The sequence below is a fragment of the Pieris brassicae genome, chromosome 7, assembly GCF_905147105.1.
Source record: "Pieris brassicae chromosome 7, ilPieBrab1.1, whole genome shotgun sequence".
Classification (NCBI taxonomy): Eukaryota; Metazoa; Arthropoda; class Insecta; order Lepidoptera; family Pieridae; genus Pieris; species Pieris brassicae.
This window is the reverse complement of record NC_059671.1, coordinates 13443280-13587458: the sequence shown is the minus strand read 5'-3', so window position 1 is coordinate 13587458 and position 144179 is coordinate 13443280. Positions and strand designations below refer to the sequence as shown.

The 144179-nt window shown below is 32.9% G+C and overlaps 4 protein-coding genes across 6 annotated transcripts; 2 read left to right on the top strand and 2 right to left on the bottom strand.

Moving 5' to 3' along the window:
* Positions 1-24414: 24414 nt before the first annotated feature.
* Positions 24415-26312, top strand: LOC123712152 (alpha-(1,3)-fucosyltransferase C-like). Its single transcript, XM_045665130.1, has 2 exons — positions 24415-25334; positions 25963-26312. The coding sequence occupies exons 1-2, from the start codon at positions 24766-24768 to the stop codon at positions 26279-26281; spliced, it is 888 nt and encodes a 295-aa protein (XP_045521086.1). The 5' UTR covers positions 24415-24765; the 3' UTR covers positions 26282-26312.
* A 7136-nt stretch (positions 26313-33448) lies between these two features.
* LOC123712255 (alpha-(1,3)-fucosyltransferase C-like) lies at positions 33449-34780 on the bottom strand (the record flags this gene model as incomplete). Its single annotated transcript, XM_045665263.1, has 2 exons — positions 33449-33737; positions 34086-34780. Coding segments are annotated over 2 exons (984 nt in total), but the record flags the coding sequence as incomplete, so codon positions are not given.
* A 12398-nt stretch (positions 34781-47178) lies between these two features.
* Positions 47179-101172, bottom strand: LOC123711996 (carbonic anhydrase-related protein 10). 3 transcript variants are annotated; one of them, XM_045664896.1, is made up of 12 exons: positions 101066-101172; positions 67261-67348; positions 66833-66880; positions 61791-61927; positions 58149-58340; positions 55473-55568; positions 55013-55079; positions 53779-53933; positions 53313-53450; positions 50179-50224; positions 49716-49801; positions 47179-48301 (listed from the first exon to the last, which is right to left on the bottom strand). In XM_045664896.1, exons 2-11 carry the CDS (start codon positions 67307-67309, stop codon positions 49716-49718), a joined length of 1014 nt encoding a protein of 337 aa, XP_045520852.1. In that variant the 5' UTR covers positions 67310-67348; positions 101066-101172; the 3' UTR covers positions 47179-48301. The 3 variants fall into 3 exon arrangements, with proteins under 3 accessions (XP_045520852.1, XP_045520851.1, XP_045520853.1); XM_045664895.1 differs by lacking the exon at positions 101066-101172 and adding an exon at positions 75376-75463; XM_045664897.1 differs by lacking the exons at positions 49716-49801; positions 101066-101172 and adding an exon at positions 75376-75463.
* Positions 85706-88703, top strand: LOC123712254. Its single transcript, XM_045665262.1, has 4 exons — positions 85706-85711; positions 87158-87234; positions 87517-87656; positions 88561-88703. Exons 1-4 carry the CDS (start codon positions 85706-85708, stop codon positions 88701-88703), a joined length of 366 nt encoding a protein of 121 aa, XP_045521218.1.
* Positions 101173-144179: the final 43007 nt, after the last annotated feature.

Here is a 144179-nt window from a genome sequence, read left to right as displayed (position 1 = left end):
ATGTCTCTGGCTTGATTTTCACGGGAATTTCAAAGAAAATTCTACATAATTAGTTAAATGTATGGTATTTTTTTTTAATATTGAGGATTATTTTATTAATCAGTATATTTTATTATCAGTATTACGAAAATGTTTAGGAATACTTAATATTCTGTGACCACAAATATAACACCGTAATTACAAGCTTTGTTTTATATAATACAAGCGGGCCGACAGTGTACAACTGTATCTTAAATACAAAAATGTCTAGAATCCACTTGATCGAACACAAAAATCGGTCTAGATGTTTAGGAGGAGTCTCATTACAAAAACAAAGAATGTGATAAATTGTGCTTTGGACGGATAATGGATGTATCAGTATGTCGGTTATGAAAAGCCTTAAAACTTTCATTACTATGATTTCCAAAGTTGAGATTTAAAGTACTCGTAAACTATAACTTCCCTATGTCAAAATCGTTTTTGAGAATCAAAGTCACATTGTATCTATGTCGCTAAGGTTTTCACAGGCATAACGTCTACGAAATTCCTTTTCGAACCCGGCGGCTTCATTGAGTTTTTGCTGAAACAGAAAATTCAGGACTTTATTGGATTGCTGTTTTTAAACATTGAGATGAGTTTAGTTAATTTTTTTGAGGTTCTGGCGAACCTTTAAAATTTTCATGCAAAGTGACAACTATTTTGGGGTTAGATTGTTTAACGCTAATCTTTACTGTAGCGATATCTTCAATATGCACTACATACATATACTAGCGGATCCGACAGACGTCGTCCTGTACACACGTCTACATACAAAATATATCAGTTAATGTTAATCGCTCATATAACATTCGTTGGAACGGTGAAGGAAACATCATGAGGAAAGCGCCTTTCGCTTAGATGCAAAAAGTCGACAGCGTGCATCAGGAACAGAAGGGTGATCACCTATTAGATTAACAAATGATCATGAAACAGATACAGAAATCTGAGGCCCAGCTCTAAAACAGTAAAAGGTCACTAATTTATTTATTTTAAACTAGCTGCCCGCGCGAACTTCGTTTCGTCATATGATTTTTTATTTAGCCTACCTTTTTAGTTGCTTAGATGTTAACATATGTAACATTTTGCTATGCCCATACTGTTTGCCTTTTCGAAACTGATTTTAGGTATTTCCATGCAATGTATCCAATTATCCAATTTTTTCACTTCCTCAGAGTTCAAGAAATAAATTTTAAAAAAATACTCGAATCGGTCCGCCTTTCTTCGAGTTTTGCACTTAGCAACATATTTTTCGATTCATTTTTATTTATATAGATAGTGAACTGGTCAATAATAAACACCTAATAATGTGGAGGACATTAAGAATATCGTAAATTACTGAACCGGTTTTAAACATTTCATAATAAGAATGTCATTGAATATAACTCACACAAAAGGATCAGGCAGGCTTAAACATATATTTTTAATAACGAATTTAATCTTGTTTCTAGGTATATTGTTGAACTTAGTTAATCAAGTATAGAACATAATATTTTGTATTATTTTTAATTCTTTTTAGCTTATCTCCGTTTGAATTATCTGGACTGTTGATGAGCTACCCGTTTACATATTTTATATCTATGTGATTTAATGAAGTGTTTATCTGTGCCGACGTGAATGCCTAAAGCAGGAATTACATAACGAAATTAGTAGCAAAATGATTCAGTTTCAAGAAAGTAGTTTCGTTAGAGTAAATTAATTGCTGTCGTGAAATCCACAGTATCGCAGTAACCATATCCCCATAAGAATGAAAGCAATATTTTCCTATATTCAATGTAGCTAAAGAGATGCTTCTCTATAAACTTTAAAAAAGGCTATTAAGAAAAAAAGACATCGCTGGATTCGAGGATGGTTAACAGAAAAACATTTGAGTGCAATAAAGTTAGTCTCTGAATTAGCAGATGAAGATTCTGATAGCTATAAAAACTATTTTCGAATGAGTAAAGATAATTTTATTCTTTTACTAAAAAACAAGATAGATGGTGAGAAGCGTTACCAGCAAAACTTAAACTTCAAATTACGCTGCGTTTTTTAGCATTTGGAAATAGTTTTAAGTCATTATCATACGAATTCAGAGTGCCATCCTGTAGTTGCATCAAAAAACACAAGGCACCACAGGCACTTCACCAGATTCACGACTCCATCACCAAAAAATCACGTAGGGCAATTGCATTCATGAAATTAATGCATGCATTACGTAAATATTTAATCACACGTAAAACTGTTGGTAAAACTAATGTCACGAAATTAATTTCGTAATGTAATTCTGGCTTAAGAAACACATTGCAAAACGTCATAAAAATTATCTAATTAACACGAAAGCGTAGGTATAATTAACAGTTTTAATTATAGAAATGGAAGACTAGTAAGGAACGCTGCAATAACTTTGATAAAAATATTTTCACAGTGCATCTCTATACCATAGACAAGCTTCCTCTTATTTCATTAGCTTTAAAAAATACTATTTTTGACGTAATTTTTAAAATAGCACTCCTTTCTCGAAATTGTATTTCTTTTGAGAATATCTTAACTCTATAATATATTCTAACAAGTAGTAGTTTTGAACCATGACTGTGCACGGGATTTATCACGGGATCACGGGGTCCATTGAATGTACGGTACGGTAAATTCAGACTTCAAAGTTGACGGTGTGTGTCAGGCACAGAAAGAAGGCTGAGGGCTACTCACCGATATAAAATAAATAAAGAAAACTGATATTTGAGGCCGAGGAAAAGATCACAACATAATATTACTTTTGATAGTGATATTATACTTGCCATTATGTCTAGTCCCTATCATTAGTTCAATTTTCTTTATATATATATATATATTCCCCCATACAATTTGCTATTAAAATTAATTAGATAAATATACTATGTATCATCCGTTGAGTGATGAGCGTCTCGTCCGGTTCGTTCGTCTACTTATTATATATAAATCAGTTTTATTATAGCGTCAACACACACCGATAACATACACACATAAACAAGTGATCATGTGTTAATTTTCATCATAACGAAAACGCAATTTGCCAGAAAAAGACGAAAGAGTATTAAAAGAGAGAGATACAGATTTATATTTTATACAAAAGGCGGTACGATATTAAGCAACAAATATTCTTAGACAATTTATATATAAATCTGTTTCGAAACGTTGGCTCTAGCCCAAAAAATTAATTGTGCCATAGTGGGTGCAAGTGTTCAATAGTAGTTGGTGTAATTAGTGCAATCAGGCCGAATCACGTTTTCGCTCGAGGACCCTGCTGTTGAGTACCCTTGGCAGAGACTGTTATGGCCTTTACAATCTACGAAATTATTTCATTTACATGCAATCTTGGGAGTGACAAGAAACACACTGGCGCCAAATATAGCTTAAATTTGAATATGGAACGGGCATTTTTTTTGTTATTTTAATTAGGTCGTCACATTTGTAGCTCGTAGCAATGATTTTCCTAATAGGTTTGAAACTTTTACTCGACTTGATTTTAGAGAAATTCAGTTTTAGGAGGTAAAACCATAAGTTCAGTGGATTTATTCACAGCAAAAACAGCCAACATTTTTTAAATATGGACGAGATCTTTATAAAAAGTTTTATGAATATTGATACACTTTCTACTTTGAATGGGGGCAGATAAAATCTCGCCACAGGTAGTAAAAATTTAAGAGAAATCTTTTGAACTGTATAATTTCTTGACCTACTCGCTAAAATCATCTTTAAACCGTAAACTGTCTTATTTTTATCATCCTCTCTTACAAAATAAATAAATAAAAAATAAATCGAAATGTTGTATATAAAGTTTATTTACACCTTAAAATAACCCTTAAACCCATTATCCAATTATTTCTTAAATGTATATGACAACACTCGCCTGAATGTGTTAAAAATGTTCTTAAAAGTCCGTACTCTTGCGGCAGGGAATAAAACATCTAAAACTCCTCTGGAATGATTTCTCATAGGTATAACTTTAACTTGGTTATCTTCTGTGGTAGAGGAACCATTTTCCGACTCCTCTGGCTTTTTTGATGAATTTAGAAGTCCTTTCTGTGTTATAGGTGATATTTGAAGTAATCGTGGGTGAAATTCTATGAACTGTGTCGGTATGGAGTTTAGATCATCTATGGTATCGTCGTTGTCATTTAGCATGTGATTGCTGTAAATGTCATTGAAATTGACAGTTGACGGATTCTGTGAATATGGTCCCGTGTACGTCGTAAAATCCTCAGAGGATTGTGCTGTTATTAATACCTGAAATATAAGCAAATGTTTCAAATGTTTTATTTTTATATATTATCTTGAATATATTTTAGTGTAGATGATAATGTAATATATCTACACTAAAATTAATTATATAAGTATTACAACACACAATATTTACAATATTCTTAACCTACATATTAATAATAACAATATAAAATTAAAATAAATTTAAATAGTTTGGTCCCTGAGTCAGTGTTTTTTTAATGCCGGCATTCCTCGCAGTATTGCGATACTAATTCGTTTAGCGAGGAAAGCACCAGCTCTGGGGTCACTATCTACCAGGCCCCAACTTAAATCCTTAATTAACGCATGTGCATTTGAACCCAAGAGTCTACTCCAAAGGGAACAAAATCAAAGTTAAAACGGACTCTTATATTTGAGCCGTTTATTACAAAGTTAGATTTTCTTCTACAGACACTAAATAAGGTATTCCCGAATAAATATTAGGTCCTTACATATGAAATTGGCGTTTTGTCGTACTGACCACTTTGACCTCAAATACCTCCTCTTTGGTTAGGAATTTCAAATTCAAATTGTACAGCTATTTACTCATGTCTTTGTGCTTCAATGACCGTCATTCATTTGTTTTTTTCTTCTGTTTTTTTCTGTTTGCGTCACTCATTTTACAAAATGGAAAACTTAAAGTATCGCATTATTTACGAGTACGAGTTCCGCCGTGGCACTAGTGCTGCGGAAACGACGATGTTGCAAAAGAAAACATAGTTCGTTTTTGGTTCCAACATTTTCATTCTGGAAATTTCGACCTGCAGAACTTGCCCCGTGGACGGCCTGAGACCCAAGTTGATAATGAAGTATTGAAGGCTATTGTGGAAGCGGATCTATCGCAAACCACGTCCGAGTTAGCTGCAGGCTGCGGTGTTAGTGTTTTAATTTACTTGAAGCAAATTGGGAAGATCAAAAAGCTTGAAAGGTGCAGTCCAAATCGCCTTCACAGATTTTATTGATCCCCGTCCGACTGGTTTTTTTTGTAAAGGGATCAATGAACTACCTATGAGATGGCAAAAGTGCATAGAAAACAATGGTTCATACTTTGATTAATTAAATATATTATATTTCAAAATATTCGACTTTTTGTTCCTCCCATACAAAATGCCAATTTCATATGTAAGGACCTAATATTTTGAGTAGACAGACACATAAGGTTGTTAACCTATAATCAATACCCAGAATTTTTAGTTTGTAAGTTTAGTAATGTATAGTATTTTTTAAACAATCCTGTCCTAACGGGTGACCGTAAATCAACAAGAATAAAAAATTCACACACGAAATAAAAAAACAAAGTTAAAATTTAATTAGAAAAACAATATATCTCATACTGTTTGAGTGGATGTTATTTATTTCTTTTTTTATAAAGAAAAATGTATAGTTGCAATATTTGTAAATATGTGAGCACCATGTATCTACATAAAAATATAGTTATCTTGCTAGGTACAGGTTCTTCATATATAAATATCAAATTACATTGATACAAAATATTGTAAAAACTTCTTGTTCTACTCCATATGAAACCTTTTGGAAGGCGCAACTTGAGTAATTATTTTTAACTTGTAATTTTTACTTTCAAAAGCGCCCTTTTATTTGAACTAATTGAAATAAATGATTTGACTACTATCCTATACTATACGACTATAGGCATCAACAAATGGTAGAACTTTTGTCAATTCAATCAATGGACAATAAAAAAGGCCCGTTTACCTATGTCACTTTTTGATTGTAATATAGCATCACATGTGCCTTGTGATGCTGTATTACATATCAGCACCATCATATGTGACCTTTCATACGGACCATGTCGCCTTCTGACGTTTGAATCATTTGGCACATTGAATCTAACGTTGGCCATACACGAACCGCCTCTTCTTCTACGCCTGCGCTTGCGTGATAGTAGTACAAGAAGCAGTGTTCTTCATCGAAATCCATCTTGTAAATGAACTCGCATCAGTATTATTTTGCGGTCGAACACAACTGCTCCAAGGAGTCGTAGTCGACTGCATTATGCGGTCGTTTTGCAGCCGTGTAAGACTTCAACGCGACCGCTCTACAGCAGTCGGTCTCGCCTGCAACTTGCGGTCCGTCTATGGCCAGCGGAAGGCGATGTAGTTCTGCCGAGTTGGTGTCCTAGCTATGTAACAATTTTATTAAGTACATCGCAAGCGCGAATTCTCGGCACAGAACCAAGGGTAAAGTTCGGATACAAAAGTGATTAAAAAGTACACAGTACCTCCTAAGATTTGTTTTTCACCCGCTACTATAAATAGAATTAGTAGTTCAGTATTGATTAGTTTGAAAATTTTAATGAAACTTACGAAAACCGTAGTCACCAAATATATTGAAATCCACATTTTGTCTTCCGCTCACACTGAAGTGTATGAACAGTCTGATGCATGGCCCGCCTGTCGATTGTCGCGTGTGAACTATTCTTTGTTTTAGTTATGTTTACTAAAATAAGAATATAATCAACACAGTATTGTTATAATTGTCTTAGTGAATACAATGATTTCTCAACAGCTTTGTCTTGTTTTTCTGGCGTTCGTTGGTCATAGTGTACTGGAGTTCAAATAAAATACATTGTATCGAAATAAAAATTCTTTATTAGCCTCATTGATATTTGGTAAGGCACTATTTATTTTACAGTGCTTTCCTGCACCATGCGAACAAATTTTTGAAGTGACGCTTCTTTATCGGCGTTAGAAAATTCACCGTCACATTTTTCAGTTACGCGTCACATTTTTCGGTTACGCGCCATATTTTTTTGTCCCTACCACGGTTGATGCGAAGAGATTCCAAGCCATTAATTACAAAAATATATAATAACGATTACAATGATACTAATAATCTTTGTAGTAATAAGGTCAAATGAAATATTTGTATTAATGTCTATGACAATAAAAGTCTTTTGTTAAACTTTATCTAATTTAACTTTATTTAAACAATTTCTGTAAAGTTGCATATAATAGATCATTTTTTCGAAAAATAAGGTAATAAAGAAGTTTCACTTCTTACGTGTGTACTAGTACACGCACACATTTCTTTTGGGTATCATAATGATTATATGCAGATTTTAAAGAATTACACGTCGTATATTGAAAAAAAAAATCTAAATCTGATCTAAACTCATAACTTCTGTCTGCCGAAGCATCACACATTTTTATACGATGCCGTCACACACCGTTTTCGCCTTGTTCAGTAATACTGAATTGGAGTGATTTCCGTAGACGCAGAAATCTTTTTGCGCCATACCTCAGGGACTTATACCGTACAAAGTGCTTGTTGTCAGGGGAATTGAATCTTTATTTACTTCAGATGGTAAATGTTTCTATTTTCTCTCCATATAATATGTCGATAGTTTTATTACAGAGATGGTTCTATATTTCTGAGTTACAGGTCTTATAGCGTAAGAAAGATAGACGTCAAAGTCTGCTACTTAAAAATAATAAATTACTTAGACGAGCTGATGCAATTTCATCTGCCTATGTTTAGGTAATATGTCCCCAAAGTTCTTGCGCCTTGATTAAACTACGGAATATCTTATTATATACATTATACCTTACAAGTTTCTCAACGGATTTTTTATATAAGTCTGTATTTAAGGTTCTTGATTCAATCTTTTGTAATATAGACATATCTAAAGAACGGTCAGTTACACATTTCAATGTCCGATTAGTTGGCGAGTTAAAATATACAAAGTGAATCTTTTAAGCTTCTGTTTGGATACATTTTGTTACCAATTCAAAAGACTGATATAAATCCACAAAAGTGTATATTTTTTTTATCTTAATTTTCTCTTCCTCCGCCTCACAAACTCAAACTATAGGCCATATTTTCTGAATACGATTTCCGAGCTACCTACATGACATTTATAGATGTATTATGATGATGGATGCACACAATTGTTTGGTGTGAATGGATCAATAGGCGATAAACAATCAGAGGTCTGGGCTATTCTCTACTGCACTAATCGTTTCTATCTACAGTCCACACCTTTGTTTCGCTGGCAGTCGTATTCCAAGATGTTTATGTTTTTGAGGTATGAATAAGTAAAGCTTATTTATACCTCAAAAACATAACCATAGCCATTATTATATAATAAGAAATATACAAAACCCAAATATTAGGGATGCAATCTTTAAGCGATCTATTCTGGGTAACCTGGGTAAGAAAGAAAATACAACGGGTAAAGTGCAAGACGTGCTTAATCAAATTACCAAAAATAATAAAAAAACACTAAAATTTTTCACACTGAATCTAAAATAAACTAATAGCTAATCTTGTCGTTTATGAATAAAAAGAATGTGTGCGTTTACACACGTAAGAAGGGAATCTTCTTTATGGCCTTATTTTTCAAAAAATGATCTATTATATTGTGCAACTTTACAGAAATTGGTTAAGTAAAGTTAAATAAGATAAAGTTTAAAAAAACAAATAATACAATTACTTCATTTAACCGTATTACTACTAAGATTATTACATAATTCATTAATTGTGATAGATTTATTACTATCATTGTTATCGTTATTATATATTTTTGTTATTAATGACTTCGAATCTCTTCGAATCAACCGTGATAGGGACAAGAATAAGATGGCAGGTAACGGAGAATTTTTAAATTTTATTCCAACGCCGATAAAGAAATTTCCCTTCAATAATACAAATCTTTAAGTAACGTAAAGGACTAACTAAACAAAAGTAATGATAACCTAAAAATAAATAAATGAGGAAAAACTTACCAGGTTTTAACAGTTACCTCATCCATAGGAAGATATCATTATTGCGGACAGAAATGAAGTCCCGACCTAGGTGAAATCATTTTATTTACAGGCTTTCAACCATCTGTGATACACCAAGATTACCATAGATGTGTTGTGTTCCTCTGGGAATATTGCACTATCAATCATAGATAAGCTGTGGTGCAGTGCTTCGAAGTCTGGTAAAAAATATCGATAAACACATCTCTTTGCAGCTTACGGATGACAGACATTGACGTTGTTGCTTACCCAGTACCCGAATTCTCTTCTATACAAAGAGCGCGTTGACCATGAAGCTACGGCCGGATAAAAAGGCCGTCAATGGTTTTATTCTCATATATGTTAGCTGACCCGGCAAACGTCGTTTTGCCATGTATATTATTTCCAGGAAACATTTTCTAGTTCAATAAAAATAATCTATCTACCTATGATATATATATACCTATCTATAATAAAAAATAGTGATTGATCGTAGATGGTTGACAATTAAGGGTTGTACTATTTGATTAACAAATGATCACGAAACAGATACAGAAGTCTGAGGCCCAGACTTAAAGGTTGTAGCGCTATTGATTTTATTTTATGAGTTATTGTATTCGTGTGAATATGGGTGTGTGAATTAATTGTGTGTAAAAGAATTGAATTTGATCTTGAATCGAATCCCTATCCAAGCATGAATTGCTGTGTCAGAGTCTCGCAGTGGAGAACTGGAGCACTGAGGCGCGCCGGCCCGTAATAACAATTAGTTATGTAAAACGTTAAGTTAATGTAATTTTATCATTTTCTAAAATAGATTACTTGGCTTGCGATAAAATATATCGTGTAAAATTCAAAACCATGTTCTATATACCTTTTCGTCATAAAATGAATTCAAAGTGTCAAAATTGGCTATGTTTGGATTCATTTTCTATCGAGCGAAGTTATTTAAATCGTGTATCGATCTTTCAAAATGGATACATAAACTACTCAACTCCACCATATATTATTTCCATGCAATACTTCAAGAAACGATGACAAAAAATGGAAATAAACAATACACTGTTTTTGGAGTTTGGCGACTTCCTTATACTTGTCTGTACACATTACCTCATCTATTTTGTATTAATGACAGTCATTAGGTTTTTTTACCGTTTTAGCGCCTTTTACGCTAATCTTAGCTAAGGTATTATCTTATGTTCATGTTTTTAATTATAGAGTAACTACGAAACGTGTCACAAACAAATTTTCACCCTTTCAACTTTACCAATGTTTAAATCATATTAATTAGTGTGCAAGTTATTAACGCTTTCTCGGATTCGTTAAAAACTAAAGTCGCCTCGCCGCGATGCCAGACTTGAGATGGTATTATGCAAGAGATACGAAACTATAATATGACTATTACGATTAAAATCAATCTTTAAAGACACTAAGTAACATTTTTGTAAATATAAACCTATTTTTATACTTATCTATATGTTAGTCATTAGTTTTGGGGTATATTGGAAGCATGTCTTTATTGAAAGGTCTTGGTAGTGACTGAAGTGGCTTCGGCGGTGACTCTCATGGACACCGTAAGTTAGAATCCTGGGTGTACACCAATGGACTTTCTATGTGCGCTTTTAACACTCGCTCGAAAGCATGAGAGGAAATTGACATACCTTAGACCCAAAAAGGCAGTGTCGTGTATCGGGTACAGAGGGCTAACCTACAAGCTTATTAGAAAAAAACAAATGATCTAAAATCACATACACAATTCTGAGGCCCAGAACTTAAAAGGTAGCGCTAGTGGTTTTTACTGGGGTAAAAACGCAACTCCAACTTCAAAGGAAACAAAATCGAAGTCTGAGGAAAGACTTTATTTTGTATATTAGTATTAAGTTACGATAAGAATAGAAAATAAGGAAATAAATTCTTTCAACTTCGAATGTTTCTGTATTGCTTACGACCATCTCAAGGAATGTGGCACCATCTTGCGCTAATTGGTCGGAGACTCCGCGTGGAGATGCGCAGACGATTTATAGCATTCCTACCTACTTACGCTTTTGCATTATATCATTAAGTAGCTCTTATATTCATTACCTAACTAATTATTTCTACGTGCGTCCGGCTATAATTTTGAAACAAAAAAAACACTAGCAATACAGCTAATCTAGATAAAAATATTATGATTAATTGAAGTTATTTAGTTTCGATAGGATAATCAACATTTATAAAACCGAAAACAAATGACGGATACGAAAGGCATAATCACCCCTTTTATACAACCTGTAGTATGCCGAATTTGTTATCATGGAAACCACATATTTACATAAAAAACACGTAACCATGTTTTAAGATACAACGATTATTGTTTATCAACGTAGTTGGCTAATGAATTATTTTGTATGTAAGTTTGATAGTACTCTCAGTATCCACAGCGCTAATGTGGGAACCGTCAGAAGTGGTTAATTGTGATTTCTGTGTGTATTTTTTATTGGAAGGTAAAGTAATGAGACCGCTCGGCGTGTTTTAGACGATACGGGAAAATCTTACATTCTAAATGGCTGATCAAATGAATCTGACATAAGGAATTAAGTAATTTAGAACTACATTAAAGTACTTTTACGACTAAAAAGAGCTTAGTCAAACATTTTCTCTAATTTTACTGTAGTACTATCATTATTATGTTTCATATGCCTGGTGATTCTCGTATGCGTATCTCCACCTCCGGGGAACACATTACCGGTCTCCGAGTCTTCGCTTGGGGATAAGTTATTTTTGATTAGCTCATATCGGATTATCCAGGGGTTCTTAAATTGTTTTAAAGAGCAGTTTCCAGTAATAGAGCATTTCAGCGTTATTTTAGGTTTTGTATATAATTATTATTCCATTCGAGAAAGGGAATCGTCTTAATTTAAACAAAACATTGTGTGGGTAAAATACTTATATATCTCCCTAATAAAGCATCTATTAATGTTTTAAAATATAATAAAAATCTCTATAGTATATATTTGAGATGGCGAAGGTTTTTGAGAATTTAACTAATTAACGTTCGCTTCTTGTTGTAGACAAAAACTAAGTAACATTTTATGAATGGAAGAAGAAAGAATAATGCAATATTTAAATATATAAATTTAACTTAAATAAACACGATTAAAAAAAAATACAACAATAATTATAAATAACTTAACTGTTCTTTAAATAATTAATTTGACATTTGCATGCCTATTATTATTTGACTGACTGTTCGGTTTGTTATAATAAATTCATCTGAATGTAACACTTTCTTTGCAAATAAACCATTCTTTATGAAAACGATGTTATCAAATTAAAGTTACCTACATGTTAAAAACTCCACGCATCTCCAAGACAGGTCATGAGATCTAGAAAAAAATCTACAATTTACATTAAAACAAACTATCATAATAACGTCATTAAAAAAACTAGTTAAAAGTAATATCCACAAGATTGTACCGATCTTGGCTCATGTTCAAGCCGAGCTGAGCAAGGCAGAAAATTAGACTTTTAAACTCGCGAACAACTTCGATTTTATCGCATTTCTTCCCAGTTTCAAATACCTCAAGACTGAGGTGGATTACATGTTTATTACTTACCGTTTAATACGACTTTATAATTTCTTTATTACTTAGATTTTATGTTCTAGTATTTTATAATTATATTGCACGCACGCTTAATATTTGTTTTTAGGTCTGGGCATCAGATTTCTGTATCTGTTTCATGATCATTTGTCAATTTAATAGGTGATTAGCCTCCTGTGCTTGAGGTTTGCTTAATTGAGAACTGTCAGTTAATATAAGTGATATTTTGACGTTTGTAATTGTTAAAAGTCACATAGTATACATTATTTTATGAAGAACATTACACACATGAATCTCCACACATTTTGGTTGTTTGTCTACGACGGGATAAATCTTCGAAGAATGCAGTATTAGAGAATGCACAGGAAGGAAGGATATGTTTAAAACGTGGCGAATTTTTAATTATCAGCCACATCTGGCAATCGAAACTGCCTCCTGATCTGCAGTCATACTAAGGTACACTTACACACTAGACAAGGACTCTGTCACTTTTAATTAGAGAGTAAGGGCCCTGAAGGTACCCGTTGTGGTGATAGATCATGATGTATTAAGTTCATACATATTATGTACGTGTTGGAAATGGTATGGTTTTAATAGTGGTAATGGAAAAATAGCAGTCTGAATGTAACTTCTTAAATATACGACATAAGCCCTCATTACAAAATAAATAAGAAACTAGCTGACCCGGCAAACGTCGTTTTGCCATGTATATTATTTCCAGGAAACATTTTCTGGTTCAATAAAAAAAAATCTTTCTACTATAATAAAAATAGGTCTTGAACGTAGAGGGGTGACAAAAAAAATCAAAAAAATTGTCTATAAAATAAAATAATTTTTTTTGAGGTGGACAACTCTTATCACTTAGGGGGTTTGAAAGATAGATAGTAGACGATTCTCAGACTTACTGAATATGCATAAAAAATCATAAGCATCGGTCAAACCGTTTCGGAGGAGTATGGGAACGAAAATTGTGACACGAGAATTATATATATAGAGATTAACTCAAATATATAATTGTAATAAAATCTAAATTTTCAGTTTTTAATGTTTAACTAATTGATAGCATTGATTTTAATTGTTGCAGTGGATTAATATACTTTTTGTTTTTAATTCAAGCCAAGGACGGAATATGGTTTAGATGATTTCGAATAATTATTTCATTGAAAATCATATTTAATTAACCATTAAACGATTCGATCATTTAATATTTATGAGATTTAAACGAATTTTGAAAACAGCATTAAAATAAATACGATTTATGATTACAGGTATTTTCAAAAATTAATAGACCAATAAATATTGCGTGTTTTCAACGATATCGGGGATTGGCAATTTATTATAGGCGGGAAAAATAAAACGAAACTGGACAGATCAACCAATTGTCATTTATTTATAACTTCCGGTTTCGAACCATAGTCTTTCAGTGTATAACGTTGTTCATTTTCCAAATTTAAATATTAAATCGTTTAACAATATTGTTTGGCGAAAAAAAGGCGGGAAGTGTTGAAATAGGCGGGCGCCAAACTTTTGAAAATTAAATTAAATTTGATATCGCAGGATCAGTTAAGTTGTAAAGTGTATATATTACTAGTTATTATTGTTTATTTATTTGCTTAGTTTGTTTTCTTCCCCTGGTAAGTAATTGAATTGTATTATATGTAAATAGGAATATTCTTTAGGCGTCCATGTTGGAGCCTCAAGACAATGGAGTCTCATGTAGTCACAATCGATGCATCGGGAATGGAAACAGAAGGTTCAATTTTAGATACGGACTGTTCGGATAGCACGAAATCGATTAAAAGAAAGAGAATTTCAGGTAGAAACCAAAAGAAGAGAAGGAATCATAGATATACGAGTCCATCAGAATCCCAACTTTCCCCGAATAATTTAAAGGATAATATTATTTCTAAAGTGCTTGATGATAAAATCAATGTAATACACCATAATGAGGCTGCTCAATCTGCTTCAAGTAACCCTCGCGCTGCTAGGTCGCTTTACCAGGCGTCAGACCCTGCGCCTTATGTTGTCCATATTCAAAAAATATTACAACCAAATCAAACTGGGTCTATTCACCCAGTACAATTTGGATTTTTCCTGAAAAAAAGTTCTATAAAAAGCATAGTAGAGGGAAGCATCAAAAAAATTGGAAGGAACATGTTGTCTTTGCAATTTGATTCATTTCAGGATGCTAACACATTTTTAAATCACAAATCTCTAGAAATTAATAAATATAAAGCATTTATTCCGGCCTTCACTATCACTCGCATGGGAATAGTGAGAGGTGTTCCATGTGACTGGGACGAGAAAGACATTATAGAAAATATTGAGCTTCCGCAGAACTGTGGAAGTATTTTGAAAGTTCGGAGACTAAACAGAAAGGTATATGAAGGCGAGACGCACAAGTTCATTCCAACTGAGACCGTAGTTTTAACCTTTGATGGAAAGGTGTTACCTCCCAGGGTCTTTATATGTTTCAACTCCCTATCTGTAGATCTTTATATTTACCCCACACTGCAATGCTTTAATTGCTGCATTTTTGGTCACACAAAAATGCAATGCAGAGGCACTCCAAGGTGTTACAAATGTGCTAACAACCACCCAAGTATAAGCTGTAAGACTGAAAGAGATGATGCTGTGTGTATGTTCTGGTTCTCATTTTGCAACAGACAAAAAGTGCCCAGAGTACGCTAGACAAAAAGCTATCAAAGAAACAATGGCTAGAAACTCTATATCTTATTCAGAAGCCAGTAAAGTACATCCACCAGTTTCGAAATCCTATGCAGACGTTGTTGCTTCTGCTTCATCGGCCCCTTCTGGTCCGACTACTCCTTATTCCAGTCCCTATAATTTAACAAGCCCTTCTAAAAGCCCCACACAGTCATTTAGGAAAACAGTATACATGTAACTCTAAGCTCACTGTAAGCTCGTCCCAGAAGTACTAGTAAGGGATACGATCAAAAAGCGCATGCAGAGCTTATTGAACATTACAGCAACATTCCTTCCTTTTCTACAGGTTGTCGCAAAAATTATAATGATTTGTCAGAAATCATAACAAAGGATCTCATAATTTCTATAATTCAATACCTTTCACAATCTGACATAATTAAAATACCGTCCAACGATGCCACTTCTTCAAAAAGTTTTTTAACTCATGGACAGACAGGACCATCCACGAAACCAGTCTCAGTGATTCAATGGAACTGCCGGAGTATTAATAGTAAAAAAAGTGACCTAATTTTTTTATTGAACAATTACAAACCATTTGCTGTGTCTCTTCAAGAGACTTGGCTTCGTCCTGGATTCAATTTTAGAATCCCAGGATATATCTTATGTGGAGTTGCACTAATTCTTAAGGGAAGTGTGCCCTTTGTCCACATACCCATGCCTAATCACAGTGATAAATTTTCCATTATTGCTGCTAGTGTAAATAATATTTGTATTGTAAATATGTATATACCTCACCCTTCCACTGAAGTCTTTGACGATATTTGTAGCATTCTATCTTCCCTCCCGCGCCCTATTTTGGTCATGGGAGATTTCAATGCACAGCATTCTATGTGGGGAAGTTCTAAGTCTGATCATTATGGGGCTAGAATCTTAGACATCTTAGATGATAATAATTTATGCCTTCTAAACTCTGGTTGTCCTACTAGAAGGGCAAAGCCCCACGAGGGTATCAGTGCACCAGACCTTACCCTGTGTAGTCCTTCCCTTGCTCCTATATTAAACTGGTGGCCTCTATCGTCTTCATATGGAAGCGATCACTTTCCGCTAATTATAACATTTCCTCAAAAAACGGGCGAAAAGACGTCAAAGCCTTCTCCCCGGTTAAAATATAGACTTAAGGATGCCAATTGGTCGTTATTTAGAGATAAAGTTCAACAAAATTTATCAACCATACCTCCAGTAAATGACAGCAATAATAATCTTTGTACTGAAGCTTTTACACGGGCACTACTACAGGCTGAGGAAGTTAAGAAATGAAGTTAAGCCAATTAAAAATAATAGTGGCAATGGGCATATTCCATCACCTCCTTGGTGGGACAGCGAGTGATCTGCTGCTATAGCTGAGAGAAAGATGGCCGAAAAAAATTACAGAGAAAATTCTACAACACAACATTTTAATATTCTTTGTAATCTTATAACTAAAACACGTAAATTATTAAAACAAAAACTATTCAATGGGTGGAAATCTTTTTGTGCTTCAATTTCACCAGACATTTCTTCATCTGAAGTTTGGCAAAATATTCGTAGATTCAGATCTGCTTTTAAACCTCAAAGGTCTCGCTTTATGGATGGCAATACAGTTGATTTGTTTCTTGACAAATTAGCTCCACCATGTCCCATCTATAGAAAATATTTCTTCTGACTCACAGCCTTCTCTCTTCTCCCAGCATGATAGTAGCGATTCATTCATTTCGTTTAGCCTTTCAGAACTCAAAGGGGTTCTTTCAAAACTTAGGGACTCAGCCCCAGGTTGTGATGGAATTCCATATTCTTTTCTACAAAACCTGAATGACACATGGCTTTCTTATTTTCTCAATTTAATTAATTCTATCTTAACATCAGGTAATATTCCTTCATCATAGAAAATCCATGAAGTTATCCCTATACATAAGCCCAACAAACCGATTAATGATCCATCATCATACACACCAATTGCATTAGCTTCAGTTATTTCCAAAATTTCTGAACATTTAGTTAAAAATAGATTAGAATGGTTTATTGAGAGTAAAGGGTTACTATCTCAAAACCAGTTTGGATTTAGGAAAGGCAGATGTACGATGGATAGTGTCAGTATTTTTATGACAGACTTAAGATTGGCATTTTCATGTAATAAGTCTGTGTTAGCAGCATTCTTAGATGTGTCTGCAGCCTATGATAATGTTAACCTTTCAATTCTGAAACAAAAAATGATTAATTTAGAAATCCCTCAAATTTTTATAAGCTTCACTATCAATCTTCTCTCTGGTAGAATGCTTAAAGTAATATCAGAAGACTCCTACCAATCCCGTATTGCCTGGAAAGGTTTACCACAGGGCTCAGTTTTAAGTCCCTTACTTTATAATATATATTCTCATGATGTGGAAGCCTCCCTTAAGGGTAAAGTTAACTCACTCCAATATGCAGATGATTTACTCCTATATATCTCAGGTGATTCTGTTGACAAAATGTCTGATACTATGACATATTCCCTTAAGTTGCTAAAAGTCTGGCTTGACAATAATTCTCTAAGTCTTTCGGTTCCTAAAAGTGTTATGGTCTTATTTTCACGTATGAGACTTCCTCCATCAGTGTCTGTATTTTATAATAACATTAGAGTTCCCGTTCAAAGTGAAGCAACATTTCTAGGGGTAATTTTAGACTCAAGATTTACAGGAAACCCTCATTGCAACTATATAAGTGCCAAATGTGAGAAGAATCTAAATATACTGCGTTGCCTCTCTGGAGTTTGGTGGGGAGCCCACCCTTTCTCTTTAAAGCTTTTATATAATGCCCTAATTAGAAGTATTTTAGACTATGGAACATTTATACTTGAACCCTGTAATGCAGTAGCTCTCTATAAGTTAAACATTATCCAGTCTAAAGCTCTGAGAATAATTGCTGGGGTTATGCGCCCTATTAACGCTTTGCAGGTCGAATGCTCTGACGCCCCTCTGCACCTCAGACGACAATGTCTATCTGACAGGTTCCTGTTTAGAGCATTCCAAGTCTATAATCATCCTCTTTACTCTAAGTTATGGTCTCTGTTGGATTGTATGGATTATCCGTACTGGGCTCATAAATCGCCGCCATGCCTTATTGTTAGTCTCCAAAAATATTTAGCTCTTCAAGCTCCAACACATAGATCACAATTCCTTCCTATATTTTGTGTTAACTATGATGTCTTAATATTAAATCCTTCTATTTTGCTTGATTTTGGTATATGTAAACAAGACCCTTCTGCCAATGCCAAATTTATAGATATTATTAACAGTAACAGCCGATGGAAACATTGCCATTTAATTTTTAGTGATTCTTCCAAACCCGGACCCGAGGAGTGTGTGGGAGTTGGAGTTTTCCATCAACAGTTTGGCATTGTACAGAAAATAAAATTGCCTCCAGAGACTTCAGTATTTACTGGAGAATGTTTTGGTCTGCTGAAGTCTCTGGAGTATATTTTAATCATGAAGTTAAAAAACTCATTAATTGTAAGTGACGCTAAAAGTGCCCTCCAAGCCTTGGAAAGATTTCCTTTTAACAGTAACCGAAATAATCATCCAGTCATTATTGCATGTCGTGATTTATTGTATCGATGTTGCATCAAGAATTGCACAGTTTCTTTTGCTTGGATTCCGGGGCACTCAGGTATTTTTGGCAATACCAAGGCCGATAGCTTTGCCAAGGCTGCGGTCAATGACGGAGATCTGGTTCCGTACAAAAACTTTTCTTGTGATTTGGCTCTCCTACCTAAATCTCAGTTACTGATTTCTTGGACAAACATTTGGCGTTGGCGGCACAGCACGATTCAGGTCGATATACCTCCTAAACCGTGGTTTTCAACTCTGACGCTTGGTAAAGCTATCACTTCGACCCTTATTCGTATGAGGCTTGGCCATGCATGCATTCCCTTGGCAAGGCTTAACCTTTTACCTAACGATATATGTCACTGTGGCAATGACGTTGGGGATTTTAATCATATATTCTTTGCCTGTCCTCAACATGACCGTTCCGCTTTTATTTCCTCGCTTTTGTCCATTAAAATTCCTTTTCCTACTTCAATCTCTATCCTTCTATCTAATATAAATATTGATGTATATAGAATTTTAGCCAGTTTCATTTTTCATAACAATTTAAAATTATAATCATTTATGTACTTATTATATACCTAATTTATCTGATCCTTTTTAAAATTCCAATCCAATTTCCAAACCAATAAAATAAATCTAATAACACACTTCCTAACTTTTTTGCGTGGCTGACGCACAAACCGTGCAGGCCAAGAAAGGGAAAAAAAAAATTGTTTGGCGGCAATACAAGTTGGTCGTATCTATGATTTTAGATAGGTGTGATAATTAATTTTGACATTATTTATTTACATTCTATAATATAGTTGTTGGTGCTCTTTATCTCAGTAGCATAGTAAACGTATCATTCATTTTCACTCTAAACGCTTTGAGCCCTTCCGGTAATAGTTGCTGTTTTTAAATGTTGAACGGTAAATTATCTTTAAACACAAATACATATAGACGTAGAAATAGTCATTGCGTAGCCGTTTCTTTAACTATTTAATATATTTTAAAACTAAAGTTTTACATGTCCTTTATAACAGAATATAAAATATAAATTAAATTTCTCTTATCGTCTCACAGCATTCGACAGTGTTGCTAGCGTTGGATTTCGATTTTCGATATAAAAGTCGGATTATTTTCAATTATTACGTTTTACGATCGGTTGGCGCCGCGTATTAAATAGGTTTTACGTGAAAATAGAAAACTCACTTAAAAAAAGATATTATTTGCAGTTTTGTTTCTTTTCTATACAATTAAAACCTGTATGGAGTTGTGAAACATTTATTTAGATAACCATTAGATAAATTTTATTTAAATTGTCTTACATTATACTAGCGGATGTCACACAGGCACACATTTATTTTTTTAAATATTAAATTTAAATATTACTCAGTGTTGTAGCATAAGGATAAAATATTTTTTAAAGTCGGAGTTTATGGTTCCTCACAAACTTATTAAAGTAAACCTGCTTATAATAAGAAGTGAAGCGTCTCCTAGCAATCGTTAGTCCCGATTACACGTTTAAATTTCGAATACTTTCCATAAGAGCAAACAATACCAGCTGATACGGTGAAAACATCATCAAGCCGGTATGTCATACATAAAATCGAAAGAAATGCAATCTGTGGCTACGTCACGTAGTTTATAATTATTACACGATCTGTGGAGATATGTTCTAATAGTATATAGACACGCATAACTATTAGTAGTGACATTATGTAGTTCATTAGTCAAATGAGATAATTACGAGAATTCCACCTGCGGTCTCAACCATGTCTGAGGGATTTGCGGAGACGTTCATACATTAATTAACATTTATTTAGCTAACTGTTAACCGCGACTTTGCACGCATTAGTGACATTACTTGACAAATTATAGTTAAGTATTAGTTATTGGTACATTGGAATTTGTGATTAATAATTTTAATATTCATTAAATTATCAATTCATATATTATTTTAATTAAGACTGTATATTTTAGAGTTAGATTGTAACCCATTTTTATCTCTAATTGTTTAAAAAAGAGCATACATCAAAGGCTGGCAACACGTACAAAAATGGGTGTTCATGGCCTGCGATGCCTTGACGATGATAACGTTTTATATTGTTAATAATATTAGTAGTAGTTGGTTATTTCTTTTTATAAATACATAATTTAAGTCCGCTTCACACGCTTTGAGAATTAGTGAATTATGGAATCGACTGCCGGTTTGGGTCTTCCCTGAGAGATACCATCTCCAACCACTAAAAATTGGGGGGCCATATTGCGCGATAACTCCCTTTTTGGGCGTCCCGTAGACTTGTTTGACCCCCTATTATATAAAAATATCTTAGAAATTACTGCAAATTCTCATAACTATATGCATCTCACAGCTGATCCTTCTTAGGCAATTCATTTAGGATCTGCGCCATTAAGTTGCAGAATAGGCTGCCTGCCTTCATACGATTGGCTACTTCCCTAACATCTTTTTATACCCTTCTGCATATACATATCATAACCATATCGTATCCTGCTCAATCGTGACTTTTGTAATTCTTATTCTTTTGTATTGCATCGTAATTCATGAATCCGTGAGATTAGCTTTTTTATTTTATTAAATTGTGTTGTATATTTTAGATTATGGTTGGTGATTCTATAATTTTATTCTTCATATTTTAGTTCTTTCCTGGCTAGGATTGCTTGGCCTATAAGGCCGTCAGTTGCATCCCTTATAATTTATATGTATTATGTTATTTGTTTTTCTATAAATGTGACGAAGTGTAAATCAATAATTACGGAAACAAGTGAAACTCAATTGTATTGTAACTATAACGAACACTATCTATAGCTATGCGTCTATTGTAATTAGTTCCGTGATCTACAATACCCTAATCTTCTTTATGATATTATCTAACGTAGTCATAATGGTATATTAAAATTATTTCAAATTAGAAGGCATTACCTACGTAAAAAAGACCTAGGACGGTGTCTGTCCCATGCCCCAGTTACCTTAAAGCATAAGAATGATGACGCAAACATTCAGATCATAGCTGATTGATCGAAGACAAAATTTTCACTAAATCAATATGACGAATATTTGGCACGACCGAAGCCCTGGAATTTGCATCAGGCATGCCAAATATTTAAGGCACCGGTATTGCTAAGCAGATACCATGGTTGTCATCGGTATTCAATGTTTAGTGAAGGAATAATTGATTTAATATATTAAATCATTAAGTGTTAACAAAACCCTGAGAGCGTGTTTTAGAATCAAGCCTTTGCCCTGATGGATTGTTTCTATATGTGAAATACGGTGAAGTTAAAAGTTACGATGTTATTTTCATATGGTAACGGTAACCATGTTAACAAATATGGCTAAACTCGGTGTTAAATATAGGCATTTTATGATATGACCTATATAATTTACTTAACTTATTATTTTCGTCGTAATTTCTTTATTTCATTCAAATTTTCAATGTTGACTCCCAAATCCAATATTTGTATTGAATGGGGTTTGGGAACATCTTCAAAAGACGATACATTAAAATATGCCGTCAACACGTAGTTGTCACGTAAAGGGGTATATTTTTATGGAATACATAATTTTGTTTGACTTCATACGCGACGTTCATATTTGCCGAAGTCTTCACGTCCTACATGCAAAGAATTATATTAGTGTCCATAGTTCTGCGGAAATGTTGGTCTATTTGTGCGACAGCTTTTAAAAGCGCCCAAACAATCTTAGACTAGTGACACGTGACCTTTGTACCTAGCAGTGTACGTTATTCATTTTCCGTAGGTGTCTTTAAAATATTGCGTTATAAATCTTACTTCTGAACTTTGATATTTTATTAAATTATAATATTTGGCGTCCTAAGTGGCTGGTGCACTTCATATTAAGCTATCAAGTAGAAACTTCTTTCGTTTACAATTAGCGTGTCACTGCCGCAGGAACCCTTTTTGTACTATTTATTTTAGTATTCTGTTTTATGTTTTGTAGTATGTTACCTCTATATATCGGTAGATTCTATACAATTATCCCTCAGACTTTAGTTATACACAATTCTTTTCTTTCGTAAATTGATACATTATGCCTCATTTATTCTTTGAACCAATATTATTTAGATACAAACTACTTTTATACGAAACACAAAAAGATTTGATCTTTCCTTTTTCGTAGACATCTTTATTTAAGCTTCCAATAAAAATACATTTTCAAGTTACATTAGATGAATAAACCGACGAACAATGGAAACAAGTGCACTCGTAACGAAACAGGGTCTTAGCAAATAGAGGGGGGCGAATGATAGAAAATTTCTCTCAAGAGCTTTTCGACTGCGAACTGGCAACCTCCTTTGAGGGTAAGACGTCCAAGACTAAAACTTTGTGGTCGGACTTATGATTTAATATCTTTCTAGTAACCAGTTTTGGTTTAATATATTAAATACTCTTATCAATATCATATGAAGACATTAATGACGTGAATAATAGAGGCATTTGTAGCCTTTGGGTAAAGTACTCTTCCTTAACCATTTGGATCCATCTTTTCTTTTATCGATTTCTGTCATCTGCCCACATCTATCTTGGAAGGCACCTCTCCAACGTGTGGCTTCAGAGGTTCATTTTTGGTCGACATATCAAGCAATATAGCTTAATGGTAGGCCCATTTCTGCTGTACATAATATACAAAATACTAAATTAATAACATACTATAATAATAAAATACTAATACAGAAAATGTGAAAATACTCATTCGCCTGATACTGTCAAATTGTTCACTCTGTGTTACTCCGTAATAAAAATAAGCAGTAACAGTGACTGTTTAGGAGGTGCAATTAAATTGTTATTTCTAAGTATAAAGTTAATATTGTAATGTAAGTTCACGTTATCGATGACAGAAATACCTATATTATTAGGTTACTTTTTACCGCAACATGATGATTTAAGTTTTAATAAAATTAGTTTGAAAAAGTATTTGTACATTGTACATTATAGATAGTTTTACCAATCCTACCCAGTTATGTGCATATATAAAGAAGTATTTTTTGTTTGGCTTGGGTATGGGAGGATACAACAAGTAAGAGGTAGGGAGGGACATTACTATCAGAATATAATTTTTTAATATTCTTAGAGGTAGAAATGCGGAAATGGTGGAGAGACTGCGGCTGCGTGTGCCAAATAATAACGCTCGGCATGGTAAGCGGTTGCAATTGCTTACAGTGCGCGTACATATTTACTCAACAAGCGCCATTTACGCTTGTCTTGCGCACACTGAATATTATTGCACGACAGACGGATATATTTAGTTGCACACGGGTTGAATTGACATTTTTTTTGATATTATGTTTTTATATTAATTAGTTTTCCATTGTATTAGTATTAGGTTACTACATATAGCATAGTAAATAAATAATGTACGTATAATAAACGTTAACAAGAACGTTGAAATAATAAAACGTCATTTGTTTGTTGAAAGATGAAGAATTTACTATTTACAAACACAAGGTAATGTTGAACTATTAAACTCGTACGACAGTGTCTTTTCATCTCTTGTATCATTACACCATGTTTCTTAGGACAGAGTTTTTCGCAAAATTATTCTTTTTACTCAGCTGTATTGGATTATTGTTGTACGCTATTTTAGGTTTTTACACATTCCAACTGAGATACTCGAATATTGATCATGTAATCAGCACTCAACATAATTTTTTACAAGAACCAGTCCGTAAAGAGACAGAAGATTTGCTATATATACTAATTTGGACGAATAAATGGCACCCCACTGTTGATTTGGAAGAAGGTCAGGATGTATTTATAAACAATAAATGTCCATACACAAATTGCTTCATCACAGCTAATAAGTATTACCAGAATGAGAATATAGAAAAGTTTGACGCAATCGTGTTTAATGTCAGTACTATGCAAAATTGGAGAAGTTCAAACACACCAAAAGAACGATCACCTAAACAAAAGTATGTATTTCATGGTATGGAGTCATCTTACACGTATCCAATTTGCCCCATTCATATGGATAGCTTCTTTAATCTGACATGGACATACAAATTAGATTCTGATATACCCCATCCACAATTCCAAGTGACGGATCTAAAGGGAAATGTTGTAGCTCCAAAAACAAATGTTAAATGGGATACAACGAAATACAATATAACTAATTACGAAAAGCATTTAACGCGTAAACGGAAAGCCATGGTCTGGATAGTCGATAAATGTAACACATTAAACAACAGACTTGAATATGCCATAAAATTGCAAAGTATATTCAGATACCATTTTCTTGATTTTGACATATTCGGCTGTGGGATGTTTGAATGTCCTGAAAATATATGCTATCGACTTATTAAACAAGATTATTACTTTTATTTTGTACCCGAGGATAGTGAAGGCACAGATTATGTTACTAAAGATGTTATTAAGGCATATGAAAACTATGCTGTTCCAATTGTCTTAGGAAATGCGGATTATAAAAGGTAACTATAATTAATAGTAATAAACTGATCTAAAATTGTCGTGATTCATGTTTTTCATGTGTCCTTTTTTTTAGTATTGTCCTGATCACTGTTTACATACGTTTGAATTGCTTTGTTTTGTTTGTTAGTTTTTTTTCTAAATACCATGTCTTATGCATTTTTGCACTTCTTGCGCTTACTTTGTCTAATCACTAAATAAATTCAAAGCTCTCGTTAAACATAACTTAATCAATAAAGCTATTTATAAGTTTTGACAAAAATTTAAATGATTATAATCCTTGGGATTGATTTGCTCCAGTTCAAACAATTTGTATGACTCAAAACTTAGCGATTAAAAAGCGTGGTGGAGAGTTTCTTGCCTCTTTCAGTTCTTCTTGCCCGCCAAAGCCTTTGACTTGCCAACTGGTAGTAAATGTAAAGATGGAATTAATTTATTTTTTTATTTTTTTCATAAGTATCCTTGTTTACCTATATGAATAAAGTTTGAGAGCAACAGTCCTCAAATATATATTATTATTATTAACATTTGATTAAGAGAAAAAAAATTGAATCAATGATTCAGTATCTAGAAAGTTCCTCCCATTCATGGAAAGTTGTTTCTATGGCTAACACGAAATTCTTGTTGCAGATTTCTTCCCGAGGCCTCATACATAAATATTAAGACCACATCAAATGAAGCATTAGTAGAATTGGTGAAGTATCTCATAAACAATCCACCTGTATATCAAGGCTTCCATAGTTGGAGGAAAACGTATGTAATAAAAGAGGTCACATTAGAGAAGGGACTATGTGACCTGTGTGTTAAACTGAATGAGTGGACAGGGATAAGTGTTAAGAGGAAATTCAGAAATTGGTGGTACAAGGAATCCCTGAGAGATAGGTGCATTCCAGGTGGAGCCGAGACTTTTGCTGAGGTTTTTTCTTATGTTAATGAGACCCGGCATTAAACCTGTTAAGCGGTCATGTTTAGAGTTGAGATCTGTGGCATTTGTGCTTTAGATAAGCTTATAAGCTAAACTTCCTTGCATCAAACTTAAACTCGCAGTAACTTCATTCATATAGGTAATCAAGTACACTTATGAACGTCAACAGAAAAGATGTTAAAGTGATTCTAAATTTACATGTACTACCCGTACTACAAGTTTCCTAATTATACCTTGTTTGATTTTGGATGTTTGACATCCAATATAAACTGGAGCCTCAGTTCAATGCTATTACAGTTTTACAGCCATGAGAAACGTAGGACTGTCACATGAGAGTTATAGTGCTAAGTCTCAACTCTAAATTTTACCCTCAAACTCAGTTTAAGAAAAATATACTTAACTAGGATTTTCTCGAATGCAAAATTTATTGTTAAACGATTTTTGGTTTGTTTTACTTCTTTTGTTTTCCTACGATGGTTAATTTAATATACGGTAGTATATACGCGCTATGTATCGAGTCTTAATAATACCAACAGAGTTGGTCATAAATCTCTAATAGTAGACTAATAAATACACATTAAAGGACATAAATTTAGTGAACGGTTACGGACATTATTAACGTATAAAGAGAAGTGTTGGCCTAGTTCAGCGTACGACTCTCATCCCAGGGGTTGTAGGTTAGATTCCCGGTTATACACCGATGGACTTTCTTTTTATATACGTATTTTAACATTCGCTCGAACGGTGAAGGAAAAAATCGTAAGGAAACCGGCTTGGCTTAGACTCAAAACGCTGATGTGGTGTGTCAGGCGCAGGAGGCTGATCATCTACTTGCCTATTAGATTAAATCATGAAACTGATACAGAAATCTGCGGCTCAGACCTAGAAAAGGTTATAGTGCCACTTATTTATTGTATTTTACTAACGTATAAAGCAATAAAAATAAATAATAAAATAAATATAATTTAAAAAACGTAGCGCATTTAAGACTGTATGTATTTAAAAGCAAAATCATTTTTTATAAGCTAAAGGGCATGTTATTGAGGAAACTGACATTTAATTTTGTAAAGACGACCTTTGCTTTAAAGGTTAATTTAAATGTTAGAGTAAAAAATAATTTAAGTGCTTAGGAGTTATATGCTAAGATTTTTAACTTATACTTCTATTCAGTATTATTCTAGTTGTATGTTTAATAATAACTAGCGGTCCCGACAGACGTTGTCTTGTCTTAATTATGAATATTGATTACCAATACAATCAACTCAACTCCGATCAAAGCATTTGTTTTAAACGATATTCATTTTTCTTACGTCCTCTTTGACGATATTTGTGCTGCACGCATTCTGGCAATGTTAAGTCAAACGCCATAAGGTTACACAAAAAAGATTTAATAGTAAAAGCGCAATGCACTGAAAAAAAAATTGTTATCGTAACAAAAGTCAGGATTACTTAATATTGTGGTTAAGTATTCTTACATTTTCCAATTTTCCGCGCACTGTTCTTATTTTTTTTTTCTTTCATAAGCTCCTTCTGACAATAACAAATACAACAAAAAAGGAATTAGCGAAATTGGTCCAGCCATTCAATAAGTCGAATATGGATTCATTTTTATAATATAATATAATAATTTCTTAATTTAGATTATATCCATATGTAGTTTTAGTAACGTTTCGCTATTAGTTGCTAGGTTAGTAAACAAAACAAAAGACTTGTTGGCCTCAGGCGTGCGACGCTCATCCCTAAGGTCGTAGGTTCGATCCTCGATTTCAATTCAATCAATGAATTTCAATGGATTTTCTTTCTATGTGCGCATTTTACATTAGCTCGAACGGTGAAGGAAAACATTGTGAGGAAACCGACTTGCCTTAGACCCAAGGAGTCGACGGCGTGCGTCAGGCGCAGAAGGCTGATCTCCTACTTGCCTATTCAATTTACAAAAGATCATGAAACAGATACAGAAATCTGAGGCCCAGACCTAAAAATGTTGTAGCGCCATTGATTAATTTTATTTTTTTTATGTATAATGTATGTAAGTTGAAATATGATTTATTTTCGCCGCCCTTGCGGTAGCAATGTTACCGTTGCGTTTTTATTTAAAAGCTATTCTATTTTAGATTGTGTCTGTTTTTGGTGATTAATAGTTGCGTACAAAGGTATTATTTCTGAGTTGCAAAGAAAGCTAGTATTTAAATAAAACCTTCTGAGCCTTGATATCCACAAGGGTTTATATTGAAGAAGTTTTTTACATAAATAAAAAAAATATATCCTTTTGTGAATATAGGATTATTCTCATTTATAATAAAATATTCGCGTAAGAGCAATGATAGTCTGTAATAGGTAATAGATTTACGGGTTTTAAAAGAACGCTTCCATCGAAGATGAGATTATCCATTAATCTGAAGTGTAGAAGAACTGATGAATATTCAAGGAGTCATAATCATGCCACTGTGCTTCTAATTTAAATTTCGAATATAAGCATTTTTAAATCTAGCGTCAGGCAAAATCGTGTCAGTAGAATTCATGGGAATTAATTATTACATCGTTATCTAGGTTAATATATAAATATGTTAAAATCATTTAAAAATTGAATATTATAAATAATACGGATACCAGTATAAGTGATAAAAAACAAATCTTTAAGTATCGTGGACTTGTATATAACAAAATATTTTAATGTAATAGTTGGCAAACGGGCAGGAGGCTCATCTGATGTTAAGTCATAGCGCCTGCCGATGGACACTCTCATTGCCTGAAGGATCGCAAGTGCGTTGCCGGCCTTTTAAGAATTGGTACGCTCTTTTCTTGTAGGTCCCTTAGTGGAATTGGTTCGGACTTCAGTGGGCAGTGGAACGACGGACGTCGAGGTAATACGGATGGTGTTTATAAATAATATTAATACACTTTTTCGTTTAGTATCGAACAGAAGGCTAATCCGCAACTTTCTAGTAAATAAAGTATTAACAGAAATCAGCCCCACGACTTGTTGAACTGAAATTGATGTTTTTATCAGTAACTTTTATTCATCGCAGTTAAAACAAATGCATTTAGAACGCGAAGAAGTAATATCTAGTAATTACACGCGTTTGAATTCGATATGTTTAATATGCAAAATCTAGTTGACGGCAAACTCGATCGTCTATTAGCATACTCAAGGGGAGGTGATGAGGGTCAGGAACAAAGCTTGATGAATATGCGAGCAGGCGCACTCCACGGTATACTAACCAGATCACCACTTGACTTGTAGACTTGGGGATAAAATAATTATTCGATAATTAATACATTATAAAATATAAATAACTCGCCGCTTGGTACGGGAACGTATTATGCCTACAATGCAACCAATATTCAAAACAATTGACACAATTGTATCGGTTAACTGGATGAAAATCCGAGCAGGCGTCTTTTCTCGAGACCAGGTTCGACAAGAAGGCATACCTAGAACCATTTAGGGTTGCAGTGCCACTGGATTAGATATTTTATTTATAATCATTAGCCTTTAGTCGATTTTTGGGTCTGAAACAGCCGGTTTCTTCTTTTCGTTCTTCGTTTAACATGCAGACCTTCGCAATTAGAGTCTAAGTGCGGAAACTGCAAGAGTAAACTTGATTGCGCGTGGACTTTAAAGACTATATGGAAAGGACCTAAAGGAAGGAGAAGATTGCGACCTAAAAAAAGGTGGATAGAAGATATAGAAGCGAATGGAGAAAGAAAGCCATGTATATAGATATTTGGAAAAAGCTGGGTCTGATCAAGAAGAGTACATACTCTTTATTACATAATAAATATAATCTATATATCACACATTTGTAAATATTGTATTTTTTTTTAATTAGTACAAAGAATGAAAGTATAATTAGTACTAAGCAGAGAGACTAATGTGAGTGGTGGTAATATCAATAGTGGTAAAATGCTCATTTGAAATATAAAAAAAAGAACAATTATTTTTTAAAATATGTAAAGACAATGACATCACAACTAAGCCAGGGGATGATCGATTTACACAACACAAAAGGTTAATTCCCAAAATTAAATGACAATTTTTGTCTATATATTGTTCAGCATTTGCCTATATACGGAGCAAAATTAATTGGTCTGAATTTTATTTCGCCCTCAATACAGTGGGGCTTACAGACCGGTATTGTAAACTACAATCAAACTCTGCAGGCCACAATTGGATTGTGAGATTCCACCAATATATGGTAGTCGATAGGTGTTAACGAACCGCTGCGCACCTGCGAGTTTCATTGTTCTAGCACCACTATCGTTGGAACTCGATTCGATACATTGCGTCGAAAACTTTGTAAATTTTTAATAAGAATTACAAGATTCGATTTTGTTAGACAGTTTGAAGACATAACTAAAAGATATATATTTTTTATAGAACAAGGGGCAAAAGGGCAGGAGGCTCACCTGATGTTAAGTGATACCGCCGCCCATGGACACTCTCAATGTCAGAGAACTCGCAAATTGTCGGCCTTCTAAAAATTAGTACGCTCTTATCTTGAAGGAACCTAAGTCGAATTGGTTCGGAAATACTTCAGTGGGCAGCTAGTTCCACATTCCACAATAATTTGATACTCTAACCTACTATAACCTAAAGCAAACATAACGTAAATAAATGTATAATACTTGTGACTTGGTCGATCACCACCGATCCAATCCACTTAAACAAATCAGTGTAGTATATTTGTTTCTTCATAAATTTTATTTGGACCAATAAGTGTTCTAAATGGACTGGATGGAATGGAATAGTGGACTAAATAGTGTTCAGTATGCTTAAGACGTTCAACAATGTAAAAACACGAACAAACTTAACTTAAATACATGTATAATATGTACCTGTAGCCTGTTCGATCACCATCGATTCAATCCACTTATTCTTTTGCAAAGTGTAGTAAATTTATTGGTGTACATAACATTTTAATTTTATTTCCGTTCTAAATAATGTTAAAATGTAAGCGTATAGAACATACATGTGTTATAGAGAAAACTGATTTTCTTAGTACACTAATATTAAAGGCTTCGAGGGCGATAGTAGTGGTATTAATATAACTGCGCCTACGAACACGCACCTGAGCACTGCACACAACTTCACATGCAGTCATTACATGTTATGGCTTGGAATTATTGTGTATTAACACAGTTTTAATTAAACATGAGATATTACATGTATTAAACGCATTACACTATGGAGAGTGTTCTGATCAGTTGTTTTAGTTGATCCATCCTACCTCGTTTAACTAAAAATTTCAACCGCGTCACCTTGATGGTGTCGGTTCGATTCACTGGATATTTTCCTTTTGCTAGCGAACTATGGAATCGAATCCCGTTAACAAAACTGGCAACGCACCCGCTTGCATATCTGTCAACATAGTTTGATGCTCAGAGCCCTATCCAAGTGTATGAAGGTTATTTTCATATGTCTATTCTGTAACAGACTTTACTTGCCATAATTTTTGAGAGATTTCAATCAATCCAAAGGAGGAGGTTTTCAATTGAAAGAAAGAAAAGAAAAAACTTTATTACACATAATAAAAAAATTTAAAAGAAGATATTCACTAGCCGAGTCGGTTACAATTACCTGGGTCGTGGGTCCATCTATCCATTTGAGATATTAATGATTTTAGTTATTTGACGTAATAAGTTCTACATAACACAATATTATCTGTTTCAGCATAGGACAGGTTGAGAAGATGTTGCTGAAGATTGTTAGTCAATGTATAAATTTCGAATTTAGTTTTTAAGAATGTGGTTAACGTTAAATTCAAAGCTTACTCTTTGTGATTAGCTTATGAGTTAATGGATAAATGAAATGGTTTTACATGAATGATGAATCGAGACTAGAAAGTCTCATAGTGGCGGACACCTAATATTATTTATATATTAAATAATAAATATTTTAAGGAATATTTATTCATTTTCACATACAGTAGATAACAAATTAGTTTGAAATCAAATTAAATAAATATTATATGCATAATGAATATAGTTCCATCAATACATATGATTATCTTAAAAAAATAATTTAGCATACTGGTGAAAATAAATTCATCGTTATTCGCTCAAATATCTGTGATTTTCTTTCGTAACAATACAAGAAAAGCTTTTTCTTAAGACATTTTCATGCAAATGGAAATTAGAAGCCAAAATAAAAACCTGATTCACCATCCATTGTTTTGCGTGTTGACAGGTGTAAATAATTGATTACGCCCTCACGGCCAATCGCGCCGCCCGCCCTAGGGGTGCTCAAATAATTTAATGGATGAGATTTTCACTAATTATAGAACCTTTCAGGTATTTATAGTTATACTATGTATACAGGTTAAAAGGCACATCCAAATTGCATTTTATTTCTATTAAATTTTACTTATATGGGTTCATTTAAGGTTCATCTTAACATGAGGATTGTGGCAAAACGTCTGTCAATTCTGTATTAAAATAAAACTTAAACGAAGAAGACTTTATTACAGACTATATCACGTATGTACATAATTTTAGTCATCATAATATTAGCTGATAATAAAAATTCTGTATAACTTTTGTATTCGAAAGGAGAAAATATCTTTTCATACTCCCAAAATGAAATTGATTATCTATCAACGCATTGTAGGAAAACAGTATTCAATAATAAATCTGAGCCAAGTTGTCAATCACAGATGGCTTAGACGAATGATTCGGGCCCTTTAATGCAGAATATGAAATAACTTTTTCATAATACGCCATTTAAGTCAATTCTTTATGCAAACTGACTTATTAAAAATGAGTTCAACACGTCGGAATGTTATATATTATGAGTTTTGTAAGAGTAATTTGGATTGTTTATGAGATCCTTCAAGAATTGAGAAAGTTAGTAAAATAATTTCCTTTTTGAAGCCAGAAGGTCTTAAAACCAAATATGGTTTAAACAGGCCAAGACTTTCTGGCGATCCGAAATGGTGCCTGATGCTTTATAACACTGGTACTCTTACTTTTAACAGGCATCAGAATAAACTTTTAAAGGTACATCAAAACATTAGTAAAAACGATATGCCGTTATTATACCATTTTCCATAGTGCAACGGCGTGAGCGGAGTTTATTGACTCTTTCTTCTGGGATTTCGTTGTGGTAACAAAGAGATTGGTCATGTTATAAAAAGAATGGATACAAATATACAAGACGTGAATAAACCTTTCATTTAAAAAATATTTATTTTAAAATCCTTTATTAATAAACTGAACACTTTGACAATGTTCCTTATAATCTGGGTCCCACCAATTTCTAAACTTTGAATAGTGCTTATTTAAAGAGATATTATTTACATTTAATTTAGTACATAAATCACACATGTGAGATCTAGGTCTTGCCATGTAGTAGTAATGATTTTTCCAATCGAAGAAATATTCGTATGTTGTAGGATTCTTTATTAGGTAATCGATAATGGCACCCAACTTCTTGATATCAAAAGATTGGGCATTGATATAGGAGCCTGGTGGTAAAAATCTGCAAACAAATAATTTCCCATTAAAATTTATGTAACCTTGTAGACGGACTATGGTGGTTCTATACTCTATATACAAGTAACCCAGATATTAAAATGTAAAATTTTCATTAGCTTTCGTAGAATATCACTAGATGTGGTAACAAATATGTTTGAAGCCAATGTATTTATTTTTTGGACAGATGTTTGTTAAGTCATGATAACAATTTATTTAAATTTTAAATAAACTGCAATAAAGCATTCACTTGACAAATCATATAAATGAAACTTGGGCTCATAATTTAAGTCATAATTTTGTGTAAATCCAAAATTTCGTATCTTTTACAAAGACTATTTTGATGGTAATTTACCTGTTATAATGCGATCCTCCTAAGACGATAGGTATAGAAATATGTGTCATTGCTCTAACCATTCTTTCTGTTATATAATCCTCAGCGAATGTTTCTTCTAGAACCATTTGAAAGAAATAATGTTGTTCTATAATATCATAACAATTCTTTGTACTTCTCTTAGGACACTTTTTATCACCACAAGGCCCGTATATATCTAACGTATAATTGTACCCTTTGAGTTCGTTTTTAAATTCATTAATAAATTCTTGGTGTTTAACTTTTAGTTTACATTCAGTGACGATCCAAGCCACTGCTTTGGTCTTCTTCCGCATTCTACTTTTATATTTATCGGTATGGTCCATTTGTCTCGTCCAGTTTATAAACAACTTAGGTCCAACTATTTCATTATTGATGTCGTAGATATTAAAAAAAGGATGTGATATCTCGGAATTTAGCTTGTAAGTCCAAGTCCAATTGAAAAAGTTATCAAAAATTGGATTGCATACAGGGTGCATGTCTGATGGTTCAAGGGAGTTGAATACGTAAATTTGATTTGGCGAACGCGTTATCTTAATATTTTTTTCCATTAATTTCATTATGTCTCTCACTTTGAAAACCACTGCATCGAAATTCCTATGATCATCTTTCAATAAATTTTTATCGTATGAAATATAGCAATTTATATGTGGACACTTCTGTTTTATAAATAACTTTTGGCCAATTATTTTCTTGTTATAATTAAAGCTTGGATTAGCGATAGGACTCCAAATAAGGATATATTTTAAGTCTGTGTGGTACCTCAAGGAGTTTTGTAACAGTTGGAGGTAATTACCATTAACCAAATAGTTTGTTAGCGAACAAATTAAAACGGCACTTACAAAAACTCCCGAATATATGAAGAGTCTTTTTATTGTTTTTCGGCACGGGCTTATGAATATCATTTCTCTAAGACTCTCATAACACGTGTAAACTATACGAAAATATGCACTGAAATGATTATTGATTGTTTGATTTAGACGTTTTGAATTCTTTGTACAAAAAATTGTTGATTTGTTTACGTTTTTCGTTTACTATTTGTTTGTCGTTCGGTGCAAATTTTATTTGAGGACAAGCTCGTTAGATTCTTTTTCTTGTTGATCAACTTTATTATATTGAATTTGTCGCTATATAACTTGTTTAAAATACTATTGATATAGAACTGTAGATGTCCATTGATAGTATCCGTGTTACATAGTTGGTAAAAAGGAAAATTCTAAGTCTAAGAGTAATAATGTTAAAGTTGAGTAGTGCTGGCACTCAGATTACGAGTGCAACGCTCAACCCTGAGATCGTGGGTTGTGGTTTTTCTAATAAATCTGCGGAATTAACAGAACAGGTAATCGACATGTCTTCGACGCAAAATTTGACACAAGGTACGTAATGTATATTGTATATTTTTTTTTGAAGTTCATAAATGTACAATGTATTACCTATATGAATAAATGATTTTTGACTTTGTCTTTAAGAAAAGGTCGTTAAAGAAATATACATAAACAAAGAAATATATGAAATCTAATTATTAATATTTAATTTATATGACAATATACTTAAATTCACTTATTCAAACTCGTTACTGTTGACAGCTCAGTATGTAATTTATGTGTTTCATTTCGTAATAAAGTACGCGTTTAACCAAGTGTTGAATTAAAAACTCGTTTTTGTGTCCCAAAGCGTAATTTATTGAATGATAGCTTTTGCACGCGGTTTCAAGATAAAAAACAATGTGGTCGTATTTTAAAACCATTTAACCACAATTAATAATATAGTTTGATGTACATCTTTAGACTTTTTAGCCTTTAGCCTTTTTAATCCAATCGCAAATCAACAAGGACAAGTTTAAGAAGGACTTATTTTAAAGATACAATAAAAATAAATAAATCTAAGTGGAATTGGTCGGGGCAGAAGGAGCAGAAAAGAGATAGCATTAATCTGGTGCCCAAGGTACAATAAACGCAAAAGAGGAAGACAATGTAGAAGATAGATTAGATTAAGGAAACAGCAGGTGATACATGGCAGAGAGTGGCACAGTGCAGATAGTAATGGCGGGATTTGGAGGAGGCCTTTGGCAAAAAGGGAACACAGATACCGCATAATAATGAGATGATAAAAATATAAATGTGTTTCAAGTTGAAATAAAAAGCTTTTATTATTATTTTAAATGTGTCAAAATGCTAAAAATTCTAATAGTATAGCGTAATCTCACTTGAAAATAACTTTTTTTTATTAAAGTTTTTTAAGTCAAAGAAGAAAAATAATTTAAAATATGACTGCCTGTTAACATTGTGTTTATTTCTACCGTTACAGTTTATCATTAATAGAGTTACAACAATCTAAAAAGATTGGTCCCTGTGGCAGTGCACCTTTAATGCTGGAAGCATTTACTTCCTATATTGCGATACATATTCGTTGAGCGAGCAAATCAAAAGAGTTGATTCTGTCATGACTGAGGTTGCGACATCTACAATATCCGTAATATTGAAAGAACTACATCTTTCCACTTGACCGTATTCAACGAAGAGCGGATCGAATCGTCGATGACGATCAATTTCCATGCGGCTTGATTCCGTTGGCGTTGCGAAGAGATGTTGGGTCTCTCTGCATCTTCTACCGCATTTACCATGGAGAGTGTTTAGAAGAGTTGTTCGGTCTAATACATGCAGCTGAGTTTCATTATCGGACGTCAAGGCAAAATACCATCCGTATCACCTCGACGTCCGTCGTTCCACAACTGAGCGTTTTCTAAGACAGTATTTGCAACGCACCACCACTATGTGAAACCAGGTGCCCACTGAAGTATTTCCTAACCAATTAGGGTCCTTCAAGAAAAGAGCGTACCAATTCATGAAAGGCCGGCAACGCACTTGCGAGCCTTCTGGTAATCATTAAGAAACATCCGGTGAGCCTCCTGCTGGTTTGCCTCCTATTACATACAAAAAAACCTGCATACAAAAACTCAAATTTGCTATGCAAGTTTGCTATTGGAATTCACAGAATAAGGTTGCAGCTTTGTGGTCACCAGTACTGTCCAAGCGTCAACTTTAATCTTGAATTACCCTCATATCAGAGTTAGAGAAAGTTATTATTATGAAAATAAATTAACAAACAATAAACTTTAATTTTTCTTTATTGTTTCTAGTTAGCCAAGGAATCTATAAAGCTCACCTAAACTAAATAAATCATTGCATTAACTAATGTCCACCACGTTAGACGTTATGCACAGTCACACATAATTTAAACGTAAAATTTTAATCTAAATAGATCATAATAGACAGATGTTTATATTTGAATTAAACGCAAACTGTGCTTGCTTATTTTCCGTTGTTACTCAAATTGTCGACACTTGAGTACAGATTAGCTTCGTTACCCCGCGGCGGAGTCTACCTGTGCTAGTGATGTCATATCGTTATCGATATCTTTAAATTAAGAGCAAAGTTTTGAAAGTGTCGACGGATGCAATTTAAGCTTGTGTTGCCTTCTGGCATTGAGAGTGTCCATGGGCGGTGGACCTAACATCAGGTGAGCCTCCTGCCCATTTGCCCCCTGTTCTATAAGAAAAAAAATTGTCGAGGCTTAAAGACAATAATTTCTTTAAATCTATATATAACATTTACAGCGATGAATGTAGAGTAATTTTAAATTATTTAAAATTAGAATTTATTATGTAGAATAAAATAAATTATGTACGGGGGAAAGAATGTGCTGTTCTTCGTCTGATTCAAAGAGGATCTTAAACTGGTTTAACGAGTGAATGCTCGGTCTGAAGATCTCTGGCTAAGATCGAGAAGTATCCTTAGCGGTTGAAATAACTTTCTTAGCGCGTTTCAGGGTTGTAGCAACAAAAACTAACAAAACGTAACTAACCTTCAAAAAAACTAACAAAACGTTCTGATTTCATATCTTTCCCTTTATAACAGGTTAATGCGTGTGATCATTCATTTGCAAAGCTTATTAAACTTATACCAAATTCAAACGCTTTTTCTCTATAGTAGGGCACACATGACAATGTATGAAAATAATTAAAGATCTGCATAGATTAACAAACTTTTTCATTGTAAGTTGAGAGGACTGACAAAAGGCTTACTAGATGTCAGTTCCTATACTCTAAGAAATCGTTTCTCAAGGGGGGTTCGCTACGCTTGGCAGGATCGGGTTTTGTATTTAAAAGAAGTCGCAGTCTGTTGAAGAATAATAAATACAAACTACTATAGGTACAAAAGATTCGTTTATTATATATTTATAGTGTAGTGTTACTAATCGTGGGTCGCGACATAAAAATGGTTGAGAAACGACGCTCTAAGAAATAGATAGCCTTTTTGTAATTATCTATTACTATTGAATGTTGTGTTGTTTTTTTCTGTGTATATATAGTTTTGTATATGATATAAATAGTTACCGCAATCTGTAATGGTAGCTTATTTTGTTAAATAAATAAGTTACTTCCCAACACTAAATTCCGCGTGGTCGCGCTCGGAAGCTCGCGGAATAATGATTTCTTTGAATCCTGTTTGAAGTGCTCGCCATTACCGACTTGGATACGTTTGTTCTGTATATAATAGCGTATCCCGATGCGATTTCTAATTGTTTTCTTTATTCGGTGTTTGTCTTAAATTACAGGGTTTATTTTTTATTTACGGTAGATTTGGTACGGCGATAATGTTGTTCATGTTGCCGAGTGCCATAGTGAGGTGGTTGATTGGTTGTAGACGTTGTAACGTTGCCCACGTTCGTGCAATCGAACTGCGTGAAGCATGCGTCAAGGTATCTTGTCCAGGTTTATTCTATTGAATGTTTAAGATTATCAAAGATATGGTATTACAACATCCAAATAGAAAGAAAAGGTTTATTTTATTAATACATTTATGACTTTTGAAATCAATACCTTGTCAAGATTTACACTATTGGTAGTTTATGAAATGATCAAGGATATAGCAACACCACAATTTATTAAATTATAAGATGTAAAACAACGTGCATGCAAAGTATATAATTGCATTATATAAGAAAATATGCCATCACAAATTTGCACACATACTTACTGAATTATATTAGAACAAGTAAGCTAGCAAGGGAAAACAATAAACAGGCAAACACAAAATGAAAAGCAAATAATAATAACTAAAACTAAATAGACACTTAGACCTCATTAAGAGCAAGATAAACAAAGATACTGTAAATTTGTAGCTTGTTGTAAAATATATCAAATAAATATATAATAAAATAAATCAAGGCATCAAGGTGAACAAAAACAAATAGTTTTTGTACCAAAACTATGTTAACTACTCGTAAGTACAACTCCTATTTTCTCTAAGCCCGGCTGGGAATGCTTTTTTGTAAGCGATTATTACTTGCTTTCACGGATGGAAATGGCCGTACAGTGACGGAAAAGTTGGTAGAACCGGCATGCCTTAAAACCTGATCTGAAGAAGACCAGGCCATGAACAACGATCTTAGTGCTATTGTTATTTTTTAAGCGTGAACAGCAGCGTGTCACCAGCACACAAAAATAATCAATGGTACGGACAAAGTAATGATCCCATTGGAGATGGACTTCATAATGGTACTATATTAATATTATTCAATGACAAAGGTCATGGTAAAATGATCATAGGAACAGCCAGCATTCGGTGGCGGAAGCACAGGCGGACTGCCTGGGGAGAGGGGGGCAAAACGGACAGCAATGCGCTTGTGGCCCTCTGGCGTTTTGAGTGTCCATGAGCGGCGGTATCGCTTAATATCAGGTGAGCTGTTTTAGGCAAACGGGCAGGAGGCTCACCTTTTTTTTTTCGAAAAAACTAAATAAAGGAGAACATTTTCGTGTACGGAAATAAACACTGATGAATTCTCAACACCCAGAAACAATTGAACCGTGAAACGAATGAAAAGGCAGCAATCCTTTGAGTTTTATCTCGCGTCTAAATCAACTGAAACACAAAGGTGTAGACGGACTCAATCAATTCGGAACTGTATAAAGAAGAAAAAGTATCGTGAAAACTGGGCTGTCACAGTTTCAATTCCATTTGGGTGAGAGTAACCGCACCAGAGCTATATTGTTGTGTACGTTCATATGCGGAGCGATTTTTAATTAATATATAATGTATTTCATATAAATAAATACATCAGTGTGGCTACAACATTTTTAAGTACTTATTATTTGTCAATCTATAGGCAAGAAGGTAATCAGCCTCCTGACACACACCGTTGACTTTTTGGGTTTAAGGCAGGGCGGTTTTCTCTCGATGTTTTCTGTCACTGTTCGAGCGAATGTTAGATTCACACATAGGCAGATAGTCCATTGGTGCACAGCTCTGTTTGCTGCTTCTATAATTCATATAGCTTTTAAATATACTTTACATACATGAGTAACTATGACATATGCATTGAGATACTAACGAACTTCATAGATTAACGGAAGTTTTTAATTGTCCGTTGCGTGCACTGACAAAATGTTTGCTTTATATACCTTTAGCGGTAGTTAGGGATTTTGTATTTTAATCTTTTAGTTTTAAACGACGCTTCTTATAATAGTAGACAAAATGATTGAAGTTTATGCCGAATAAAAACGTATATAATTCCGTTTACATTACGTTTAGTTATAATTGAAATTATAAGAAGTGGTAAGCTGCTCAAAATTCATGTTAATGTTTTACATATACGTTAAATGTTAAATGTTTGCGCAATCCTTGACGGCCCGAGTCTCGCAGTTGACAGTTTTGCGAGTTTTTTTTGTAGAAGTCGCAACACATGATTCCTTTTGTTTATCTCTCTTTAAATAATTAAATTTGTCCAACAAGTGTCAACCGTAAATTGTATCATTGCGTACATTAGGTAGACTTCCGTACACGGAATCACACAATCGCTCTCACAGCGACTGTAAACCGACCCGATACCCGCAAGTGTAAATCACAGTAAACATTGGGACCCGCGGCGTCTAGAGCTTAGTCGTTTACTGTGATTTAACACCTAATTAGTGGTCAGATAGGTGTGCGCCCTTATATGTGCAGATGCAAATTGTGTGGTTTAAATTCTCTTAACTCGAGTAATAAATCCTTTATTCGTTGTATAATGAAAGTATATAATATTATGAATTCACTAATTACAAGCATTACTGGAAGTAAAATATTAATTACCTATGGAGCGTCGATGTTTGAATGGGTTTGTGACGTTTGTGAGGTCGCTCCGTGAAGTGCCCAGGAGACTTCTGTGCTTCTAGAAGGAGCTAGGCTAGCTTAGTTAGCGCTTTACGCACAACGGACCTGATGAGAGTCGGGGTGCGGAAACTGAGCCCACCAACCTTTAACCTATAACCTTTTTTAAAGTTTTAAATCTATTCGACGTCCTCGTGGACAGAAAAACTGTGTCCCGTTTATGTTTCCACCAAACTATTCTAAACTTTAACGAATAAGTATGGAACGAAATGCTGCCAGCGTTAAAGGTTGCTTCAGGGATCAAACTTATTGAATTTGTTTTGATTTTCTTTTTAATAATTTTAATTATTACTTTGTAGGTTAAGAATGTTAATATTGTTTAATTGTATAATAGTTTTATAAATGAATAATTCATATTTTATTAAAATCTGACGTTAATAAATAAAAATTTTGAGTTTTTCTTTAATTCTTTTTTTTCTAATTACGTAAACAATAAATAAAATTAGTATAATTAGTTAGTATAATTCTAGTGTAATTTTATGTTTTTGATAATTATTTATGCACCTTATTGTGCTTTAACCTCAGAACATAGCTATTTTTATTATTATTTTATACTAAGGTTGCCTAAAGAACCCTGCCCAATAACAGGGCCGGAATTTCTGTCCTCGTGGACAGAAAAACTGTGTCCCGTTTATGTTTCCACCAAACTATTCTAAACTTTAACGAATAAGTATGGAACGAAATGCTGCCAGCGTTAAAGGTTGCTTCAGGGATCAAACTTATTGAATTTGTTTTGATTTTCTTTTTAATAATTTTAATTATTACTTTGTAGGTTAAGAATGTTAATATTGTTTAATTATATAATAGTTTTATAAATGAATAATTCATATTTTATTAAAATCTGACGTTAATAAATAAAAAATTTGAGTTTTTCTTTAATTCTTTTTTTTCTAATTACGTAAACAATAAATAAAATTCCAAAAGATAAAATGTAAAGATAATGATTTTAATTTAATGTACTATGCTTAGGGAGTGGTAGTCGCGCACGGATATGAGCACTGATACGAGATCTTAAAAACAACCACTGCTTAAGAATATAAAACAAAAGACGAAACGAGGACTTTAAGTCACACGAACATACCACCTGTGCGTCTTGTTAAAAATACATTAACTTCATGAAAAAAGGTATTATAGCCATCTCTGATTTTCTAATCAAAAATCTTGAAATTAAATGATTTGGAACAAAAACGGATGTAGTAACAATATAAAATTATAAAATTAAAACTATCACCAGGGCCACTTCAGCCATTGTTATAATTACACACGCGGTTGATTTGGGTCTAACTAACGCAAGGCCGGCAACGCACTTGCGAGGCAATGTGAGTGTCGATGGGCGGCGGTATCACCTAACATCAGGTGAGCCTCCTGCCCGATTGCCTCCTATGACATAAAGAAAACACATCACCGTACAAGAGAGATTTTCTTAAGGTGCTTTTTATGCGGCAGAGATAGATATAGATATTCATGAGGAAGTTATAAGTAATATTATTTGTCAAAGTTTTATACTTAAGGTTCAATACAACGAATTTGGGACAGCTCGCCAGTATTATATAAATTTAAGTTACAGGCAAACATTTTATATTTCTCAGAAATACAGAAAAGTAAATACATCGAATATCAGACTTGATAATTTCATTGAATCTTGGCGTCGCGCCCAAGTGCTTTCTATTGAACGTACAGTCGGCAAAAATATTTACTTCATATTTATATTTAATTCCTTATTTTCTATTACGTTACTTACCTTACCATAAGATAACAAAAATAATGTGATTGTAAGGTCCCTCCTTACCAGGAATGGATCTACTTAAGAGTTTTTGGCTGCCCCGTGGATATAAAGGGCCCCAAGTCCTCTCCGAAAATAATAGGCGATATTTTGAATTTTAAAAATATCTGGAATTTTACAAAATCCAATATAGGTGGGTACTTTGTGATCAATCAACTCACGATGCGATGCGATGCGAGATTACAGAACGGAATGGAGAATTCCCGGAAGTCGGTATATTTTTTCGCGTGGGCGTGTCGTAATAACCGACAAAATCACGATCTGCCGATGCTTTTTACCTGTAAGTTGTATGTATTCAATTCATATAGCATTATTGAGTATACTAAGCAAGGAGTCTTTCACTCCTTTAATTGTAATGGACAAATATCCGATTTTTAAAATTGAACATTCAATGCTCCGGGAGTCGAGTGTTGGGTTTCATATAACCGTTATGAAACAAGTGAAGTCACTGTTCTAAATACTTAATAAATGACACGTAAATTGATAATATTATTAACAGACAGCATTATACAGTCGTACAATTTGTTGTTAACATTTAAACGATTCAGGCATTAATTGAAGTTTAAGCTCTTCAAGATAAGATAAGAAATTAATATTACGATCGAAATCTTTGTTTCATTTATCGATACAATGTAAATTAAACTCAATGTCATTTGGATTCATCTTATCAGTTCTTTCTGCGTCTAACTTATGGTTGGTTGAGTTTCCACACTTAGACGCTCATTAGGTCCGTTGTGCGTCTAACGTAATGAATTTTGAAAATATTAGGATTATTTCTACTGACGCTACGCCGTTAGTATATAACTGAGTTACCTTTATTGATAACGTAATGCAGCGCACACCACTTAACGCTCAAACTTGTTACAATCTATTTATATTGTTCAAACTTTGTGTTAAAGCTTTGTGACATCATATATAATGTTTGGCTTGCCCATCGTCCACGTGCGAAAAGCAGAAATAGTGCTTTTATCTAAATTGTGTTATAAAATATTTTTTTTATGATAGGTATGTGCAGAATTATTTAAAATACATAGTTTATCTTTAGATGAGATAGTTTATCTTTAGAATTGTTTGTAAGGCTTAAACAATGAAATAAACTTTTTAGATTTTAGTATAATTAGTTAGTATAATTCTAGTGTAATTTTATGTTTTTGATAATTATTTATGCACCTAATTGTGCTTTAACCTCAGAACATAGCTATTTTTATTATTATTTTATACTAAGGTTGCCTAAAGAACCCTGCCCAATAACAGGGCCGGAATTTCTGGCCTCAAGTCGTAATCTTAAAATAATAACGAATAATTTTTTTTGTCGAGTTTTTCAAGCAATCATTTATAGTGAAACCAATTAGATTCTTTTAATGTTTCCCATATAAAATTATATCAAAAGATAAGTTGTTTACTAGAGTCGGAATTTAAAACAATTTTTTTCCGAAGTTTCTTTTGTGGAGGCCCCAGTTGTCCTCCCCTAAATGAATCCAGCCAAACTTATGTAACGTATTTTTTAATTGTATGTTTAATGTAACAAAGTATAAATAAATAGACGCACAATTAATTACCAGCAACGTCACTTCAAACAATAATGGTTCGTAGCTTCTAAAATAAATATTCTTCTACTGTTTTCTTGAATGTAAATGTCATACAGATAAATCTGATAAACACTGAAGTATTTCCGAACCAATTCGACTTAGGGTCCTTCAAGAAAACAGCGTTCCAATTCTTAAGACGACGGCAACGCACTTGCAAGCCTCCTGCCGTCTAAATAAATTTTGTATTGTTCTCTCATTAACATTATAACTATTTAACATTTTACTCCCATTTCAGTATAAACATTGACTTGATTGTAATAAAATACAAACAGATAAATTCCATATAATGTTTAATGTTCATACTATTATATAAATAAGATTTAAAGAAAAATAAGCGCATGTTATATAAATTTTCATACAAATCTTCAGCATTATTCAATTTTATTTAGGTCTCTTGTCTTCATACTTGAATAGCAGCCTTCCAAGCCTTTTTAAACTGTCCACGACGTTTTGAGAGCGGATGTTTGCGTCTGCATGTGACTTAGTATGTTTTTAAACATGTTCTAGAATGTTTAGCCGATAAGCTTTTCAAAGGATACTTTAAGTTTCTAGATACAAAGTGGTAGGATTATGGAAGTCTCTGTCGGTAGTTTTGCGAAACATTTTTAGTTAAATATTTTCTGGTTTCAGTCGCTTTTGGTCGTAGCGTAATTTTTTAAAGCTTATTCGTTAAAAATAGTTATTTTCCAACTATTAAGATTAACAAAACCTTAGTTTAAAAATATGTAATTTTTAGTCTATCGATATCTATAAGTAGTAGCATTTAAAACAGTAATATTACACTAAAACCACTGTTAAATAATAATAATAAAACAATTTTTACAGCCAGGAATCGAACCAACTACCTTCACTTTCGGTTATGTTCAAATACAGGAACAATTAAAACTATATTATAGATAATGCTCAACTAACTTATCGCGGCATTGATTATGGTGGTGACATAAAAATATCTGTAGGTTTCAGAAAAATTGACTTAAATATAAAAAATAATCACGCTGTGCATTCATTAGAACCATCCCAGTTCTCAGATAAATATGACAGTAATAAATCTAGTGTATCGTGGTGCAGAGGCAACTTCCGGTGCAAGGAGTCCGGACAACATGGCCGGGCGTATCCGCTTCCGGGAGACTTGTACTGGCTACTTTGTTGTTCCATCGGACTTGTTAGAAAATGTTTGTTAGAGCAATAATGGGATTACCTAGTTCAAGCATAGTTGAATAAACAAACATGTTTGATGAGTAAGACACCTTTTGATATTTGTTAAGTACTTCATTTTGCAACTAGTCATTTTCGTCCTATTATATTTTATATTTTATAATAAAATTGGAAATCGGAGAATTTTTTTTTAAGAAATTGAAAGCATCATCTTATATTTTTTGTGATGTAAAATAAATTATTCGTATTTAATGAAGACAATACTAATATATAGGTATGTCTAAAAGAAATTAAAAAGCCTATGTTATTCATGAATAATGTATTATGATGGCGAAATTTTAGATTAGTTTTGCTATATTTGAGGTGGTTATAATAACTTAAACAATTATTTCTTCATTATAATTTGTGTTTTGGGTTTTTAATTGAACCTGAATTTAAGCGAAACATAGACTGTGAATGACACTGCTAAAAGACTTGCAGGTTCGTTGCCGGCCTTTTAAGTTTTCTATAGACCATTCGAATTAAGAAAATAGATGAAAGTTCATACGCATCACTACATATAAGTTTTAATTTTGATAGCTGTCATTTAGGTTTAACTAAACATACAAGAATCAGTGAAGAGCAGTGTTCGCCTAGTGGTTTCGGCGTACGACTCTCATCCCTGAGGTCGTAGGTTCGATCCCCGGCTGTGCACCAATGGATTTACTTTCTATGTGCGCATTTAACATTATCGCCGACGGTGAAGGAAAACATCGTGAGGAAACCGACTTGTCTTAGACCCAAAAAGTCGAAGTCTGGAAGAAGGATGATCACCTACTTGTCTATTCGATTAAAAAATGATCATGAAACAGATGCCGAAATCTGAGGCCCAGACCTAAAAAGGTTGTAGTGCCACTGATGTATTTTATTAAACATACAAGAATATTTATTTGATGATCCTATCTTGCACTACTGTCACGATGACATTAAGCATGGTGATAAGTATATTTTTTGACAGTTAACTGCGACCATAGACAAGTATGAGACAAAAATAAAACACATTTGTCGTAAATATTTTATTTTATACGGAAACAGCTATGACCTACCATTTCTAGAATGTGAATATTATTCTTAATTAAGCAAGATTATAAGATGAACTGTACACAATTATACTAAAAGCTTGGAACTATTTTTACATTTTATTTCTAAATGTATTAAAGGTTATAATTTATTTCTAATCATAAGCTTCTTTGTGTACATATATTTTACAATTCTCATAAAAATAGGGATAAAATGAATAGTCCAAGCAGAGATCGGTAAATAATGTTGCGTACAAGTACTAAGATTCTTATAAAGTTTACTTAGGTTTTAGCCAGTTTAATTTACAAGACGCATACACAGAAAATTGATCACTACAATAACTGTTACATACTGTACAACATATTGTTGGCAAGTAGACCATTCAGAAGTTAGGAAGTTAACTTTTTATACGAAACGTTGAAAGCTTTATTTTACTAAATATTAAAATTGACAGATTACAGACTTCTAATTTCCAAATGGTACTATATTTACCGGATAGCATTACTGTCGCTATGGACTATTAGATATAACGACGAAGAAATTTGGTACAGTTTTAAGAACTTTTAAAGCTTTAATTATAATATGGACGAATTATGACGTCATTTCCATAAATATTTACATCAATATACATTAGACTTAAAAGATATTATAGAAAGTAAATCAGTGTACTTTGATTAAAGCATGATTAAATATTAACGTGTTTGTTGATATTTCCATATTTCAATGGTTTTCATGGTAACAGTAATTCTCTTTAGTAAGGGCCAGGGTCTACCGTAACAAAACACTATCGCAAAATATGCCCGGCTCAAAACTTTGTATGAAGAATATGTACAGTGCCAGCGTCAAAGGTCAATGCAAAACTTTTTAAATTTTTGTTTTAATTTTCGTTTTAATAATTTTTAGTATTACTATGAAGAAAATTGTTAGTACATATTATATATAGTATATTTGATTGTAATATATTATATTATTATGGACTGCTGATGTTGTCAAGTTTAGTAAAATAAAACTTTATTTAGTGTACAATGCACCTAAAGATGATATGTTTGGCTGACCACTGAGTGTTCTTTACATTTGACGCAGACAAACAAATATTAAAACTCACGATAAACCAATATACAGACAGTACTTTAAATCATTGTCCTGCTGATTTAATTTATATGAATTAAATAATTTGTGCTTAAACATTTATACGATTAACATTTAAACACTAATTTTATAATCACTACATTTGGTTCGAATAATACAAGGTAGGTTAAATGCAAAATTAAAATAATTTATTGTTTGAGTCACTATTGTTGATACAATATTTTATGATTATGTAATTCTAATTAATCATTGACAGCATTGCTAAATCTTCTGTGCTGCGGTATCGCATGCTGTGCTCGCGAGGCCATTGAGTAGCTGTAACATAATTTATATTAAAATCACACAATCCAAGGAGTTATGGTGAGATTCAGAAACAAGACACCGCGAACTATGACTTCCGTATGTCAAAATTAATTTTAGACTTGCGTAAGTCACAATAGTTAGGCTTTTGAATATCACGATTTACCAACATTTTGTAAAACAAAAAAAAAATACGATTAAAAAGAGTGGCGGAGAGTTTATTCCCAGTTCTTCTCATCTGTTCTACGGCCTTGATTTGAGAACTGGCAGTATTTGTAGAATTAGAAGCATTGTACATTGTGTTGCCTGAATGAAAAATGTTTTTTTAGTTTGAATTTGCATTTCATTATTTTCAGTCGTTCAGTCAATATTTATATATACTATAAATATTTTAGGCTACAGCCTCCCGTACCTATGCCATATTCCTAAAATACAATAAAAAATAAATAAGTTGCGCTACAACGTTTTTAGCTCTGGGCCTCAGATTTCTAAATCTGTTTCATAATCATTTGTCAATCTGCTAGGCAAGTGTTGTGTTCTGCCTTCTGTGCCTGACACACACCGTCGACTTTTTGGGTCAATGGCATGTTGGTTTCCTGACGATGTTTTCTTCGACGTTAGAGTGAATATTAATGCGTACATAGAAAGTATATTTGTGCACAGCCGGGAAAGTTGGTCTTTAAAACCTATAGTTACTATTACTTTTTGACCCGCTACCCCGACAGAAGGCCACTCCAGGAGTGTAGGGATTATGTGATAGGGTGAGATACACCCGAATACTGCAAAAGGCACCCTGAGTAACCGAAAGTATACCTGACCAATACCTACATAAAAAAATGTGTGTGTGCACTAGTGTACACACGTAAAAAGTGAAACTTCCTTATGACCTTATTTTTCGAGAAATGATCTACTATATGCAACTTTACAGAAATTGTTTAAATAAACACGAATACAAATATAAAATTATTTCATTTTACCTTATTAGTGCTAAGATTATTAGAGGGTTTCATTAATTTTAATATAATTATTACTATCATTGTTATCGTTATAATATATTTTTGTCATTAATGTCTTCAAATGAATGAATCAACCACGGTTGATTCGAAGAGACAAGAGAACCAAGAAAAAGATGGCTCGTAACAGAAAAATGTGACGCGTAACCGAAAAATGTGACGGTAAGTTTTTTTCAACGCCGATAAAGAAATTTCACTTGAAAAAAGATTGTTCGTGCTAGTAGTATATAATAACACTTGTAAAACATTCTGAAATAAAAAGCTAACTAGTACACGAAGAAAAGTAATAACATCACACAAAGTACACACAAGCAATACACCTGTAATTAAAAGTCTCTAAAGACTCAAAACAATGCAAAGCAGTCCGGTAAAATTAAAATTTGTCACAAAAGCAGGAAACAACGAAATACAAATACCTATTTTTTGTGACATGTTTTCTTTGAAAACATCTTTCTTTTGCATGCAACACTCTTTTTGGTTCGTGCCTTGCGGGAATAACGTGCTGTAATTCAGACATTGAAAGGTACTTAGTGCTACGTATATTTGAATCTGTATTATGTAGAGCAGTTGCTGTAGTCAAGCGTCGAAGCTCTTTTTATATTGAAAATAACTAGACAACGTGTTTTGACTTTTGTAAGCTTTTTTGTTCAGTGTTTAAGTTGAATTGCTAACAAAACCTTAGACATAATTTATAATATTGGTATATATTTCAGAAATTCAGATATATTGTTAAAATACTTTTAATTAGAGCCTGTTATTTCAAAAAACTGCTATCGACTTTTGACTACAAAGATGCAATTTAGTGCAAGATGATCATGCTAAAGTCATGTATGTTAAAATTCAAGATGCGTAAATTCTGAAAACGTGCTTCTTTATTACCTGTATAATGCATATTGCGGTACATATCCGGGCAGTTATTTGATGCCTGAAACAAATGCATATAAAAATATAAATTTTGCCATAATTCCATGACAACCATGATTGTACCCATAAATGCCTTGAAACTATGCTGAATTCTTGTTTTTGTCTTACCACATCATAAAATGATCAATTCAACAATCGTGCCCCGACATAATCGCAAAGCGGATGCGAAATATTGCCTCATAGTGTTTTGATTGTTAATGCTATTCGAAAATTCATTAAAGTTATTGGCATTTCAATTGTTCATTAGGTTTGAAAAATTAACTTACTGTGTTTCGTCAAAAATTTCCTAGGAATTTCTCCCTAACTATCATTTAAGTTCCTTAAGTGAACAGTTCAGTTTGTTAATATTAAAATTATGCATATTAGAGGGTCTAGCCATTTTAGAGAGGCTGAGGTGGTGGCAGAAAAAAGGTTGGGAAACACGTCCTTAGAGGAAAGGAGCCGTTCAAGTATTACCTGCGCACTATAGGGGAGTCGGGGGGATTGTTTCTTTGATTTTCTTATTTGGTGATTAGGTGCGTCAACAGTAATTATTTACTTTTTTGCACATATTACCCATCTATGTTTGAAAACGAAATGTATTTTCGAGGAATCATACAAAAAAAATTAATACGTTTATGTACTATTTCAGGGCTTTGCTTACGTTTTCTGACAAAAATAAGAGGTGGGGGGGATACATTTCAGTAAATCTGCTTACGCAATACAGATACCGGCAAACATCTTGTACAAATGCGCGGCGGCAGGAGAGTGACATGTCGATCGCGTGATTGGTAAATCAGTTGACGTTTGTGTCGCGCGCTGTGTACGACGTGCAAACTTTCCCCCACTCCCTTGTTTAATGCTCAAGAAGTTTGACGGTATCTGTACTTGAACGTACCCCAAAGGAATGAATAAATGAAAAATAATTTTATTAAAAACATCGTTTGCTAGTAAAATCACAATAAGAGCAATCTAATTTTGTTTGTGCATTTCCAGAGGAGTTCACAAATAATCCGCATGTCTCGACGTAGACCGCAGGGCACTAAGTTAATTAATTGAGGTTTGTGCTTTCTCTGTAATTATATTTCACGCTTTGACTGCGACATGCCGTTCGTCGGGTTCAACTGATTTATTGGATCCTATAGATATTTATTTTCATTATATAAGAAGTTGACGTGGCGATACGGAGTTGAAAATGAACGTAATAATAACCGAACTTGTTCAAACACACGTCCTGTATACACGTCTTACATACAAAAGAAAATCTGATAATGTAAATCATTCTCGACTCACTTGAACACACAAAAAATACATAAAATTTAGGAGTCTAATTACGACATGCAAAACAGCTGTTTATTTGCTGTATAGATAAATAACCTAGATACCGCACTTGCAGCGCCATCTGCCGGGCTGATTTGTGAATGTAAAAAACCACACCACCAAACACATACAAAAATTCGTTCAAATCGGTCCAGCCGTTTAAGAAGAGTTCAGTGAGCGAATGTTAAATGCGCACATAGAAAAAAGTCCTCTGGTGCACCAGCCCTAGGATCGAACCTACGACCTCAGGGATCTCGCACACTGTAGCCACTAGGCCTACAAGACTAGAACTAAAACTTTTATAAAAATTACATCAATATTTGAAAATCATATTTTTTACTACACATTTTTAATACTTTTATCTTTGAGATATGTTACGTATATCAACAAAAGAGTATCGTTTTGTTGAGTTACGGCTCTTAATAAAGAGAAATAAATATAAACTCCAGCAATTTGCAGCAGGTGATAAAGACAAAGTTTTGGGTATTATCAATCATAACTTAATTTATTCTAATAAGTAAAAGGTATCATATCATAAAGATACGCAAAATTTTGGAAAAGTATACAGGTTCTATATATATATATATTTTTGGTATATCATTACGTTACGCTAAATTTCGCAAGACAATGACACAAAGAACACATTGCGGACATAAGACATAGACGACACACAAAATCAGCAGTCTGTGAACACACACTAGATAGGCCTAATCATTACATACGCTTTGACCAACCGAAAGTACTTCCGAAAGAAAAATATTCTTCCCAAGATTGGTACGCGAAGCCATTGAAATCAAAAAACACCTCAATTTCAATAGAGAAGACGGCCTAAAATTATCAAACACCTGGGACCCAATAATATCCAAATTAAAATCTCAAGACAAACAAACCGCGAAAATAGAGGACACCGTGAGTCATTTTTGCAAAAACCCGTCATCTTTTAGCCGATACCAACGCCGGGGAAATAAAAACAGATAACACAACTTTCTCTACAGCTGTGATACTTTTGACATTCAACACCTTTTGCCTTTAGTCACCGTGACCATGCACGCTGTAAAGCACGCGAAACGTCGGAAAAATTGAAATTATGTAAAATAATTATAAGTTTATGATGATAGCTTCAATGCGTTAAAAAAGTGTTTTCTTTAAATGTGTAAAAGTTATGAAAATAAAAGACAATATGATGTATTCGTTTTTATTCAGATACTAGCTGTCCCCGCGAACTTCGTTTCTCCTTAATATGATTTTACTTAGGCTACCTTTTTAGTACATATCAACATGGAACATTTTGCTATTCTACCCCAGAGAGTTTGGTTTTCCCGAATGAAAACTTTATAGGGCTCTCTGTGAATTTTTCTTGATATAAACCTCAGAATCAAGCCATAAGTTTATAATTTGCAAATAAAAAATAAGCGTTGATCGTAGAAAGTTGAAAATTAAGAGTTATAGGTATTTTTGAAGTTTTTGAGTGTGGTCAGTGTGATCATTTGAAGTAAAAAATTTTGACAAGCATTAAAAACCAGTTTTGTTTTCTAATTTCTCTTTCGAACGCGAGGAAAAGACTCGCGTGCCAATAGCGACATATTGGGAACGAGGGGTTTTAGGCTAAACGCATTTTTCTTCTCCAGATACCTCCTCAGGGGGATAGATTAAAACCTACATAAAAAGTTTATTTTGATAACGTCAGATTTCAGAACCACATCGATCCATTCGTAAAGGTGCTGTGATGCCTAATACACCGCTTTCCTGGGCATGTGGTGATAAAACCTTATGGAAGGGATTATACATACCGGAAGACCCTGTTTGTTGAAGTTAATATTAGTTCTGACAGTACGATGGTGTAATGGCTGCACTGGGCGGGCATTGTTGCCGAGTGGCGCCTTGGGTGTTAGCTGCGATCCTTGCATCAGACGACGAATTGCGTACATCTACAAGAAATAACATACAACTTAGCGCTTCTACTTAATATATTGAAGAAAAAAAATTTAAACGTCATCAGTGCAGGTGATCGGCATTCATTTTAAATTTGGAATCTTTTGCGAAACCTTGTATTGTGTGCCCGAAGTTTATGATTTTTACACATGTTTAACAAAATATTATTAATAATTAAAACTGCCATAACTATACTATTACTGTTAGAGATTGTTCCCGACTTCAATTTCTATTTAAACAATTATTTTTAGGCACAGATCTATAGGATATAGTAATTGTCGACCCGCCCAGTTGGAAGGATGCGGAAGTTCCAATATTACTCACCTCCTGCTTTGATATATAAATAGGTTTATTAAATATAATCCACACAGCGGTTTCCCAGCATCCGGGGTGAGTGGTTGACCCCTCATATGTGAGGTACTGCTGAGTGTTGGGCAATAGAGTGCTAAGTGGCAGGTTCCTGATTGGGTATGAACTACCTGTGAATTATAAACATTGTCTTTTTATTCATATGAACTTATTACTTAGTTTAAAATATAACGAGACATTTATAAAATCACTAAATACAATGGACTTAGCAGCGATAAGGCCAGTTTTGATAACGATTAATACGATGTAAATTGCAATAGTGGAATTAATATATAGATGACAAATAATTAATACCAACTTTTATTTTGTGACCCTAGAGCTGGTGTTTTACATAGCTCAATGAATAAGTATCGTAATACAGCGAGGAAATTCTACCAGCGTTAAAGATACGGCCACAGGGACCAAATTTCTTTGAATTTGTTTTAATTTTTAATTATTTATATATAGATTGTATATAAATATTATAAGGACAAGCTACTATAATAGAATAGTTATGATTTGGTTTACGAAATTATATTGAAATAAGATTAAGGACATAAACGGCTCTAATATATTACATGAGGATTCAAATGATTTACAAAAATTATAGTTGGGGACAGAAATGTAAGGTTAGTTTTATGATTAAAATCTTATTTATTATTAATAAAGCAAATACATGTACATACATGTAATACGGCAAATGCGGATACGGAAAATGCGGATTTTATGTTATCTAGTAATGGACGGGATAACATGAAGTGTGATTAATATATCGATAACATTTTAATGATATACGAATATAAAAGATCTTTTAGACAAACGGTCGTATAGTAAGCATTTATAATATATTATAAAGCCGCTTTACTTTGTATCATTATAGTACATTATAAATATAAAACAAAAGGTGTATGTCTATGTATAAATAAAATGAATGGCAAACTACGTTGCTAGGCGCAAATCTCTATGACTAAATCGCTGTAATAAATTGAGTTAAAATATTTATTTCTTAAATTATGTGAGAGTTATAATTAGTGCTAAGGTTTTTGTTCCGTTTAGTTTCTATGGGGTAAAATAGCAAAATGATCCAAATGCTGATATGTAGCTACTAAGTAGGTAGGCTTTGTAAAAAAATCATATTAAGGCAAAACGGGGGCAGCTTATGTATATAAAATGTAATATTTTAATGTCAAAATATAATATTTTGTCTTACCTCTGAACATTACTTTATTGAAGGCGCTTGTTATTATTCTTAGTTCCTTGTTAGTCGGTTCTCCAATCTATAAAACATTAATATAAATAAAGTGTACGAGAATCTATATCTACAACATTTTAGGTCTGGGCCTCACATTGGTAGGTTGGGGTAAGGTGTGCCTAACACACACCGTACAAGCTTCACCGTTCAAATGTTAAATGAGCGGAATGTACATTGGTGCACAGTCGGGTATGGAATCTACGATCCCGACGAGTCACACGTTGAAACCACTAGGCCAACACTGCTCTTGTTTTTGTACATAATTTAGTACATTACCATACTACCATACTAGAACAAGTACTAAAATTAGGCTTTAAATCTGATACCCGTGACTTGTGTGCTAATGTATTACACACAAGTCTACACGGGAATTTATGTTATGGCATATAAATATGTGTATTATTTTTCAATAGTTTACCTGAACCATTAGAGAAATTCCAACAACTCCTTGCGATTTATGTTGTGCTTCGGACATGTTATGGTATAGTTCCTTATTGAAACCATATAGTTGAATCTATAAAAGAAATTGAGTAATTGTTAATATTGAGAGAAATATAAAGTGTATTTGTATAAAAGTATCTAAATCTATAAGAGGCTCTTATTATTTATTAAATACATAATAAATGGAAAAAAGTTAAATAATTGAGGTTATTTTGATCTAGTTTAATTGTTTCATTATCCGTCATCTAAATGAAATGGTACAGACAGATAAGGACATTTTTGACCCACAGAGAAGAGAGCTTCCGTTTAGACTTTAAAAAGTGTACTAAAACAAGCCACAAACAAAAGAGTTACAAAAAAATCGTAGTTCATTACGAAGACAATTGTCTTGCAGACATTGTGTAAAATTATCTAAGCGATTGTTGTACGGAAGTTTGTCCCACGAGAGTAATAACAGCTGATAACATTTCAGGTGTTAATTTGTGACCGGGCAGATATAACATTGTTCAATGTTCATCTCGTTCAACATAAAACTATGCATTTTTGTTTATCACATACAACTCTTTTCATTATTTATTTATATAATAAATAAACTTTTTTTAAGTCGGCAGAAAAAGCCGAATTTGTAAGGCTTATTACTATTCGAAAAGTTCATAGTATAAATGTTAGATTTTATATTTATGCTATTATATATCCTCAAACTTCGATTTTGTTTTCTTTGGAGTAGGTAAAGAGACCCTTGGGCCGTGCACAGGCACTAACTAAAGTTTTAACTTGGCGCCTCGTAACTGGTACCGATGACTTCAGAGCTGGTGCTTTTCTCGCTCAACGAATAAGTATCGCAATACAGCGAGGTAATGCTGACAGCGTTAAAGGTACGCTGCCACATTAACCAAACTCTACAAATTTGCTTTAATTTTCTTATTGTTAATTTTTTATTATTACTATATTGCTTAAGAAAATTGTAAATACTGTATAATTAATAAATATTCACTTTTATTAAACGCTGTGTCTTTTATAAAATAAAATAAGATTTTCACACAATTTTTGTATTATAGAATTGTATTCAATTTTGCTGTATACAGCACGTTAATATCAAATATTAGGTCCTTACATATGAAATTGGCGTATTTCGTACTGCCCACTTTAATCACGATGTTCTCCTCTTTGGTAAGGAATTCCAAATTCAAATTTGTACAGCTATTTACTCATGTATTTGTGCTTTGATGACCGTCATTTATTTGTTTTTTCTTCTGTTTTTTTCTGTTTGTGTCACTCATTTTACAAAATGGAAAACTTAAAGTATTGCATTATTTACGAGTACGAGTTCCGACGTGGCACTAGTGCCGCGGAAACGACTCGAAGGGTGAATGATGTGTATGGCGGTCATGTTGCAAAAGAAAACACAGTTCGTTTTTGGTTCCAACGTTTTCGTTCTGGAAATTTCGACCTGCAGAACAAGCCCCGTGGACGGCCTGAGACCCAAGTTGATAATGAAGTATTGAAGGCTATTGTGGAAGCGGATCCATCGCAAACCACGTCTGAGTTAGCTGCAGGCTGCGGTGTTAGTGATATATCTGTTTTAATTCACTTGAAGCAAATTGGGAAGATCAAAAAGCTTGAAAGGTGGGTACCTCACGAATTGACTGAAGCAAACGCGCGTCGACTGCTGCGTTACATTACTGAACCGGCACAATAATGAAGGTATTTTAAACCGAATCATTACCTGTGATGAAAAATGGATTCTTTACGATAATCGGAAGCGCTCAGCGCAATGGTTGGATCCTGGCCAGCCAGCCAAATCCTGCCCCAAGCGAAATTTAACCCCAAAAAAGTTACTTGTAAGCTTTTGGTGGACTAGTGCCGGTATTGTTCATTGCAGTTTTCTCAAATCTGGCTATTACGGCTGATGTCTATTGTCAGCAATTGCAAACCATGATGGAAAAGCTAGCGGCTAAACAACCTAGGCTGGTCAATCGCTCCACGCCACTGCTACTTCACGACAACGCTAGACCACACACTGCATAACAGACGGCTACCAAATTAGAAGAGCTTCAATTGGAATTTCTAAGACATCCTCAGTACTCCCCGGACCTTGCTCCAACAGATTACCATTTTTTTTTTAAATTTGGACAACTTTTTGCAAGGGAAAAAATTTAACTCTGATGGGGCAGTCCAAATCGCCTTCACAGATTTTATTGATTCCCGCCCGACTGATTTTTTTAGTAAAGGGATCAATGAACTACCTATGAGATGGCAAAAGTGCATAGAAAACAGTGGTTCATACTTTGATTAATTAAATATATTATATTTAAAAATATTCGACTTTTTGTTCCTCCCATACAAAACGCCAATTTCATATGTAAGGACCTTATATTAGAAATCAAATGATTGGTTATTTGAGTTTAATATAATCATATTGTCTTTGCTTTACGCGAGTACGTTCGGTACGAGTACGAATAAACGAAAGTTTACATTATTTACACAAATAAATTAAAACAACATACTCAAAACATCTTATAATCAGGATTGCAATACATTTTTAAACATATATCGTAAACTATAACTATACTTCTAAATCTCGCGTTTATGTGTATAACAATTTCTATTCCAGCGTCTGAATATTTGAATAATATACAACATAAGTACCAACCTCTCCTGGAAATGTATGATGGTCTATCTGATGTTCGGACCCTCTATTGTCCTCCAAGCCATAGTGGAAGTAGATTTCCTCGAACTGGTATCGATATGACAGCGGACCTCCACTGATGTTTACTTGGTGTTTTGAGTCCTTCTCTACGCGAAATACCAGAGACTGTCCCGTGTTTTGGAGCATGCCACTGACCTGTGAATGATTAATATATAAATATCAAATCTCTATTCCATTTCCATTCTAAGTCTTCATGACATAAATTAAGAATTCATTTTTTAATTAGTATAAAATTAAATAATTGCACAATTAACTTACATCTTAATGTTTAACGCATGACATATGATATGGATTTTTTTTCGACGACGACATTGATATAGGTTAGAAATTAGCTGAACGATTGTGGGACGTTAAACTAATTGTAAAATTCTGTTACAGCGTATTTATTTCTAAAGTTACAACTTTAAATTTTAGATTTGTAGAACGTTTTTCTTGTAAAATTTGTGTACAGTGAATCAGGAAACTAACTAGTAGTTTGGTTTCAATCAATCAATTGGTCACACCTTGATTAGAGCGGTTTGACTTAAGATGAGTAATAACACGCTAACATGCGAAGGCATTGTTTTGACTGGAATAAATTATTCCTTGAAAGACATCGCTTTTACAGAAATCTTTTCAAGTGTGCATTTATATAACCTTTTTAGCATTTATTTACTTATGTCCAACACATGAATATACAGTATTTACTATTTTTAACCTAAATCATAATAATTAAAAATAAAAACAACATCTATTTAGGTACATTTATAATTTTTTTTTTTAGAAATTAAATACGTTCCTAATAGTAATTTGAACTCCAAATTTATGCAAGAAACGAATTCACTCTGTGAAGCTTCAGTAACAATCACATCTAAGACTCATAAAATGTACTTTGTCGGGCAAAATTGATTGATGACATACATACATGTAATTATTTAAACATCATTTTCTATTTTTTTTATATAATAGGGAGCAAATGGGCAGGAAGCTCACCTTGTGTTTAGTGATACCGCCGCCCATGGACAAACATTGTCAGAAGACTTGCATTGCCGGCCTTTTAAAAAATGCCTTTATTTCTCATTCCTTATGTAGTTTTAAAACCAAATTCTTTTTGGCAGAATAAATATGCATGTAAGTGACATTGTGGGAATGGGATATTTATGTATGACACTATATGTAGGCTTCCATCTAGATATAGTGTCATATGTCATAAATACACACATCTACACACTAAAATTGGAAGATGTACCTACGCCTAAAAATTCTCGAAAATTAAGAGTCATAAGGATACAACTTTTTCTTAGTATTCCAACTTAGGGAACAATTCATGTTTCATTCAAATTGGTTCAATATAATGTGTATTAGATGACTTTTAACACTCGCCAATACGTTTTAGGAAAACATCATTAGAAAGACACAGAATACCAAAGACACAAAATGTCACCGGCGTGTCGGGCACGGAAGGTAGAATACTTGGTTTTCAGAAATAAAGAAAGCAAACCTTAAAAGTTTTCACCTATGCGATTTCCTAAACGCCTACAGTGTTCTATTTAAACTGACAAAGTTACTGCATGAAAATAGTATGAATAAAATGCTTAAGTCATGTTGGTAATTCATATACACTGAATGTAATTCAATGCTAATGCATGCGAAAGCGATATGCTATCAAGCACGCTATCACGATTCATGACGCGTTTTTGTTATAGTTAAAACTATAGCTAGATTTTTACTTTGGTTTAAGATATTTAAAACATTAGTTTTCAAAGTAAAAATACCGTTAGAAAAATAAGCGATTCTTTAAGTGTTAGAACGATATTCCCGTTTGTCCTTCAGCCCTCATCGCTCATCCAAGAGGGAAGGAAACTGAACTTGAACTACGTCTGAATGAATGGGCATATCATCATCATCATCAACGTATATAATACTCGGTCATACGGAGAGGAAAACATCGTAAGGAGGCCAACCTTGCCTTAGACACAAAAACGTCGTCAAGGACACCCATTATCCATATAACTTGGAATCAAAAGTATTCAATGTTTTGGTTAAGAACCAATTTTTAAACGGCAACAAAACTACAATAAACAGGCACTATATGCCAAGATAACTCTAACATATTAAGGTAAAAACACCCCCATTAAAGCCACCTTATGCCATTGCTGCATAAACATTAACGCTCGCGCTTACTTATCTAGGGAAATATATTGTGCAGTTCTTATGTAAGAAGCAATGTACTTCGTGCTTACATTCTCTGTTGACTTAACTGTTGAACGGATTGGCCATTTCTATGTTAATTCAAACATTATGCAATTATCAAGTGCTGGCTTAGCTTAATTCTCACTAAATTAAATGCGTGAATTTTCTATTGGTATCTGTTTGTATTTTTATTGCAAATAGTCAAATGGTTGAGCGTGGACTTCTAATTAACGTAATTTACTCATACGTATTAGAATCGGCTGTTCATTATAAAAATCTATGTCGTGTGTCGGGCTGATCTACTTCTTTATAAAAATCTAATGCAGCATCCGTACACTTACAGTTTACTTATAATACCAGCACTGAGTTTATTTTGTATTCAATTTGGACATAATATAAATGTCCCAACCATAGGATCGCGCTACAGTGAATCTGACTCTTAAAGCTTGTAACACTAAAGTAAGAAGTTTTTAAGCTTTTAACAAGGTACTATGGTTTGATCTCAAAACTATTAGGCTGCAAGTATTAGTCCGAACAACTACTCTTAACACTCTCCATGGTAAATGCGGTAGAAGATGCAGACAGAATTTGCGCTTTATAAAGTTGCAAGCGGTGGCCCGGAGTGAAGTACCGACTGGCCTTGCTGAGCACACCAAGCTTCTTAGCCTTTCCTCTCAAATGACCGCGAAACTGAACGTCATTTGATATGGTAAAACCCAGTATCCCGATGCTAGCTGAGACTTTCAGAAGAGTGTATTCGAAGGAGGAGTAGCTACAAAGAGTGTTTTTAGCGGATAACGCGCAAACTTGTGTCTTCTTCATTTGGACTAGATTTTAGTCTACCCGTCCGAGACTTGGTGCAGAGTTTCGACTAAGTTAAGTTAAGTTTGTTACGGTACTTATCGACACCTGAGAAAAAAATATAACTATAAAATATAAACAAAACTAATTTCAGATCATTCAACTTCTTTGACCTTTACCTATTTAAACTATTCGCAGATTTTTTATAAACATAGCGTTTGAAAATGTGTTCGAAGTTGTGTTCGAAGAAAGTTTAAGTATGTATTCAACCCGAACATTCATTTTGGATTTTATTGAAAATATTTCGGGGACTATATTACTAACTACGACTTACTTACTCCCATTTGAAATTCGAGTTATAGAGGATAAATATGTATTATAAATACTTCGTAGGGAAGTAACATTTTGTTCGAGTTACAAAGTCTAAATAATTCGAGACACCGCGTATTTGGTGGTTCGGCGGAAGGGAATGGATTTTTTTCGAATTACAGAGGATTTCGACTTGTATAGAGATTCCACTGTAATTGTATATCTTATGTACTTTACTGTCCTACTGAAACATATAGAAATTATAACATATGTAGACAATAAAAATCATTTAAGAATACGTACCTTATGCTTGTCAAACTGCACGTCTCGAAGCCAGGGATCAAACAACAACTTGTCTGGTTCTATATTAATTGGGCTCTGTCGTCTTCCCTTGTTGCACATACTCCATTGGGGATTGATAAGTCCCCAGAAACCAGGACCTATAAATACCATAACTTGTACAATTGTACAGGCATTACAAAATTATGTTTATAACTTTAAATCAACGATACTGAGTACGACTGATAGGCATTTGAGAAAACAGATCACATCAGCGACGTTGTACCAGAAATTACTTTTACCGCAATTTCTTTTATTTATACAATTTATTTTATTTTTGCTCTCAAAAATTATACATGTTAAAAATATGTTATAGAAAGGATACATGTTTGAAAATAACATGAGAACTTATGAAGGCGCAGCGCTAACTAGATCTATGCAAGTTCCTTACAATCGAGTCATAGATATAAGGGAACTGCAACAGGAATAATGGGAAAGGTTTGACTGATTATAAAACATACACTTCCTTTACAATAAAATTTCACAATCTAACTTTCTGACTAATTACTAACTGACGTGAGTTAGACTGAGAGACTTAAATTATCGTGATTTATGTGTCTTTTTACTTTCTATTTTTAATGTATCATCTTTTTAGTTTAGTTTGTATTTTTTTGTTCCTTTTTAGTTTTGTCTTAATAACTGTGTATAACATGAATTTTGGCACTACTTGCCTATTTTATGTAATTTAATACATTTTTTCTTTACTTACAGTGGTTGGTTGCCTGGAAGAGATCGCTCGAAAGCGATAAGCCGCCAGTTGCTCTCCTTTTGATTTAATTATGTTCAATTTTTTTATATTGTAGTGTAAGGAAGTGTTAATAAATAGAAATAAATAATCTGTGGATTTTGAGATAGTCAAATTAGAGAGAGAGAGAGATTTTTGTTTGGTTATTTGCGATAATCTTACGCAGTAACTCAACCGAATTCAATGATTAAATTCATAATGAACTTTATAATAATCAGGGGGCCTACCATGAACTTTCTTAAAACAATCCAGTTGCGATGCAGTTGAGTATAGGTACCTCAAGTCTATAGCATTTTTTCGTACCATGACATCCTATAAGCTGAAACGTATTTGCATCGCATGACTGAATGAAAGTACGATAATTTTGTTTGAGGTTTTTATGTAAGTTTGAAACTTAACTGTCAAACTTGCTTCGACAGATGTTTCTATAAAAATAAATAAAATATAAAATTATTTTAAATAATTCATCGATAACAATAAGCTATTATGTCTTTATATATATTTATTTAACTTAAAACTATTCTCTCGATATATTTAAAACGTAAAGTTTTCTGGTGCTTTGATGGTTGACACTCATTATTTTTAAACAGTTCCGTCAAATTTTTATAGGAGCATTCAATATCTTAGTGTTTACAAAATTTCAGTTTTCAAATATAGTTTTACAAATTGTTTAAGTTATAACTATGATGCGCTAAGTATTGTTCACAACGTTGTTGTTGTTTTCTAAAAAATAAATACTTATATGGAAGGATTTCTGATGCCCTGAATTTCTGATATCCTTATCCCTTCGCAAAAGATATTACAAGTCATCTTATAACTACAAAATCATAAGTTCTATAATAAACGATAATAAAAATGATTTCCTTCAAATTGTGTAAAATTTGTTGATACGTTAACTAATTAATATAATATAAATAATTATATTTTCTTTACAGCTTAGCCTGACAAACTAGCTGAAGAGACAATATGAATATATGTTTATATCCAATTGAACATTGCTTGTAGACACCTTATTATTTACCTATTATACATTTGAAAAATATCTATGTTTATTTAAACAACAAAAAGCAGAGTAGAATTCATGAACATAATGAGGAAAATTTAATTATAATAAATACTCGTGATAGCATTCTTATTCATTGTAAAACGAAGAACCAGGCGGCAGTATTTACCTATAACACAGAATCCTTATAAAGGTGTGTCAATAAGAAGTTGCAAGAGAATTTGGTAAAATACACGAGACCAACGCGGGCGGGAGCTGGTTTAAAATAAAATATTATATATTGGGGAATTATGATTTTGTTAAACCTGCCTAATTAAAAAAATAAATATTATATTATTATTATATATATAGTACATATATGGCTATATATATGTACTATATATAGCCAATTCTAAACTCGACATCTTCTAAGTCGAAAGAGGGGAATTGCCGTCTTGTTCCTTATCTCCGTCGATATTTTTATAATTACACTTTCTAAACTCAAAATGCCCCAAAATATCCGAAATATACAATATTGTTTTTGCCTAAATAAGATAATATCTTATTATATTTTTAACGTTATTAACAAGTACAATTAAAATATAGAATTTAATATGTTCTAAATATTAGGACATGTTCGACACAAAAAAGTTGGACAAAAAGTAACTTTTTTAGAATCGCTTATTCTGTCATAGTTGGAACGCGCAACTGTCAAATTTCAGCCGAGCGGTCACGGTGGGAATCTTCATACAAATTGAACGAACGAAATCTGATTACCGCTAAGGTCACGTGGAAACCTAAACTGTCTCGTTTTTTCGATGTCATGGTACGAATTAGCGATGCATCTCAGTTGTAGGCTCGCAATAAGAGCTCATGGTTCAAGCCCCCAAGGTTCAATACTGCGACCTTGGGTCTTTACAATACGTGGAAACCGCTGACGTGTCAAGTCCGCTAATGCAATGCATTGACTGCGTATAAGAAATTAATAATTTTAGGTCGTAAATATTAGGTTTTAATCTCTTCATTAAGTATTAATTCTTAAACAATAATTTATTAATGTTGTGATTATGGCATAAAATTAATCTCATTAAATTCTTTAAAAATGGGCTATTTATGCAAAGAATTAGCTGATATGACAAATATCGGCGTCCTTTGTTTCCACGGTTGATTAATACCACTGTTATTAACGTCATTGTTGGTTTCTTACTTCAATTTAGTTATTGGGAGGCTGGTTTTGTGTTAAGTGATATGGCAGAAGGCTCGTAAGTGCGTTGCCGGCCTTTTAAGAATTTGTACGCTCTTTTCTTGATGAACCCTAAGTCGAATTGGTTCGGAAATACTTCAGTGGGCAGCTGATTCCACTGGTTGACGTAGGATGATGAAACTCAGTTGCAGGTATTAATCCGAACAAGCCCATAGATTATATCCAATGGTACTATACATTTTGAGTATCGAACATATAATACTTATAAGATAATATTTCTAAATAACTAAGAACTAAAAACCAACTTTATAGGTAAATAACGAACTATGAAATCCTACTTTCTGCCTATACCTAGTTTCATATTAATCGTTATTCAAATCCGACTATGGTATCACTGAATTAACTTCGTCCCATCAGTGCATTCGCCCGTATAACATTAGGGTGTACTCGGGCATCGGAAGTCATTATCCGAAACGGTCATTACGCTTGGATTTGTTGCCATTTTTCATTATGGACCTAAGAATGTTCTACTGATGTTGGAACGCGAGAAGGATGCTGTTCTTTTTTATTGGCTTAGTGGCTTCAACGAACGACTTTCCCTGTCGTCGTAGGTTCAAACTCTAGTTGTATATCAAAGGTCTACTTCTACTACTTCACCACAACTATCAATGAACTGACGATTCAGTTGCTAATAATTAATTTGATTGTAATATCTGCCGGGAATCAAATAAATAATTAATACTGAATATACTTAAATGGAATTTATATAATGTATTATGTCCACATATGTAATGAGTTCTATCTGTACTTGTATATTATAGGAGTGTCTGTAAGCTTGTATATATTATTTTAGGTCTTAAATTATAAAATTACATGGATTCCTGTAATCACGCCTCTAATGTTATCAATTTAACAAAACATAATTGTACAAAAGATTATAATTTAAATCTTCAAGATAAATCCTAACCCACAAAGAACCTTCAATATAAAATATGATTCAAAACACTATCAAAATAACCTCAAAGAATGGATCGTTTAATAATTCAAACAATTCCATCGAATAGAGGGCGTAACTGTCATTAAGATTTTATCATTCAACATTAGTTTTATCACAGTATTATAATGTGATACTGTCCCACTTTTAGACTTAATGTAATTGTCAAAATGTTCTTAGATAATCAAGTTTTTGAGGCAAAACCACATTTTTTTCTTCCAAAAACTAACATATTGAATTTAACTTGCATTTTTATTAACTAAAATTTCTTGTATAAAAGTTAGGTTGAGTAATTTTATGTGAGTTTTTTATCATTCCTACTTTTATCATAATTTTTTATTACTTTTTAATATGGGCCAAAGTTGCAACACTTTACTATATTGTGTAATTAAATCGTAGATGATGAAAAATAGAAGCGGAGGTCGGAGCAGCATTTGGCGTTATATACTTCTTAACAGAAACAATTTTAACGTGATTATTCAATAGAGCCTTTGCTCTTTAGTTGGAAAAGTAACAATAGTACTAGACCAGAAAATAATACATAAAGTATTAAATAGGATTGTCAGAGCATACATTATTCATATTCTATTATTTTTCTATTAGCTACTATCTACTATACTTTCTATTGGCCTAGTGTTTCTGGCAGTAAATGTAAAATTTGAAGCATTTAATGTATTTTATTTGACGTTCATAAGTGTACATACATAAGTGTTACCTATATGAATAAATGATTTTTGACTTACGACTCTCATCCCTGAGACTCAATCCTCGGCTGTAGTTTTTCTGCCTGTGTGCGCATATAAAACTCGCTCTTACGGTTAAGGGAAACCGGAAAGCCTTAGACGAAAAACAAGTCTACGCCAGTGTCAGGCACAGTCATCATCTACTTGCTATTAGAAATAATCACGGAACCGATACAGAAATCTGAGGCCTAAAAAGTGCCTAGTGCCATTGGTATATAGTTTCGATGTCAAGACAAATTTTACAGACGTTCCGTGCCGCGTACGCTTATTGAAATAAGTTATATTTATTTATTGTATAAATGATCTTAATATACAGGAAGTTGGTCTGCATATATTACCTGATATGCCATCATAGGTCCACCATTCCTCCCAGCTGCCTGATATATCTGAAAATAGATAATTTAATGGCATTCGAATGTTTTTTGTGTGTTTGAATTGCATGATGGGAAAGTTTCAATTCTTTGCTTAACAACATTTCTCGATCGTAGCAAAATATAATATTTTAATTGAATTACCTAAAGAAAGGTTGATTAAAACCTTGAAGGTTTATGCCGGTGTATCGGATGCCTCATTTTAATAATTTCTTGTTGTATATATTAGTCGTAAAAAAGTATTATATGACTTGTAAAAGGCTATTGTTAAGATAATATTAATCTAGGTATCTTATGTTTAAGTACACTATCAATCTCGTTAAATTTCCATTTATTAAGCGGAGACGTTATATAAAGGTAGCAATATATTGACAAGATAATAATAATGGACCTACCTTTGACATTGATGAATATAATAGTGAGGATGAGCAACCATTGGCTCATAGTGAAGCTGAAGGTCACGCTTCAAACCGCATTGGTGACCTGGAAAAAAATTGCGAGGGGATTGGTTTAGTTAACTACAATTACCTAATAAACTTTTAGTCAAGGAAAAAGTTGAGCTCTTCCTCCGACCTAATGGGAGGCTCCTAAGCCAGTCTATCCACTAGCTGGCTGGCTGGCTGGCATCATCGCCGTAATTGTATGCATCGCATGTTTTCATCGCATCTTTACTTGTATATATAGTATATTGTGAAATAGATAATGTAGAAGACTGGACTTGCTTTGTGAACTTCCGTAGAAAAGAGTTTCTTTGGTTGCTACCGATAACGCAACACTCTTTGCCTGCTGTAGCGAAGAGCACCAGCCACATACTCAAGTAAAATCCAATTTCTACTACTACACATTCATTTTTAAATCCATTATTTTGGTAACTTACATAGTAATAATAATAATTAAAAATTGAGAAGTAGAAAATTAAAACAAATTTAAAAAGTTTGCGAACAAAGCATCAGCTCTGGTGTCATTGGTGCTATTTAAATCTTGAACACCACAGATCAAGAGTTTTTATTTCAATGGGAAGAAAGTCAAAGCTGGAGTAAAGAATAATTTTTCAAAAATATTGGATTTTCTCTCACTCGACGACTCACTTTGGGTCGTAGTGACAGCGGAATGGCTGCCATAACCATATTTGGGTCATAGAGGTGATTACTACGACTATGTATCTTTAATATAGATTTGATATATTAGTCCCAGATTACCAAATGACACTACGATATTTTCTATGATATTTTCTAACAAAATTATTCCAACCTCAAATGTTATAACAGTTACAACTTCTTGTCCACTGGGTCAGTCAGTGGTTAGACTTCCCTTTATAGTATAGAGTATAACTGTTAGGTTATAAAATTTAAATGATAGAGTTTTGTGTTATCAAACTCTTTTTATAAATGTTTTGATTATGAATTTCTCAATGCTTCACATAAATACAATAATGTTAATTTTAAAAAATCAGTGGCGCTACAAACTCTTTAGTTCTGGGCCACAGATTTCTAAATATGTATCAAGATAATTTTCTCCTCCTCCTGTGTCTGACACACTGAGTCGACTTTTTGGTTATATGATTACCTCACGATGTTTCCCTTCACCGTTCGAGCAAATGTTGTTGTACAGCTGGGGATCAAACCTACAACCACAGGGATGAGAGTCTTAACAACTTCAAATATAATGCAAAATATTTTCTTAGTTTTAAATTGAAATGGTTTAAATTAGTAAAGTTGCAAGGCTTTCAAGGAAGATAAATATTAGCAGGCTGGTAATTGTGGACAGGCACGCGATCCTTGTTTATGTTACTAGATATCTATTAACTGTTACATACTGTTGTTTACAAGGGCTGATTAAAAGTTATTTAGATACGGTTAAGGTCGAGCTTTGATAATATTTTTAGTCCTCTGACATTGAAATTTAAAACTGCACGGCTATTAATACAGTGATTCATGACGGTTTAGGTATATTATGTTTTTAATGTTACAAGAAGCTCATATGATGTTAAGTGAACTCGCTAGTGCGTTTCTGGCCTTTTAAGAATTGGTACGACCTTTTCATGAAGGAACCTAAATCGTATTGGTTCGGAAATACTTCAGGTTTAATTTATGTTATCAAGGATTTGTGTAAATTGATTGAAAATAACAATAATTGTTGGAAATATTGACTTATTCAAGCCACCGCGCAATCTCTATTAAGTATAAAGATATTTTTAGTATTTTGTTACTTACTAATAGTAGAAAGCATACCGTTTTACCTCTTAAAGGTGTGATGTGATGTGTGCTTTTTTTGTTTTGTTTCCGGATGCTATTATTTTATTATTTAAATAAATACATTTCTTTTACTAATTATAACCGCGCAAATACTTCCGATCTCATATTTTTATTCGTCTACCCAAAATTACAACAATATTATGATAAAAATTATCAAAAATTTTAAGTACACCTTTGCAATTAAAACTTCTTAACAATAACAATTTCACAGTACTTTGAATTATTTAGCAAAATTAAGTAAACAAATACATGAGTACCTACTTCCCTAAAACTTATCAAAGGGGAAATCCGATTAACAAAACCGAGATTTATCTCGCGTACAAGAAACAGTAATTAGGGATCATTACAGTTATCTCGAGACGATTGCGTACGGTTTATGGGAAATCTCCTATCAGGGTTACTTTTTAGTATGAAAGACAATTGAATTGTCGAGAATATATTTATTTTTAGCCGCATCTCCAAGAAAAAAAACAAAATGTACAAATTCGAACCATAATGCTTATAGTATATTATGTAACTAATAAGTAAAAAAAAATCAATGGCGCTACAAGCTTTTTAGGTCTGGGCCTCAGATTTCTGTATCTGTTTCATGATCATTTGTTAATCTAATAGGCAAGTAGGTGATCAGCCTTCTGTGCCTGACGCACGCCGTCGACTTTTTGGGTCTACAGCAATTCGGTTTCCTCACGATGTTTTCCTTCACCGTTCGAGCGAGTGTTAAATGACCACATAGAAAGAAGATCCATTGGTTCACAGCTGGGGATCGAACTTACGACCTCAGGGATGAAAGTCGCACGTTGAAGCCACTAGGCCAACACTGCTCTAATAAGTAAACTAATAAGTTTTCATATATAAAGGTAACAAATATTAAAAAACACAACATTATTATTAGGATAGGGGCAGGAGGCTGATCCTGACCGGATGTTAAGTTAAAATTGTTTTCTTATTTATTAATATCGCGTAATTCCTTAACCAACTTCGTTATTAATCGGCTGGCGTTTGCTTTAAAATCATCTATTGAGAAAAATTGTTGCGAGATATTCGCTTATTAGTTAATCGAACTAAATTAATAAAAGGACAATAAAACTTGTACAGACTAACAAATCGAAGTTTAACATTAATCACGTTTAATAAACTTCCTAATAATACCAAAGAAGTAATTATCTTCGTCTAAAAAAGCAAATAAAACGCATCGTACATTTACATGTTAAAGCCTGGTCTAGGTATAGATCTTTACTCCACGTCTCGTAAGACCATGTTTGACAAAGTGTTAAATGATAATGTTTGCGTTTAGAATAATGCATTTGTGTAAGTTTTTTAATGAAAAAACATGTAATGTCAATTTTACATTAGTTAATTTCCGAACTCGTTAGTTAAAGTTCTACATTAATCTATAAATGAAATGTATACTCACGAAAACAAAGTCTAGGTCATAAGCTAACTTCCATACAGATTTTACATAGATATATTTTATTATTTATGGTTCATACTTTGCGAAACTTATACAGCAAAAGCCAGTTTATCAATAATATTGGCTCCCCTAACCAAGTGCCGGCAGACTGGCGGGCGCCATAACGGAAGTGTCTTTTGGGCGGGCATCTGTTTATTTTCTCAACTATAACGGTTGCGGCGTATAGGGGAGTTGACTTTGCTACAAGGCGAAATTGCCCAAAGGAAATCATAGATGTACAAAGGCTTTTTATTTAAGCTTATTTTGTTCTAACACATATTATATGATAAAATTTAACTTATCTCTCAAAATCAGACGGGAACGGTGAAAACAAAAACAGCTACATTAATTATTACCATTTAAGGTGTGATAAACACACCTTAAATGGTAATAATTAATTTTTAAAACACGTGGCTAATGTATATTAGTGAGGTCAGGATATTTGCCTAACCTATACATGTATTGTATGTATGTAGTGTGAACATAGTTTCCGCCCATTTGGTCTGTTGTCTAATTAAGCCAGCCTAGTTCCTTCCAGAAGCTCAGAAAGACCTTACGCTCCGGATTTCTGATAGTTGGGAAGCCATAGCCACACATTAAAACACTACGTGGTTGACTGATTCCTCAGCGCTGAAACAGCCTCTGTACTGTAAAGGGGACTGTGGCCCGTAAATTATCTATGTAAATAAGTCAGAACTTATAGCTCATAGACAATGGTTATTTTACACTGGAAGAGGGGTTGCAATGAGGGAAAAAGAGCATTCTAAATATGTAGAATACAATGAGACAGTCGCATTCAATTCAAGGTAACTTACTTCTAATGATAGACGCATTTTTTTATGTAATAGGAGGCAAACGGGAAGGAGGTTCACCTGATGTTAAGTGATACCGATGCCCATGGATACTCATATTGCCAGAAGCCTCGCGCGTTGTAGACCTTTTAAGAATTGGTACGATTTTTTATTGAAGGACTCTAAGTCGAATTGGTTCGGAAATACTTCAGTGGGAAGCCGGCTCCATATAGCGATGGTACCCACCAAAACCTGCCTTAAGAAACACTCAGTTGTGATACGACGGACGTCGAGGTGATAAGGATGGTATTCCGCCTTGATGTGCGATAATTTAATTTTCAATGACTGTGAAAGGTGGCTTTCAGTATTTGATTGAACATACTAATTTAATTTAAAATTAAAAAAAAACAATGTCAATCTTTAAACTTAAGTTACCGTTGACTTTAATTTAAAAGTTTACGTTCTATAAAAAGTATTTTTTTTTTGTTATTAAACTAAAGTTGAATATACACATAATAAGAAGATTCCGTAGAACGCGTTTTGGTCAAAGCTCACCGATATCCAGATTAAGCATTCTGATAAACGAGCTAGGTCTCGATATCTATAATTGCTCCCCTCACACTTTAAAATCGATTATTGTTTAATGTTTGTTTTATTTAATATTTTAATGATCTCTACGTGTATGTCATGTTTGCCTTTAAGTGCTTGTCACATTAAAATTGTATTTTGTGTTTATTTCACCAATGTATCAGTGTGCCGAGCGTTGGCAAGCTTTTAGCAATAAAATAAAAAATAGTAAATACATTGATTGTGACAACATTGATATTTCTCTAAAACACAAGTCAACGTTATTATAAAATGGACATAAAAATCAGGGCGTAACAGCAGACAGATCGTCTAGTCAAACTGGCGCCATTCCCCTCCGAAGTTACTTTGTTCTCAAGACATTGCCAAGAGTCTTACGTATTATCGTATTTATATTTTACGAGTGACTAAATAGGTAAAATGCAGTGACGCAATATAAATGTTTGTTATATCTTTGTTAATATTCTAAACAGCCATAATAACGTATCTTTGCCTATATGACTAAGTAAAGACCGTTAATTATATTAAGAAGAAATATCATCCTACAGGAATAAAATAAATTATTAATTAATTCAGATAATACGAATTTGGAGCAGAAAGCACACATCGTCAGTATGTCGTCCTAATTTTAAACGGAGCTGTTCTGGAGTGAGTTTCGACTCTTAAATGTAGAATAATATTTCTAATATCGAATATAATTGGTAAGGTTTAAATATTTTAATGGCGCCATACAAGGTCGTTAATTCAAATAGGTACATTTGAAATTTTTCCAAGCAATCCAATACATTTGTTGGTTCTACGGGGGTTCATTGAGCGATGGTTCGGTATCGGATTCCCTATACGAAACACAAATAAAATTGTCTGACTTCATGTCACACCGAATGGTAGCCTTTATTCGTAATGAGTTATTGTTAACCTGTTAGTTATCAAATTGTAGAAGAAGAGAAAATTATAATGATTATTAAAATCTATAAATAGAAATTAAAACAAATTTAAAAAGTTTGGTCCTTGTTTTAATAATTATTATTACTATGTAGGTTAAAAATATTGTAAATACTGTATATATGTGTGTTGCAGATAAGAAAGATATCATACAAACGTCTTATTTCGAACGATATGCAATGCCCATTATTGGATTTAGCGCATTTAATGCATTTGCGGGACTTAGAATTGTTCACAAAGGGTTGGCGGTTACTTAATCTATTTATCTACTAGCCTGACTCGAATTCGCATAGCTTTACATTTCTTTTAATATTTTGGAAATGAATGTTAGCCACGGATAATTTAAAATTTGATGTGAATGTGTTTGTGAATTTATTCGGTACCAATCTTTCCTTGTTAGTTATAAATAAGTTCAACATAGAATTTCCCAGAACCTTTACGATGTCTGCCATTTATTTTCTAAAGTAAGTGGTCGATAATTAATATCGAAGGATAATTAATTCGGTCGATAGATAATTAATTAATTAGGCATAAGAATTCGGATCTGATTTCCACCATTCTTTTGCTAAATACACCTCGACATACGGTGTCCCTACAACTGAGTACTTCCTATATTACTTTGTACTGCGTACCACTATGTGGAAGCGTCATCAAAGTATTTCCGAATCAATATGACTTATAGCCCCATAAGAACTCGTAACAGACCGGCAACGTACTCGTGATCCTTCTGGCAGTGTTAGTGATTATGGGCGACAATGTAACTTTTGCATTAGGTGAGCCTTCAGCCCTTTTGTCTTCTGCCAGTTTATTAAAAATATTACAAATGTAATATACTTTTTAATCACACCACAAACTCCGCAATTATTCAATAAATAGAACGATAACGCGACGGTGTAACAGGCAGCCTATTGCAGTAACAAGTAGCGAGTTAATTTAGTTGAGTGGATTTTCCCGTGCATTGTCATCGCTTGTTTATCGCTCGCCCGGTCCCAAAGACCGCCTTAATGGTATTAAACTCCACATTATTACTCTTGTGTTCGATTTATATATGCTATTGAAATATAAATTATTAAATTTTGGTATGTACTTTGTATATAATAATTTGTTTATGAACAATAGCAAAGGAAAACTTAGTTACTGCCTATTATTTTTAAAATTCAAACAGCCCCAGTACAAGCTTTACTTTGAATTCGGACTAAGCACAACATACCACTTCTAGAAGTAGATTTTACTAAAGACGCGAATATCGTAAAGCTTCAATTTCATTTATTTTTAATGAACTTCTTATTCTGGAAATCTGTGCTATGGATTTCACTTGCGAAGTCACTTCATGCAACAATTGGTTGATAATGTATATTGTTTTTATTTTTGGAAAAAATGTGGTATAAAAAGTTGCTGGACAATATGGCAGGGGAGTAGAGTGTTATAAATTAACAAAAAAAATTAAAAAAAACAATTGGTTGATTACGCTTGAGGCAGCGCATACTATGTTTTTGTGTAGAAGCGCTTAAACAGATAAATACGTTAGTTTGAGGTTCGCGCGATTCACACTTTGAAGTGACAATCTTCAAGAGTAAAAAATAACAAACGACTAACCTTCATCACAGGACGGAAGAAACTTGTCAATGTGGTTTTAAATTAAGCTTTACGAATCTGGGTTAAGGGTGATATTCGGGTACGAGCCTTAAATATATAAAAACGAATTGTATTTGTCATATGGGCGTCATAGTTCGTGCTAAGTCACTCTGAATCTACCCCTGAGTGATTGAATCGAGGACGATGTCGTACGGAAATTATTCGAATTTAATTACAGAACATGTTAGGCATTTATTACATATGCTTAGAATTATTATTATTTCTCTGTGTTTATTGTAAAAACATATATTAGATGTATACGATTTTATAGTCTTCGAAAAGATTATTTAAGATAACCTAGGCCAACGTACTTTTGACCTCTTGACAAATCTATTATAGCTATCTGCTTTTGTCTTTACCTCTGGTTTTAAAAAGCCATGTGAGCCTTATAAGATGAAGTCGTGAAAATATATTAAATTTATCGTTTCCTAGTACATTTTTTATGCGCATTAACGCTCCGGTTAACGATGTGTCATCCGGTGAACACCGCAGTTTAATTTCCTACATTGCGGCTCGCTCCCTGATTTATAAAACACTTTAACTTAATGTACCATAATGATAATTAACATTTTTTTATAACATTTGATTTCTTTTATGTAATGAGTTCATATAATTCAAACAAATACAAATTATGATATGTTAATAAAAACTTTGGTAGACGGTTACTAAAACTGAAAATTTAGTGATTAACGCACCGAAATTATCCGCAGGTCCTCCGTACGATTTCCAGTGAAATACAGACACATTAACCAAGCAACAATGATGTTAATCATTGTTGCTTGGTTAATGTACAAGAAATATTTAAACACAAATACAAACTTGAATAATATAAATTAGTTTTTTTCAACTTACTTGATTTTATATCGTAAAATATACTGTTCTTTGCAGAGATAAAGTGTTGACTAAATATTTTATCTCGACGAGTATGACCCCTCGTTCATACAGAGAGATATTGAACATTGCCCACATTAATTTTGCAGATAATACAAAATTACTAGAAGTACAAATCATAATTATTTTATTTATTTAAATTATTATTTCAATATTTATTTATTCATTTAAAGCATAGATGCTGTCTGTGCTAAATCGGTGTCAGTCAAAGAAGAATAACAATTGTAGATTTTGACTTTGACACTCGAACCGGAAATGGAGAGTGGTGTTCCGGCGTAATGGCACAAGAATGAAAACTAACCGCTGTCGCGTGGGCATTTACTTTAGACCGCGTTTTATTTTTACCATTATTAAAGGATCCAGTGCTTGGTGTACACACTACTGTTGATGATAATTGCTTGTCTTAGTGTGATCGATTCTTGGATTCCTTTTTTTATTATACTAACACGTGACAGCCGGACCAGCGCATTATATTTCACCGAGGGAAGGGAGCACTCTGGATAGCTTCCGGATACCCAGGCCCACACATATGCCAAACAATAATTATAGAATATAGACTAACTTACACGCCTTAAACTACTAACTTTTATTACTACTTAAAAATGAAACTTCTTACATTCGTCTCTCAGTCTTCCAAAACCTGTCACAAATATATCCAGGTGTAGAACTAATGAAAGTGATAATTATAAGCGGAATTGGACCTATTTACATATTGTCTTCTATTCTAATATATATGAATAGTTTCAAAATTATATCAAAAATACAACGTGGCTATATAGATGCACGCTTGAGAGGTGCTAGTAATGTTAGCGGGAACGGCATATCATCTAATATTAATAAATGACCCGAGTCGGTGTTACGACTAGATTGTATCCTTGTTTATTTAATAAATTGCTTACTACAGCACTTGCATCACTGTTTTGGCTTCTTTTGTTTTGCTATAGAGTTTTCTTGCTTAGAAATATAACTTAACAAACTAAAAATACTGTAGATATACACAATAAAACTTTGGATAGTTCAGTAGTATAAACAGAAGCTCTTATTATGAAAATAGTATATTAACTGATAATAAACACATAGTTTTTTGTATTACTTTGAGTTTAATAGACACATAAAGAAGTAGGCACCACGAGTACGCAGTGTATAATATGATTTATCATTAGATACTAAATATAGGTCCGTGATTATGGAACAAAATTGATTTTTTTCTTTATTAGAATGGCAACATCACGCAATATCATAGACACCTTACAGGTTGTCAGATATCAAGTTGTCAACGTCAATTTGTCAGTAGTGCATAGAATCGATCGTTGTGTGGAGTCGCTCTCTGTTCGGCACCTGCGCCGGCCGAACGTTCCTCCGTGTTTAAATAAGTAAAAATGTTAAACGACGCAATTTTGTTTAATCTGCGACATAGATATTAGGAATATATAATTAACATATAAAACCATTAGAGCTATAACCTTTTAGGTCCTGTTTCATGATTTTTTTTTAATAGGCAAGAATTTGGTATTTCATCAGGCTTCTATGCATGACAGACGACGTGGACGTTTTTTGGGTCTAAGTTAATACCTATTGGGACACAGCCCAGGATCAACCTACAACCTTAAGGATGGAAGTCGTCAACACTTCTAATTCAACGTATGAAAATTAATTTCAAGAGACAATGTATCGTAGATATTTCAAAGTAAATGTTACCATAGCCCTACCTTTGACTTTAAAAGGTAGCGTTGCTCGTTTTTTTATTTCGTTTAAGTTAAGTTAAGTGTCCGTAGCTTAGATGTCTCATAATATATAAATATCAATTAATAAAGTATACAGATTGACATTGGGTAAGGTTAATTCTAACTTTGTACTGAGATAAAAAGCTGCCAATAGTATGATTCCTGTGTTTGTTGTGTGAAAAGTTCATTCAAATTCCACTCTCTCTTATGTGGTTACCTTCAACCACAATTATGTGATACAATTACGGTTAATGTTGTTTTCAGTAAAAGTTATCAAAATTGGTGATTTCTGTAATATAATACGTCATGAATGGAATGCTTTGCCTGTAGGTCTATATTCAAAACAATAAAATATTCCAACAAAGTCTTTTTAACATTTTTCATATGTTTCACTGGCTTTTCTAGTCTTGTACAACACTGTACAAGGTAATACTGTCCAGGGTATTTCGCAAGCTTCCAAAGCATGCATTGAATAACAGAGGCAGTGTTAATATTGTATACTTTAATTATTAGGAGATTAGACGTGTAAGGTGCTACGCTCTGAGATTAGATGCCACTACTGAAGATTAAGTTGGGAATTTTGTGAACTGTTTTACTTAGGGATAGACTGAGGGAGAGACAAAAATGTTTTGTTATTATTCTCTTCGGATTAGCGATAAATGACAAATAATGAAACGAACAGGTGAGATTTATGTCGAAAAAATATTATTTTCAATATTTCTGATGTGAATTTTTTTTATTACTGGCGATGGGATTTTATATTTCTTTAATCTTCTTTAGTATACAGTAAAGCAGTGCTAGTTCTTTTCTTCACAGCGTAAAAGATGAAAGAGATAGTTAAGGGCAATTAGATTGATTTTGTTTTTATTAATAATGTAAGTGTACACTATTTCATGATATAAAAACTGACCTATATATCTGAAGCTAAAGTCACAGAAAGCTGCTTTTTGTGTATAAAAAATTTTGGGAAAATGTGCAGGAGGCTCCACTGATGTTAATTGATACCGCTGCCCATGGACACTCAAATGGGTTCTGACCATTCAGGTGTCCATGGGCAAGTGTGCAAGTGCGTTGCCGGCCTTTAAGAATTGGTACGCCCATTACGAAAGGAATTGTGTGACATGCCTAAATTATTTATAAGTCAGATGGCGTATAGTATATTATCTGCGGGTAGAGGACGTTGTCCCCATTCAGATGTTTTTTTTCTTTTTGGCCCGAAGACTCCAAATGAAGGATTTTTTTCAATCTTCGTGGCGAAATATTTTGTCTAGTATTCCTGAATAAAGTTCCCGTTTAATTACTTAGGCATGTTAGTAGTAGTAGTAGTAGTAAGTTAACATAACTGATGAAAAGATTGAAATAAGCGTAATGTAGTTGTTATTTGCTTTTGTTGTAGATTCTTAATATATTATATATAAGTTAAATAGTGTTTCGTCACGCTTGGTTGTACGGAATACAATATTTAATTCTTTTGTAGCCTATTCGTCATAAGTAAATTCGGTTTTTACAAAAACACATTCTACACTATACATACCTAGGTAACACTGAAAATGTTTAGAAAATGAAAAAACGGCTTAATGTAGACAGTTGCCAATACTTTTATTATTTTTCGAAGTAATCTCCGTTCCTCTCTACACATCGTCGAATTCGATGGAACCACTGAGAAAAGCAGTGGAACCATTCTTCATCCTTAGTTCTTGGGAATAAATACAAGTCGTAGGGCGCCAGGTCAAGACTGTATGGCGGATGACTCATTATTTCGACCTGCCATTGTCAAATATTCACCAGTTGATGCGAAGTTGTTTCTGGTCGTCGGTTAAAGTATGGGGAATCCAACTGGTACAAAGCTTCCTGACTTCTAAATGTTTGTGTAATATTTTTTAAACTTGAGTCATACCAATGCCTAGGCTTGCCCGTATCTGCTGATAGGTCTCTCACTTGTCTTCCTCTACCATGCGTCGCACAGCACTGTTGTTATCTTCCGTGACGTCCCTCACGTGGATCATCATTGAGATTGCTACGTCCACGCTTAAACACGTTAACCCAATTTTAAATACTGGTACGAGATGGGGCTTCATTAAACTATGCTAATCACAGCCTATCATAGCTTTGTTGTTGAGTAAGCCCACAACGAAAGTTATAATAAATCATTGACCGAAAATCTTTTCGCGTTAGGTTCATTTTCAGGTGTAACAAGAGTTTTAGATTTGCCGCCAATTCACAAAAACAAATGACAAATGAATACAATATGCTATATTAGGTTACCAAAGAGTTCTAAAATTTAAATTCAAAAAAAGTTTTGTTTAGTAATGTTTCTAACTGGCCAGTTCTAAACATTTTCAGTGTTACCCACGTATATGGCAATATAAATAATGTGCCTTTATTTTATTATACATTTATTTACATACCCGAAGTCCTATAAAATATTTTACATTTGTCGAGTGTCAGTTATGGTAGTCTATTCTAGGTGATCTTAAACTTAGATTTTACGAATTTTCTTATTCTGTGGCTCCAGGTAATAAAATGAGTTATGTAATTTTTTTTAAACAGGGGGCAATCGGGCCGGAGGCTCACCAGGTGTTAAGTGATACCCGCCGCCCATGGACACTCGATGCCAGAGGGCTCGCAAAAGCGTTGCCGGACTTTTAAGAATTGGTACGTTCTTTCCTTGAAGGACCATAAGTCGAATTGTTATAAAAATGCTATAATTTGACTATATTTTAAAGAGATTTAAATTGTCGTCGTCGTTAGACCGTGTGGTTCTAGCCACATGTTCGAGTAGACATGTTAGATTTAAAAGTGATTGATGATTGACTAAATATAGTCGCTTAAACATAAATCTGTAATAAATATAAATCTCTGCGCATGGTCACCTCAAAATCCAATTCATATTTGACGTAATAGAGACCTAAGAATGAAAGAAAATCCTTATGATATTTTGGTGATAACCCTGAGTCCCTGTGTTGTGTGCAGCTAGTCCCTTACTTTTGACAATTAAGCGGTACTACAAAACAACAATAAACTATAAGAATATTACTAGTATTCGTTGAACAATAAGAATATTATCCGTTTCAGCATAGAACAGGTTGAAAAGATGTCGTTTAAGATTGTTAGTGAATGTATAAAGCTTTCAATCGTTACTAAAAATTTTGTTTTTGGAATGTGGTTATAGATGTGGGTGTCTCTGAAGGCGGCGATTGGGCGAAGAAAATGCGTTTTTTGCCCGTGGTCGGTGTTTTTTTTTAAAAATGTCCGCATATTGTTATTACGTATATTTTTTAAACCGTTAAAAGTTGTTTCATTACAATTAGTAGAGTAGCGAAAAGTTTTTATTAAAAAATGCACATATAGTTAGTTCTAGACTAGTTCTTTAAAAAGTTCACCTTTAAATTCGATTCGATAAATTTCGGTATAATCATTGTTTATTACTTAATTTTTAATAGCATAAGCTTGAAAAACTGAAATATCTTAAACAAAATTAATAGCCAAACAGTGACGCAGCACTACTTTGTTTTGAGTCAATGTGGGGTAATTAGCGGAGTAATTAATTCCGATTAACTGGCCCAGAATGGACTTAATGATATGGGATGACTCGTGTGAATCATTATGATAAGCCATCACAGAAATGTTCAAAGATAAAATGAAAGTAGCGGAGGCAATATCTTAAAATATATATTAAAATCTAAACCTACACTTTGGTGTTGGCTTTATGGCTTCAGAGTCTGTGAGAGAGAGGCTTTCAAGCCTGATGTCGAAGGTTCGGGCCCTGCCCTGCACCAGTGGAATTTCTGTCTATGTGCGCAACTTCCGCTCATACCGAGAAGGAAAACATCGTAAGGAAATCCGCTATGAATGCTATACCGATGGCGTGCGTGACCCACAGAAGGCCGATCATATACTTGCCTATTAGAAAAATAACAAAAGATCACGAAATAGAAATAGGGTCACTGGGTTGCGTTTTTAACACTTTGGTATTGATCTGTTTTAGATATCTTATTTATTTATTATTCTATTTTCAATATGAACATAAACTAAACAATTTCCAGATATAATAAAAAGCTTGCATTAAAAAACCTCGGGTTTTGGACGTCAGTTGATAACTGTTTTTTTAATTGAAATTCAATTAAGAATATCTTATATCAATGAACCAGATGACATCTAAATTCATCACAAATCATATTATACACAATAATCTATGTAAAGTATAAAGCAGATCCCACTTATTTTAACGGCGCAACACGAAGTGTCGCAAACACAAAGTTAAAGTGAAAATTCATAAAAAATACATTTGTTTATATTGCGTTCAATAAAGAAGCCGCAACAGGATGGCGTTAGAAAGAAAATTTAATCCGAAAGCTATAACTTTTGTAAAAAGTGCTCTTTACAAAGAGGCTCTACCGTGACTACGTCAAAAAGTTACCCCTATTGAAGCTGTGAGACCAGTTAACGAAAGATGGATGCGCAATATAAAAACACTTTTGCTTTTAAGATTTTTAGGTAGAAGGGAAAATTTTAAACATACATAGTCTAGCAGTATACAGACTAGCGTAAAAATAATTTCGTATTCCTATAGGTATAAGCATAAGGTATATATAACAAAAAACAACTTTACTAAAGATATTCCAACCCTGTTTGTTCTGGGTATATGGCCAGCTTCGCCTCACAAGGGAGCTTACTATGTCAGTGTATTTATTCAGGATACTAACAGTTGGCTCCATAATCTGGATATAATGGAAAGACTGGATCTATGGGTACCACGCAAAAACCATAGGCGGAAGTTTCAACTTTTGGACACTCCAACTTGGAGGAATAAAAAATATAATTTCTATCGAGGTAGACCAGTTAGGATTTTCAATATTTTTTAATTGTAGGATTATCGGTGTAGGTATTATTGTGTATATCGCATTAGTAGTGACTGTTAAGATATAATAATTACGTGGAAATAAATAGGTACAGCCAAAGAATACATAATATATTATGTATGAACCTTTATTGGTGCAAACATTTGCGTGAGGAAAATATCAATAAAAATTATTAAATATTTATAACTAAGTAATACCAACTTCGGCTGAGTTGTGTGAAGGTATGAAAGTGATGGTGTGTTTGTGGGGCGTGCTCATGATGCAGGTTATTCAAACATTATTAGTTTGTTAGTGTCTTTCTGTGGAAGTTGCAATTGACACATGAAAATTCATTTCCTATTTTAATCATAATACGCTGGCCCTCAGTTAATTAGCCCTTTGATGCTTATGTTGTTCTAAATAAATATCATTTCTCGCCATTTCTTGCCAATGGACGTGGTAAAATAAAAGGAATAATAAACTTATCTTTCTGAGTATTTCGACATGTAATATACGTCACATATTTTATTGAATTTATTAAAAAGTGAACGGTTACATTATTCTGGTAATATGATAACTTATTTCTTTCAGATTATATCCAAACGTAGTTCATAGTTAGAGTTGGTAATTTGGCTATGCATGGTGGTATGGACAACATACCGTGGTTAATTAATTTATCTTATTAAATAACAGCATATTTGTTATAAACATTTTTTTTGAAAATATCGTATCATTCACTTTAAATTATAGAACTGTCGTTAGAGATTGAGTATTTTAATAAAAATTCACATTATATATCTCTCGTGGCACTTCTTCTCGTAATGCTGCTCTTCAGCCTTCTGTACCTAACAAGCATCAAAGTTTGTATTAATAATGGCAGTTTTCAGTAGGTGTTTTCCTTCACATACGAGTGTGAGATAGAGAGCAAAAGTCATTTCTTGTATTGCATTAACACTTACTAAACATTTGTCTTAACATAAAACAAATTTGGTACTGTTCGGACACTTGAAACATGAAAACGGTTTGACTTGAAAAAAAATTCAATACAAAATGTTCGGTGTCAAATGGGTTTCGTAACTGTCATGTTGAGTGATACAAAGTTCGCCGGGTCAACAAGTGTTATATAGTGTAACTTCTACCAAAGTTTTATGTATTAAAAAATGTCCCTCATATGGGGACCGGCGTCTGTATGATTCGTTACCAAATAACTGTATCATTTATGAATAAATAATAGTATAAACACTTTCATTCTTATAACTATTGTAAATACATTTTTTTTCTGTAGGCTATATAATTGTACTACAACTACGTTAGTCTGTGTCAGATAATAACAAATACGCACTACAACCGTTTATTATTATTATAGTTATGTCAGTTTTAAATAGATAAATGCCACCTCCATAGGCATACATCACTGTACTGGATGGTTTATAAGTTTTTCGTGAAATTGAGTGTGGCGCCCCGCAGTTTAATATAACGACGCATCCGCTCGTTCGAACAACGCTCAACTTTCACACTTCACTTTTGAATATTTCAAACATTACTTTTTATTTCTGAACTTAATGGGATTTGTAAAAAAATGTAATATAGTTCTAGATTTATTGCATATTTGTTTAATTTACGTTTCTGTACTACATTATCTACTACTGATAAATGAAGAAATACAAATGAAGTTTTTTTGTCAATTTTCCATGTTTTCAAGTTACCATACCATGCTAAAGAAACAAACTAAATAAAACAAAAGCATGAGTGGTTGTGGGTGTGTGAGTATGGGTAAGGCTGTGACTGAATATAATCCAAAGTTTATTTTAAGCAAACAATTACTAGAGTGTGAATGGTTGTGGGTATGTGTTAGTGTGTAAGTGTAAAAGGGTGTATAACTGAATTTATTTAGCCTGAAACTCCGCAAAAGCCTCGATGATGTTGCTCCGCTTAAGTGCTCTAATCTATCAAATTAGAACAGGGGTAATTTATTTTTCATAAACAAATCTGTTTTGCTAAACTCTGATATATTCTACGATTTTTAATAATTAATACTATATTAAAATTTGGCATGATCAATTGTTGTTTTTTATATAATTGAGGGCAAACGGGCAGGAGGCTTACCTGATGTTATGTGTTACCGCCCAGCATAGATATATACTCACATCGCCAAAGGGCTTGCAAATGCTTTTTTGTCGTCTATTAAGAATTGGTACGTTCTTTTCTTGAGTCAAAAAATTTAATTATTTATTATTATCATCGATTCATTCCATATATTCACACTTATATTATTGAAGTTATACTTCTTTTGGCACGTTAGGGAAATATGTTGAAAGTAAATTTGTACGATGCGCGCGCACACTGTCACACAACACAAACACCCTGAAGTTAGCATAGCCAAATAAAAAATGTCCATTTCTTTAATTAGAATTTTTTCTTAATATATAGAAATATTTTTGTGATCTTTAAATAAACTTTATTACGAGATAAAGCGTTCTAATAAAACTTTCAATGTATTAAATACCTTTGTTAATGTTAGTGTCGTCTACAAACGCAGAATAAGGCGAATAATAAAAAAAATAACAAGATTTTTAGTAGTATGTACACGCGTTAGAAGTAAAACATCATAACTTCATATAGTGAGAGTGCATAACATATAAAATATTAACGTGTAACGTGTCAGCAGTGTAAAAGAGAAAAAAACAAAGTCATACAGCATTTAAAAGTTATAATTCTAATCCCATAATAATTAAGGTATAATTGAAAGTCGTCTAATCAAAATGCGGAACAGCGGGAAAATTATGAAATTGACACCGACAAAGTTTATTTTGCAGGTGACTTAAAATATGCTAATTTAAAACAGAGTTGGAAAACTCAAGTTTGTGACCTTATGAAAAAAGGGTTCGCCAACTTTTCACGAGTTCTTCTACAGAATCTTATTTTAATTTTAGTAAAATATCTAATATCTTTACTGTAAAACTAGACATTCGAAAATGAGCACAAATAATGAACCTAAAAACATTATATTATATATATTTATAATTAAAACAATTAGTTAATTAAATATATAAGATATATACCCTTGAAACAAAAATATATTTTCTATATTATTCATTAATTAGGTATTATTAGCAAAAAATCGTAAAAATAATAATACTATAAAATAATTGGTAAATTGTAATTACAATCACGCAAATAGATAAATAAAGTTAACGTAAAATGTACAATTGTGAATTATATTCGATGCGCTGGAAAATGAAGTCGCTCGTGTTTTGTTTTTTGTTTGTTTGTGCCAAATCGCAGGATACACAAAATGATTTGAGAAGTAAGAAATTTTGTCTATTTTGTTGTAAGAAAAATCTCTACAGTTTATATAAAGTTATATTCAATATTTTAATGAATCGTTAAGATATGACTTCAATCGAAGCTTTATAACATAATATGTTAAACATTATTTATTACACCGACACCTTTAATAATACTCTAATTAAATATCTAATATATCCACATTGGACGTAACAAAACGAGTAGTATATTGGTCATGTTCGGCAATATACAGTAAGATTAAATGCAGTTTTATTTCATTGCATTAACGACACGAGACATATTACACGAACAAATATTATTGTCTAGGACTAGGTAGTTTTCATATAAAATGTTATAAAAATAACCGTATTATTTTAGATTTACCAGTAATGGGAGAGCCTGGGGAGGTCTTCGACAACTTGCTCAACCAAATCGATAATGGAGGTAATTATTATTCTATAATGGAATACAAACTATATAGAGAAAGAAAACCATATTTTGTTTTCTCGATTGTGTTTTATAAAGCTCTACATAGAGCCTTCCTTATTCCTTATAGCCATTCCTTATTATAACCTTGATACCACGCGTTATCATACTTATTATTTTCGTATTCTTGTAGCTAACATATATTACATATAATCAATAATTATACTAAAGATGAAATACAGAATACGTATAAAATCCTTCAAATAGAAAAGGAAAAAAAGATTAAAAATAATTTAAGACGTAATACCTAATGCGGCTGTTCTGTTTGATGATGTAAAAGTTTATGTACATGAGGGTGTGAATGTGGTGAACTCATGATGCAGGCTCGCTATGGATCTTCTTAATACAACTTTTAAGCATATTCCGCGATAGCTTAACCAAGTCGAGGTTTGTGTTTTTCTCACAGTATGCTGCTACAAGTAAGAAGTTAGGTTTTCTTATTCCTTTGTTTTTTATTAATAATACATTGCTTTAAGATGGGATGGGAGGCATAAAGGTTTCAGTTCCTTACAAATGTTTGACTTCGGAAACAATTTCTCCCCTTAATGTAGTTTATAATGTTAGGGGACCATACCTTCAATTCAGTAAAATATATTTGTAAGTGAAGAATTTGTTTAACTTTCTCATAGTTAGATTAATATTAGTGTTGACTGTAAGAAATCACCAGATTAGTTAGTAACGTATAACGATACCAAGATGAAAAACGAATATCTTTTATTAGTATTGTCTTTTGTTAACATAGCTTTTACACATTGAAAGAAAACACTTTTTTAACCGGATTAAATCTATTTGTATTATTATAAACTTATAATAATTTTACATAATTTAATTGTTTTACAGCGTGCGTGGTCACGGTGATAATTATGAGTTTATAATAATACAAATAGCTTTAATCCGGTTAAAAAACTGTTTTCTATTTTTTATTAATTGAAACCAATTGTTACGATTGTGTACCATAAATAGTCTGGATAGTCTTTTGTATGTGGTATATATAGATTCTCATGATCGTTACCTAAAATTAATTGGTAATGTGACAAATAGAAATAATATAGCGCACTCGCGAGCCCTCTGGCATTGAGAGTGTCCATGGGCGGCGGTATCACTTAACATCAGGTGAGCCTCCTGCCCGTTTGCCCCCTATTTTATAAAAAAAAAAATAGAAAATCTAAGTAACCATTTCGAATAAGTCATGTTTATTTTTTTAATTATGATGTAAACCATCATTTTTAACCACTATTTAAAAATTCACGAATTTAAATTAAATATTTAGAGGACGAGATAGAACGGCCATGCAAATCTCTGGACAATCACTGTATAAGGAATTGGTTGCATGATCACTCAGGCTGTAAGAAAACTTATGGGTCCGTACCGGATCCCCTGCACAGGGCACAGGCCACCGAACAGGTTCCGAGAATTAACTTCACATTTAGTGCAATCGATGTTTCATACAATGGTTTGAACGGAAGAATTGAAGAGTTCTAGTAAGTCAAGTTGACTAATACAGATATTATATTTTGTATATTATAATAATTTCGTGTAAGCGAGAAACTCTCGCGTCAGCGTACTTTCACCTTTTACGTAATGCATGTAATATTATCAATTTTTGATTTTTTAAGAGGACCAAAATCATGCGCCTCCTTAATGACTTGGGGTACAAAATACAAGTCGTAAAGAGCGAAAGAAAATAATTTGGAGCTGTTCTAATTAGATTGGGCTGTGCAGCCGTAATTCGACAAATTTACCCTATTTATTTTTGATTTCAGTGTTAACAGAAAAACTGATCAAGTAGTGTTTGCAGTGGAGTTTCGTAACGTCGTTTTTCAAACAAATAACAGTTACAATATTTTCTACCGTCGTGCAAAGGAACCAGTTGTAACAAATTCTTATTATATTATCAGATTGAGTAAGTTACAATATATATATTGAGCTTGTGACTCTTAACTCTGTTCTTTCGGATTCCGGCTATGCTAATCTCAGTAAGGTAGTCAGGAAAGTATTAAAATTTTAATTTAAGTATTAAGAACAAAAGAAACAGCCAAACAAAATTGATAAAGCCATTATTAATGTATAAGCAAGTATGTGTTAATTCTCCTGCGTCTAAATATTACTTATAATGAAAAATTTCATTAAAATTATACTTTAAATTATTTCGTTACCGCCTCAGTGGTTTACGTAAATGGTATATCTGATAGTCCATGAATTCCCGCGAAACAATTGATTGCTTTTGATACTTCAGAAATTGTTTTATTGTATTTAAAACATTATTTTCCACAGGTTCAGTTATTGTGACAGCAACAATACCTCGGATTGACAACCTGCGTTACGACAGAAGCGAACACTTCACCTATTCAAATGATCCAACGTCATCCTTCATACTCGGTCCAACTACTTTCGCCCATAGAGGTATAAGATCTATGGATAAATTTTATGTATTTAGGGGTGGGTAGACTATGACTATGAGGTAATTTCTACAAGCACCAACCACATATTAAAAATGTAGATCAGTCCTAGGTGTGAGTGATGGTTCGCTATAAGTGTCGATTCTGAATCTTTGAAACCTCCTCTATCAACATCCGTGTATTGTATAGTTATAGTAATCCCTATTTGGAGAGAGTTAGGCTCTATAACTAACTTAGAGTTAACCATATATCTATTATGGATAAAGTTTTTTTAATCATAAAAATTGCGGTATTTAAAATAAAATTATAGAAACGTTCTTGTAATCCATATGGAAGCGTAGATTTAAAAAGTTACAGGACTGATTTTTATTAATGTGTATTAAACCTTTTCTTAAATAACTTCAACAGATCCAGTCGTCCAGAAAGTGGCCCTAGCTTTAATATCGAATCTGCCAGTCAACCTACGTGAGATTGTCATTAGCGAAGGGCCTTTCCTCATGGCAAACTTTATACAATACACTTTGTGTGACTTTGGTATCAAAGTTATTTGAGTATTTTCTTAATAATAAATGAATATGAAATTAATAAGTTCTTTCAATTTTTACATTACTTAAAAACACGTATTATGTTAGCTATCCAATGTTGTATCTTTGTAGACTTAATTAATGCGAAAGAAAGTTTGTTTACGCGGTTACTATTTTCGATAGATCTATGGAACTTAATCCGTGTTCAACTCTCGTTTATTGGGTCGTAAAGAATATAAATAAGAATTTAGTTTCCCTTTACAAATATACTAATTACACAAAAACCTATAATTAAGTGTGCAAACAAATAACAATTCTGTAGCTTATGTAATTGCTAACGTATAGGAATGAAGAATTAAAATTAAAATTGATTAAAACGCGCAATATGAAAAACGTCAGACTGGCTGTTTGAATTATCAAAAATCTATATTAAAATGATACTGACGCAAACTTTACAAGGTAGACAGAACGAGATATATTTGTGGTACTGGTAGTAAATGAAAATTTATATTTAACTTAACTTCATTTCTGACGTTCATCTTACATAGATCTTCTTCTTTCTTCATCTTTTTTATATAAATAAAGTTATTTTGAGTTTGAGTTTGTGAGAAGAACGCTTCTGAAGACCTTTGGCCACAAAAGTAAGACAACCCACGGGGCCGGGGCTATATTACGTATAATATATATACAGACCTAATTTTAAGTTTATTCCAATTTATTGGAGTAGTAAAGTTCATTCATGGTTCATTTTCGAACCAAACAACAAGATATCGATAACAATAGAGCCCTCGCTTTTTATATAATTTAAACTGTACGAATTTTTGCAACGAAATGTCAAAAGAACAAATAAGACATATGTTGGAAATTTGTTTAACATACTAGTATATATGACATCGCAAGCGTCAACGCCATAAGACCGGCTTACGGCGAAGATAATAAAAATAATGATTTTATCTTTATTCTTTATGAGTACAAACAGTAAAGTTTTCTTTAATTAGGAAAACTTTTTTATGTATACTTGTGTCAGAGCTCTCCTGCAAACTATTATTCCATAGCAAACTAAACACAGTGGAATTAACAATTACAATACATTGTTGTATTTTTGCAATTGTGAGTATGTATACATGTGTATGTAAGTGAGTGTTTGTGTGTGAAGTTGTATAGTAGTGGTGGTCTTAGTATTTGTACGGAAATTTAAATATATTGAAGTTATGTATAAAAACATAAGATACACATCTACATATAATTATTGTAATGAACTAGTGACCAGCCTTCCTAACTAAATAGATAAGATACCTAAATAGAGAAGATAAACTTATAGTCATTGTGTAACTATACGTATATTAATAAATATTGCAATCGTTATTAAAAGATACAAAATACCAGCTCTGTATTATTTATTGGATACAGCGTCTAATGCGCTGAGGCGATGAGAATTTGGAAAAACTGATCGTGGTTGGCATCACAAAAGGCAAAAGATTGCGTGGCCGTTCACCAACCAGATGGACCGATCAAGTGAAAGATTCATCGACTTCAAAGCTAAAAGAGGCCCTGGACAGAAACCGGTGGAATTAGATTGTCCGTTAAAGTCGTTCCCTTGATGACCGCGACGTTGAGACATGAGCGACCGACTGAAGAGAGAGAGACAATCTCTATTGTTGTTTCGATCTCGACAGTAATTTAAAAAGAAATCATCAAAATTAGACAAATATTTTAGCGTGAGAAACAACTATTAACGTTATATTAAGTCAAGGCACACTGTTAAAAAAATATTATTATAAATAATTACGTACACGCGTTTACACATCAATTTGTTATGATTACCTGCAATTATCAATAATCAATCCTAAAATATACTAGTAATGTAATTTATATATTGAGAAATAACTGTTTATCATATAATTGCTGAACTAATTTTAATTTTAAATTCTAGTTGACTTATTAACACGAAAGTCATAATTGTAAAGGACATGGTGAGAGCCGCGTAAAGTTCTACACGTATCACCTCGACGTCTGTCGACTGTTCTGTCTGTTCCACAGCTGAGCATTATTACAGTTTTTACAAGCTATCCACTATTTCCGAATTTCGACTTAAGGTGCTTTAAGAAAAGAGCGTATTAAATATTTAAAGGTCAGCAACGCACTCACTAGCTTTCTGCAATTGAGAGTGTCCAAAAAAAGAATCCGTGAATTGATAACCTATAAAAGATATTGCTTAGATAAAAAAAATGCGCTGGGAACTGTGCCCGGATCCTATATTTGTAAGAAATAAAATTATAAAAACAGTGGAGCTAAAAGATATGTAAAAAATAAAATCTTTATTTGCCGAAAATTCAATTAAAAGTCTCTGACTGAGTAAACCACCCTCTGTGTTTTTTGATAAGTGACAGACGAAAGTATCAAAAGTACATCATATTTAAATAATAGCTTATTGCTTAATTACTTTGCATACCGGTTAATTATTTTAACATGTCATACTCATTATAAAGATATATTAAGTATTTTTTTCTAGTTTATTTGCTTAATTTTATTTCAAGCAAAATGTGGGTTGCACTCTGTCTTGGGTTAGTAATTGGTAGTTTTGCACAAGATTACAAATCATTAGAGTCTGGTAAGTAACAAATTGTCGAATTGTTTTTATATTATACTACTATTACGTTAGTAAAACAATAATAATGTCTCATTACTTTTTTGCCTCAAATGTCGTTAATTTCTGTGTACGACATGATTCCTAGCGATGCTTCAGCGTATGAGCAAGCGATTGCGCCAATTCAAATTGAATAATCGCACGTGTTTCGTATGCATGTAATCTTTAAATATAATATAAGTCTGGGACATTCACTGAGTATAATATAATTTACTAACGGTTCATGCGCTAAAAATAATTTGTGTCATATATGATTTTGGCTGTTTATTCAATGGAAGCTCAAACGATTTATATCCGCTTTTGAAATATTTTATATTGATGATTAGCTCTCAAGTAAAAACGTGATAATAAATGAACTATCCAACATAAAAATATTATATTTAAACCGGTAGATATAGTATTAAATGCTAAATAGTGGTAAGTGAAAATGTGTGAAAACACTCTTGTGTTTTATTCATTTCTGACACATAGTGTCGTCCCCTTAATAGGGACTGTTAAACACTTTATCTTTATTATTAAGTAGGTTAAACTTAAATTACTTATTAATCTTAAGTTAGTCTAGATCGTAATCTCCAAAATCTTTTTATGAAGCAAGAGGTACCCAGTTACTCAAAAAAATTAAAAAGTAAGTATTGAACTTTTATTTTTCAGCCTTAAATTCCGATTTGGCATATCGTGATGTATTGAATAATTCTAGAAACGTTGACAACACTCAAAATTAGTAGTTAATCAACAAAAAAGTTAAACAGAAATAAAATTTCGTGTTTATCCACAAAATTGTCGGAAAGTAAAAATCATTTTGAAACGACTTGAATAAGGTATTCTAATTACGAATACACTACAAGCTTTTTTAAAAATTGATTGTGTAGCTTTTGAGATAGCCATGCATTTATGACCCTTCATATATGAATTCATTTTTGACAGGTATTTGAAGAATTTTTTTAATACTATTATTTTTCACCACCACTGTATTAGTGACAAGCATTTGCAAGAATTGCTGATAAAATAAAGGAAAATCATGTTTATGCATTTTGTCTGTGTAGCTTGCCGTCAACGTTACCATTGTGACCAAATGAAGACATACGTGCTGAAGTTATCAATGTTGTTTGCATAAATAGAGTTGTTAAAATGTGTTTCTGTGTTCCATTTTTAAAAACACTGACGCAATCAAAATATAATATTGTTTCAACTCAAACATCGTCGTGCATAAGACCAAAACACTTATTTTTCTCCGGGATACAATATAACTTATTGAGTTGAATTGGTTGCAGGTTATAGCGTATTCTGTCAGTGTTTTATATATAATATATAAAAAAAAACTATCACAGATCTTCAGTAAAATTTGACAACCCGTACGTAGTATTGTCTTATGTTAACATAGCTTTTACACATTCAGAAAACACTTTTTAAACGGATTGAAGCTATGTATTATTATTAAAAACTTATAATTATAACTGTCGCCTGTCTTACATAGGGCAAACTAATGCAATATGTTCAGCAGACTCAAAGAGCACATTGCGGACATAAAACATAGACGACATATTGTATAGATCATCATATTTGTATAGACACACAAAACTAATGAAGTTCAAGTGTATTGTTTTTTGTTAGCAGAGCTTTTACTCATTGAAAGAAAAGTCTTTTTTACCGGCTTGAAACTATATATTATTCCGACGTTTCGCGTGCTTTTCAGCGTGCGTGGTCACCGTGACTGAAGACAAAAGGTGTTGAATGTCATAAGTATCACAGCTGCAGAGAAAGTTGTGTTATTTGTATTTATTGCCCCGAAGTTGATATCGACTAAAAGATGACGGGTTTTTGCAAAAATGACTCATAGTGTCCTCTATTTTCGCGGATTGTTTGTCTTGGGGTTTTAATTTGGATATTATTGGATCCCAGGTGTTTAATAATTTTAAGCCGTCTTCTCTATTGAAATTGGGGTGTTTTTTTATTTAAATGGCTTTACCAATCTTGGGAAGAATCTTTTTTCTTTCGCAAGTACTTTCGGTTGGTCAAAGCCTATGTAATAATTAGGCCTATCTATTGTGTGTTCACAGACTGCTGATTTTGTGAGTCGTCTATGTCTTATGTCCGCAATGTGCTCTTTGAGTCTGCTGGACATATTGCGTTTAGTTTGCCCTATGTAAGACAGGCCACAGTCATAATTATTAGTTTTTAATAATAATACATAGCTTCAATCCGTTTAAAAAGTGTTTTCTTAACCCGTATGTAATTTTAGTAATGGAAAAGTTAAATATAATCTAATCAAATTTATATTCAGCATAAATAGAAAAACAAATAAACTGGTGTTGGCAGCTCAGATGAGTAATATAGTATCGTGTATACGGTCAGCCTATTTTAGATTCCATCGTCGAGCTCAAGAAACGATCGTGCGAAGCACCCCAGCGAGGGTCCAGTTTGGCAAGGAATCCATATAAAATACATGCTGCCTAAACTTCATAAATAAACCTAAATTATTAAGTTTCTGTCAATATCGTCGATAATTACTGAAGGCCCTATCCCAGCACGCATTGCTGAGTTAGTGTCTCGGGGTGGACTGCGGTACGCAATGGAGAGGTGAGGAGAGGAGAGCGCTGAGGCGCGCCGGCCCGTGATAACAATTAGTTATGTAAAACGTGAAATTAATGTAATTTTATCAATTCTTTTTTGAATTTGAATACTTGGCTTGCGATAATATATAGCGTCTAAATTTCAAAGTCATGTTCTACATTTTCGTCATAAAATGAATTCAAAGTGTCAATAATTGGCTATGTTTGGATTTTTTTTCTATCGAGCGAAGTTATTTAAACCGTGTATCGGTATATCTTTCAAGATGGATACATAAACTACTCAACTCCACCATATATTTTTTCCATGCAATACTTCAAGAAACGATGACAAAAAATGGAAAGAAACAATGTACTGTTTTGGAGTTGTGCGACCGTATAGGCCTTTAAAGAAAATTACACTCGTACTATTCTTTAAAAATATTCACCTTAGTGTTATGAATTCAATAATGTTTAATTCCTTCATAGACAACAAGCGATGCTTGGACAACAAGTATGTGCTTTCTGACACCGGCTGGCGTCTGAGTCTATTTTAGATCTAAGAACATTCGAACACCTGTCAAAATAACAATTGTTTTTTTCTAAATTGTTTCTTTTCAGCCGACTGACAATTATAATACCGAATTTGAATGACCTTAGACTGGACCAAGCCGAGATACTCTCATACATTGAGACTCCTTCTCCCATAAGGACGGTGAATGAATGACGGCTTTTGCTAGCACAGGTATACAAATTATTTTGTTTTTCAGCACCTATAGACGATCTTTTCCTAAATTCCGTTGAACAGGAGACGTCTTTTCCAAATTAATGAATACCTCAGCCCACATAAGCTAGTTACTTCAGAAATTCTTTGTCTATGTCGTTGTTTGACTCGTCTATCGACTTATTAAAATTTTAAAAACTATGAAACTATTAAAACACTTTATAACATATTCTGAGAGGAAAAATATGAGTGAAATTACAAATATGGGGGTCAATTTTTAGACCTTTTCATGTTCTCTTTTCTTTGTATTCAGTTAATAAAATAATCTATAATTGTTTAACGTTTTAAAGATTACACAAATATAGTGAACCAGTATTTTTTTTAAATTTGTCCCCGGTTCTACGATATGATTGGAATTATTGTTAAATTATCGCGAGATATTTCACTCTTGACTGAGAAAATTTGATTATACCTGGATTGATATTTATGTATTTTAGATACGTTGTTTTATATAATTCGAGTTGAATCTTCTATAACCAGTTTATCAATATACCTAAATACCTCTACCTCTGACTTATGTACAACCTTTTAATATTTCAGATTTAGTCATGGAACTAACTGTAATGGAGTTCTTCGTAGATTAGCCAGCAAATCAAATCGACGAGTTGTATTTGGAGTCTAATTTCTTTATAATTAATTTTATACAATACACTCTATGCGATTTTGGACTAAAGCCATCATAACTCCGAGATATGTAATAATTAATTATGATTTCAAAACATTTATTTTCAATCGACTCCAATAATCCAAAACTCAATCTTAATAGGCCTTTGTGTGTTTTAAAAAACAGTTTCCCATCAAAGTAATCCCTTTAACAGATGAAACAAAGTTTAAGAATTATTGATTTATTACTGAATTACGTGAAAAAGTTTCTCACTATTCTGTGATTAAATGTTCAAAACTAAGCAAGTAGTCTTTATCAACGAAGACTTCATAGCATTTGAAGTGATAAGAGTCCATACTACGCCGTAATCTAATATTAGGTCCTTACATATGAAATTGGCGTTTTGTATGAGAGGAACAATTTCTTATGCGACACCGCCACCATACATTATTAAAGAGAGATGCAAAGAAAATAAAATAAATGATAATGATAATGAAATGAAACATGGCTTTCGAAAAACAAATGCAAGAGTAAAAATTGAATTTGGAATTATTAACCAAATAGGGGGATTTTTGAGATCAAAAAGGCCAGTACGACAAAAGGCCGATTTCATATGTAAGGGCCTAATATTAAAAAAAAGTTGGTACGGTTTAAATATCCTCGTACCTGAGTAATCAAAGCTGGATTCCGCCATGCAATAAGCATGTATTTACATTTTATGTCAATTCTTAAACGAGTATTAAAACTTACCAAGACTTACCGTAACTTAACTTTTGCTTTCCAAGATTCTTTAAACACAACCTACGCAACAAGATATTTTTTTTTATTATTCTAAATAGTGTTAGTTATTTAGATTAGATTATAAGCTAAACAATTATGTTACACGGAAGAATAGGAAGGAAGAGGTGGCTATTTCATACCTTCTTCGTTCCTTGCAACCAACAAGTTATTTATATTTCAGTAAGATTTTCTTTTCTCTCTTTCCTCTTGATAAAAATTTGCAGTAGGAAGCAGCAGTGGAAAAAAGGGCTAGGGCAAAGGTAGGTAGATAGGCCAATAAGCACCGCAAACATGGGTGATTTAATAAAAATAAAACATCAGTTGCACTATAACCTTTTTAGGTCTGCGCCTCAGATCTCTATATCTTTTTCGCAATGAGCGATAGTTTCCTTCACAGTTCAAATGAATGAACGCTCACAAACAAATAAAGTTAATACACAGGTGGGAATCGAATCTCAGCAATAAGAGTAGCACGCTAAAACAACTACGCATACACTGCTCTGCATAGTTATACACTTCCGGATATATTCCCATTAAACCTTTATCTATTATCACTACCCGATATCGGATTCCTTATTCAATATAATTAACGAAAGGAAATACGTACTAATAATTTTAAATTAATTAAAACATAATTAGAATGTAGATCTAAAATAAAACAAAAGGATTTGCACAATTACGCTAATACAATAAATAAAATAAAACTAATTGCCATGAATATCCTATCCTATTACAATGCATAAATACAATATCTACATATTAAATTGAGATGTTTCGACTTTGAGTTTATGTTAAACGTTACGTAATGCTTATTAGGTATGCTGATGCTGGTAGGTTTCTTGGTTAGACTGCCCGCCTGGTGTATATATATAATCTTCGAAACCAAAAGTTTATTAGTAATGAAAGCTACTATACAATACAAATTACACCTCTTAATGTCAGAATAAAAAAAAACATTTGTCGATTTTTCGACGATATTTCTAGATATTAATTATTATATATAGAATCCTGTTAAATATAATTAATTATTGATTATAAGTATACACGAAGTGCTATTAGGAATTTAATCTTCGTCGATCATTGTACGTGAGCTGCAGGATGAACATAATAATTTATTTTATTTTATTAAAAAGTGTTTTCGGCCAGGATTGGATTTCTAAGCCAGGTAAAGTTTTTTTATACATGACCTGGATAAGGCTATTCGCTGAGATTTAAATTAAAAATTGTAATGTTGCCACATTAAAAGGCTTATAAAATTATATAAAAAATCTGGTATAATTTACTATACATTATTTCTCTTTTATATTTAATATATTATAATGATCAATCAATGAATCAAATCTTACAATTTATTATTTATATATTATTTCTAACTTTTTTTGTATAAGTAGATAATAATTATTAACTGTGTCTTATGTTTGAATGTGTATTCCGTTTTTAGCTTTTCTGTATAATGTATTATTAGATAATGTATGATAAGTAGTAAGGAATACTGAAAATGAAGAAATAAATAAATAATTATTTTCTTTATAGAAATAGATCTTCCAACTCATTACAATAGGCAGTATGACAATATTGATGGATTAAAACCAAAAGATCCAATAGAAGATCTAACTTCCTCAAGTAAAAATGGTAAGACCTAATATTGAATCGTAGATTATACATGCGATATATTTTTTAAAGAAGTTACAGGAAGTTACAGAGTACCAGCGCTGTGTCTGTTATCGTATTGAAAATTGTTATTTCGTTTCTATACAAACTAGGATTATTGTATGTTGTTTTAAAATTTTCAGGTATAGACATATTATCTCTTTATAATGGACAAAAGGATGGATCGAACAATACCGATTCGATCATACAAAATCTGGTTGAATTAGGAAAAAATGGTAAGGTCCAAATTTTTATAAAAGACAAGTGATAAAAGTAAAAACAAAACACTAGTGGCACCAGAATTCGTTAGACTAGTTTCTGCATTCGTTTCCTAGATAGTATTTCTTTAGAAGAATAGTGATCAGCATTCCGACATACACCGTCCATTTAAATTAAATAAAATCAGATATTATTTGTAGATGATATATAAAGTTTGCCCACAAGTCTCTCAGAAATTAAGAATTAGTTTTAATTAGGACATAATTCATCACATAAATTATATATCTCTAATATTGTATAAAGTGTTATATTTAATGTTTTCCAAACCGGAGAGCAAAATTCTAAATTAATACCTATGTAAAATCTAGTTTGCTTTAATTCCGACTTAAAAATTTTCGAATTCATAAATTAAAATAAACATACATTATATTAACCTTCATGATTCTCATCTTTTCAGCTACGCAAGACGACACAGACTATGTTGAGCGACCCTGTAAGATATTCGACAAAAACTGTATACGTCGATATTTCGCCGCTCATAGTCTGTGCACACCAAAGTACCAGGCAGTTCCGGAGCCGGTCTACCGATCCCAATCCACCTTGTACCTACCCAGAGTAAACACTACAGTAAATTCTCTTGATATATACTACACTGGCGCTACAGCCAGGATCATAGAATTCTAGTAAGTGCCCTTTCCACGCGTTATTCGCGAATCGCGTTTTCACCTGAACTCTGTTCCAATAACGATTGCAACTAAGTTAGAGACTTCAATGTCGACTTTTAATGCGATTTTATTGCATCATCAGTGCTACTCATACAATATTCGATATCAGCTTAGAAAGATTCAGAGTATCAACGCTGGGTTTAAATTTAGAATAAATAAATAAAACAGGAATATACATATAAACAATATAGTCTATGGACTAACAATTGAATAAATGAATCATTCTCTCAATTTCAGCGTAAACAAGAAGACGAACCGTCTTCTTTTGGCATTTACTTTTACGAACTTCACAGCGACTGCTGAGAACAACTATTTTAGATTTAACCGTCGTGGCAAAGAGCCCGTTGTTATAAGATCATCTCGTATCTTTTTTCAATATTGTAAGTATTAAAATAAGTATCATCACAGTATCTATATAAATAAAAATGAATTAAAAAATATGCTTCTAAGCACAAAACTCGAAGAGGGTAGGAAAAAAAATAGAAAAATTACATAGAGAACCCTCCAGTTTCATGAAAAATCACCATGATTGTCACCTTTAGTTTTTATATAGTTGGAAAATTTTTGAAGACCTGCCAAAAACTGTAAATTCTAGAATAAGGTGTAATATGCGTTGTTGGAATTCGGGGCCCTGCATGCAAGAAAACTCATCATGATTTGACAGACTTTTTTGTACTTATAAGCACTTTATGTATTAAGTTTCTTGTTAAACTATCAGTTAGACGGATAACGTTCTTCCCACTCATCTATCGTGTTGTTCCTTGTTTTTGGTTAACGCAAGTAAAAACTTCTTGAACTTATATTATCTCGTTATTATTAAATTTTCGTTTCGAGTGCTCTTTAACAAGTTAACAAATAACTCATCAATAAATAAATTAACTAACTAAATCTAAATGATCGCCATATATTTCCGCGAAGTTATTTTTATAAACTTTTATTGGCTGCATAACTTCAATCTGTTCTGTGATTGGTTTCACCTTGAGCGTGCAACTCTCATCCTATAACACGGAAAGAGAATCCAAAACTTTTAGGATAGCGTGAACAGGAGGCTCACCTTGAGATGCCTATATTAACGAATAGTCATGAAACAGATACAGAAATCTGCAACTGGTTGGTTTTTTATTCAAATGTACTAAATTTTTTTTATTACAGTTTCCCTAACCTCAACAGTGATGATTCCTAATTTAAGCAATCTAAGGCTTGACATGAGCGAAATGTTCTTATACTCAGAAGACCTAGCCCCGAGAGTTATACTTGACCCCTCTATATTTGAAAGCACAGGTTATCATTTCTTTTTTTTTATCTTTTCACCCTGGTTCCATATTCCAAAATGACATTATGAACTGTAGATTGTTCTATAATGTAGTATGATGAAGAAGACTGATCACCTACTTGCCTTTTAGATTAACAAATCATGAAACAGATATACAAAACTGAGGCGCAGACCTAGAAAGGTTGTAGCGCCACTGATTTTTTTCTTTTACATTGTTCTTTAGACACAAAATTAAGTTATTGCATTTTAGTAACACAGTAGTATTTGTTGTTACTTTAAAGATTAACAAAGCGTATGATTTTCATTGATAAATGTCGTCGTAGCTTATATCAAAATAGTTTTGGTCTGGTATTAGAGCAATTCCTTTAAATGGTTAATAATACGTGTTTATAAATATTTTCAAAATAATATTTCCTTTTCAGACCCGAATGTTCAAAGAACTTTAGTGGAATTACTACTACGACCGGATATGAATTTACAAGAAGCTTTTCTGATTAGCGCTAACTTCTACGCCAACACCTTTATACAGCAATCCATCTGTGATTTTGGATTGATACTGTCATAATTATATATTATTCTCGACTTTTCTCCATTTTTTCTATAAATTTTTGATGTTATCTATGAAACACATTTTTAGGACGCATGTTTATTAATTATTTTTATATTGACTCTTATATTTGTTCTATTATTTCCTTATAATAAATGCATATATTTTTATTGGGACTAAGAAAGGTAGAATGTACACAATTGTACGCGTAACTATACATGTTTCCAAGTTAGCCGGTACAGTGATATTTAAAACATTAACGATTCTTATTATCTATATTAAAATAAATCATTGTCCTAAGTATTTAAATTACACTTAAACCGAGAGAATATGAAACCAAAGATCTAAATTTAATTTATATAATAAAACCGTCGCGTTACTAATTAATTTCGAATATTAAACTTTAAGACCGATGTTTCACGTGCAAGCTACCAGGGTCATGGGAACTGTTTTTTATGTAACATTTAGTAAAATCTTCTGTAAGTCTTGTTTTAAAAACAATTTTGCAGCGTGAAAGATATAATCACTATATATACAATTTTAAATCTCGTAAATCCAAAATATGTAAAGTTGAAATCTATAAAGTATATGGAGAATATTATATTATAACTCACCTAAATAAAACTTTAAAGTGGGCTACTATTTTAGTTTTTCTAAGAAAGCACTAAAACGTATACACGACAAAAGTTTTTCGCGATTACGTGAAAATTCGCAACTAAAGATACATCCGTCTAACGCGACAATCCGCGGTCAACTGAATATATTCAGCTTTCCTCTGCTTGTCTCCACTTTCATGAAATGAACTCAAAGCGGTCACATTTTAAAATAACAGCCTAAGCACCATTCAATATTCACTGTACTTTGAACTGTATATACAAGTATTAAGCTGTAAAATTGCGTTAGTAAAAAAATGTTTTTAAAGTACAACGCTGTTTGTTTGGGAGGGTCGCAGAGGCGGGAATGAGACCGTTGAAAAAAAAATAAGCCAACCGCGTCTCAGTGAGTTAAGGTTCCATGGGCGGGTTTTCAGTGAATATCTTTAATTAAAACAGGAACTTCCTGAAGTAACAAAGTAATGAATTGAAGTTGCCAGGAAAAAGTGGAAAATTGTTGGGCAGGATGTACAAAGCTTAATGAAAAAACCCTCAAAGTTGCCAGGATGTATTAATTATACAGCCTGTTCACTAAGGTTATCTTTTAGTAATATTAGCTTTATACGGAAATTTGAGCTGTATTTTCCAGAATATAAATAGCCTACCATGATCATCTTTCCTCCTTCGTCTGCGAATTTATAAAATTTAACATAAATCTACTTCGACGACTACTCTTTGGTAGTCATGTCCGTAATTGGACGCTATAATCTATTATGCTGTCATATACCGAAGCTGTAGGTTCTGGTGTAACTGTAGTTGTATTGAAATAATTTGGTGACTATTCATTGAAAGAGAAAGACTATTTATACTGCAATTTAAATTAAATTTGAGTCTAAAGCTTAATTTAAATTAAATTATTTTTACTATAAAGCAATATTTATTGAGTTAATGGAAGATTGATAGGAATCAAATACTTTTAAAGAATTTTTAGTTTTAATAGAAAATCTTAACACTTAGACTTTAAGATACAGGCTAGGTCTAGTTTAAACGCTAGTGCTCATAGAGTACATATATTTTGTATAAAGTTAACCAAATTTAATACTGTATCTCAACGATTCGTTGCCTATTGTATGTTTACAACCTTCAGAATGATAGTAGCATTTTTTTGCGTCAAATACAGTGATTTGATTACTTCATTCAAAAAAGTCTGGCCTCCTTACAATTGCACTCATAAAGTTATGCCCCCTAGTTAAAAATTCACTTAAAATAATAAATAATATTAAACACATGTGTTTTAGTCTTAATATTTTTTTCAAAATAGGCCCACATACATATGTGATCATCCGTACTTGTCACTGATTTGGGACCTGTCTCGTCGTCTCTCCACTCCCTTGACAGTAATTGTTTTGGAAAGAAAGATCGAATACCAAAACCGAAACCACTATGCTAAACATGATAAATATTTTAATGTCATAAGATTTTTGAAGGCTTATATATTTAAAAATATTATATAATTTAAACAAAGGATATCCTTTGTAAAAAAAACACCACAATCTGCGTGCTAAGCATGGTTAGAATCTACATTACAAATCTAAAAAGAATTTGCATAGAAACTCCATTTGAGTTGTGTCAGCATCCCTGACAGTGTTGGGTTGAACCTTGGCTGTTGATGTACCAAAGTAGTTTCTGCCTATCTGCGCATTTAACAGTTGCTCGTATGGTGAAGGAAAACATCGTAAGGAAACCCAATAGGCGTAGACTTAAAAATTCGACTACGGATCGTCGGATATAGAAAATACAAATGATCACGAAACAGGTACAGAAATCTGAGACGCAGACCTAAAAGGTTGTAGTAAATTTATTTATTTATTAATTTATTTTATATGTACGATATCATTGCGTAAAATGATATTCTTTCGCTAATACTTTGAACGTAAAATAGAAACGCAATATTTTATTCTCATGAAATTGAGAAGACCTCTTATTCCAATTGTCATTTCTCTGAAACCAATCTTAAGTAATAAATCAGATATAAAATGAAATATGAAATCAACATACATCTCTTTCTTTAAAGGCGTGGCTTGGTAAGGCGCATGCGTTCGTTCTTAAGAATACGATATCTAGAACTTGTTCTGAACTTAATAAAACTTCAGAGAAATATTCTATAATATTAACTTTATTATTAAATTGTTTGAAAATGTTACTGCGTTTGCATACAAATAAGGCGGACAGAAAAAATAATATAAAATGCCAAGGGTAGATAGAAAATTCTAAACAATTCTTACGTGTTCTTAGCCACAACTGTGTCAGTCAAAAGGTTTATAATATTGCAAAAATAGTGTAAAGGATTTTTTTACCGAATGTTTTACGACTACAAAGTTTTTAAAATATATTTCTATTACTGCCAAAACTATTAACTAAGTGATGGATTGAAGGTAGGATATACAGCTGTCCCAAAACAGTGTCAAGCGTTGGTCCAGTGTAGAGCACCCTTGGAGGAACCCTCATGTATGTTTTACAATTTTTTGTATTATGCTTTTAAAGAGCCTCCTGCATAAAGGTTAAGGTTAAGATTTTAAATCAATTAATGTAAAAAAATCTTGTATGGAAATAAATTTGCAGTAAAATTCATAATTATTTTGTTCATTGGTTTAGTAAACACTTAAAAATATTATATACCATTATAATACTTTATGTCGGTAGATTTGTTGTTATAAAACGTGATTTATACATTTATTTTCGTATTCTTGAATGAATGAACAAATCTATCCTACGATCGCGAAAACATCTTTATAAATGTATTCTAAGAGAGAAAGCACCTAGACGTGCATTCAATGTATTCAAAGGCATTTGGGGAGAATATTCAATATATTTCGTTAGCTCGGCATGCCCGTCGGCTCATCACGGAGTTCGGTCACGGACTGCCGCTCCGATGCACAATTCAGGCGTTCGACGCGAGGTGGCGCTGTCAATTTGCGCCGCTAACACTTTTTGGCGCCCATCGAGGGAGAAGTTTCTCAACACGTTGAATTATAGGTACGTGAGGAAGAACTTATTGTAGCTTTCAACGAGTTTATGTAATTGTTTTAAAAGCTTCTTTATATAACAAGTAACAAGTACTATATGAAGAAGCTTTTAAAGCAGGTCTGTCGTTTATTGACAATAATGACTTTAATGTTGTAAATAAATATGGAATCTGGTTACTTACTGGGCATTAACCCTAGCCGAATTACACTGTTAAATATATAATTAATCTACTATCAGGAATGATTAAGGAGGGCTAATAGATAGAAGGTGGCGAATGAGATCGGCAACGCACTTGCGAGCCTTTGGACATGCGAGTGTCCATATGCAGAGGTATCACTTAACATCAAGTGATCCTGTCGACCGTTCGACTCCTGTTGCATAAATAAAACAATGGTTGATTATTAACAATTTAGATGTACTGATTCTATTATTCATTTTCATATAGTAACTAAATGAAATAGTTTTCATTATATAAGCATAAATTACATCCGGCGAAACGAAAATTGTTACGTCTTAGCATTAAAAATGGCACTAAAGAATTGAATAGTGTTGTGTGTGTGTTTACGTAATTCAAACTCAAAATAACTTTATTCATATAGGTAAACAAGTACACTTATGAACGTTTGGGTAGAAGTGACATTAATTGTAAATTTACATTTAATACCAGTTCGAAAGTCAAGGGCGTAGACCGGGCAAGAAGAACTGGCAAAAAACTGTAGTTTAAATGTTTAAAATAACACGGATAAATTGTCCGTCCCATTGTTGTTAAATACATCAGGAAATGTTTTAGGCCATAATCCTGCTCCTAGCAACACTCCTATTACTACTACATAGCGCAGGGTTATAATAAAATTCCTCAAATCACCGTAACAGCAACACTGTCATTTTCATGTTACCGCTAGACTAAAAACTCGTACAATTCGCATTCAAATCCCCAATAGGAATATTCCCGTCGTAAAGCCACAAACGTCCGTATCAAAGGTTCTCCTCCGGGATACCGTTTACAGCGATTAACATCCAGTTCGTTTGATGTATTCATGTTTTCCTCGTAAAAGTACCTCTTATTTCATACCCAGTTTGGCACAATAGGACAAAGATTTTTGTATTATATACAAAGCAATTATTCATATTTTTACTATGCAATATGTAGTAATATTACCGTATCAATGCTCCATTGTCTACTTTTTTTAAATATAAAACTTGGCAGACGTTTCGCCATAATCCTACCTGATGGTAAGTGAGATGTTGATCCTGCTCCATAGGACAATCAAACTAGACAAAATCAAAATAAGTATGGAGTTTCTTACCCATTCTTCTTCATATGAAACTAACTACCTTTTGGAAGGGGAAACTACAGTCTTTTTTTAATATTTTTATCTTAAAATTTTAACTCTTATTAATATTAATTGAAATAAATTATTTGGTTAATGACTTTGATTTTGATGTGGCCTATTGGAGGGCACGTCTGTTCAGGAGATGTTTAACCGCCGCTTGGTGTACACGACTTTTTACCCTAACTTAAATGGAATATTATATTTATTGAAAAAAAAAGTGCTAACAATATTTAAAGCACAAAGCGTATTTCTTTAAAGCACTAGCAATTATAAATGTTTAGAATTGATTTAAAACTGCAACGATAACGTTACGTATTTTGAAATTCTAAATTTAAATTATTGTTTTTAATAATAATTATTATTTTAACTTCTTCATATATATCTAATCAGTACCTTAATAAATAAAGAAATATACTAATATATAGTATAGTATACGAGCCAAGGCTGTACATTTTGCGCTCACTTAGATTTATAAGCGTGGCGACTTCCTAAATGGTCGAAGTTCCGCCCCGAGACTATAACCAGACATAGGCACTGTCTTCAACGGTAACATTGCATTAATTCGGAACATAGCAATTAACATTTATATATTTATTATATTATATTGTTATACGCCAGTGGTTAATATAGAGTAAAGCTAAAATCCTCTATTATTTAAAGCAATTACCCCGGCAACGTTTTAACACAAATTTTGAAATAAACAATAGTATTGTCATATCTTAATCTTCCAACACTTTGTTGTCTTTCTTTCAAGACACCATTAGCGCTAAATTAATAAATTTTTCCTTGACTAACAAAGTTACCAAACCACGAGACGGTAATAAACTTATCTTCGGAGAAATATTTCCAGTCCCATATAGTTTAAGAGGACTCAAATGCATATATATAACATTAAAGTAATCTTATCTGTTTGTCCTAATGTCTTCACATCAGCTGACAGAGGTACGGTTCATACACCGACTTTCAAACTTATAATAATAATATAAGCCGTTTATATCCAATCTTTACAAATGTTGAATATACAGTTTAGATTTGTTATATAATTATATGTTTTTGTTACTCGATATCCTAACCTTCAGTACCATTGATAAATGCCTCTTGCATCTTTTACCAAATATCTCTAATAATGGCTTTCTTTGTTCATTTCCTTCCTGCTAACGCTTCTATATCTGCTATCCATCTTTTTTTAGAGCGTCCTCTTCGCTTCCTTTCTCTTGGGCCTTCCTAAACTTTGAAATACTCATTTTTGGCCCAACCTGGCCCAACTTGTGCAGAAAGGACTGTTCCTCCAAACTAAATGAAGGATAATCTAGTCTAACCATTTACTAGCCTGCCAGAAGACTCGAGTTTTGTTTCTGGGTATGACTTCATCGGAATGTTGATTCGTAGGCACAGTTTGTAGGTGTCGCTGCAAACTAAGACCTCATAATCTGCTGTCAGAATTAGTATGGTAATCGAAATCGGCAATGGTCTGCAGGTTCGTATAGTCTCATTTCGTATTTATAAATTGCGATATAGCATAGACGGGAATTTGTCCCTAGTCCGCGATAAGAACAAGTTCGTTGGCTAATTGGATTGAAACTTCTCACAAGGTACGGCGACGCGCCTCAAGGCAACTCTGAAAAATTCCCCACTAGTTTGTTTCACTGTAACTTAATAAAAACTCGAGTAAGTTAGGAATCAACTTTGAAAACATTGCTAGTTTGACAATTTACAATTTATCTACGTTTCTTTTCATTCTGCCTGGCATCAGTTTGGCATCAGTTTACGTTAACTCTGTTTGGCTCCATAGTTGTATACTCTTTTGTTATGATTTAGGTAAATGCGTAACATTAATGTGAATTTAATTTTAATTTATAACAGTTTTAAACAAATTTTACTTAAATTTAGATTACCCAGTTAGCTTAATTTGTAAATAATGTGAACATGCTCGGCCTTAAGCGTGGACTAAAGATGACTACGGTTATTTTCACTCAACGTAACTATCGTAATCTTTAGTCCACGTTTTATAATTAGGCATGTGTATAACTAGTGCACACTTAAATTTGTATTAAGTGTTTAAAATTGTATTTGGTCAAGTCTATAAGATGGTAAACAAAATGAAGAAAGTAGCGACCCCTTTAAGTTAAATGTTCCTAGTTTTTGGAAATTACGAAAACCCAATAAACTACAGCACCATGTACTTTTGGACGAGGTCGGGTAAAGTAAGTCCCTAGTAACCTAACGTATATATTAAGACTACACTACATAATTAGAGTCTAAAGATCTTACTTTCTACAGTAAAACACTAAATATATATCGGCAACAAATGTAACCCCGAAATCTGATTAGGTAGAAAGTCTCTCATCTCGGTGAAAAACAAAATTCGAATGCACCATTAATTCCTGACTCCTTCAGTCATAGTCATTAAATAATGACCTTTATCACAATGTATTAAGATTCACAATTAAAATTACAATGAAAAGCACTTTTGACAAAGCATTAGCTTTTTCAGTTAATCTACTTACCATTACAAACAAACAAAGTTAGCGGCGAGTTTGATTTTCTTTCATTTACACGTTTCTTTTCGATCGTATTTTACATTTTCGTAATAAACATCGTTAGTCCTCGAAAAGTGCTTAGTAATTATCTTAAGATTTATTCATTACGTAATCCTATGGCTACCATAAAATATAAATATTAAAAAAAACAATTTTAGAATGTTGGAATAAATAATACGTACAACGTTCAAACATTTACATTAAACATCGAGAAAATTATTTATAAGTTTCACTAAGTAATAACTAATTCAGGTGTGTGTGTGTGATGGTGTGAAAGTATATATGTACGTGAGAATGTTTAAGTGGGGTGTTCCCGTTTATTTAGCGCTATGGATATTCTTAATTCTCCTTTTGAGCATATTCCGCGATAGCTTAAACAGGTCACGGTAAATAGTGGTCGTTGTATGTCCGGTTCTTTGCGTAGTTGGTGTAGATGTCGAGCACGTGAAATTTATTAAAAACGGGAAATAATTAAACGGGGTGTAACTTTTATATTTTTTAATGAAAAAATAAGAATTTACCCCGTTTGCCTCAATGCGGCATGGGTAGTAACTAAACATCTTTGCGTGTGAAAATATTGAATAATCATAAAATTGGTACTCAGCCACATTTCCTTCCAATTCCTTACTACGGACCTGGTAGTGAGATCAAGGTTCATTAGAATAAAAAGAATTTAGACTAAGAGTACTCTTAAATGAAATGTAGACTTCTTTACATTCATTACAATAAAATTAAAATTAAGTACAATAAAAACTATTTGCTTAAAATAAGGCAATTTAATAAAAACAAGATTCCAGGTTGAAAATTCTAAATTCAAATCAGTTCGTGAGTAAAATTCAAAACTTGAAGACGTGCGACAACCGCTTATTCCGCTACAACTCTTTACAAATGTTCACGAAAATAAAATGCCTTGGAAATGGTTTATTTAATTTGGGTCTGAGGGGAATAAAGATTGGCAACAATGGAGTAGTTAATTAAGTTTAGATTTTTGTTATTGACTTTGAATATTTAAAGTTACTTTTTTAACGGCTGAGGGCGTTCTATTTGATTTTAAAACGCCGTACGCTTAAAGGTGGAAGGTCGTAAATTTAATGTACTAATAATACAACGCAGGCCACACATATATGATTAGAGTATGATGATATATTTTGAAATATGAGAAATATCACTTGATAAAAATAATAATAATCCAGTGGCGCTACATAGGACCTATGACCTATGTACATGGCAAACATCGTGAACACCTATCATGAGGCTATCCTCATGATAGGTGTTCACGATGTTTGCCTTTAATGAGCCAGTGTTATTTGGGTATAGAAAGAAAAATTAGTGCACGGATGTAATTGGAAACATTGCCCTCAGGGTTAAGACGCGCTGAAGCCAACGTTGCTACCATATACCAGTGCATCTGTTTATATTTACTAGATCACCTAAATTTTATACAGAAATATTCACATATATTTTTACTCTTTAGGGAAATTCAAAGTTATTAAGATATGTTGAAACGTATAATTTGCTTTTAAGATGTACAGCAATTCTTTACAAACGCACCACTTTAATATAACCTTTACGTTAGCCTATTTTCTATGTAACTTGGGTTCTCCTGAAAATGGCTACATTTTGAATAATGATCCGTGGAAATGCTCGACTATTTTTCATATTCTAAGCGTTTTGCTCATTAGGTGTTTGGTCAAGTGGGTTTGAAATATAATGAAGAATGGTTTATAGCTATAATACCTTATTAGAAATGTTTAAATAGAAATTTAAAAAAAAATACTGATGAACGTATGCAAATCTAATTGATTTAAATTACTAAAAAAATATAATCTAAATGCTATTTAATAAATGTTCTCCGGAGAATTGCGGAGAGTTTTTTGCCATTTCGTCTCGTCCGTTCTATGCCCTTGATTTGAGAACTTTCAGCAGTAAATGAACTTAACTAAACTAAACTAGTAGTAAGTAAATGAATAAATGATTTTGTTTTTTTATATGTAATAATAATTAAATGGCTCTATTCCACTATAAGGGTCTTAGTGAACTGTGCGATTTGTTTTTTCTTTCTTAGTTGTGAGATCCATGTAATACCAAATCGGTTAATTTATTCAATCCCTAATTAAGGCCTTCTGTTTTAAGTAATAATACTTATACTTATATGTATACGAAAATGGCCTGCTTTACTTCGACTAAAGAATGATACGGCCGCTTTTTTGCTCGACTTGGCGGGCGCACTGTCCTGCCGAAGAAGACACAGAAGAAATTTCAGACGGCTTAAATTTTTAAAATGTTAAAATTATTTTAAAGATAATTTTTTAACACAAATGAACTGATGAACAAATAAATGCAAGAGAAGCCGCGGCTAAACTACAAATGCAAAGCATTGTGGCAATGTGACGTCATTTGGGCGAACTCGCCGGACCAACTCATTGGACGCCTCAGGCCTCAGCTGGTGTTGTGTTGTAATCGTTCTAGATATAGCTAACTGGACGTGACTTTTAAAGTGTTATATGATAGGGATAAACGAATACTGGACGCCCGGGAGCAGTATACTGTTTTTTTAAACAATTGAAGGTTGTTCGGTCTAGTGAAGTGGGTCGTGGAAAACTTGTAGCCATCAAGGTGCGAGACATCAATGTTAATTTAAATTATGAATATAAATACTTTAGTTTACTTACTAATATTTACGATATACCGTGTACTGAATTTTTATATAACAAAATATGGATCAACAGTTCTATTTCTATTAGCTCAATATCTATCTTTAAAAAATCTTGCAAAACGGAACACTCGAAACCGGCTGGACCAACGAGTAGTTTTTAGTATTCTATTCCATAATCTCTGAGGAAGGTTTTTATGGAGAGTAAAATATGAAACCTGAAGAACATTAAAACTAGTTTTTATTGCGATTGCCAACAGCCTCAAAAAGTAAAGCAAAATACTCCATATGTTGGGAAACTAGGTACTTAAAAGGTGGGCTAAGTGAAAAAATCATATTGAGGTGAAGCGAAATTCAATTAATTATTCATATGTCATTTGTTCATCACTGTATTTACGTCAAAATTAATATACCAATTAATGATATTTTTTTAAAACCATTTTACAGTGAAACGCATAAATTACACCTTCTATATTTTTGTTTACTTAAAACGTAATAATGTAAATATGTTTAATGTTAAACCAGCCAATAACTTAACAAAACTAGTTATTATTTATATATTTATTTATTAACATTTCGTTGCATTAGAATATAAAAATTGGCCATAATTAAATTAAAAGCAGCTTTATCGATCTCTTCCAGACACCCACTGTGAGAACAGGAAAATAAATGTATTAAATTAGATAAGGTAGGCAAGAAGTGCAACAATACAAATATCACATAGGCCGGTATCAAGACAAAACTAAACAGGAACAAAGAAACAAACTAAACTAAAAAAGGACCTTATTATGTAAAGTAATTGTAGTAAGATGACCAGTTATTTTACGTGTCTCCTTGTTCTATAACCCATAGGTGGGGCAGACGACAACCAGTGTTTCACCATGGCGTTTACAAACCGCAGCAGTTTTATAATGTAACATATTGTGATTATATTATATTATTTTGTAAAATAAAGAAAAAAACTACTATTGTTCTCACTCGGCTCTTAAGAGCCGCGGCGCTCAGAGCTTTTGTAAATATATTTTGATCATATCAATAAAAATAAATAAGATAATAAATTCATTTCCAGAAACTTTAATTTTATGGAAACAAAGCAATCCAATACGATTCGGAACTCGCGAGACACGTCACACAATTGTACCATTTGTTGGCTGTATGTGTACAAGTTTAAGAAAATCATTCATAAATATGCTGACACTCAGTGAGACCAACTTTATTTAAAGTAATCCTTTTTAGTTTAATATTATACACGCTGATTAAAGAAGCCGAAGAAGAAGAAGAAGCGACATTTTTTTATAAGAATTAACACATTTTTAATAAACCTCAGTTTACGGTAAATAAATACTATCAGAACGTTAATTGTCGTCACAGGAAGTCAAATGTTATGTTTGGCATATTCGATGTACTCTTGCAGAAGTATGCAGTTGCCGCCTCCGATCCTTTTCATATTGACATATAGAAGTCATAGTTCAATGAAAACTTGAATAAAACGAAAAAAATTATGCAAGCTGTTTTTTGTAATACCATAAGGTTACTTATATTACTTGATTGATATGCATCTAATGTCTTATGTCTTACCTCTTAAATTTAAGGTATTGCAACCACAAACTAATAAGTAATACAATTAATAAGTTTAATAGATAATACATAATAATTAAACAAGTAATAAGTTTAATTATTTATTCCATATCAGCGACAAATAAAATTATATTTAAATAAATAACAAGACTACTTGTTGGTTTTATTGATTTCCGCTGTAGTTGAATTTTGATCCCTCAGTTGTCCTTTCGACAATTAACTTATAATTTGTTTTTATAATGTTGTAGTTTAAGAAAGAAATGTTTAAAGTAAAAAGTTTTACATCAACAACATAAAAAAACTTAACTTGTCACGCACACACACATGTTATCAAACAATTGTCAAATGACATCTGTTTCAGACAGTTGACATTTGACGTTAAATGTATTCCATCCAATGTATTAAAATTTTTGTAAAACTTTAGTTTTGTAGCTAAAAATCCAAAAAATATTTAAATAGCAATATTTATTTTAATTTAAACCGATCTAAGTTTAACTTGATGGTCCCCGAGGTTATGAAACAATATCGAAACAATATCGTATTTGAGACAAGTTTGAAATGCATAATTTAATTAGATATTCAAGATCTCCTTTGAGACAAAGACACGACTATATTATTTGAGTACCACTTTATAGCTATATTATTTGGCTGATGTCAGTGATATTGGCTGTTAGATTTAGTGAGGTTTGCTAAATGCAATGGTAAATTTTTCACTGTATTCAAAAAAAACAAAAGTAAATCAAAACACCACCTTTTTAAACGTGACAAAAATTACAAAGTTGGAAAATTTATATATCCATATGATGATATGTGGCAGATGATAAAGTAATTTTTATCTACTCAAAAAAGAATCACAAATATACTTTCATCAATAAGCAGCCAGTACTCTGAAATTCCCTTAAAAGAAAACTTTTATAATTTGTATCCATGAAATGAAATTTTTATTGATTGATCTATTTAAATATATTGTTTTAGAAGTGTTAACATTCAACTCATTAGTATATTCACGCTACCACGATTAAATCTTTGCATGATCACTGCACACGCAAACCTTTGAAGATTTATAGGACGATACGAATCTATTGCTTTCGTTTTGAACTTTTGGAATTATTATATATTTAACTGACTGCTGATGTACTTACTATACTGAAGTGACATATTTCTTTGGCCGTTATTCCTTAAATAAGAAAGCTTAGACATTTATCGAAATATTACAATAACTTAAATGTCTCATTTTACATTACGTCGTAAGCAAATTGTCGTACAAGACTTAAATGTAAATAGGATAAATGTATTGTTAATTACACAAACAGTTGATATACCATCGAAATCGGTTTACTTTTTGATATATTTGGCATTTTAATATTACATAGGTCTCGTTTTTGCATGTTCCAAAAATGCCACCAGTATAACGGCCATGACATATTGAACAGGCCTCTTCCAACGGCCGCCATCCATTCATGTGAACCTCAAATTTGTAAGATATTTCGGTATGAAAGTCACGCCAGGGTGAAAAACAGGACGCTGTCATTCCCCTGATAAATTGACCAGCGGAATGATTTATTGTTCGAGTGGGCTTTTATTTGATTATGGAAAGTTCTGGTTAACTAAATATGTATGTTGTACAATGTATAAAGTTTAAAAAAATATATTCTAAAATTTATTGCAAAGAAGAATATGGTCCGTGGACCCAGGTTCATACCAGCGGACGATAATAAAGTTTTAAGTAAAATATTTTAGTTTTTTAATTATCCACTATTAATGACTATTATTATTTCTATGTCAATTAAGAATCTTGTCAATTCTCAATTAGGAATAAGTCTATAATATAGATTATTGATCGTGCATCTCATATCGGGCCGATTTAATATTCTTATTTAGTTAAGTCGTAATTATTGTAGTAATTTAATTAAAGTTATTTAAAAATATTTTGGTATTTTTTGGGATTCACCGCTGGCCCTTACTTAATTATGTTGTAAATATTCTATATTTGTCTGTTATAAATTAATTATGTAAAATCACAAGAAGCAAATACTATGTAAAGAAAAAAGTGTAATTTTTTAGTGTGATCTTAATAACGATTCAACTGATATTTATACAAATGGATATTATTTAATAAAACATATATCATACTTCAGAAACAATTTGACCAAGTCAAAAGGTTTAAAAATTGTTTTAAAGGACGTACTAATTCTTAAAATGCTGGCCTAATGCCAGCAAGACTGTGTTCATGGGCATCATCATTTATCATCAGGTGAGCCTTCTGCCCATTTGCCTGCTCTTCTATCAAAAACGCGGCTTTAATCCTTTTGAAACATGAACGTTACTTTGTAAAGTATGTTTTTATATGATTATTGCGCGAGTTAAGGTTTTGAGAATTTTTTGAAGCAAAATTGCTTGTTATTAAAAATTTAATAATTTTGTAAATAGTTTCAAGTTCTTTAATTTGAGGGCCTTTTTTATACAATATATTTTATGTATAAATATATTAAAAGCAACAGTGGTGCCGCCAACAGTTATTGAATATCGTATGACAAATAAGCTAAACTTAATTTATAATTTTATTTATTTATTTACAAAAGCTTGTCAACGCTCAGACCACCGTAACATTCGTACTTAAGAAATATACCATGCAATATTTAATGTGACAGATAAATATACAAAGATAAAAAATTAAAACTAAAGTAAAATTGATTTCAATGTGGGCTTTTATGTTAAAATTTGCCTGAGTAATATGGTTTCACAATATTTAAAACACCAAATCGAAAATAAAATTCACAGTTTTAGTAGTTCGGAACAGACACTTGGACAGTAGTCACAGAAATTCGTATTGAAATTGAAATGCAAAATCAATACTCGTTGCGACAGACAGATGTCACTCTCGCTTGAATGCATCTTAGTTTAAGAGATAAAAAAGAAATCGGTAGTCAATTTTGTAACAGCAAGTGAGCCTTAACTAAACCAAAAAAAGTACTTTGTGAAATGCGGCACAGCACATACACGGAGTAGAACCTTGGAGGCTGACAGAAAAAAAATCTCGGTTCCAGTCTCTTGGACAGTTTTCCGCGTAAGAAATACAACCACGCTAGACAGAATGAAGAAGAACAAAGAAGCACTAATGACGGTTAAGAAAAGAAAACTTCAGTGTTTCGGACACGTCTTGCGCAACACCAAGAAATACAAGCTCCTTCAGCTTGATGAGCAGCTCAGACGCACATCTTGGTTGAAAAACCTTAGACAATGGTTTGGTCAAAGCACCAAGTCTTAGTTTGGAAGCGCACCATCCAAAATTAAATTAGGCAAAGAAGAAAATATGATTGAAATATTTGTTAGTTCAGAGAAGGTTTAAACGATGAGAAACATGTATTAATAAAAAATTATCATAAAAAAGGGAAATTCAATTCAATTTGTTTCAAGCTTTAAAATATTTAAGGTCTTCTGTTTTTTTGTAATTAAACTCCTCTTAAGCGTCTGGACGGCTTCTCTGTTTCTCAGCTTTTAAAGTTACTAGTACAAGTTCAAAACATTATTATGATTACGATATTAAACGATTTACTTTCTATTGCTTATAACTCCCTATCCGGAGTGTTGGCCTTGTGACTTCGACGTGCGACTCCCATCCCTGAGGTAGTAGGATCATTTTTTAAGGAATTGTTTTTGCACCAATGGACTATCTAAATTCGAATTAAACACTCGCTCGTGCTGTAAACATCGTAAGGAAACCGGCATGCCTTAGTCACAAAAATCGACAGCGTATATCGAACAGAAGGCTGATCAACTACTTACCTATGAGAAAAGACAAATCACGAAAGATATTCAGAAATCTGAGCCGCAGCTAAAGGTCAGCTCAAAGGTCTGCGATACTGTTTTTTATTAATATCACGATGTATCTCAAACTCCTACACTATTAGGAACATTGGATCGGTATTTTAAAGCTATATAAAATTCGCACACAATAAAGTCAATCGTTAAGCCTCAGGGAATAGGGGAATAAATTTTTATCAGCCCACTATTGTATTGAACAACATATTATAATTTTTTTAGTATTTCAGATTTTGCAAACTTTATGTATATGTAATAACACGTTCAGTTTTGCAATTGGGCTTGCCGATGTTGGGTTGGATGTTTGCTTGGGTTCTGGAGTGCGTCGAAGTGATGGTCTTAATTCCATCATTCGGTAAAGTGTGGCATTCTTGATGCTTTGTGTTATTTAGCACTATTGGTATTCTGAATTTGTATAAAATATTTAACTGGAATACTCATACTAACCTTCTTCAAAAAAATGTATGCGTATACTAGTGTACACATGTAAGAAGTGAAACTTCTTTATGACCTTATTTTTAGAAAAATGATCTACTATATGCAACTATACAGGATTTGGTTAAATAAAGTTAAATAAGATAAAGTTTAACAAAAGGCTGTTATTATCATAAACATGAATACAAAAAAGTACTCTACGAATCAACCGTGGTAGGGACAAGAAAAATGTGACGCGTAACCGAAAAATGTGACGATAAGTTTTTTCCTACCTACGCCTCGCTTATCTGCTACTTTTAATGACCCTGTGAATAGGCTATCTCGCTCTTACAACTTGATTAATGGTTATTAACATTGATAAAAATATTGATATATTTTAACAGTGTTCCAACTTACCTTAAGTTTGTTTATCATGCTCTTAGTGTGGTTTAAGATTTTTTTAGCTTTAGTTGTTATTATTACTTTTTGAGTTATTGTTTTGTGGTTTTTTGTTTAATGTTATCCCTTGCTAGCTTGCTTATTTTCTAATATAATTGATGTGTTTATGATATTTTTGATGTCATATTTTCTTGTATAATGTATGTAAAACGTAAAACGTTGGTATGCTGACCATACCTCACTATAGGTGTATTTCTGTTTTGTATACTAACCAATGTAGCACGAGCCGAGCAGTGTTGGCTTAGTGGCTTCAGCTTGCCCCTCTCATCCCTGAGGTCGTAGGTTCGATCCCCGGCTGTGCACCAATGGATTTTCTATGTGTGCAATTAACATTAGCTCGAACGGTGAAGGAACACATCGTGAGGAAACCGGCTTGCCTTAGACCCAAAAAGTTGACGGCGTGCGTGAGGCACAGTAGGCTGATCAGCTACTTGCCTATTCGATTAACAAATGATTATGAAACAGATACAGAAATCTGAGGCCGAGACCTAAAAAGGTTGTAGCGCCATTGATTTTTTTTAATAACAAATACTAATATAGCAATTAAGATCAAATTATTACAAACTCTAGTTAAAATATTGCTGTCACTTGAAAAATACTTGGAATATTTTTTATTTTATTTTATTGATGCTCTTAAAAATCACATATGTTAAAACAAAGACTTTCAAATAATTGTAAAGTTTTAGCTAGGACATCTCAAACATAAACACATTGTATAGGTACATTAATAAAATATGCTTTAAGTATATTTCTATAAATATGAGAAAAAAATCTCATGTCGGACTGGTTACCTAAGAGTAAGAATTAAATGTTTTTTTTAGACAATAGGTCACCCTTAACGCTTAGTATCGCTTCATTATGGGGTAACTTATCTTCAGATAATACATTAATACAGTCTACACCTATTTAGGAATCACTAAAAGATTAATAGGTAATTGTTCTGGTATATACAATAAATAATTAAAGGTACGTAAATTATTACTCAAAATATGTTCTTACATAGGTCTTTTTAATTCGCCTGAAATTGTAAACTGAAAAAGCCTGTCAAAAGTTAAGCTATAAATGAGAAACTATTAGATAGAGTGGGCAGAGCTGCAGCCCGGCGAGGCGGAAGTGACGTCACGGATGCACTCCCGACCGGAACTCGTCTAAAAGCCTTCGCCTGCATTTATCTAGCAGTTTGCAAAATCAATACCACTCACTTATAAACATATTATATAATGTTTATACAATGTAATAGATACTCAATATAAATAACTTTTAAGTTTTAGTTAATTAAGTACATTCATGAGTTTTCGGAAGTTATAGAACAATAGCGGCCTTCTATAAAATAATTGTTTAATAATTTGACGAAATGGTTATCAGTAAAGTCACTCTTCATATTTATAATGTATAAGTAATTTGTATTTGATAACGAAAACATCTCACATTTTCGCCATAAATTATATACAAACATATAATTTCCTTAAATAATTATCTTAAATTTTTTCGTGTTCATCAGGCCCAAATCGTCTATTTTCATACAATCTTCTTCATAGAAAATGGCACATCTTATTTCAAACTTTTTATTTTAGACCGTTTTATGGTTCAAGATTTTGTAATGCATTAAAATTTGTATGAAAATACAAGGTGAGCGAAACGCGATCTTACCTTTTTCACTTAGCCGTTTGAAATTCTCTACGTCATGTTTCAATATATCAGACTTATTTCTGCCACAAATAACGATGACTACAAATTGTATAAAGCTGTCTATAAAAAAAATTCGCTTCAACCTTTTTAGCTCTGAACTATTTCTGTATCTGTTTCATGATCATTTGTCAATCTAATATGCAAGTAGGTGATCAGCCTCCTGTGACACACGCCGTCGACAGTTTGGGTCTCTTTTTTTCAGTCAAGTTAATTCAAGTCGGTTTCCTTACAATTCTTCCTTCACCGTTCGACGAAAGTTAAAGGCGCATATGTAAATCCATTGTTGCACAGCGGGGGGTGGAACCTACGACCTCAGGGATATAATAACATATAAATCGCGTAACATATAAATACAAACAATCTTGAAATATTTGTTGAAAAATCACAATAAAAACAATTTTGTAAACAATTCGATTCACAGCGAATTCTTGGGGTTTTCCTTGATTGATCGTTAAAGAGAACCATCTCCAATACCGACTTACCGACTTTCGATGAATCAAAGAATAAAAAGCAGACCTACTTCATAATTGGACGGTGCAATGCACAAGTGGACTGAATCAAAATGTCTGATAAAATCAACGTATAATCTTATCAATGGAAAACCTAGACCATCGACCACTTAACAGTTTGTTGGACGCTTTTTATGATCATCTCGAAGGATTTCTGTATAATTCTAATATAGCCAAATAATTTACGATTAACTGAAGCTGCAATTAACTTAACAAGCAGATTTTTAAATTTATAAAAAGCCCACATTTTTAATATAATTTTATGCGTACTTAAATTCTTATTTTACTATACTATTTTTAGCCCTGAACTTAAATCCCTGTTGTATACAACGACGCGAGGAAAACATCTTGTACTCAGCAATCAGCGACATGTGTTAGTCGTAATAACACGAACAATAAATACGTGGAAATGTTTGCCCTATGTACATTTTTAAACATAGCTCGCTTAATTTTCTCTTTACTTTCGATCATAAAGTCCTTTTAAAAATATTAATTATTGATGTAGGGCTGGTACATCTGTTAAATATTTTTCTATGCCACATCGCCCAGGGCTGAGCAATTACAGGCCATCGGAACAGTAAGCCATACTCATGGATATTTTTCGTTTATCTACTCCTTTTGTTCTGCAAAACCGAGGCATCTCAGTTACTAATTGGTACCGCTTTTATAAGTCCACCGGCTGAGAGCGGTTTCGGAGTTATTTTAATTGTGCCGATAGCTTTTAGTAATCCTTTGTTAATTGTTTGTGTACAATAGCTTTTATTGTTTGGAATTAGGCGTAACAAATTTATTATATAATTAATAATATGATATTACAAATTTAAATGTTTTTTTTATATATTCATACGGAGATTATGTTATGATTGTATTGTATTTGTATTCAAAATAAATGGTTTTGACAAGAATTACACGTTGCCGCCGGAGGTAAAAACCTAGTTCCTTAAACATATTTTAAATTAAAATACGTAACTGCGATATGCAAAGAGTCAGTTATTGCTGGTGTCCTTCAATTACAAAAGTTAGCTCTTAAAAATATTTAGGCATATATATATATATATATATATATATACATAGGCATATAGTACGAGCGACTATTGGGGTATAGAGTCCATGTCTAACATTGAGTTTCCAAAAAATCTTTGAAGCAAGCAGTGGCGAAATTTCCCTTGGAAAATATATGCACTTTTATTTGTAACAGAACTTTTGGCTGGACTAGGTATATAATTTTTGTATGGAATTAAATATTAAGTTTGTTATGGAAGAGCCAGGAAGCCTGACACAGGTATATTTTCACTAAAAAGGGTTCCGAAATCATACACATTATTATGAATTGTTGTTAAATGAATAAACACATTTTTATTTTTAACTCAAATAAAACTTATAGTTTAAATAGCGTGGCACATGCACGTTCTGTTTTTAGAAGTCTTCATCTATATTCTAACTGGTATTGTCGATAATGCGCAAGTTCACAACAGTTTAGTAGTTCCGGCACTGGTATTTACGTGTATTTGTTTGAAAAGGGACTCCTTTTTAGTCACACTCTTCATTTCTGAAGATCGTATTAGTAGCGTTACACAACTTCCTCCTCCCTGTCTTCGGCAAGCCCCTGCACCTGGGTGATGGTAAGACCTGTAAGGGCCTTTACTTGATCGGTTCTGCAAGTAGAGGATTGTCATCTAGGTCTGGTGCCCACCATCTCTGGAAAGAAACACAAGAATGATGAAGATAAAACATTTATGGTAATGGTATGCTTTACAAGTATAGTGCTTAACTCATAGTATCTATGTCCAAACGTTTAGTCTGGTGTTTGCATTAGTGGTGGTTACAGTATGTATAAAAAAACTATAATTTCGTCTGAATTAAGTGTGAATCCGGCTAACAAAGGTATTTTGACCGATATTTTCAGGTCTCTTTTTTAAGGAAAGGAAATGTACACCATTCTTTCTCCACAATTTTCATACAAATATTATTGCTAGCGTTAGTTTTTTAAATCAAAGCTCAACAAAATAGCGCTTGGAATTTCACTTTGACTTCATGGAAATTATTTCCAAAAGTATCAAATGAAATAGCCTTTTCTCTAAATGAAGAGTTGCTATGGTTGAAAAAGTCTCGTCTTACTAATGTACCTCAAATCAGATAGTATCGCCTTTCTCAAGAAATGCGAGTCTGATAAATAAATAGGGGTCTAAGATTTATTTTGTATAAGACTTGTTTCAAACTATACTTTTCAAAGGCTTGAATAAATTACTACGATAAAGAATTAGAAATATCATCATAATCAGAAAATGAATAATTTTTCACCAGGTAATCTAAGCTTAACTGAGCAACTGTGTCAACTGAGCATTTTTTAAGGCAGTTTTTGCCGCGTACTATCATTGATATCATGTGGAACTAGTAGGCTGCCCACTGAAGTATTTCCGAATAATTTCGCCTTAGAGTCCTTCAAGAAAAAAGCGTACCAGGTCTTAAAACTCCGGCAACGCACTCGCGAGCATTTTGGTATTGAGAGTGTCCATGGGTGGTGGTATGACTTAATCCCTTCCCGCCCTGTACTAAAAAAGCCCAAGATATCTAAATAAAGGGTTGTAAAATAATATCTATTTATAGATAGCATTTTTGTAATTTTATACGTAATTAAAACACAAACATATGAGTAATTACGCCAGTGCGTTTAATATTATTTCTATACGCCCAGGTCTTCCAGCATGTCGTAGACCCAAAAAACTGACGTGGTTTGTTAAGCGCAGTAGGATCAACTGAGATAAAAATGCAATCAAAGAATATGCAATCTGAGGCCACGATAGCGACACTGGGTTATTAATATTAATACGAGATTATCAAAAATTATGGTGCTTTTTTGTAATAGGCAAGTAGGTTATCAGCTGTGCTTGACTCCGACCTTCGATGTGGGTCTACAGCATGCCAGTTTATCGGTATGTTACACATCGGTGATTGATCTCGATGTGTCCTCCACTCTGTCATACACGATGAGGATTTCTAAACTTTCTGGATCTCTGCGTATACAGTAAGTACAATAATACAGAGAAGGACAAATTTAATCCCCAAATACATCTTATATATAGTTAATACTTAGAGCGTTTATTTAAACATTGACTAAACAAATAGCTTAGCAGCTAATCTCTTATCGATCGGTTAGTATTGAATGCACTAACGTTCAATGTGGCTGCAGTTAGAGAATTAACTAAAGTGATCCTTTTAACTAGAGTTTATCTATTTGTTAAATAGTTTACGAATAGAGGAACGTTAAGGTGGGTTGTAAATATAAGCTTCTTGCGATAAAAATGTAGTAAAATTACAATATAACTTTAATACCAAGAGTAAATTAAATAAGTAAAAGAGAGAAGAAGAGAATACTAAGTAAGAGACGCTAGCTTCCGTTGGAGGCAACCTTAGACCGTGCTAAATGTGAGAAATGGTCGTACGTAATAATGTTACGTAATACATATTTTAAATATGTATTACGTAATTTAGACTACCAATTTTAAAAGTACTTACACGGCCTTATAAAATCTGTTTTAGTCAAAATTGGGTGCCATTTTTAGCGTTTTTGTTTACGTTAAATAATTTGACACTTCAAAAACATACCATTATTAGTTCCTAAATGATGTCGATACCTTTTGTATTTTAGTAACTTTCACAATTCACAAAAAAATCATAATCGGGCGAGCTGTTTCGGAGGAGTATGGGAACGAACATTATATATATAGAGATAAATCTAAAACTAAAATAAATTCTAAAAGAATTGTCCCTGTGGCATTGTACTGGCAGCATCTCATCCGGCCACTCGCGACTGTCACTAGTGATGCCTGTTGGATTGAATATGGCTGGAATATTGACGAAGACAAGAAAGCGACGTATGATGTCGTTGGGCCCTGCATGACGAGAAAATAGAGCTGCACTCTTATCGCAATAGAGACCATGATGTCAAAGGCTCCTTACTTCAAGGCCATAGGAGTACCCATATGTACGGTGAGTACGGTTGTACATGTGAGTAGTGTTTGGCGAAGGGTCTAGACCCTTTTTATAAATACATATATACCATAAAACTAATTAACACTAATGGCCAAATAAATTGCACCTACTAATCCGAAACGACAATTTCCAATGCATTCACAAATAGAAAACGTATCAAATAGCTCCGCGTAGTGTTAACGTTCGTGTAATCATTACAGCCGAAATTACTGATCTGAATTGAATTTAAACGTTCCAATATAAATCCATCCATCAAGATATAATAAACAAAACCTTAAGGTATTATTGTATGTATGTATTTTTATGCACATGCCCTGGTTATTGGATATTGGAAATACTATTTACCAGTTACGCTATAAGCTGAAGTAAGGATACTGTGTAACAGCAGTCCAGAGATACTCTCTTTTAATAACTTTCACGAGTTTGTATCGTAATAATTCTGTAGATTTTATTATAGAGGGAAATTAAGTACCTATAGTTTGCTTCAGAGTAAATCTTTAAAGGCCGGATACAAACCAATAAGTCTCTCGGCGTTGCCGGTATCCATTGGCAACCGCGATTAGCACTGTATGGATCATTTCATACTCGTTCTTCCCAGTAAAATAAATGTGTTAATATTGTATTTTTATACGTACTTATTTTAAAGGGTTTTATACCTTTGTTGAGCATTTCTTTAATTACCGTCTCTAAGAATTTACGGAGGTTTTAGTTTAAAGTTTATTATTCTATAAAAACCTTCAACTTTATTATGTTGATTTCTTATAAAACAATGGATGTCGCAAGCAAAATAGTCGTGGAATTTCTTTACTTTTTATCACGTCATTTGCATTACTCTACTGATAGAGGAATATTTTTAAATATTTACTGTACTGTATGAAGAAAATAATTTAAAATGTTTCTGTTTGCGACATCTTTAAAAACTTAGCAGCTAAAGCTTAAATAAGGTTTATATATTGTCAATAATTTGGAACATTATGTCCATTTAATATATATTTCCAATTTATTAATTTTAATAATTATTATTTAATTGTCGTATAAATATAAAATTCAAATAAGATAACATGATTTATAGAAATTTTAAATTGGCATAACATTTTAGTCTTTAGAACATTTTTGTAGTCACAAGCATAATGACAAATATCTTATGTAATTTGACATTGACAAAGCTATAGACACAAATGTCATATCGTGATACAGATAAGTAGTTTATATAATAGGTTTTTATAGTCCAACATTATGTACTAACCACTATTGTCGCTTTAGAATTTTTATGAACACTATTTCTTTCAATCTCATGGCAAATATGTTTTACATACCTTGTTAGCATTACCGAGTTTTTTTTAAAACGGGACATTCAAACAGAAGCCTAACCCGATGTTAATTGACACACACCTAGACTGTCAGAAGGATGTGCGGTACTCGAAAATGCATTGCTGGCTTTTTAAGAATTACGCTCTTTTCCATTCTGTTCTTCTAATAAAGTTCTTTAGTGTAAGTATTTATAATCCTGCATGCATTATTTACCGTACTGTGGTACCGTACCGTACAGCTCCCGAGTATTTAAGTACAAAAAAAATTACTATAAAATTATATTAAGTCTATGATATTATATTCAGTATTAGCACGACCATTCAAGGACAAATTATTTAATTTGTCTCTACTATTTTCTAATATTTTCCGTCTACCTATTTTACTTCATCTTCCCAGGTTTCTGTTGGCCGCTCTATCTATTTTCTTTATACGTTGGGAGATACGACCAATAATTTAAAAAGAGAACACACTCGACTCTCAAATGCATACTATACCAAAAATATAATATATATTGTTTATGTATGTAACACAAAAGCTAGCCCGTAAGCCATATCATACAAGAGAATGGTAGTCATAATAAGAAATCTAAAACCGTAATACAAAGTCGCGGGTTCAAATGAAATATTATGCAAAAGTAGCGTTGCAATTTATTAGGGGTAATTTTTATCAGATCCAACTTGTTAGGCAGCTGAAATATACGATGTAGAGGGAAAATTGGACAAGCACCCGCAAGTGGTTTTAAATTGCCTCACTTTAATCACTGTTCTACATCGCCAGCCATCACTGTTTGAACAAAAATTTAGAAACACATACAGTATGTATATGTGTATACAGAAATATTTTAAATGCCTGTCAACATATACCGAACAATTGTTTGTTTATTGTTAGTTTTATATGCTTTACTATACTTGACTAAAAGTCCTGTATCACCCGAGTGACCAATAGAAGTGAAAACCAGCGTGATCGGTCCTGGGCCGGTCTTAATTTCACTAGAAATTACTCCAGCTTCCTTTGCTTCTGCGATGACGCTTAGTTGCTAGGTCTGTTTTTGGCGGCCACGTTCGGAGCGTATGCCCCATCCATTTTCCTTAAAACTAAAATAGGATTTAGTTTATTTGACTTTGATTTTGCAATAAATTATTTTTTTCTTTATTATTTATAATGCTTGGATAATCTGAAAGCTTACCCCTCAAAGCTATGTGCCGATAGTCTGATTTAAATAAAGTCCCATTATATCGATACTTTTTGGAGTTTCCGAGAGTTTTAAGTGGTTCATAAACAAATCCATATTTCAAATACCTAATTACCGAGCTCAATGATTAATTATACACATACATGCGTTTTAATTTGAATATTAGATATTTGTAAAATATCGGCAATATAAGCTTATAATTATGCGTTCAAATAGGTAACAGATAGGAGATTCCATTTCCGGTCGGCCACCGAGCGGATATTATGGAAATGCATCGCGATATCACATACAACTGGTATTTCCTGCCTTCGTTTATTTTCCGTTGCACTGTGGATATGAGCAAAGAATCGGTCATTGTCTTTAAGAATTCATAAATGCCGCTTAAATCATATGTTAACAATTTATTAAATACCATCATATACTTGGAATAAATAATTTTAATTTTTACTGTAAACGTGGCAGTTAAACGCCCTAAAGAAAATCTTGAAAAAGGAATAAAATATTGTTTTTTTTTTTTAATAAAAAATATTATTTAATTAAAAAGCTTCTGCTTTTTAAGCCTTAACTAATTAAAACATTTCAACCTAATAAACAGTACCTAATCTGACTTAAATCTAGTTATCCTATCTGTTAGTAAATATCGTTATTCAGTTAGGAATCAGGAACCCTCAGTTTTCGTCCACCTGTGTCATGCGCGGTAAATGCGGAAAATACAGATAATTAGCGATACAGATAAACATCTCTTCTTCTCTGTAGTCTTAATTACTGATAGTCGTGCCAGTCTTGAAAAGCCCTAGCCAATGTCTAATTGGCTGCTTCCACACCACTTTACTCTGAGCATATCTCGATGCGTTAGGGTTGATAAACATAAAACGCAGTATAAAACTTGTTTTCTTAGTATATTATCAAACGAATATTCGAAGCAAAAGTATTTTTAGTAAATGTGACAGTCGCTTTTCATTTCCGCAGCGGGCGCGGCCGCATTATCGACAGATAAATATTTTGCGGCCACTCCATAAATAACCTGTAATGGATTCCATTCCATTCCTGGCTTAGGGTGAGATTTTATCGATATACAGATATGGACAACCAATGTTTTAAAAACAAATTTTATAACAAGGAATCAACTTATTTAGTTTTATACCCATACGCGTATCTTCATAATAATTTGAGTGTTAATGATTATTCAGAAAAAATAATTATCGGAGTTTGAGTCTCAGCTCTTTTTAGAGATATATATAAATATCTATTTCGTACATACTACCATAATTACTCCCCATAAGTGTCTCTGTAACTTCTAAGCCTTGGAGACCATGGCGTCCTTTGCGAAAAGAGTGCAGATTATTTTTCTCTCCACGCCGCGCTTAACGACATTATACACCGCTCTCTTGCCTCTGTTAATGCTCAAGCCATTTTGTAGCTAACAGCCATCGCTACAGACGATGGCAAGCGGCAGGATGGTATGTGATTCTACTTATGTGGACACGTTAACCCCGTCTTATCTCCCTTGGACAAACGTACAGCAGGCGGAAAATAATAAACGGTTAGAGCCGTTAAGAGTTTATCCTCCAACTTTGATTTTGTTCCTTTTGAAGTATTCTCTTGGGCCGTGGGATTCAAGTGCACAGGTGCACCTTGGCACCTGGTAGATAGTACTGGTGATCCCAGAGCTGGTGCTTTCCTTGCTCGACGAACATATATCGCAATACAGCGAGCAAATGCTGCCAGAATTAAACACAGGGACCAAACCTTTTTAAATTACTTTTGATTTTCTATTTATCAATTTTTATTATTATTTCATTGCAAAAAATATTTTTAGTAGATTTTTTTTATTTCACTTCCATGTTCTTTTTATCAACGAGAAAATACATAAACCTGATTTTCGCGGCACTCCCGCGGTCACTATTGTTATTTAAATGATCTATTCAAGTTCAAAAATAATGATTCTAAGATTATTGATGGTTCTTTTCCATCACCAATAAATATTTCAATGGATATTTTGAACTTAAGAAAACATCATCATCAATACAGTACAGCCCCTTGTGGGGTCCTTAAAAAATCTATCCCACCAACGCAGCCTATGTCTACCAGGGTTTCTCTTACCATAAATTTGTGAGTTCAGTAAGGATCTTGCGGTTCTGTCGCCCGCCATTTGGGCACATGTCCCAAACTCTAGAGAACACTGTAACAATCTATAGGAATAATTTTCATCTCATCTTACCATTTATACAAAGGCGATGGTTATAGTAGCTTATGAAGGTTCTCTCTGTCTAGTGTACAAACACTTGACCTTCGTGGGTAACAACGCAATAAATTAATTCTATAATAAATACTCAAAACATAATAGAATTCAATCACGACAAAAATGTGAAATAAAATAACCGAAAAATAGGTTCTAATTGAAATTCATAAGATAAGCAGATCTTATTAAGGGATACAAAGATGTCCGATATTACATTATTTCCTCGAAATGAATAATCTTTGTTGATGTTGCCCGTAATGCGAAAACTGTGTATTGAGATATGATGGATCGTGGCATGATCGGTTTTCTTAGAATTTAAATAAATGAAATACTGAGGATGATGTATCGGTGTAGTGAGGGAAAACTGGTTAGGTCATTGCTTCCAGCTCTTTGCTGTTATTCCTATCATATTATGTCCTCTATAATTGTATAATGGCTAGAGAAAATTGACAAAATGAATGGCAAGGCCATTTGATTCTCATTTGTTTGATTGAAGGTGTCGCGTGGCTGGTCTAAATATGTCTAAACGCAATAGATTCTAGAGAACGTGGCAGCTTTTGCAACGCACCACCACTATGTGGAACCAGCCGCCTACTGAAGTATTTCCGAACCAATTCGACTCAGGGTCCTTTAAAAAAAAAGCGTACCAATTCTTAAAAGGCCGGCAACGCACTTGCGAGCCTTCTGGCAATGTGAGTGTCTTTGGGCGGCGGGTATCGCTTAACATCAGGTGAGCCTCTTGCCCGTTTGCCTCCTATTAAATTAAGAAGATAAAGTTAAATGTGGCATGATATCGTCTTAAACATCTCTTCCCTATCCTAAGGTACAGGTATAAAGCCTCTTTACATTTTTTTAATGTATGAATTTATTACTGAATAAAAATGTGTAATTATGAATGCATCGCGTATTAGGTTTTTTAGAAAGCAATATTTTACATCGAGTTTAATATGAAATTTTTCACTTCTACGAATTGCGACCCAACTTCACAACTAAGCAAGTAAGGTGAGGGAAAACCTGATGGAGGCAGATCATTACTCATAAAATTGCTTATTTAGATGTTAAAATAATCTAAAAAAATCCAGAAATCTGTTGCCAACACCCAAAAGAGTTGTAGCGCTGCTATATGCCACACGAATCTACTTACCGCCTAATAAACTTAATAAATAAATCATGCTAATAAAATCCTTTTGATAATCGCAACTTGAAAAAGCTGGTAACGAGTTACAAAGCAACTTTAATCTGGAAAGCCGACGAAATAAATTCAGCACTGATGATTAACCGCGCCTCGGCACCTCGCTTTTCATTTTTATTCATTCCGTATTCACGCCGAATGTATTCATAGAGTTTTCCCTTCGAAACTCCGTTGGATATTTCAACAATTTCATACACAGCTTATTGATAGCGGTGAAATAATTTCTCTGAATCAGTTGTATGAACTATGGCTATGGCCGGCCAATTAATGAGTGCTGATCTTTTAAGAAGTTTCTACTTTCATATACCTTAGTTTTTTTTTAAATATTTATTTTTTACATCATTTTTTATTTAGAAAATTGGAATTTCAATTATACAAAGAATTATGAGATAATATTATTAAATAGTTCTACATTTTAGATGAAAATACAGTCTTAATTAACTATGTTTTGTAAGGTTATTTTCAGTATTCCAAAGGTAATTACTAATACTATTAATAATAAATTAATTATATATTAAATAAGTTAAGATTTAAATATACAGCCAACAAAAAGATGAAAATGATGTATGCATCGTACTATACTACTCATAGTACTTGAAACGATTAGAATAAGCTAGTTTAAAAGAGATATTTGGTATTAAGTACTTGAAACGATTAGAAAAAGCTAGTTTAAAAGAGATATTTGGTATTAATTAAACAAACACAAGATAAGTCAAAAATACTATTAATATAAAATACAACTACCACAGGTTACAAACACACATACAAAAATTGTAAATTACACAATTAAAAAGGAATAAAAAAATCATATACTGTATTTTCTTTGTTAAATATATTAGATTTTGTATCAAATTAAATGATTAAATTGATAACATCGATTCGATTCATAACATCTACATATTCAACTTAGTATTTAGCACAAAAATCTATTCACGAAGGAGATCACTTGTTATAAGGCTTCCTCATTGATTAACTAGGTTGCAATTAGCATTACTGTAGCCTTTTGAATAATAAATACAAAACGCTATCACTAGAAACACAACTTACAAATTTTTCGCCCTTTTACCGCCAGTACACGACTAATCTCTTGATATTGATACCACCCTTGACTCCCGAGCGATTATAAGGGACTCCACTGAACTTTAGTGAGCTTTTGGAATTCACAAAGTAATAAAGTGCTTAATATAAAACAAAAAAAGCTTGATCAATGGTTCATAATCATTCCTTTTACATAAAAATATAATAATATTATAAATATTTAAAAACCTTTTGATTTATACAAGTACCACGGAAGAGCTGGTCGCTCAAAACAGAGGCTCCCTATATGTAGTTACAACTCAGAACAACTTTGTCACAGCCATATTTTATTTTAAATAAATTTCTTATAATTTATTGATTTGCGATTGGCTTTGTGACTTTGTTGATGTATACGTTTTCGCCGTGTTAACGACCTTTACGTCCTAAATAATAACGAGCCCAATATCAACATTGATCTTTTGAAAATGGATTCAAAAACATAGTGTTTGTCCTTTGAAGATAGAACATATACATTGTACAGCTTCCACGGTTAATAATTTCATGTAATTTTGTAACTATAGAGACAGAATAAACAAGTAATCGCCGTTTCTATACTAATATAATAAAGTTACGAATGAACTCAAGTAGTAACTAGTAAACACAGAAAGTTCCACGTATTACATTAAACTAATTATCGAATTATTTATAATTTTTCCACTATCAATTGGAATAAATAAATCTTATAAAAAAACACTTTTTGAACGGACTAAAGCTATGTATTATTATTAAGATTGCGAAAGAAAAAAGATTATTCCCAAGATTGGTACGCGAAGCCATTGAAATAAAAAACACCTCAATTTCAATAGAGAAGACGGCCTAAATTTATCAAACACCTGGGATCCATTAATATCCAAATTAAAACCCCAAGACAAACAATCCGCGAAAATAGAGGACACCGTGAGTCATTTTTGCAAAAACCCGTCATCTTTTAGTCGATATCAACTTCGGGGCAATAAATACAGATAATACAATTTAACTTTTGACATTCAACACCTTTTGTCTTCAGTCACCGTAACTACGCACGCTGAAAAGTCGATAAAAGTGTAACCTAGGTCCTAAAACTTCTACAATTTCTATCAATACTTAATTTACATAATACTCATACTGCGAGTTTGAATGTTCGGACAAGTTTGAAATCGTTGAATTATTGAATTTTCACCGGAGCTAGGTCGACTCCCAAGATAATTGTAAAATATTGTTTATACAGTTAATAACTTTTATAATTGACATAAGTTTTGAAGTGATTTATTAGTTTTAAAATGTATGATTTTTCCTATTTTTTTTTAATTAATGGCGGACCTATCCATGCTAAACGAACTACAAATAAGTATTTTTATTAACCGCTCATAAAACTTATCATCTCGATATTTATAGGCTATGAGTGCTTAGAACTTAGAGAGACACAGAAACAGCAAGGATTAAAAATAATAATTCACTGGGTTCATATTCACTATGGAGATAGACTTTAATATGAAGGTTGTCTCAGCGCCGATTTTAAACTTTCAATGTTTATAAAAACCAAATTGTATTTGTTATATTATAATCGCAGTAAATTATAATATATTACTGCGGATTTTGTGTACGGAATATAACACGGTCAAGATGTCGTCAATCACGGTGAATGCACTCTTCAAAGCGGACTAGCAAATTTGCAGAGACACGCCGCGGAACGTCAACTGATATAGCTCTCACTACTGTCGTTATTTTAGTCTTCAACTGCTCAAACTTCGTAAGAGGGGTATCATAAACTCTTGCTTTGAGGTAACTGATAAATTGTAAAATTATTTAATTTAATTTAATACACCTCTATAATTTTAACAGAATTTAAATTCAATTCATTCCTCCAGATTCCTGATATTGCTCTTGTATTTATACCTATATAATGCAGACCATTTGCCACTTAATTAGGTTGCATTAATGTTGTAGGTAGGTACTGAGATACAAAATTAGATTCTCTTTAGATATAAAACAAGCCACTTTAATCTTCTATCAAATTGAATGAATAAGAATCACAAAATCGTTAATCAGTGCCGCCTTGAATCCCAATCATTTATAAATCCACGTCGTAGAATTTTTCTTGTCTTAAGTAAATAAAAATCCAATCAGAAGCAAATTCAATTTCATCCCGTCCTCGGGACTCGGGATTCGCTGGAGATCACTTTTTTTCTTTTTTCACGTGACAGTACGTATTAAATGGGTTTAAATCGGATTAAATATTGAAACACTAGTCACAAAATAGTATAATAGACATACTCAAAGGATTTATCTCGATGTTATTGCGTGATGTTCTCACGTAATGTAAATGCGAGCTTATTCACCACGGTAATAGTTCTTATTATTATCGAAATGGCTGACTTTAAGTTGTCATGAGAAATGTAGTTTCTGCCCTTTACAAACATTTAGTAAGAACAATATTTAATTGTTATTGTATGTATTTTAATTGTAGAATTATCGGTGTAGGTTTATTTTATTATGTGTAATTCTATTTTATTAGTAGTGACTGTTACGATAAAATTATTATATGAGTATATAAGTTTGTACTTATAGCAAAGACGTGACACGAGATCGTGTTTTTATCTAAGGCGCTCTGTATGTGGACACTACTTACTTACTACTTAGGCGTTATACGTGTCGAAATTGTTTTAAATTGTTACTACTAAATATAAATTCGAAAGCAACACATTAATTTCATTATCAATCAATCAAACTGTAGAATATATTTATAACCTTTTTAATCTGAGTTATATTGACCAGAAAAATTTACACGAAAGTATTTTTTACAAAGCCTGTTAACAAATGGACATTTTCTTTTTGGGCCAAATTGCAATTTTACGCGGCCTGAGCGCGAATATTAAAAATTAAACTTAATAAGAAAGCCTCTGTGCTTACGCAAAATTCATTTAATCATTCTAAATCTTATTATTCGGCACCAAAGTTTCATAATACTGTGAAATTATATACAAGCAAAGCAAAGTGTTTGGGTAAGCAACATCCAAATCCTGCCCTATCCCTTTTCCAAACTTAACTATGTTTTTTCTGTGTGTTGTAGCCGAAAATAGTTAATTTTTTTTGTAGGACAAATACACCTGCGCTTACCAACTTTAAATTATGATTTTTTCACTGGGAATAGTTTCCTGAGCCTCAAGACTCACGTTTACTGTATACAAACGATTTATTGTTTTAAAATATTTTACTTAAGAAGCTGAGACTAAAAAAACTGTAAGTTTTAAATTTATATCAAAAATATAAAAGTTAGTAATTTATTACATTTTCTTCTGTACTTAGAATAAATGGATACTAACGATTAAAATAAAGAGAAATCGTAAAGTCGAAGGCATTGCCGGGTGAAGTGGTTATATATTTTCATTTTGGAGAGCCCTCTCTGGCGCCGCATGCCGCTGACTTGTGGAATTATTGCTCTTCAAACGAGTGGCCGCTACGGGGACGGAGCTACGGGCTACGATTGAGGGCTACGCCGTAGCAGTAATTACTGTCTTAATCGTAAACGTACTAAAGAAATTACTATTATATGTTCCTATACTAAATTTTTGCCTAATATTCCTATCCTCTATTATTTCACCGAGTCTTTTCTAATCAAATAAAATAATGATTAGTATTAACGAAGTGACCTAAGCGTAGGACTTCTAAGGAATTCGAAATTCAAATTACCATGGGATTTTTAATGTTGATTTAACACTTGAACAATGAAGAATGTATCGTGAGTCTCGCTGTTCATTCGTTCAGTCCGTAGTTTTAAGGGACGATGGGATATTTAACCCTCGGTTCTGAGTGCGACTCTGTACACAGACCGATGTGTCAGTGTTCGTTTTATTGCAGGCGACGGAATTTTCTGCTAAGTCCATCGCGAGTGGGTTTTATCAGTGTATCATGGTTGGCGGCTTATATTTTATGGCTGAATAAAATGTTATTGACTTCCCTTGCCTCATAAAGAATTGTATAATAATTTAAAAAGAAACGACGATTTTACACGTTCAACAAGGTAGATGAAGATTATTAGATTTCTTTTTAGTAATAACTATAAAATTGAGGAGTGTTGGCCAGTGGCGTCAACTCTCATCCCTGAGGTCTTAGGTTCGATTCCCAGATGTACACCAATGGACTTTCTTTCTATGCGAACGGTGAAGGAAGACATTGTGAGGAAACCGGATTGCTTTACTCTCAAAAAAGTCGACCGCGTGCGTGAGGCACAGAAGGCTGATCACCTACTTGCCTATTAGATTAACAAATAATCATGAAACACATACCGAAATCTGAGACCCAGACCTGAAAAGGTTGTAATAAAAAAAGAAGTTAGTGGAAAAGATGTAACCATAGTACATATATGATGGCTTATGTGAGAGTGAACACTTTCTCTCTATCTCTTCGACGTATTTAATTTATGTATGGTCCATGCGGTTATCAGGTCAATATTAATTTAACACAAGCAAATAAAAATTATTAAAAAATAACGGAAATATTTAAGCTTTATAGGAAATTGTAACACCAAGTCCAGTAGGAGCCATGATGATCGCTGAAAGAAGGTCTTTCAAGGACTTCAAGCACCAATTCTTAAAAGTCCGGGGCACTTACGAGCTTTCTGGCAATGAGTGTCTATGGGCGGCGGTATATATATGCTCGATTGACCATGTTATATATAAAAAAGAGAACCATGATATACGAAATAGTCATGCATGAATATTATGTAGATATAGTATGTTTTACCTAACTACTATTAATAATGATAACATGTTTCATGAAATTTCTTGTTTTATAAGAGTTTTGTTATTTAAGAAGGTTTTCCAAGGCTTATTATAATTTTCGTTTAACAATTCATAAATATTATCATTAACTTAACAATTAATTAAAACAATTATGATACAAAAGTTAACAATTAACAAAATTACGGAACGACAAAGCTTTTAAAAATATTAAATCTGAGAAACCAAGGACCGTGAAGGCTTGCTACATCTTGTTTACTCACTTAAAAATCCATTACACACAAAAAGCAACACTAATAAATATGAAGAAGACTGCTTCATAAAGATTTCACTGCAACACTGAAATTTAGATCCTAAAATATAGTAAATAAAGTTTAATATTCAATGAATGTACTAAAAGACATTTTAGCGCGTTTTAAAATAGGGAAGAAGATGTCAGAATCAATTCTTGGCGCTATTTCTCAATAAAGTTGGAACACATGCACCGAGGCTTTTAAACTTTGACGTGTATTGAGGCCAAAATGTATGGAGACTTCAAAGAGCGTAAACACTTTGAATAATATCTGTAGACTTCGATAAAGTTACTGACAAATCGCTTCTGTTTCGCTGATAAATCTCAAGAGTTCGTCGGTTGGTAAAAATCTCAGTTTCCGAGCAAAATGCAGTTGTAATCTGAACTCGCAATGTCTTGTTCTAACATTAGTTGGACATTATTATATTAAGAACAACATTTATGTTTCAATAACTATAGTCATGGTCATGACAAGGACAAAACGGTTAATACCTATTTTAACCCAGTATGCTTATGAATAAATGTAAAAATTAATTGGACCTAATTGCAACGTTGTAACTAATGAACTTATATATCTCTTTCAGGGTGAAACTTTGACAGAAAGAGACGAAGAAGTATTTTCGTAAACATTAGATGTCAAATATTATATAAAACTTAAAGTGCGTTTAAGAATTATATTACTTTTAATATCTTATAATATTCATTTCATCTTATTTTAACTAATATTACTGTGTTTCATCTAGAGATCATCCTTATCGCCTCGACGTCAGTCGTTCCACAACTGCGCATTTCTAAAAGCAGTTTTTGCCTAACTACTAACTGCCCACTGAAGTTTTTCCGAACCAATTCGACTAAGGGTACTTTAAGCAACGAGCGTACCAATTCTTAAAAGGCCACGCACTGGTGAGCCCTCTGGCATTGAGACCGGTCATGGGACGGTATTACTTAACATCAGATGAGTCTCCGGCCAGTTTGTCTCCTGTTCTATAAAAAAAAGGATTTACACAATATTTTATTTCTCGGATTTTCCATGCCCGGGTGTGGCCAGACTATTGAAAAAATATGCCTTTAGTTTTGATTAAAACATATAAATACTAAAATGCTATTTATAAATTTTGTCTACAACGACTGGCTGGCTTTCAAAAATACACCTGGTATTTACAGACCATGACTAATGCACGGTCTAAATCATAAATATGTAGTTCATATATTTAGTAATTAGTTATAAAAAGGTTACATTACAGACATCCTGGGGTCAATTTCAAACATAAGGCTCTATGGGCGTGCCGTACCGCCTTTGATCGGTAGACACGGACAAACATTACTTGACAGAGATTGATTCTAATGACCCGGTACGAGCAACATCATCAATATTACTTTTTACATTTGCAGATGTACAAAACTAACAAATGTTAAAAATATCTAGATTATTATTTTTTCCTCTCGGCCTACACCTCGGTCTTCTTTCCGGATGAGTAGGGATGTCTACCGATTCAAATTTAATGACGCGGAATAAGTGATACCTGTATCTCATATTCCATAATAAACATATTTTATTCATTTTATAAAGACAGTTTTATTGTATATATATATTTATATATATATATCAAGTGTTTATCCGCACCTGCTTTAAGGTCCACAATTCTTCGAATTCGATATTTTCCTTTGCAACTATCAAACTGTGCATTCAGTTTCCAGAAACCTACTGGAGTAAGCTTCATATTTTACATAATTTCTCTCTCTCTTTTGAATTTGAAAAAAATAAATTCCTTAATTATGATTAAGCATCTTTATTTTATGTATTAAAAATAAAAGCGGTTAATTAAATTTACGAAATATTCTCATACTTGACACATTAACTTGAGATCTATAGAAGATAATAAATACTTTAATTAAATTAAATACTGATGATGATACGTCTACTTATTGTGTGTAAGTGTCACATTTTTCATTTCACACGCCGCGAACATTACCTTAACATTCAAATTCAAAAAAATAGGATTAATCGTTCGGAATATAAAAAAAACGGCTCAAATGTCTTTCCTCCAACATAGATTTTGTTCCCTTTGGAGTAAAGACTCTGGGACGTAGGGTTGAAGTGCACAAGCGCTAATTAAAGATTTTAGTTGGCAGATAGCATTGGTGACCCCAGAGCTGGTACTTTCCTCGCTCAACGAATAAGTATCGCAATGCAACGAAGAAATGCTGCGATCGTTAAAGGTACACAAGGACCAAACTTTTTAAATTTGTTTAAATTTTCTTCGTATCATTTCTTAACTATTTTTATTATTACTATGTAGGTTTAGAAAATTGTAAACACTGTTATATTTAGGTTATAATAAAATAATGTTTTCAAATTATTTGGTTATTAATTTCATACATTATAGGCTAGATATTGTTTAAATTCACTCACAAAATGGCATAAAGGTGAGGCAGGTTCATTTTACGATGTCAATAAAACTAGCCAAGAACGGAGTTCATAGGGGACATTCTAACTTTTGTGATGTATGTCGGGATCGGGGGAACTTGTAAAAATAGTGATTTTCTTTGACAAACATTGTTATATGACATTAAGTTATGAACAAACCAAACTTTGTATATAGATGCTGTTAATATATGAACAACTATATTGTTGAAACTTTTCTCAATTACTGAGTGAAAATTTTTGTACGGTGCTTGTGATTGAAATATACACGATTCATGAATTAAAAAGCCGGCGACGCACGTGGTTCCTCTGGCCTTGAAAGTGTACATGGGTGGCGGTATCTCTTAACATCAAGTGTGACTCCTGTCCGTTTACCCCCCCCCTCTTCTATAAAAAAAATAACATTTTAAAGCAGTAAATTCTTGAATGCCTAATACATGAAAATGTACTCATTTACATGCCGTAGATATTGAGTAAGATAATCAGCGACGCCGGTGGTTATGTAAAATTAAAATTTAACAATATTATATACCAATAGTATTCTAGTCATGAACCCGATTAATTTTCGCAATTTAATCCAGAATTTTCTAATGTCTAATAATTTACTGAATAAAGTACTGCAAAACATGAGGTAGTTCATTGGGGATTTTGAGAGTGAAAAACAGAAATGGTTTGACAGAAAAGTAACAATCAGAGTGCGCAAGGTGGAAACGAATCCTCATAAATCCGAACTCGATCCTACTCCTACGCCTTCAATCTATATACTAACATACACATAAATTTCTAGAAGAGACCTAGAACCTGATATTAACTTCTCTTCTTCAATAGTTGCCTATCTATATACACTTCTTAACCGAGTTTAATGTTTCCGACCTCGTTGATAAATTATATTAAAGACATAAATTTATAACTTCTTTACTTTTCACATCAATTTAAGTGAAAACTGCGTCGAGGTATTCTAAAATAGCGTCGTACATTCGAACTCAGAACATAGAATTTTCTTTGCCGTCTTCATTTCTATCTGACAGTACGAAGAAGTAAAATATCATTACAAAACTGACATAGCCTATACCGATGTATGTCAGTCCAGAAAGATACATATATCCTTCAAGACCAATGTATACACAGTTTGGCTACAGAATTACTTAAAATATTAATTTATTTCCATACATTTATATCTGTGATAGTATTCTCGCAAAGAGGTCATGTTTCTCGTGGTCCGGTATAAAAGTCCTTTATAAGGCTCCGTCGTCTTAGGCACACATTACATTACTGAAATTCGCTCTCCTTCAAAAGCTCACTTCAGGGGATTCACTATATGATTAAAGTAACTGTTTTTAAATTTTCCTTAAAACTAAGTAGAAATACAGTGTTACTTATATAAGGAAATACTAGAAAATTTCAAACCTCATCTTTGTATGAAGGCATTGTTTCAATCAAAGGCTAATAAATTGCTTGTTGTATACAAGAGTTAATAAGAAATAAAGCTTAACTGCTATACATACTGACCATATCCTGATCATTGGATTTCATGACAGTCTGTTGCTCGGTGGAACACAGTTATTTATTATAAAATGATAATAATAGTATAGTATATAATAGTAGTTTAAAGTAATAAAAGAGCAGTGTTTGACTAGTGGTATCCCTGAGGTAGGTTCGATTCCCGCCTGTGAACCAATGGAGTTTCATTCTATGTGCGCATTTAACATTCGCTCCAAAGCTGAAGGAATACATCGTGTGGAAACCGGTGTGTATAAGGAAACTGATCCCCTACTTGTTTAATAGATTGACAAATTATCATGAAACAGATACAGCAATCGGCTCAGACCTAAAAATAATGTATGTGAATGTGCCACTGATTTATTTTTACAATACTTAAAATCAGATCATATTTAAACTGAACAATTCATGTATTGTAAGTTGTCTTCCATCTGTACTGAAATGTTCTCTATCCGAATATACAAAAATACATTTGGAAACTACATTTTTATTTAATATAAAAAGCGCTGGTTATAAACTTAACGCCTTTTATTGGTCGCGTTGTAGAAATCCAATCACTAGAAATGTTTGCAATAAAATAAATCGTTTTTTAACACACTAGCCTCGTAACTACACTGATGCACCGCGTAGTTTTATACCTCAAGGCTCTAGTTTATCCTAGAGACGTTAAACAGATTGCCATTTTAAGTCACTAGATGGCGTTGAAACAAGTCGTAAATGTTTTATGACACTGCAGGTAATTTTGCTTTAAATTTAAGCTACAGTTGTGAACAAATTAAAACATGGTTCTTTTCTCTGTTAATCTTCTGATTAAGTTACTGTAACCAGGTGGTATTCTGATTCTGATGTGTGAAAGTCCAAGCTAAATTATTTGTTATCCTTCATATAATTTACATTTTTTTTATAAAACATGATATTAATCTTAATACCTAACTATTCACCTATCCTATCCAACATCCGTCGTTTGAGGTATTTTTGCCACGCACCGTCGTCCGGCAAATCGCTGGCAATGCACTTGCGAGCTGCTGGCATTGAGAGAGTCTATGTCCTGTTCATTACAAATAATATGAACAAGATTATCCCTGACATTCGATTTAAATGATTATCTTATGTAATATTACAGTTTTAAAATAACTCCGCAACAATGGTACTTACATCGCTTGCATTTATGATGTTACCAGCTCTTAAATTAATTTAGATAATGCCGCAAGGAAATGCTGATAATTTGTAGAAATCGCACAATAAACTGATCATATATTTTTATGCGTGTTGTTCCCACGAAAATGTAAGTGCGTGCTCCTATCCTAAATCTTTGTTTTTCTTTTTATATATATGTTTTTATTATTATTATAGTTAATTACTCAAAGACAATAACGAACACAAACTATATTGGCACTTATAGTACTAATAGTAATTTTCTTGAATTTGTTACCCAATCTGATATTTTTATTCAGAAATTTTATCATAGACTGCAACTTATAGCTAGAATGCGTCATAAAATTTAAAGCCTAATTAAAACACATGTCTTTAAGTAAATAAACTAAATATCTATCTATCTATAACAAAATAAGGAAATTAAATTATAAATATTTAAAACCAATCTACGTATAAGTCCAGCATCTAATTCGCATACAAATGTGAACAAATATAAATTGGTTGCGATAACAGATGCATATTGGTTTGTTCATAAACTTTAGTGCGCTTGCTTTAGACTTAGCATTTAAACTTGAGATAACTACGGATTCTAGAAACTATAATAATAATATAACTAATCCTAATAGGGTAGAGTAGTGTTGTCGTTGCCCGGCTCTGCACCAAAGGACTGTCCATGTGCGCATTTAACACTCGAATGCTGAAAGAAAACATCGTGAGGAAACCGGCGTGGCGTGTGTCAGGCGCAGGAAACTGATTACCTACTTGTATATTAGATTGACAAATGATCAGGAAACAGATGTTGTATCGCCACTGATATATTTTATTAATCCTAATAGATTAAATTTTATGACTTCTGTGTCTTAATTATGCATTGATTGTAAATAGTGCAGTATGAAAGATGGTTTCTATATGTCTATCAGATGTTGATTTTAAAGTGGATTCGAAGATATATTTATATCTTTACATACTAAGCAAAAAAATACATATGAAGTATACAAAATGTTCGCTATTACCGACTTACTCATTTAGTCCGCTGGCACACGAGAAGCATCTTGGCCTCGAAAAGGTGAAACTTTCAGTGCTCCCTGTCCTGTGCCAGTGCAGTCCAGTCCTTCCAATTGCTTTCAGCTGCAGCAGGTCCACCTCTCCTCAGAATAACTTCATTCGCCGCTCGATTTTGGCACATGCCTAAGGTAGTTAGCTCAATATTACAAGTGAACATTACTTAGTTCGAGAAAATAACTGGACGTTTGTGAGGTAAAATCGTTCGTCCGACACAGTGTGCATAATATCAATGATATAGATCACCAAATAGATAGAAATGTAATTTTCTCGTACTGTTATAATATATAAATATATAAATCCTATACAAATAATAGTGTAATAATATACATATAACGAATTATGTACAGCGTATTCCAAAAAGTTGTCAAAAGGCAAACAAGCGACTACCGATAGTAGCAAACCCAGGTGTCAGTTTGCATTCCGCCCGCATTCCACATTCAATTTCCTTGCAATGGCGGACCGTAAAGCGAACGGAAAACTTTATTAGCTCTTGTTCCCTCAAATTGTGTGCGTCTGAAATGCGACAACTGGCTTTGCACGTATTCTATTTACATATGATTTACCTATTGTTTTAATCATACAAATAACAATAAACTATAAAGTAACTTGGAATTTGTTTTTATTGTCTCTACAAAGACATCACTACAATCTAGCCTAACTTAAGACTAATAAGTAATTGATTATAAACTATATTTTCTTAAGTGTCCAACACTTACAGTCTCTAGTCAGGGGAAGGCATTATATTATTATGTATTCTTTCTTCTATTAGTATATAGGAAGTAAACTTTCCCTCATGCTCTTATAATTTGCCTAAAACAACGGGATTTAATTATAATAATCCTTTGGTGCATCATCCCGCTATGAGAGGCCTATGATTGTGAGCTTGTGTGAGAGTTGTTATTTTATATGTGTAACTGTTGAGCGCTTCCTCAAAACTTAAGAAGTATTCATGATCACGCTAAATATTCGCTGGCCGGCCCCAGTGTCTAAGGTCGAGATGTATATACATAGTTATATGTATATATTTATTTTTATGTAACAGGGGGCAAACGTGAATAAAGCTCACCTGACGTTAAGTGCTACCGCCCATGGACACACACTTGAGAGTGTAAGGCACTTGCCTTGCCGGCCTATTGAGAATTGGTGCGAAGTGCGGGTGTGCTCTTGAAGGACCCTAAGTCAAATTGGTTCGAAAATACTTCAGTGGGCAGCTGGTTCCACATACTACTGCGCGGAAAAAACTGCCGTATGAAACGCTCAATTTTATGCTTCCGTAAGAAACGTGAAACTCAGTTGAAGGTATACATGGACCTTAGTGGACGGAATAACTTTATCAGCAAGATTCAAGGTATGACGTGACTGAACATTCCAGGTTCATTAAATATACAAAGGCTTAATACGGAAAAGTGGAAAGAAATATTGGGATCGTAAAATATCAAGGTAGGGTTTTATTTCACACATTACACCGGTATGGTGTCCGGCCTTTATAGCAGGAGACCTCTTTTATTGGTATTTTATTGATGAGAAATATGTCATGTCATTTAGATGTGTCTTGGCCCCATTTTACGAAAAAAAAGAGAAATATATAGTTATACATATTTTAAAATGGCCGCGAACATGACAATGTTTTGTATTTTTATCAATTCATGGTCACTCTTGAAGAGAAATTGATTATAATTGTTTTATATCAAGTTGATTGTTAATCTTTTTCTATTTAATTATTCACACCTATTAATCTGTAATTCAAAAATATATGCCTATTATGGCATTAAATGTTACAAAAATTCGATCTTGTTTTCTTACAAAGAAGATGAGGTATCAAATAGGCACTTAACAATGATTTTTTAAAGTTGATCAGCCCAGTGCCGAATATATCAAGCACTGGATAAGTAGTGTTCATTATGTTATATGTATAATCCGACTTTAATTTAGATGAATCAATCATTAGTTAATTCTATTTACGGCAAATTTGTTCCACCTTAAAACAGCTCCATTTTTTTTCTACATATTTTCATCACTATAATAAAGCTATTATAACGGTACAAAAGCCATATTCCAGCCATAGTCAACGAGAAATAATATAATTACTGCTTAGTAATTATATTATTTACGACGTTACGATTGCTGTAAATAAATCTAAAGGATATATAAATAAGTAAACAAGCCTATAGAAGAGCAATTAAAGATTACTACCATTGCCTATACACATCTAAATGGTTTGTAGATGCGTCACCGCCCTATGACAGAAGGGTACCCTGTATCCGTAACATTATATATATTGCAGCTTATAATTTTATTAGTGATTACAGTTCCAAGTGTCATTTTCGACTAATAATATGACGTTTTAGTTTTATTTAACATGTTTCGTTTATGTCATGAAAACAGCTATTCTATTAAGTAAAATCGTGAAGACCCAGGTAAATATGTAGATTTCATCACTTCACAAGTCTAGGAATATTTACAAAGCACTTCTTGCTGGACCTCGCTCGACAGTCGCCATTTGAATTTGATTTTAACTTAAAATAGTCAAATTGTCAAAGTAACTGTTTAATTTAGTAAAATACCATCGAAAAACATCTGGGGTGAATTCATACTATTAAAGGCACATAATTTTTCAATTTCATTAATGTTTTTATAATCTGTGCGTAATGTCATTTAAGTCTATATACATCTCGGTTTCCTTAGAATATTTTTCCTCGTGGGTGAAGTGTTGTCCCGTGTAATGACACGCATCACGCCCTATAATAAATAAATTGTATATGTATCATTACTTATTTAATACATATTTATTAGTCACCTAGGTAAATTTGTGTGTTATTTTTTCTGTTAGATTTTGTACCCGGGTTAGGCTTTTTATTATTAATCGGTGGATACTAATACTACGCGTATGACAATCGCATTCTTTTATACGTAGAAAAATATATCTTCAATGTATAAAATACTTTTCA

Excerpts from the sequence above, each read along its gene's own strand:
- LOC123712152 (XM_045665130.1), top strand. The coding sequence starts at position 24,766 with ATGCAAAATTGGAGAAGTTCAAACACACCAAAAGAACGATCACCTAAA. Across the intron at positions 25,335-25,962 it reads GGAAATGCGGATTATAAAAG|ATTTCTTCCCGAGGCCTCAT; the intron begins GTAACTATAATT and ends TTCTTGTTGCAG.
- LOC123712254 (XM_045665262.1), top strand. Across the intron at positions 87,235-87,516 it reads GGAAGAATTGAAGAGTTCTA|TGTTAACAGAAAAACTGATC; the intron begins GTAAGTCAAGTT and ends TTTTGATTTCAG. Across the intron at positions 87,657-88,560 it reads TTATTATATTATCAGATTGA|ATCCAGTCGTCCAGAAAGTG; the intron begins GTAAGTTACAAT and ends TAACTTCAACAG.
- LOC123711996 (XM_045664896.1), bottom strand. The coding sequence starts at position 67,309 with ATGAGCCAATGGTTGCTCATCCTCACTATTATATTCATCAATGTCAAA. Across the intron at positions 66,881-67,260 it reads TATATTCATCAATGTCAAAG|ATATATCAGGCAGCTGGGAG; the intron begins GTAGGTCCATTA and ends ATCTATTTTCAG. Across the intron at positions 58,341-61,790 it reads TGCAGTTTGACAAGCATAAG|GTCAGTGGCATGCTCCAAAA; the intron begins GTACGTATTCTT and ends AATCATTCACAG.